The 144,179-nt window shown below is 34.4% G+C and overlaps 1 protein-coding gene across 6 annotated transcripts; it reads left to right on the top strand.

The window, feature by feature from the left end:
• Positions 1-23,843: 23,843 nt before the first annotated feature.
• On the top strand, positions 23,844-93,538 carry TRIQK (triple QxxK/R motif containing). 6 transcript variants are annotated; one of them, XM_015145636.3, is made up of 5 exons: positions 23,844-23,981; positions 30,774-30,932; positions 67,817-67,895; positions 85,229-85,314; positions 90,432-93,538. In XM_015145636.3, the coding sequence occupies exons 3-5, from the start codon at positions 67,835-67,837 to the stop codon at positions 90,543-90,545; spliced, it is 261 nt and encodes an 86-aa protein (XP_015001122.1). In that variant the 5' UTR covers positions 23,844-23,981; positions 30,774-30,932; positions 67,817-67,834; the 3' UTR covers positions 90,546-93,538.
• Positions 93,539-144,179: the final 50,641 nt, after the last annotated feature.

Here is a 144,179-nt window from a genome sequence, read left to right as displayed (position 1 = left end):
CGTCTACCCTATCTGCATCCGTATCTGTATCTTTTGTATCTATGTGTATCTCTCTCTATTTATCTCTTCATCAATATCAATATTGAGATCTTAGTAAATATTCTGTTTATTAGCTTGAATTTTTACTTGAGAAACTGTCCCTATATTTTTAAATATTCTTCAAAAACAATATTTTAATACATACACAGTATCCTAGAATATGAATGTATTGTGAAGGTCTTTGCATTAAAATTAGTATAAATAACTTTTCTAATAATCGTTTTGAGAAAATTATAATTTTCTTTATTTTGATGAATCATATATTCACCCACTATAATTTTGATTATTATATACTATGCTAAGCAATTACTTCTGGTAATAGCTCACCAATAAACTAAGCTGCTTTTTAAGACTGCTGGTATTCAAAGACAATAATAGTACCCATTCATTCTATGTTTGTGCTAATTATGTAGAAGAAACCCAAATACTTATCATGTAAAACCAAATTACATACACACACATATAAGCCTATACATTAAATAACTCTCTGTAGAGTTCCCATTCTCTGGAGGAAAACTAATTCTCCTTTTAGTTGGTTTTTAAGAAACTGATGAATAAATTCTTTGGAGAATCTAGAAAGCTTCTGATATCTGCTCATAATTTTAGATTTACAGTCATCTCTTGAAAGCATCAGTCACTGTACTATAAGGGAGAGGCAGAAGTGGACTTTCTGGCAGAATGTCACTGAAGTAAGCCAGTGGCTGATGCTTCAATGGCCTATGTGATGGTATTATTTTCTTGAAAAAGAAAACACTTTAGATTCAGGGATGGTGACCATATTATGTCAAATTATAAGAAATGAAAAATTCTGAAAGATAGTTCACATTTCAAAATTAAAATGAGAAATAAAACTTTATAGCTGACCACTCCATTTATTCCTCTTAGGAAAACATCTGGGGAAATAGGTCTATTACTTGGGTAGCTTGTCATATGTCATGTCCTGATTTATAATACTTTCAATATATGATTTCATTTCTTTTATTTCTAGATTATTAGAGGACAACAATCTTAACTATCATCCTTAGATGGCACCCAGTTATTTCCCTTTACAGATGCTCACCTCCTGCTGTGCAACCTGGTTCCTAAAAGGCCATGGACTGGTCTCTGCACATTCACCCTCAGACTCCAATCACTATATTTGGGAATGAATCATTATAGAACATCGATTTTGCCTTCTTTAGCATGACTACAACGAAACAAATTTTATTCCTACTCTTTTATTCTGCGTGTACAAAATAAGAAAGCAGAACTAAATGGGAGATTTAGCCCCAATAAATTATTTCACTAAGTAACTGAAAAGACTTCTAGTCTTCACATGTTCTGTATTACAGAATTACTTAGAGAGTTGTGTGACTCACAGAACGTGAGTTATAAAGGTGTGTTCTCATTAAATCAGTGTAAAATTCTCATGGTAAATTAAGTTGTGATTATTAGTAGCTAAGGATTTGACGAAAAAGATATTCTTGTTTATTCCTACAAATACATTTGCTAATTGTACTAATTTCTGAGTTCAAATATTTTCCCCAAATGGTTGTATTTTGTCTGTAGAAGAAAAGTCTTTACAGTTAAAGGCTTTTATGTAAATTTCAGATAAAGCATATGTCTATATGTTAGTCACAAAACAATGTAAAACAAGATAATATTGCATTGATACTTGGTAAAATAGTGTGGTGCCTTTGAAGAACTTGCAAAAAAAAAAAAAAAGGTTTCTTTAGTAGGTTATCCTATATAGTACATGTTAGTATACATGAAGTTGTACTCAATTCTGGCAGAGATATGTAAAATCATCTTAACAGATCCAAAATAATCACAACCAAATGCTGCCATACATTCAAATCATTCAACTAGTGCCTCCCTGTGATTGAAGGCCACAAATACCTTTCTGGTAATTGACATTCCATGTAATTAATATATCGGGATAAAATGTGCTAGTCAAATAGAGGAAAGTATCTGGTACCCTTAACAACTTAAATTAGTCATTGTAAATTATTAAGTTCATGCTTTGGCTTTATACATCAGTGTTTATGAACTCTGGCAGTGTGTGACAATATTGGATTCTTATTAATTTTGGTAAACTGACATATTAAGGTTCCTGGCCTGTGAATATGAAGGGTTAGGACCCATCTACTATATTGGCAAGAGCCTGGGCACAAAATACATAATACAGTTTTTTAACAAAAATTATAACAGCAACAAAAACTCAGTTTACAAATATTAGTAAAAAGCATGCTTCGGTCAAGTTTACCAGAGGTTTTATGACAACTTGGCCTGGTGAAACCTTGAAGGATTTAAGACATGTCAGCCATGTACAAACAAAAAGCGTATGAGATTATTAGACTTTGTCATCCCGCAGCAGATGGCAACTGAAAATACAGTGAAGCAAAATCTCCTCTGATGTCTCTACAGTAAGCTGTCCCCCAATTTTTTGTACCAGGAATAGATATGTTCATTAATTTCACCTACACCATAGTATATGATGGTAGTTACTAAGAAATCAAAAAGTAGAAGAAACAGTGGGTGGAATCCAGGAGCTAGGAGGAATGGAGCTCATAAGGAATGGAGAAGTTTTCATAGCCACTAACTAAATAATGAGCAATAATTTTACAGACATTCCCTCTCTTGTCTCTCTCTCTCTCTCTTGCGCATGTGCATGCACACACACACACACACACACACACACACACACACACAGAAAATCTCACATATAAGCCAAAAAAACTATGTGTTCAAGAAATGGTCTCAAACTTTGAAGCATGATAGGGTCATTTAAAATCAATCACAGTGTCATTTGACTTTGAAACAAAGAAAACAAATGAAACAAACGTATAATAGTTTCAGATTTTAGTCTGGGAAAAAATTAGGAAAATAAGTTTATTAGCTTTAGAAACATAAAAGGCTAAGATAAAGTTTTCATGAAAATTTATCTCAGAAATAACAAGTCCTGCATTACACATAACAGTTGAGTATTCTTTTTTGTGGTTTCCAGATATTATGGAATATAAAAACACACAAAATGTCTATACAGTCAAGATCACTTGTTGAAAAATAATGAAGACAGTAGAGGAGAAGTCAAAATGGAAAAGAAGAGAGAGAGAAACAAAATAATCATTTTCCAGCCTACCTAAAATTGTAACTTGGACTTTCATAGAACTGGCATATCTTCTGCTTTACATGGAAAATTATTTTATCTTAAGTTTCCATTTAGATGATTAAAAACAGGGTTACAAATGTTAAATAAGTGATGATTTATTGCAAAGAAAATAAGTTTTGAAAGGTCAAAAAATGTCTGTAAGAATAAAAGGCAAACTAAATGATTTTCTCTTTTCAATCCTTTAATGAATAATTAGATTAAGTAAGACCTATATTATGCTTTCTTTTTTATTCTCATATCTAAATAATGCTTATGACAAACTGAACTCACACTTTTCAGACCCCTGCCCAACTTGACCTCTAGAAACACTTTATTCCCCTTGCCATAATCTGAATCTTTGCCTTTCAAATCCTTGGCTCATGTGTAATGGTAGGATCTGGTCCACTGTGATGACTTCATACTGTTTTTATATCATAACCTATTTGGACTCTGTCAGTGTAAGAAAGTGTTAAATAAACATAGATTCCAGCTGTATAACACATGTGAAATTCAAATATATGCCTGACATTTAAGCAGCATTATTTGCACAGGGATGCTAATCGACTTGATGAAGACAGGGCACAATGGTAATGGAATGCCAAGTCAGTATTATAGTATATTTTCAACCATCTTTCATTAGTAAAAATAATGCCTCATGCTTCCTAATTTATAAATACAACTTCATGTATTATCTCAATTTAGCATTCCATTTCCTGGATTTATATATAAACATTTTTCAGGTAACTGAAACTTTGAGAGGTCGGAGTGACTTGACCAAATTTACAAAGAGTTAGGCATAGGAATACAGCACTGAACTAAAACCTGTTGAGCTGAACTGACTAGCAAATCCTAAACCATTCTCATGTTTATTTTTCAGTTTAAGCAATAATTGTATGTTTATTCTGAAGACCATAAGAAAAGAGTGTGAAAAACTTAAGTGAGGAAATTGAAAAGTTCAGTGGACTCACTCCCCTTATCCTGGCACCTGATCAAACCACATCTGTGGCAGAAACGACACTAAGTGTTTATCAATTTCCTTCCACCTTAAACACACAGATTACATCTGCAAGCCTCCCAGTAAGGGAGAAGATGTGACTGAGTTCTGGCCAATGCAATATGAGAAATTCAGAAATTATACATACTGCTTGTTCTATGGTCCCTAAAATACACCCATGTGATTCTTTATTCTTACTTTCTTTTACTTCTTGCTTGCCAGATGTAATAAATTAACCTGCGATCTTCAAGACACTAGGAATAATGAAGCCTCTGGGTTAAAGAAGACCGACTCCATGAATTACTGCATGGAGCAGAGGTTTCACTGCCTCCCCATTCCACTGAGGAGTCAGCAGGAAACAAATCTTTACTATGTTAAACCACTGAAATTTGACTGTTGTTTCTTATAGCAGTTAATCTACTTTGTGTATAAGAACAGTCACGAAATCTTTTGTTTTGACTTGAATTGAGATTTTTCTCTCTTCTGTCTGCCTGTGCCTTGTGTCTTCTGTGACATTATTTCTATCTTAGCAGTCTGACAAAACTAGTAGTGTCCCAGAGCACGGGTAGCAACCCTGCTTTCTCCTTAGTCTGGCACTTCTAGAGTAAATAAAAATAATTGAGAATCAGTTTTAATTTTTAAATATATACAATTTCTACCATGGCTTCATTGTATTTGTAACTTTCAAAACATTACGTTATTTGTTTTTACAGCAGCCGTATGAACTGGATATTGTTATCCTAATTTCATAAATGAGAACTTTAAGGCACAAAGACATTAAATAATCTACCCAACTTATAGATTGGATAGACCTAGCATTTACATTCAATTCAGTAAGGACCCGACATTCATCAAAATGGATTGCAGTGGGTCCAGCTTTCTTTAAGCACCACCCTCCCTTACCTAGGAGGAGGAAGAAGTCTTAGTATCAGGTTACAATTTCATCCTACTTCTGGAGTTGTAAAGTGACCATTTTTGGAATGCATAAAAGCAGAAGTTGGCTGCATATAAGAAGAATATAATGGCTCCCATTGATACTTGCAGCATCTGACTCTATGGGAACACTTAAAAGACCAATGTATTCTTAATCTATTCAACCATTTAACAATAGCAAAATATTTTCTGATTTTTGCATGACATCTGGCCTATGTTCCAGGACAAGAAAATTAGAAAGCAGTCAGTCATAACCTCTCCTTCATCCTAGACATTCTACCACTAAACAAGATAGAGTTAATTCAGTAAATGTCAAGTTACTGAAGAAATGTTGTCTTGTTCTGTACATATACATTTTGTTGACTGACAAAATACTTTATTGAGTTTTCAGAGTACAGTTATATTTTAATATTCCATAAGAAATACATAATACATAAATCTTTATTGAAATTCAAGGAATATACACTACTAAAATTAGTGGTAAGCCAATTGTTTAGTTTTCCCTTCTTTAACTGAATCACCAAATTATATATTCCACAGAAAAATATCCAGGTGATGTAGTATTGAAAATTATGCAACTGCTAATTTATCAGATTTCAAATAAGAAAATGCTCAGTAGATGTCCAATTTACAAAATTAATAATGTTTTTTCAATAATTATTGATAATTTTAAATATTTTTCTAAGGAAAAATAAAACCTTTTTTAAACTTATTTTTAGATATCTTGAAAATAAGGCTTCACTGAATTGTTCATAATATATAATAAAAGTTATTTTCATATAAAAAATTAATACCCTTGAGATGTTTTAGTAAGCTGTAAGTCTAAAAATGCTACAATGGCACACTAGGTAAATGCTCCACCCTCTCTATTTCAATTTCCTGGAGTTGATAGTTAAAATATTTTAAAAATATACATGATTACACTTGAAAATGAGAAGGATATCTCTTTTTAGCATGGCAACTATGAGAAAATTTAGAAGACTCAAATCAGACTGCATTTGTTGGCAATAGAAAAGCTAATTCAAAACAAAATGACACAGAAATATTGGAGTAATAAAAAAAGAAATGAAAACAAATAAGCCAATAAATTGTTAACAAGTATAGTAATGTTAATATTAGACCATTTAGAATTTACAGTAAACAGCCTTAAATGGACAGAAATAGATATTTTATACTGACTTAAAATAACATAGGAATGTTAACAGTATATTGCAGTAATGGTTCCTTATGTACCAATCAACATAGTTACAAAATACATAAGGTGAAACTAAAAAATATAAAAAAGAAGGATAAATCCACAATCATAGTGAGAAACTTTAAAACTTACTATTAGAAACTATTGATTTTTTGAGTTTGAAATAGAAACATATAATAAATGATATACAATATTTGTGTAACACAATAAGCTTGATCTAATGGATACACATAGAATTTTTTTAGAAGTTTATATTCAATAGAGGATTTAGCACAAAGGAGAGACCAAAAGAAACGAGAAACAAATGACCATGTACTAATAAACTACAAAGAGACCTCAAAAAAGCCACCAAAAAACACACCTAATAAACAGGCTACATTCACTGAAGGTATTGCAAGAAAACAAGAAATTAATCACAAAAAATAGCTCTGCTTTAGGTTCCATTCAAACCTATATACCTATCAAGTAAAGAAGATGCTTCTAAATAATAATTTATTAAGAAGAAAAGATACATTAATTATAAGCTATTTTCAAAGGATATTTATCAAAATGTATACTCCATGTTCATAGTAGAACTCAGAGAAAAATTTATGCACCTAAAGGCGTTATTATAAAATAATAAAGATAAAATTAAGTTAAAACATAGAACTTAGAAAAACCAGAAATTAATAAAAATGAAACATATATTAACAAAATGAAAATGAAACAACAAAAAATATTTCTAAAGTTATTTAACAGAAAACTAATCTAGCTTTTTAGAGATATTAATAATAAAAAAACTGGAAAATACACTCATGAAAAAAAGTAAAGGAGAAACACATTATGAATCCCAAAATTGACAATGGAACTGAGTAACATTTAAAATGTAAGAGAATGAGTAATTACATGCCATCAATTTTAAAACCGACATAAAACCTACATAAAATGTATACGCTTCTAGGAAAGTATGCATTTCTAAATCTGTTCATGTGAGAGTAGAATAACTGAATTTAACATTTAACCCTAGAAGAAATTGAAGCAGTACCAGGTCCAGATACTTTTTACCCAGATAATGAGTCTTTACAAAATAAACAATTTCCCATCTTGTACAAAGATTTTCATAACAACTAAAATGAGGTGAAGCTACCTAACTGATTTTATGAAGCTAGTCTATTCAACAGACACCAAAACACACACACATGCCCGCACATGCACACACACACACACACACACACTCACCAATATGCCAATTATAAAATAGATGTAAAAACATAAAGTATTAACAAGTCAAATTTGAGTAGCATATTTTAAAATGGAATAATCAAATAGTATTTCTCTGGATAAAGTAAATTCCCATATTAGAATATGTATTAATATCTACTAACAATGAAACATTATTTGTTCATTTCAATGAGTAGTGACAACATTTACTGGAAATAAATACTCATCAGTAATAAAGACATTTAGTAAAAGAAGTCCAGAATAGAGTGTTCTTAACTTAATAAAGTACCAGAAATTTAAGTAAACATCAGATCTAATGGTAAGACATAAATTTTTCTAACTTGAGTTGATATTGAGATGAAGATACTCTCTATTGTTGCTATTCTTCAACATTATACTAGAAGTCCGACTAATGAAATAATGAAAATAAAATGTTATATACAGTTAAAAGGAATAAGTAACTCTATCATTCATATATAATTTCAAGACAGTCTACCATTATTGCTACATGATTTCAAATTTTATGACAATCAGCAAACAAACTTTTAAACAATTAAGAAATTAAAGTAAGTTGAATGGGAAGATACAAGATGAATATGCAAGCTTTTTCACAAATGATGGACCATTAGTAACCAATTAAAAATTATAGTAGGATGTAGTAGTTGCCATTAATAAAACTACAAAACTATAATACTTAAGTAATAAACAGAAACACATGACCTGAATGTAGAAAACTGTGAAACTTTCATAAGATATAAAAAATATGTCAGTTCAAGAATAAGGACAATTGTGATTGCAAAAAAAAAAAAAAAAAAAATCCAAAAGTTAATAGAAAATTCTTTGCAATACCCATCCATTTCCATTAAGATTTTTTGTGGAACCCGAAAAATTGATTCGAAAATATATATGAAAGTTGAGAGTTCCATATTTGGTGATATGCTTAGGCTTAAATGTTCAGATTGACCTCTGGCATTCTGGAATTTTTCACAGTGAAAACAACTAAAAGCACTAGATATATATGAAAAAATCTGAGAGGATATTGCAAATTGCATCTTCCAAAGAGAGTGACAACAGTATCTTTCATCCTACAGATCTTCTGTAACATGACCTGACATTGCTGTGAGAATTCCAAACCACTCTGAGAGGTTATACACAGGTCCTCCTGTCAACAGTTCCACCTAAATACAACTAAGCTTTCATCTTATCATAACCCAGGTAGCAGACAATTGTGAAGAAAAGCTTGAAGGTGATTCCAACTGCCAGCCATTTCAGTCATTCCCCAGCATTTAGGGTGTTCCAGTTGAGACCCCAGATATTGTGGAACAAACACTTTCTGCTGAATACTGTCCAAATTCTTGACCCACAAGATTTTTGACATGAGAAAATTATTGTTGTTTTATACCACTGGTTTATGGTGGTGTGTTATGTAATAAGTGTTCACTGGATCAGCTGTATTTCCACTAGTAGCAGGAACAATAAAATTGCTTATGTCCTGAGAGTGTATATCACAGCTGAAAACTTCAGTGATTTTCACAGCCTTCAGTGCTTTTCATAACCAGAGCTCACTCAAGTTGGAAAATATAGTAAGAATCTCTCAAACATTGAGTTGGAAACCTTAATAAAAGGAGGAAACAAAAATACAAAAATAAATATGTTCATTCCAGTCATCAAAGGACTATGGTTGCCCTGACTCTGAGGAGAGAAAGGAAAAAAAAAAAATCCCTGAGAAATTGTACCCATAAGCAAGTTTTTAAATGTTTGCAGTTCAAAACTTGAGGTCCTTACACTTCAATTAAGTTTAAAGTGGTCTTTATTCTTACTGCTGTCACATGCTTGTAGTGACAATACAAATCCTCTGGTTACAAATGAAACTTCCTCCTAGACTCCAGAATTTATGATAAATAATTTTCAAATACAAATCCAGCAGTTCAAAACTTCTGCTCCCAGCCATGATGAACTAACAGAAATTGGATTTAACCTTCAGCTGAAATCACTAAAAATTTGGACAACATGTATTAAACAATGGTTTTCAGGCACTGGGCATCAAGTAGCACAGGACAAAAATCCTGAAGGGAGAGTAAACAAACGCATAAGGACTATGAATGCCTGTGATTAGAGCCAAAGTTTCCAGGCCACAGCACGTGGAGAGGAGACCCAGGTAGAGCTTGGTGGTGTGCCTGAGTTAAGAAGATGTAGTTGGGAGTCTGGCAAAGTCAAAGCAGCTACAATTCACAGGGAAATGTGTCAGACAGGAGACAACTACAGAGTAAGAGCTCTGGATAGATACAGTGTATTCCTCTTGAAAATTCAACTGAGTTCTGATTGGTGAATAAATGTGAGGAAATAATCTGCATTTGAGAAATGAATCACCTGGACAAAGCAGAGAGAAAAATCCGTAAGAGTAACACATGGTCAGAAATAGTTTGTATTTATTCCAGCCAAACTGGAAATACAACATGACTAGAACAACCATGAGTATATTAGGTCAATAGTAAGCCAAAATTCAGAGACTACATGCTGCTTAGTTTCTGCCTAACAAAACTTAAATCTCAAAAGGATTAGATTGTTTCTACATGACAATTGTACTTCAAAAGAAAGATTTGTAGGAACACACAAAAATATCTAGAACCCAACAAGGTAAAATTAAAAATGTCTAGCATTCAATAAAATTTCCAGGTATGAAAACAAATAGGAAAATATGCTCCACATAATGAAAATAAAGTTCAATCAATGGTAATAGACTAAGAAGTAATACAGATAATATAGTTAGTAGAAAAGGATGATAAGAAGTTATAACTATCTTCCCAATGATCAGGAGGGTAGAGAAAAGGATAAGTTTGTTAAGGAAAGATATAGACGGTATTAAAAAGTACCAATATTAACTTCTAAACATAGGGGAAAAGGTCTGATTAAAAATGTACTAGATGGAATTAATATTGGAAAATTTGAGTGAACTTGAATATATAGCTATGAAGCAATAAAATCTTTTTGAAATTATATACGGAGAAAAAAAAAGAGAAAAATATGAACATACCAAGTAGCCTAATGCATATGCATTTAAAGTCCCTTTAAAGTAGTGAGCATCATTAAAGTATTGAAATGAAAACTGTTAACTTAGAATTCTATAACCAGCAACAATATCATTCAAAAATAAATGAAACATAAAGACTTATTTAGACATACAAAAGGTGAAAGACTTCATCACCAGAAAGCACACATCATATGAAATGCTCAAGAGAGTCTTTTAAGTAAAGAGAAAATAATACCAGATGGCAACATGGATCTACACAAAGGAATAAGGAGCACTGGAAATGGTAAATATGTGGGTAAATACACATTTCTTCATATTTTAAAAATCTCTTTAAGAGAATGTTGAATTGTTACAGCAAAAATAATCACATGTATTGTTGGGTTTATAATATATATAGAGATAAAATGCATGACAATAGCACAAAGACTGTAGAAACAGAAATATACTGCATCAAGTTTCTTTAACTGCATGTGAAATAATATAATATTTCTTAAAGATAGATGGTGGTAAGTTAAACAGTTATATTATAAGCCACAAAAAACATTAAAAAGTTACAGTTATGATGTCAGCAAACGAAATTAAATAGAATCATAAAAGCATTCTATAATTCCAAAATAGGCAGCAAAAGAAAAGAGAACAAAGAAGGGATTGAATGTATAGAAAATAAACAGCAAGATGGTGCATTTAAACCCAATTATATCAGCAATCACATTAACATAAATGGTCTAACACCTCAATTACAAGTCAGATGTTGTCAAATTAGATTTTAAAAAACAAGACTCAACTACATGTTGTCTACAAAACAGAGAACACTTAAAAATATAAAGACACAAATTGGTTAAAAGATTGGAAAACAAAACCATGTTAACACTGAGCAAAAGAAAGCTGACATGATTATATTAATATCACACAAAGTAGATTTCAGAGCAAAGAACATTACCAGGGATGAAAAATGTCATTTCATAATGATAAAGGAGTCAGTTAATCTTAGAGGACATAACATATGCACATACTAACAAAGCTTTAAAATACATGAAAACTGATAAAACTTCAAGAAGAAATGCACAAATTCATAATTATAGGAGGAGAGTTAAATGCCTTTCTCAAGTAATTATTAAAACAAGTAGACATAATCAGTAGAGATATACAAAATATGGACAACTTTATTAACCAACTAGACATAACTGAAATTTACAGAATGCTATTGAAGTAAAGCAGAATGTGCATTCTTTTCAAGTGTTCATGGCATATTTACCAAGAAAACCTATATAATAAAATAAGTGTCTATACATCTTAAGTAATGAAAGTCATAGAAAGTATATTCTCTAACCGCAACAGAATTAAATAGTAAATTACTAACAGGAAATTATCCAGATAATCTCCAAATATTGGGAAAGCAAATAACATATTCTAAGTAACCCATTAGTGATATCAGAAATCAAAATGAAATGAGAAGTTTTTTTTAAATAAATGAAAATTTAAAAATGTTAAAATTCATGGGATGAAGCTTAAGTATGGATTAGAGAGGAATTTATATCATTTTTCTCCTATATTAGAAAAGATAGAAAATTTTCTAATAAATGGCTTCAATCTCTACCTAAAGTAATTAAAACAAGAAGAGCAAATTAAATCCAAAGTTAGCAGAAAAGGGAAATAAAGATAAAAATAGAAATCAATGAAATAAAAATCTGAAAAACAATAGAAAAAATAAAAATAAAAACTGGTTCTTTAAGAAAGGTAATAAAATTAAAGCTCTAGCCAAGGAGATCAGAAAAATAAGACAAATTGCTACTACCAGGAATATGAGAAGTGAGGTCACCACAGTTCTACAGAAATAAAAATGAATATAAGCAATATTATGAACAAGTTTATCTCAATAAATTTGCCAATGTATATAATGTGTTCAAATTCTTTGCAGTATACAAACTACTAATGGTCACTAAAGAAGTAGAGAGTCTGAATAGTCCCACATCTGCTTTAAAAATTGGATTTGTATTAAAGATCCTCCCACAAAAAGTCTAGGCTTTGGTGGCTTCCTTGGATATTTTCACACAAAAATTAAGAAAGTAACACTGGCAATTCACACAACTTCTTCTAGACAACGAAGAGAAGTGAATACTTTCCATCTCGTTCTATGAGGCCAGCGTATCTCTGGGACTAAAATCAAACCCTGGCTCCTCCTGCCTGTGGAAACTGGGGAGGCCATGAGAGCAGGCCCCCTGAGGGCAATACACCTTAAGCAACCAGGTATCCTTGATTGTGGGAGTTCCTTGGAACATGAGCAGAAGGTGAGCATCCCTGAGAGCCAGGCCTGCCAGAAATAGGACAGTAGAAGCAGATTCAGAGGAGAATAGAACCCTGAAACCAAAGTTGTATTTCGGCTCTCTCCTCAACTTCTGTGGAAAAAAATAACTAAAAATTTCTGTCTTCTTTCTCCTTTTGATTCAAATCCAATTCTTGGTCCCAGGCAAGGCCCTGCAGAAGACATAAGGCTAAAACTGGTAAGGTGCCCATGAGTACCATGGAAACTCCACATCCATTTACAAAGCCCTCTAGGGAGACTGGGCTAGTTGCTTTCTTCAGCTTCAGTATTTGTGTGTCAAGTGTGTGAATGAGTCAGGGCCACTGACCAGCAGCAAGGCTGGGCTCAGGAAAGCCTGCATTACAGCCTGCAATTGATGAGATTGCAGGATGTGATGGAGCGCCTTCAACTTTTCCACCTCATGATTCAGTCTTTGAGATCTATATCTAGATACTATCAGTCAATTAAGAACCTCTCCTGAGAAGAACTTCAGCAACAACCAAGCTTGAGTCTCCATACACCATCTATAGAATAATGAATTTCTTTTTTCAGGACTTACAGTCAAGATACCCCTTCTGAAAAAAGGAAGTCACAAATCGTGGATCGGTGTTGGTGTGGCCCTTTTGGAATGAGATGAACTCATTGAAAAAGATTTAGACTGAAGAGCTTGGACTTCATTTTCTGTTGGATTGGTTGGAGGTGGGAGTTGTTGGATAAGGTACAAGACCCATTCCTGAAGACATCGTGCTGTCACAATTGGATGGTATACAATTCCTGGCCCCGCAGCTGGAAGCTGAGCCCATAGTTGAGGATGTCCAGCAGCTGGTACATGTAGAAGTGCTGTTTGTTACTGGGTACATCCTTGCTGTCAGGGAAGTACGCCTGTTTAAGGCTTTCCTAGCCAAAGAGCTCCACTTCTCTGATGTGGCCTCCAGCTGACTGTTGACAAGGTGACAACCATGTAGGTTGCTGCTGTTGATGGCACAGGGGTGCCAGCCTGAAATGTAACTTGACCTTCAAGCACTTGATCTGGAGCTATTGAGCAGATCAGACAGAAGAAACTGGTTGTCTGCACAGGGCAGGTTTGCAGCCAGCAGCTGGATACGGAGGAAGCATTTACACAAAGCTAGTGATGTCACAAGGTAAATCTACCAAAGTGGTGCGGTTTCAGATAAGGGATCCCAGACTCACATACAGTGGTGGTCATTTGAACTCCTCTTTGAGTAAAGAACAGAGTGCTATAGGGGACCAGAATGTACTGGATCGGAATGTACTGTGCGGCTCAAAGTTGGTGGCATCCTCCTGAGCTATTCCTCCTCCTTCTCCCACTTTGCACTAAAAATGTTATCCTTACTCCCACTTTGCACCAAAAATTTTATCCTTACTAATCTTGACTGTGCAGAAGCTGGATCACCAAAGTCAGACTTGTATATCTTTTAGTAGTGAAATGATATCAGCGCAAGCTAAATAATTTGTGCAGCCCAGGACAAAATGAAAGTGTGTGACCCATTGTTTAAAAAAATTTTTTTAAAAAGTAAAACGTGCCATCAAAGGCATAAGATAGAAAATGTTGTATTGCTTTCTTCCAAAGTCTCTCTCAACTTATCATTGTGTTTTATACTTGCTATTTAACGCTGCTCTAAGTAGAGAAATTAAAATTTTTCATCATAAGTGTGATTGTTACTATTCACCTTCATTTTGTGCAATTGCAGTTCTAAATGAAAATGTAAGAACATTTACTGATATCCAGAATTACTGAAATTGCATAGTTCATATTTCATGGCTCATATATGCATATATATAGTTGTTACCAAACTAGTAGAAACTGCAAAAAATACCAACTCAAAATTGTTCTTATTTCACTTCTTGATATGCACACATTCTACCAATACTCAATGGAAGTGAATGACTTTGATAACAGGCTTACCTTGCATTTGCTTTGAGTCTTGCTGAACTCCCACCTATGACGGGTCCATCAGAATTCTGTGCTCATGAGGCATCATGAACTCCATGTGCAAGTGACATCACAAGAAATGGTAGAGAACTTACTGTGAATATCTCTTCTGCTCATGCACATGCTTCATTATCCCATTAGACTGAACTTACGAAAAATAAGTTCAAAGATAAAATTATTAAACATTTCAGGACAGCAATAGTAGATCATTAAACAAACAGGGGAACCTTCTGACCACAGGTGCTGTGGGCCGGTACAGTTCTCATACCATGAAGTTGGCGCTGAATGATAGATCTTGAAACACAGTAAAAATCAGCTGGAAGGTGTGGCTTTTGTTAAGGGCTCAGCATTGCTTTGCCTTCTACTTAGTGGGATTGGCCTTATCCACTCTTCTACTTCACTTTCCTGTGTTCTTGACCCACGTGTGAAGGATAGTGTTGTTCCCCTCCTGGATGGGGCCATGCCAAATGGCATAATGCCAAAGCAAGTAGAAAGTTGGAGCTGGGGAGAAAACTGGGGGTGGTGTGAAGGCGGAGCATAGGGCATTACTCTTAGAATGTAATATTAAATGGATACAACATTGATGATTCTCAGCATAAGAATACAAATTGTTAACTCTAGAGTAACCACAAATAAAATAATAAAACAAATATAGCTAAAGAACCATTAGAAGCACAAACTGGAAGTCTAAACATTTTTGACTAAAGTAAATAAAAACAGGAAAGTATAAATGGAGGAGAAAAGTAAAAATGAAAAATAAAAAATATATAGAAAAATGATGGACTTATACCCTCCATATTAATACCTATATTACATGGAAATTGAATAAATATTTTTTATAGTAAATCAAAGATTGTCAGACTGGGAAAAATGCAAATTCAACAATATTTTGTATACAAGAGATAGAAATATAAAAGCACAGATAGCTTAAATGTAAAGGTATGGAAATGGATCTAGTAGAAACAATAGAAATAATACATCTAATCTAAGATTACTAATATCAGGCAAATAGACTTCACGACGAAGTATAACCAGAGATAAAAAGATCAACATTTCATAATGATGAAAGAGTTGATTCATCAATAAATCATAATAATTCTAGATGTGTATGAGCCTAATAACAGAACTTCAAAATATATAATGAAAGAATTAACACAACTAAAGAAAATATAGTTTGAAGTTGGATAGCCTGATGCCTCTAGCTCTGTTCTTTTTGTTTAGGATTGTCTTGACTATATGAGCTCTTTTTTGGTTGGTATAAACTTTACAAGAGTTTTTTCTAATTCTGTGAAGAATGTCAATGGTAGTTTAATGGGAATAGCATTGAATCTATAAATTACTTTGAGCAATATGGCCATTTTCAGGATACTGATTTTTACTATTCGTGAACATGGAATGTTTTTCCATTTGTTTGTGTCCTCTCTGATTTCCTTGAGCAGTGGTTTGTAGTTCTCCTTGAAGAGGTCCTTCACATTCCTTGTTAGCTGTATGTCTAGGTATTTTATTCTCTTTGTAGCAATTGGCAATTGTGAATGGAACTTCATTCATGATTTAGCTTTCTGCTTGTCTATTGTTGGTATAAAAACTGTGATTTTTGCACATTGATGTTGTAGCCTGAGACTTTGCTGAAGTTGTTTATCAGCTTAAGAAGCTTTTGGGTTGAGACAATGGGGTTTTCTAGCTATAGGATCATGTCATCTGCAAACACAGACAGTTTGATTTCTCTCTTCCTATTTGAATACCCTTTATTTCTTTCTTTTGCTTGATTGTCCTGGCCATATCTTCCAATACCATGTTGAACAGGAGTGATGAGAGAGGGCATCCTTGTCTTGTTCCCTTGCGTATGTAACTTTAAACTATACTACAAGGCTACAGTAACCAAAGCAGCATGGTGCTGGTACAAAAACAGACACATAGACCAATGGAACAGATAGAGAACTCAGAAATAAGACCACACATCTACAACCATCTGACTTTTGACAAACATGAAAAAAACAAGTAATGGGGAAAGGATTCCCTATTTAATAAACAGTGCTGGAAAAACTGACTAACCATATGCAGAAAACTGAAACTGGACCCCGACCTTATACCTCATACAAAAAATAATTCAAGATGGATTAAAGACTTAAATGTAAAACCCAAAACTATAAAAACCCTAGAAGAAAATCTAGGCAGTACCATTCAGGACATAGGCATGGGCCAAGATTTCATGACAAAACATCAAAAGGAATTGCAACAAAAGCAAAAATTGAAAAATGAGACCTAATTAAACTAAAGAGCTTCTACATAGCAAAAGAAACTATCATGAGTAAAAAGACAGACTACAGAATGGGAGATAATTTTTGCAGTCTATCCATCTGACAAAGGTCTAATATCTAGAATCTATAGGGAACTTAAACAAATTTACAAGAGAAAAACAACCCCATTGAAAAATGGGCAAAAGACATGAACAGGGACATCTCAAAAGGAGATAACTGTGTGGCCAATAAACATACGAAGAAAAGTTCAACATCACTGATCATTAGATAAATGCAAATAAAAAACATAATGAGATATAATCTCTCAGTCAGAATGGCGATTATTAAAAAGTCAAGAAACAACAGATGCTGGTGAGGCTGTGGAGAAATAGGAACATTTGTACACTGTTGGTGGAAATGTAAATTAGTTCAACCATTGTGGAAGACAGGTGGCAATTCCTTAAAGACCTAGAAGCAGAACTACCACTCTACTCAGCAATTCCATTTCTTGGTATACACCCAAAGGGATATAAATCATTCTATTGTAAAGATACGTGCATGCACATGTTCATTGCAGCACTATGCACCATAGCAAAGACTTGGAATCAACACAAATGCCCATCAATGATAGACTGGATAAAGAAAATGTGGTACATATACACCATGGAATACTATGCAGGCATAAAAAGGAATGAGATCATGTCCTTTCCAGGAACGTGAATGGAGCTGGAAGCCATTACCCTAAGCAAACTAATTCAAGAACAGAAAACCAAACAGCGAATATTCTCACTTATAAGTGGGAGCTGAACAATGAGAATACATGGACACGGGGAGGGGAACAACATAAACAGGGACCAGCTGGGGGAGGATTTGTAGAGGGAGAGCATCAGGATAAATAACTAATGCATGCTGGGCTTAATATTTAAGGGATGAGTTGATAGGTCAGCAAACCACTATGGTACATGTTTACCTGTGTAACAAACCCACACATCCTGCATATGTATCCTGGAATCTAAAATTTAAAAAAAATTTTTTTTAAAAAAAAGAAAATATAAAGAAATGCACAAGCATAGTTGGAGATTTAACACTTTTCTTTCAGTAAGTTATAGAATATACTTAAAAACACTGGTATGGATCACCATGGCATGTGTACACCTAAGTAACAAATATGCACATTCTGCACATGTATCCCAGAACTTAAAGTAAAATAAATAAATAAAATAAATAAATAAAATGTTTTTAAAAGCAAGAAAAAAAAACCACTGTTGTAAGGATATAGACTATAATAGACATTTAGAGAATACTGCCTTCCACAATTTCAGAATACATATATTTTTTTTCCAAATACACTGAGAACAGTCATAAAGATAAACCACATGCTGGGCTATAATATAAGTGTCAATAATTTTCAAAAGTTTGAAATCTTACAATGTATATTTTCTAACTACAATGGATTTAAAAGTCAATAACCATAAGATGTTAGACAGCTGTCAAATACTTGGAAACACAAAAACACAATTCTAAATATGCAACCAAAAAAGAGCCCATATAGCCAAGACAATTCTAAGCAAAAAGAACAAAGAGGGGGCATTGTGTTACCTGACTTCAATCTATACTACAGTAACCAAAAGGGCATCATACTGCTACCAAAACCGATATATAGACCAGTGGAACAGAACAGAGGCCTCACAAATAACACTACACATCTACAACCACCTGATCTTTGACAAACCTGGCAAAAACAAGCAATGGGAAAATGATTCCCTATTTAATAAATGGTGTTGGGAAAACTGGCTAGCTACATGCAGAAAACTGAAACTGGACCCCTTCCTTACACCTGATACAAATATTAACTCAAGATGAATGAAAAACTTAAACATGAGACCTAAAACCATAAAATCCCTAGAAGAAAACCTAGGTAGTATCATTTAGGACATAAACATGGGAAAAGCCTTACAACTAAAATTCCAAAAGCAGTTGCAACAAAAGTCAAAATTGACAAATGGGATCTACTTAAACTAAAGAGCTTCCATATAGCTAAAGAAATTGTCATCACAGTAAACAGGCAACATACAGAATGGGAGAAAACTTTTTCAATCTATCCATCTGACAAAGGGCTAATATCCAGAATCTACAAGGAACTTAAACAAATTTACAAGAAAAAAACAACCCCATCAAAAAGTGGGTGAAGGATATGAGCAGACACTTTTCAAAAGAAGACACTTTTCAAAAGGAACACTTTTACACGGTTGGTGGGAGTATAAATTAGTTCAGCCATTGTGGAAGACAGTGTGGTGATTCCTCAAGGATCTGGAACCAGAAATACCATTTGACCCGCAATCCCATTACTGGGTATATGCCCAAAGGATTATAAATCATGCTACTATAAAGACACATGCCCACGTATGTTTATTGCGGCACTATTCACAATAGCAAAGACTTGGAACCAACCCAAGTGCCCATCAATAATAGACTGGATAAAGAAAATGTGGCACATATACACCATGGAATACTATGCAGCCATAATAAAGGATGAGTTCATGTTCCTTACAGGGACATGGATGAAGCTGGAAACAAGCATTCTCAGCAAACTAACACAGGAACAGAAAACAAAACATCACATGTTCTCCCTCATAAGTGGGAGTTGAACAATGAGAACACATGGACACAGGCAGGGGAACATCACACATCAGGGCCTGTTGGTGGGGTGGGAGGCCAGGGGAGGGGTAGCATTAAGAGAAATACCTGATGTAGATGACGGGCTGATGGGTGCAGCAAACCATGATGGCATGTGTATACCTATGTAACAAATCTGCACTTTCTGCACATATATCCCAGAACTTAAAGTGTAATTTTTTAAAAAATGAGAGAAATGGCTGCCAGTTACACATTTGAAATTATATCAATATGTTTGCATATGTGACTCCATCTTTCTTTCACTTATGAAATAATTATCTATATAAGTTCTTATATCTGAAGAATATTTTGAGATAATATTTTTCTAGATTTCAGAAACAATTTTGAATTCAAATCTTCAAAAGGCAAACCAGCATTGAACTATGCATTTTCTAATGTAGGTCCATGCTTTCTGAGGTAGGAGGCTGCACTAAACTCTGTAGGCGCGGTACTTGGAAAGCGGACCAATCTGAGGACTAGCTAAAATAGTTTCGGGGGGAAGCACCTCCCCATAAGACATGCACACCCGTGTGCCATGTGAGTTTACCATTGCCATGGCAACACCCAGAAGTTACTGCCCCTTTCCATGGCAATGACCCTACAACCTGGAAGTTATCATCCTCATCCTAGAAATTTCTGCATAAACCACCACTTAATTTGCATATATAAAAGTGAGTGTACATATGAGTGCAGAACTGCCTCTGAGCTGCTACTCCGAGCACACTGCCAAGCAGTACCTATACTGCTGATGTATACTCTTAGTTTAATAAGAATTGCTATCACCATCAGCTAGCCTTTGAATTCTTTCCTGTCAAAGCCAAGAACACACCCAGCCTAAGCCTCAATTTTGAACTTGCTTGTCCTGCATCCTTTCCATGGAGTTCATTCTACATAAGTGCTATGTAACTCTAAATTCAAATAATATACAAGTCAGTGAAAATATTTTTATGTTTTATTACTTTTTCTGAGTTTTCAAAAGGAATTTTTTCTGTAAGAAAAGCAAACCCATTTTCCAGTTTTTATTAAGTGGTTTAAAATACAGTACTATAAGTTAAAACCAAACCTTTCAAGCATAGACTTTGGGGATCACAGGGCTTTCTTAAATGAACTTACACAAGAAATCATTGCTTTAAGTGTTTTAAACAAAATTCGCCCTAACTGCCTCCCTGATATTTTCCTAGGATGATTGAAAGGAAATAGCAATATGTGTATTTGATCTATTAAGCGATCCAAGCTACTCAGAGTCATGTCGGGTAATTATTTTGTCTTACAATTTAGGGCAAAGGACTGCTGAATGAGATTAAGTAATATGCATCATTCACTTTTGATAGAATCATAATTTTGTTAAGATATTTGAGCTTCATGTTTCTAAAACAAATTTTTGAAAATGATTCAAATAGATTTTTTTTTTCAAATTTCAAGCAAGATGTATATTCATCTAGGACAAAGGTTTTAGCACACACAATTATTAGATTCTAGTTTATATTTCAACTTGCTAGAAATGTAAGTCAATAGTATATGTCTTTATATGGTAAAGAAATAAGCATATAACATACATCTGGAGGTTTTAATTTTACATTAAGCTATTTACTTCTTGTTCAGTGTTCCTAAGATATAATTATTTATTGTATAAATTATGTTTGTTCTTCATAAATTCTTGTCATATACATTTGGGCCTAGGGAAGGATTTCAAATTATACATGTTCCAAGGTTTATAGTAGGACATGAGGTAAAAAATAAATAATTGAGGTTTGAATGGCATGAGACTCTTCTACTCCAAAATTTACAATATGTCTCTTTTATCTACATATCATTTGTAAAAGAAATAGCTGGCACTACACCCTTGAAATTATGTTCTACTTGGGAGTATTAATTAGAAATATTTAGGATTTTAATTATTTTGAAAAACAGTTGAAAGACAACTTTACAATAGTTAAATTCATACAGAGTAAGTTGGCTGGTGCCCATTTTGTAGATTAGCAAACTGTTTGTAGAACAATTAGCTGGGACTAGCTCATCTCATAAAAATAGGTTCACAAAAGAAATGCAGTGGTGGAGACTCATTATTTGCTGTTCCATTCTTATTTTGAAACAATAGATACAGTTATAAAATGTATTCCTATGCATTTAGAACATATTTTCTACTGGATGTTTAACTAGACACCAAGGTGTAAAGTTCCAGAAATTTGAGTGCATGCTTCAAACATCTGGAGCTCTACATATGGGTAGTATACAGCTGTGTTTATTTCAATGATTACACATGTACATGCATATAATACATTTATTTAAATTATAATATCTTATATATGTGAGAATATTCAAACAAATGCACTTCCTGTGCATCTTTAAATATGTAATGAAAATGGACTCAAGTACATTCACCACTTTTATTTAAATCTTACAGCCTTTATTTATATACTTATTAATATATAATCATAACACTTCCTTTTTAGTCTAAAACCAATTTTTTTTTTCTTTTTTTCTTTTTCTTTTTTTTGAGACGGAGTCCCACTCAGTCGCCCAGGTTGGAGTGCAATGATGCAATCTTGGCTCACTGCAACTTCTGCCTCCCAGGCTCAAGCCATTCTCCTGCCTCAGCCTCCTGAGTAGCTGGGATTACAGGTGCCCGTCATCATGCCTGACTAATTTTTGTATTTTTAGTAGAGATGGGTTTTCACCATGTTGTCCAGGCTGGTCTGGAACTCCTGACCTCAGGCAATCCGTCCACCTCGGCCTCCCAAAGTGCTGGGATTACAGGCATGAGACACAGTGCCTGACCAAAAGAAATATTTTTAAAAGGTTAAAAAAAAATGGGGACTCTGAGTCATACAAATCAGGAAAGTTTTATAGAGAGTTATTCACATTTAGCAAGCTTTCAGAAGAATTTGGAAATTCAGGAGGTCAAGAGTGTAAAATTATTTGTAATTGGAATGGGTTTCTTTTATTCCAACAATTGCATCACAGTATGATGAACATTTTAATTGAATCTCAAGGCCCTTGTCCAGAGGTACTCTTTTTTTTTTTTTTTCTTTTTTCTTACTACAACCGTATCAGACAAGATAAACCCTTCTGGGTTTTGGTTTAATATGGAAGGAAAAAGAGTTTCACTATTTTAAAGCCACACACATAAGTAATCTGGTTAAGTGTATTAATATAATCTCATTTAACTCTACCTTTATTTCTGGGAGAGGAACTGGAGACCAGAAAATGATTTAGGAGGACAGAAAATAAAATTACATTTTGGATTCAATTCCTGGCCATAATATCCTGTGAGATTTCAGAAAGCCTTCTGGTTAGTCTATTTATACTTGTCTCAGTTTTTTTTTTTTTTTTTTGTATGCTACTTTCTTTCTCAAGGGCTTTTGAAAAAAGATATGATGGGGCTGGCCTAGAGGAAGGTGACTTTTATGTGAGCAAGATAAAAATTAAACTGGAGGTTGCATAATTTTTTGAAGGAATTTTAGATTTAGTTTACCACAATATTAAAAATGATGACTGCAGGCACTTAGATTGAATAAATCTAGTCTTTCTTAGCCTGTGTTTCATTGTTCATAGGCTGTGGATACTTTTAGTGGGTTTTGTAAGGATTACATGAGTATAATGTATAAAGCATTCAATATTCGAATACTTTTCAAATAACTAACATCTTAATATTTCATTCCCATTTTGTAGATGTGAAGATTGAGTACCTGAACAGAGGTTCCTAAATCTTAATTGTAGGTCATGTTTTGCAGTCTTTCCTAAATTTATTAATCTCTGGTTAATGTTAATATAAAACGATTCTTTTCTTTTTTGCTGTTTGAATGTGCAACGAATTCATTGTTTACCCAGACAGTGCACCCTTCCACTTAGGGATGCTTCTTACGGATGATCCTGTGAATTGGAGAGTGTGTGTGTGTGAGATGGGAGGGTTTAGTAATCAAAATAACATAGTTTTCCGTTTTATATTTACAAAACAAGCCACAGCCTTTATTTTTAATTTCTACAGTCACCTCGTGAGATAGGTATTAGCACTCCAGCGTGGCATCAAAATGAGGGAAAGGCCTCAGGTCCAGCGCCTTTGCGTCCTGGACCGGCGTAGAGGCGGGAGAAAGGCCGACCAATCCGAGAGCAGGCTGAGGCCTGGTCCCGCCCCTGCAGGCATAGCCCCGCCTCTTTTCCGCCTCACCCTTTGAGTGTAGGGGTGTGCGGCTGGCTCGTCCCGCCCCTGCCCCTGAGTGACAGGACCGTGGACAGCAACATTTCCCACCGGACACGAAGTTTGTCGGCCCTTGCCTTGGCAGAGCTGAGGTGTGTGTCCGGCGAATGCGAGGGGATTGGGGAGACCCTGCCCAGGAAGCTCGGGGTCCGGGAATGAAAACGGGCGCACCTCCGTAGCGAGCCCTAAAGCGTTTAGGAGACGATCGTTCCGTCCCTGGGAGCGGCACTTGGGCGGGCTGGGCGGAGGGAGGCTCTGCAAGAGAAACCCGGAGTCCAGGAAACCCAGTAGGTACGATGATCACTGAAGGACCCGTTCCCGAGGAGCAGGGCGCTGGCTGCGGGGTGGGGGATGGAGGGTGCTAGGTTCGGTGGGCGTGGCCGTTGCGGTTGCTAAGGAACGCGCGGTTCCCGCCCTGCCAGCTTGTCTGGCGCCAGCCGCTGGGCCCTGGACATGTTAGGCCCGCCCATCTTCCAAGGTCTTCCACGCGGCTCGGGATTGGCTCCTTTGTGATGTCCGATAACTCGCGGCCGCTTATTTCTCTGTGCAGCTCTCTGGGTTCTGCAGTTCCCTTATGGGGCCCCCTTTCCCGTGGTACTCCTCTCCACTCTTTCTCCCGCTTCCTCTTATTAATGAACGAGTATTTGCACACCAAAACATTTGCAGAGAAGAGACTCAGACAGGACTAGGTGGCTTTATTGGTAGTGGTGAGGTTGGGGGGCGGGAGTATTTTTCTTGGAGCTTGGTGAATTCCTGAATCCATCAGATGTTGGTGTCCACGTGGATGTCTAGGAAAAGGGGATTGGAGATCAGGTTTCTCCTACTTGGAGTTCTCTGCTGCTTGTTTGAGCTTAATAAGCCTCCTGAAGAAGTTGAAGCAATTTATTGCTGGAGGAGCCCCAATGTATAATCTCCCTTTCATTCTCTACTGTGGAGAGGTGTGCTAAACCTGTAGAGCTGTTTTTGCTTCACTCGGCTCATACTTAATGATCAACAAGTATGGTATGAGATGGTAACCTTAGATAACCATTTCAAATCTCCCTTTGTTTGCTCATATACTCTGTCTGCCAATGATTCAGAGACAGAGTACATTCCAGAAAGAAAACACAGAAGAGGTAAAAATCTTTTACTTCCCTCTGCCAGGTTTACCGTGTAAACCCCCAGGAAGGAAGCTTGTACTGCTTGTTAACATTGGAAAGAGCATGGGCCTACAAGTCCGGAAACTGGCAGGGTTAAGAAATGTTTGTCCTTGGGCAATAACTCTCGTAATTGTTTTATTATCTGTAAATTGGAGCCTCTAGGATATGCCCTAAAAAATGAGGAATAATTGATTGTGAAAGTATCATTTATGATCTACACAAATGTAAAGCATTATTGATTACACTCAATGTTTTTGTCTATATGATCTGAATTTATAAACACGTATAAGTATTGCCATTCAGCTTTAAGTATTTTCAAATTTCCTTTGTGATTTTTTTTTTAATCTTTGGGTTATTTAGAAATGGGGAAGAAATTCGCTCGTCTGTTCATTATTGATTCTGTGTTGGCTCTGGTTAGGTAGCACCTGTAATGTCTTGAACGATACTTTTTCCGCTTTAATATCACTAGGTATATATATATATATATATATATATATATACACCTGACAAGATTGGGAAACATTACCTTTTAATGCAAGGATGACTAACCTTTTTGGTGTCATTTACCACTTTGAGAAACCAAGGAAAGCTATTGACTTGCTCCTCAGAAAAACGCACAATTTTAAGCCTAAATGGACCCTGTTTTTGTTCAACTTCTTTAGGGATAAGGAAATTATTCTCTCCCACTTGCCTCATCCTACAGAGAGACTAAGTAACTTTTACCCAGGGCTACATAGCTGGGAGTAGAGTGGGGCTTTTGCCTTTCTTCCACAGTGCCTCTTACCATAGCATACCTTAGTTCAGGGCCTTCAGTCATCTGCAGTTCCCTTTTGGGACCCCCTTTCCTATGGTACTTTTTTTTTGAGCGCTAACAAACAGAAACTACCAATGTTCAGTTAATTGTTGCTATCTTACAAAGCCATGTAATCTATGTTTTATCCCAAATGCCCTTTGATCATAACCTCTGAAAGCATATTCTGGTATTTAAACAAGTGAAAAGAACATTGTCAAATATTTTGAGAAAAATGTGAAATTGTGTGTGTGTGTTTTTTTTTGAGACGGAGTTTCACTCTTGTTGCCCAGGCTGGAGTGCAGTGGGGCGATCTCAGCTCACCACAACCTCTGCCTGGTTCAAGCGAATTTCCTGCCTCAGCCTCCCGAGTAGCTGGGATTACAGGAATGCACCACCACACCCGGCTAATTTTGTATTTTTAGTAGAGACAGGGTTGTTCCATGTTGGTCAGGCTGGTCTCGAACTCCCAACCTGAGGTGATCCGCCCACCTCAGCCTCCCAAAGTGTTGGGATTACAGGCGTGAGCCACCGCGCCTGGCCAAAATTGTACTTTTGACTTACCCCAGCATCTCTTTGGTCTAATATGGGTTAATGTTAACCTCAGGAATCTCTTATTGTTTGCATTTTGTAATCCACATCTTCTCTTTTCCATCTCTATTCCATAAACAAAACAAAATTCATGTACATATTTTACAGTTTTATTTCCAAAGATGAAATAAAATATTTCAATATTATAATAAGAAATAATGGATACCATTATATGCCAAAATTCTAGATGTTTATAGAGATAAGTATGTACAATATTTAATAAATGAGTTACATATCAATCAGATAACCAAAGATTTGTCCAGCAGGTATAGGTGAATTGTACAGAGAAAGTACGTAATTGATTGAAATGGGGTCATGAAGGGTGCCTATGAATTCAAGTTAGACATGGCTAGGGCTGAGCAACATTGAAATAAGTATAACAAGATTTGGAAAGCTATTAAGCTGTCAATGGGTTCTTGTGGTGGAAAATTAAAAGAAGTTTAGTGATTGGGGCCTAATCTAGAGAAAAGTGGCTAGAGTTGAGGCAATATGAACCTGCTGGCAAAGGCTGAGAAGCCTCTTATATGACACGCAAAACTATTTGCATCTTGTAGGCAATGAGGATCCATTTCAGGTTTTCAAATGGAGAGCAACATGATCGAATTGGTATTTTAAAATGGTTCTGAAGCTTTTTCAAATACTGTACCACACCTTATAAAATCCTTTAATTCTATGATTATACTTTCATGGAATAAAAGTTGTATAGAGGTATACATAGGTCTTCCTTTTAGGGGGAATATATAAACAATCCCCTAGTTACTCTAGGAACTTACGTGGTAGGTAAACTTATGTGAGTAGGCTGTTAAATAAACGTAAATCATTAACATTTTTAGAATATTAAGAAGTTACTTATAAAGTAAACACATAATCTGTTTTTGTTTCTCAGTAGATAGAACTGCTTTAAGACAAAACATAATGTATATGCTTGCATACTGCATCACTTTTACATATGGCTTATAAAAACTTTATGAAAGCTTGAGATGATAGTTTAGTTATAGACCACTTGAATATATTTAGATTTTCTTTGCTTAGATATTTAAAAACAATGTTTAAATTAATGCTTAGCATTTCTTCTAGTAAAATTAATACATTTGTTTGGAATGCCTTTGTAGAATTTGACTGAATACATATCCCCTTTGAACCTTGATTTAGATATATAATGAAAATAGTTATTCAGATGATGTTGTCTCATAGTTATGTAGACCTTTATATTTGACACATTTTCATAAAAATACTTTGTTTCATTCTTACTTCACATATATATGTGTATGTATATATGTGTATATGTGTATGTACACATAAACATACATATATGTATATTTATATACCTACATACATATGTATATTTATATACCTACTTACATATATGTATATATGCTTATGTATACTTGTATGTATATGTAAAAAGGCCCTTACTCCGTTTTACAGAGGTAGAGTCTGTAGTTCTGGCGAATGGTCTGAACATACTCTAATACATAGAGGAAAGAGAAGTAAGCTCTATGATCAGATAGATTTGAGTTCAAATCTCTGCTCCTTTCCCTGTCAACTTTGCATGTTTGGGCAAGTCAGTTAATCATTAGGAAAGTCAGTTTCCTCAGTTGGGAAATTGTACCTATCACACAGAAATGTTATGAAAATTTATGATATGTGATATGCTTACCAAAGTGTTTGCCACATTAGTTGCTAGTCAACAAATGGGTAGCTGCTATTATTACTAATATTAACAATCATCATTAATAAGGCTCCTAACACCCATCACTTGCATTTTCAAAATCCACAAATTGCAGAATTAAACTTTGTCAAGTTTTCTACAAACTTAATTGAGACAAAAACCAGACTTGAAATGACATGGGACTATTTACGTAATTAGTAGGCGTAAGATTTTTCTATGAAGTATTAATGTGCTTCCCCCACATCCTTTCAGGAGTGTTACGTAATTATAGTAGATGGGATTTATTACATTTTTATAATCTAAAATCATTCAAGACATATCTGGCCCAAACATTTTAGATAAGGACTGTAGACTTGTATTTTTATGGCACTTGTAATAACAGCTTTATTGAGCTATATTTCACAATCATAAGGTTTACCATTTTAAAGTGTACAATTCAGGGGTTTTTAGAATACTCCCAATATTGTGCAACTATCTAATTTCAGAATATTTTCATTATCTCAACTAGAAATTCTGTACCCATTATGTCAGTTCCCATCCCTTCTGCCTCCGCCCCCTTAAGCAACCACTGATCTATTTTCTTTCTCTATTGACCTTCCCATTCTGGACATTTCATATAAAGGGAACAATAGAAGTTATGTATTAAGTGGACTTTTGTGACTGACTTCTTTCACTTAGACACATGTTTACAAGGTTCATCCATGTTGCAGCATTATCAGTATTTCATTCTTTTTAATATTCCATCATATCGATATATACCACATTTATATACCTGTTCATCATGAGTTGTTTCTACTTTTCGGCTATTAGAATAATGCTGCTATGGCCGGAGGCGGTGGCTCATGCCTGTAATCCCAGCATTTTGGGAGGCCGGGGCGGGCAGATCACGAGGTCAGGAGATCTAGACCATCCTGGCTAACATGGTGAAACCCCGTCTCTACTGAAAATACAAAAAATTAGACAGGCGTGGTGGCGGGCCCCTGTAGTCCCAGCTACTTGGGAGGTTGAGGCAGGAGAATGGCATGAACCCGGGAGGAGGAACTTGCAGTGAGCTGAGATCCGGCCACTGCACTCCAGCCTGGGCGACGGAGTGAGACTCTGTCTCAAAAAAAAAAAAAAAAAAAAAAAAAGAATAACGCTGGTATGAGCATTTGTATATAAGTTTTTGTGCAGAAATGTTTTCATTTTTCTTGGATATATATATCTAAGAGTAAAATTGCTGGTAACGCAGTAACTCTGTATTTGGATTTTTGAGGAGCTGCCAAATTTTTCCAAGTGTGGCTGTATCATTTTACATTTCTACCAGCAATGTATGAAGGTTCCAGTTTCTCCACATCCTCATCTCCTCTTGCATTTTTTTTTAAAATAGCCTTCCTACTAGGAGTAAAGTGGTATCTCATCATGGTTTTTATTTGGATATTCCTAACGACTACTGATGTTGAGCATCTTTTCATGTGCTTTTTGGCAATTTGTATGTCTTCTCTGGAAAATTGTTCAAATATTTTGCCCATTTAAAAATTGTACTATTTGATCTTTTATGTTGAGCTGTGAGAATTCTTTCTATATTCTGGGCATAAGACCTTTATCATATATATGGTGTGCAAGTATTTTCTTCTATTCTGTGGACTGTCTTTGCACTTTTTTGGTCATGTTCTTTAAAGCACAAAATTTTTATTTTAATGCACTTCAATTTGTTTTTTATTTTGTTGCTTGTGCTTTTGGTGCTGTGTCTAAGAGACTATTTTCTAACTCAAAGTAATAAAGTTTTATTCCCATGTTTTCCTTTAAATGTTTTATAGTTTTAGTCTTTGCATTTAGTTCTGTGATTCATCTTGAATAAAGTTTGTGTTTGCTGTGAGGTAAGGGTCCCACTTTATTATTTTGTAGCACCTTTGTTAAAAAAGATTATTCTTTCGTATTATTACTCTTGACTTGTATTGTTAACACTATTTAAAAGCAACCCCAAAATTGCTATTATTAATTATCTCATTAGAATTAGTAAAGTAAAGCTTGTGTTCCCGAATAGTTGGGGTTAAATTTTGATTTGGTATTATTATTAGACAGCAGTTTGGAAATATTTAAATTTTATATTCTTATCCACATGAGAGCAATTGCAGTGTAAAACTAGATATAAGTTCATTGCCTGGCATTTAATAGGTATTCGGTAAATATTCACTGTACAAAAATGAATAAATCATGCATTACCTGCTTGTTATTCCATGTTGCTTTTAAAATGGGCATTTAGAAAGTAACATATACTTAAACATTTAAGACTGAATAAATATAATTGTTTTTTAAGTCAGCCTTGTGCAAATTAAAATAACAAAATAATTTTATATCAGTCTCTTTACATTAATGCTTGACTTTAGAAAACAGTAGAAGCATCTTCTGCTACTTTTCAGATAATTGTTTAAGACACACTGGGTCACATAAATTTAAACAGATTTTTCTGTTACAGTACTTCTCAGAGCCTTCATAATAATATGAGAATGTGCCTTGTTAAAATGGGGCATAATATGCAACAATTTCTAATTATATTTCACATAGAAACATATTCAGATTGAATAAATAACAGTTAGCAAACCAAGAAACACCTTTTGGAAATGTTTTCCCTGTGATTTAAATTTGTGGACAATTAGGGAACTGGAGATCATCCATTTACTATTTCTATATACTTTGTTTTGAATTTCAGTAAGAAAAATCACCAAGAATATTATTTTTGGTATTTGGAATTGAATTTGCCAGGAATGCAAGCACAGCTACCTAACTAAAGACCTTGGCTTTGGAAACATCTTACCCCTTGGCAGCTCTCCAGAGTTTAGACTTGGCAGCATCAAAGACACAACGCAAGGTGTGTTTATTTGAACATTTTGCAAAAGGTGTTTTGATTTGTGGTTTGTTTTCTTTCACTTTGTACTTATTGCTTTGGGTTGTTTTCTTCTGGCAATGAACCTGGGTTCCAAGCATAGTTTTTTCTTATGGAAGGCAGTATCACAATAAGGAAATGTTTTTACTTGTATTTATTTTGTGATATTTCAGCAAATCCAAATAAATGAAGTAACATTTATAAAGCCATACATTTATAACTGATTTATTTGTTAAATGTTTAGTATTATCAATTGTCTATTAAGATTTGTTGCTACATTAAATTCTTGGTCTGTCTTGATGTTTAGTGCATCATTATACTTTGGTATATTGCAATATTTTGGTAATTATTTATTGGTTTTAATCACTGTCCTGCATATTAAGTAATGAACAGATTAATATCATCATAAAATATCATTTACTCAGCAATATTTCTTAGTAAGTTGATACATCCATTTTTCTCGTGTATTGTGGAGAGAGGAAATATGACATAAAATGGAAGAATATCGGCCTCTGTTTATCTCTGACCTAATCGCTTACTGTTCTTTCCCACTCCTCACTCTACTCAAAGCCTTTAAATAGCTCTTCATTTTACTCAACATCAAATCTAAATAAAGCTTTTAAACTGGCCTAAATGTCTCTACAATACTTGAACCATTGTTACTCCTCTAATTTCATCTTTAACTGTTCTCATCATCATCCTCTTGGCCTGGGCATACTGCCTTCCTTTTTGCTCTCTAACATGCCAGGCATTTTCTCATCTCAGAATTTTTACACTTGCTATTCTTTCTACTGAATTGTTCTTCATCCATATATAGCAATTGCTTGACCAATTTCCTTCCTTTTCTTTTGGTCTTTATTAAAAGTTCACCTTCTAAATGGAGTCTTACCTGATGACCATCCAACGCTTTATATTTTTTCTTTGCTCTATGATTTTTGTCACTATCTGTTAAACTATGTATTTACACTTACTTGTCTTGCTTATTATCATTATTCCTCATAAGAATATAAGGCATATGAAGGCAGGAATTTTCGTTTGCTCTGTTTTCACTCTATCTCTAGTAACCAGAGTGGCCCCTGGCCCTTGATGAGTGAATGCATGAATGATCAGTGAATCCAGTAAATGTGTTTTAACTACTTACTAAGAGCTAGGCATTAACAGTTCCTACCTTCAGGAGTATAGTTTAACAAAGGAAATGGATAATTCCAGCAGCCATATTACTATAGTATTGTTTTATAATAAGAGTATGAATAGAATGCTGTCATCACTTGGAGAAGCAGCATTTAAATCAGACTATGTCGTACTTATGAAAGGCTTTTGGAGAAAAGTAATCCTTTGTATCAGTCAGAGGAGCTCAGGTTATACTGTAGAAAAAGCAAGCCCAAATTTCAATATCTTAACACAACACACAAACTACATATCCAAAATGAGTTGATAGGACAGTTCTGGACCCAAGATAGTGAAGGTTTTATCCAAATATACTTCCATCATCACTGCAGCAGTGGGAAGGGAGTGTAGCTCATTACGTACTGGCATTTAGAGTTTCACTGGTCAAAGCAAATTGCTAAATTTTGAATGAGGAACTATGAAGTGCAGTATTGCCTTCTATCCAGAGGGAAAGGGGAATTGTAAGATTAATGAGTTGCATTAAGGACTGTCATACCTTTGTACTGATTTAAAGGAGTATAAGATATCCAGGTAAAAGGTATTTAAAAGCATTTTCAGATGATATACCTAGGTGTAGTTTTTTTTTGACATTCATCGTTTTTGATGTTCTCTGAGCTTCTTGGATTTATGGTTTGGTGTCTGACATTTATTCTCAGTCATTATTGTTTCAAATATTTCTTCTGTTCTTATCTTTTTCTTCATCTTCTGATATTTTCTGGTATTTTCTTCATCTTCTGCTATTCCCATTATGCATATGGGAACCTTTTAGAGTTGTACCACAATCTTTGAGTATTCTGTTCTCTCTCTCTCTGTGTGTGTGTGTGTGTGTGTGTGTGTGTGTGTGTGTGTGTTTTATCTTTGTTTTCTGGTTTTGAAGGTTTCTATTGATTTACCTCAAGCTTAGAGATCTTTCCTCAGCTAGTGTTCAATCTATGAATAAGCTCATCAAAGGCACTCTTCATTTCTGCTATTGTGTTTTTGATCACGAGCATTTTTTTTGGTTCCTTCTTAAGATTTCCATCGCTTTGCTTACATTCTCCATCTGTTATTGCATGGTGTCTACTTTATCCATTAGAGCCCTTGGCATATTAATCATATTTAAGTTTCCAGTTTGATAATTTCAACATCCCTGCCATGTCTGGTTCTGATGCTTGTGTATCTCTTCAAATTGTGGAGTTTTTTTGTTTTGTTTTTTTGTTTTTTTGTTTTGTTTTGCCTTTTATTATGCCTTGTAATTTTTTTCTTGATAGCTGGATATGATGTACTGGATAAAAGGAACTGCTGTAAATAGGCCTCTAGTAACACGGTGGTAACGTATGGGGCTAGGTGGTGTTCTCTGTAGTCCTGTTATTAGGTCTTAGTCATTTAGTGAGAATTGGCTTTTAGACTGTGAGCTTCGTAAGTGTTTCTCCCTTTTCCCCCCACTTTAGTGAAGACAGGATGGCAAGAGTGGCCTGGAGTTGAGTATTTCTCTTCTTCCACATGGAAAGCTAGAGTGGGCTAGAGTTAGGGGTTTACCGTTCCTCAGGTCAGTTAGGCTCTGACAGTACCCAGCAAGTTCACCTTTGATTAACTAGTTTCTCCTGAGGAAGGATCTTGTTAAGAATAACAGAGTGCTGTAGCATATTTCAAAATGGTTCCTTTTCCCCTCCCACTGGGATATTTCTCAGATATTTACTGTGAGAAGCTAGTCGAGCTCCTGGTGGTGAAACTCACAGAGTGTGGGAGTCCTTCTTTGTCTTGGTTCCCCTAGAGTTTTTAATTAAGACTTTTTCATCCTGAGCTTCTAGCAATTTGTCAATTACAGTTCATATTTTTCTACCAGACCACTGGTTCCTTTGACACTTTCCACTCACGGGTTTCTGGCTGGTAAGCTGTGACTTCTGCATTTGCCTATTTCTCCAATCTTGAGGGTCAGAATTGTGCTCTGTGTCCTCATTTTTCTTAAGAATCCAAAAGGCGTGCTGATTTTTCAGTCTGTTTAATTTTTTACTTGGAAAAGGGATGGAGTGGTGACTTCTAAGCTCCTTACATACAGAAATGGAAACTGGAAGCCTATGATATATTTTTTAGATGACAGATTTTTTAGTAAAAAATTTTCAGTTGGCCCTCCATATCAAGGGGTTTTGCATCCATGTATTCAGGCAATTGCAGATCAAAACCACTAAGGATAAAAAAAAAAAAAAAAACAATAAAAATAGCCATACAACAATAAAAAATAACAAAAAAATACAGTAAACAATTGTTTATGTAGCTTTTACATTGTATTAAATGTTATACATAATCTAAAGATGATTTGAAGAATACAGGGGAATGTACAACATAGGTTAATGCAAATGCTACACCATTTTATGTAAGGGATTCCAGCACCTGTGGATTTTGGTTTCCACAGGAGTCCTGGAACCAATCCCCGATGGTTATGGAGGGAGATCTGTATAATGTTTTACTAAAGTTTAATATTCAAAAAGAAAATAGAAAAGTAGAATATTTGTGGACATTTTCTTAAAGGTTTTGGAAGATATTGGTTGGAATGTACTATAAGGGCTTTTCTAAAATTGTATTTGTTATTTGCCATTACGTATTAGACCTAGGGTTATTTTAAATATTTGAGTTGCTAAACTTATCATTGGAAATTAAAAGTTTGAGGCTTTTATGGCAGAACCAGTTTTATCTAAAGTCAGGCTATTGCTCTAGTAAGGGGAACAGTATTGACCTGCACAATGCATGTAGTGGGTATGTAAGAGGAATTGTGACTTACAAACTTAGTAGAAAAAACATCAAGAAGTTTACAACTCCTGAAGAGAATACAGAATAAAGAATTGTAGAAGTGTTTACCTGAGAAATTTTTTCTTAGACTGGAGGATAATTTGCAAATTCCCACAATGATTAGAGATTAAGTTTGCAGCTTTAAAAATGGGGACTAGTGTGTAAGCCTTTGTATGTACATACGTACGTGTATTAAGTATGTAAATACATACATATTGTGAGACTAGGTTCTCACAGTAAATATCTGACAAAAATTCCTGGGGGAGGGGAAAAGGAACCATTTTGAAATACACCACAGCACTCTGTTCTTAAAAAGGTCTGTCCTCAGGATAAACCAGTGTATATAAAAAGATTTACTTTCTAAATGTAATTGTTGCTCTACTAATCCAGAGTTTCAAACATGTATGAACAATAAGATAGCATACATAATTTGGCATTTTAAAAATCATCCAAAGATACTTTTGTGGAAGCCACTTAGCTGATGATAGAAGATATTTAAATGATCAAATACTAGCAGAAATTGTACATTGTATATGTAATTAAGTTGTTATAGGTTTAGTGTATTCTGAGACCATTCTTATATCCTAAGAACCTTAAATACATGGAGCTCAAAAATGAGTGTGAGATCATCAACTTTCCTTCCTTCCTTCCTTCCTTCCTTCCTTCCTTCCTTCCTTCCTTCCTTCCTTCCTTGACTGCATACTGCCTCAATAGTAATCAATTAAATCAGCATGATATAATGATGATTATAACATTTATTGAGCACCTACTGTGTGAGAAGCACTTAATATAAATTATTTAATTTAACCATTACAACATAGCCATATGAGATAGGTATTCTTACTGTACCTAAATACGCCTATCTTAGTTAACCACCAAAAAGGACCAAAATCAGAAGGGAAACAAGTAGGGAAGAGTTAACCTACCCTTTATCAGGCTCAGATTCTCATAAAATATAACATTAAAAGAAAACACTTAGACAAATTAAATTTAACGAGTTTAATTGAGCAAAGAATAATTCTCTAATCAGGAAGCCTCCCAAGCCAGAATAAGCTGAGAGAGAGATTAGCACAACCACGTGGTGGAAGATTTATGGACAGAAAAAGGAAAGTTATGTACAGAAAACGGAAATTAGGTACAGAAACAGCCAGATTGGTTCCAGCTTGGTGTTTACCTCATTTGAGCCTGGTTTGAACAGTTGGCCACCTTTGGCCAAAACTCAGTGATTGGCACAAAAGTCTGTTGCAGTCTGTTTACACATGGAAAGGTTACAGTTTACTGTGCACAGAGAGACCTGGTTACAGTTTACTGTGCACAGAGAAACCATTAGGTCAAATTTAGAATATATAAGGAGGCAGCACTGGGCTAAACTTAGTAATTGCTTATATTTGAAAACTCAAAGCATTTGCAATTAAGCTTACAATAATTAAACATCAAATATGTATGTTTCGAGTTAATGTAATTGTCTTTTGGATAATTTTTTACTCAAAAATGTCTGTTGAGTATATACTATGTGCAGACATTGTCCTTATTGTTTGAGATTCTTCAGTGTAAAAACAAAGATCCCTGCATTCTTGTTCACGGAAGTGAGGAAATAAACAGTGGACTAAATTTAATATGAAAAGAGCTTTTAAATATTTTAAACTAGCTGATAGGTATAAGGTAAAACAACTTTTCTGTTGCAACACTGATAATCTCATTGTTCACTTCATTTCATAATATCTACATTAATCATGAGAAGGAGGAAATATTGATTGCCATAAAATGATCATTTGTTTTAAATACTTAGAGATTAAATGTTGTTGACCATTACTGTGGCGAAATTTCTCTCTCTCCTTCCTCCTTACTCAAGATGCAGCATTCCAAGTAAGCAATTAAATGTCATTTGCCATTTGTAGAGCAACTTTGTTTTCTATAATTAAAGACCTAGGTGGTCCATAGCTAAAACAGAATAAAAGTGAATTAAAAAATAAGAAATGGTCCTATGAAGGACCATTTATCCTTCCTATGAAGGATAAATGTAAGCATAATCTTTGTGCCTTTACCACAAATGCTCCTGATTAAAAATTCAGTTTTGTTCTTTTTGTTTGCAGTATATGGGTGTGTTTTTATGTGTATGAGAAAAAGAATAAGGGAGAGAATGAATATGAAAAGGAGAATTAATTATGTCAGGGCTCCCTATGTGCGTTTGTTTCAGTAGCCTTTCAGAATCCTATCACTGTAATTCAGGGAATTGACTAAACACATATATTGTTAAAATAGAAGATGACATGTTTTTCCTGTCTTATTTTTCTTCTACTATCCCTCAAGTGATCTCAGTGTTACTACACTTAATATTCCTTTACGTTAGATGTAACCAGTAAAACCCTCTGGACTGCTCTATTTGGTAAACCATCTTGTATTAATTATTTCTTGTGAATATTTTAAAGAATTAAGTAATGGATGTAGTTTATGGGTTTCATTATTGAAATAGTAATGATATGGTACAGTGAAAAATTTAAATGTTCAATCACAAGGCCATTAACAAAGAATGAAAAATAATGAAGGGCAAAAGAAAAAAGAAGCCTTTTTTTTTTTTTTTTTTTTTTTTTTTTTTCCTGAGGCAGGGTTTCACTCTTATTGCCCAGGCTAGAATGAAGTGGTGCAATCTCAGCTCACTGCAACCTCTGCCTCACGTGTTCAAGCGATTCTCCTGCCTCAGCCTCCCAAGTAACTGGGATTACAGGCGTCCACCACCATGCCCAGCTAATTTTTTGTATTTTTAGTAGACACAGAGTTTCACCGTATTAGCCAGGTTGGTCTCAAACTCCTGACCCCAGGTGATCCACTCACCTCGGCCTCCCAAAGTGCTGGGATTACAGGCATGAGCCACCGTGCCCAGCCACGAAAGAAGGCTTTAAGATTAAGTCCAAACTTAAGTATATAAGCAAACAAACAAAAAAAAACACTGTTGAGAGAGGCATAGGAAGGATTTTTGCAGAGGATAGAATCTGTATTAAAAGTCCAGTCTGTTAATAATTAAATTTTTGTACTGGAAGAGGTAACATGGAGGTCTTTAGGCTCTAAAAAACTTTTAGAAAAAGTAGAGGTGACACTTGTGGTTAAAAAAATAAATGAGCCGGGTGCGGTGGCTCACGCCTGTAATCCTAGCACTTTGGGGGGCCGAGGCGGGCGGATCGTGAGGTCAGGAGATCGAGACCATCCTGGCTAAAACGGTGAAACTCCGTCTCTACTACAAATACAAAAACAAAAAAATTAGCCGGGCGTGGTGGCAGGCGCCTGTGGTCCCAGCTACCCAGAGGCTGAAGCAGGAGAATGGCGTGAACCCGGGAAGCGGAGCTTGCAGTGAACCGAGATCTCGCCACCGCACTCCAGCCTGGGCAACAGAGCGAGACTCCATCTCAAAAATAAATAAATAAACAAACAAACAAATAAATAAATAAAATAAAAAATGAAAAGTAAAAGGTAGGGAGCATGACACATAAAGGAGAAATATGGTTCAATCAAAGATTATTATTATGGCCAGTAATGTGAAAAAATTAGAAAACAACACTTAAAAATATTAATTGCTTTAGGCAGTTTATTCATTGAATAAAAGTTGTTTGCTTTCAAAAAATCCCATTTTCTGATATGAGCTAAATAGGGCAATTTTAAAGATAGGAGTTCAGAGTAGTTCATAGCCTTTTTACTACATTCATTTTTAAGTGCTTTATTTGAAAGGGAATGTCCTGGTTTGTGATTTTCATACTTTTTCCCTTTTAGAAAGAGGCAGATGGTATGAAAACTGGACTCCCTTATTTAAAGGGAATGTTGATATTTATAACCAAGCTTATCTCCAGAAAGATTTGTTTTTTGCAGCTGTTCCAGGTTGGAAAAAAAATATTATATTAAAGCTCTGACTTGTTTTTCTTTCCATATTTAGGGGGGGAAATCTTCAAAATGTGAAAAAGTGATGTTTGATTTTAAACATGAATGCAATGTAAACTGTGATTTTTTCTGTCTATATGTGAATTTTCTGTTTGTATGCTGTGATATTACTCTTTTTGTTTCACTGATCTATTTCCTAGATATATCACACTTGAGAAATAATTTACTCATTATTTTCTGTATATCATCAAATTATCCCAGGAAATGTAGTAGACTTTCATTAAGACTTAGCCTTTGTTATTAAGTAGACCACTTTCTAATTTTCCATTTTGATATTTTAGTCATTTTTTTTCTGCCCAGAGCATATTTTCACTGGGAAAGTAACTTTATTTTTAGTTCTTAGTTATATTATTTAAGTTAAGACATATTTTTTCTTTTTATTTTCTATTCTTTGCTTCTATTTTTAATTAGAAATGCTGCTTTTTTCTGGACATATTTTAGTACTTTTTAAAATAATTGACAACTGTATTTTATATACTAAATTTAATATATATAGCTACCTCTTGGAGCACATGCTAATACTAGAATGAATATCCATGCCTGCACATGCATATAATCTTTGAACAAATATGTATCTATATACATACCTGTATGGTACATAAGGAGGAAAAAACAACTGTAAGTTGGTCACTAAGCTGTCCACAGCTGCATGAGCAAACACAGACTCTTGCTTAGTCATGTGAAGCATCTCCAGACAGGCTGTACAGGACGAGTCAGTTAGATTGAAGAAGCAAAATAATTTATCTGCCAACATCTTCCTATCTCTCGTTTCACATTGGTCAAAGCTCACCTTATGGTATGTTGCTGTCGCTATACTTTCAGATTGTGTCCCCTGACCCCAGTAGGCGATTGTTGGGGAAGTTAGATCCTACACTATATGCTTTGTGGCTTCACTGGAATCTGGAGGTGGCAGGAGGAACTGAGCTTCCATGGGTCATGGTGTAGATATTGCTGTAGCTGTGAAAGTGGTGACAGGGCTGTGCCTTCATCTTCACTATAGAGGAAGCCACATCAATCAATGGTATTGGAAAATGAGTTGAAGATAATGGCTGGTGCTGTCCATTGGGCAAGTGACTGAGAGTGCAGTAGGTAGTGAATCAGGTGACATACATAAATCGGGCCCAACATAGGATAATGGGTAATGATTGCAGCTGGCCAACTTCTTTAAAAATTATTTATCATATGTAAATATGCCTTTGACAGTACCTACACCACAGTTAGCACTCATTAGCTATTTAATTTTTTTATTTATTAACTTTGTTTTATTAAGATATAATACATATACATATTTACAGGGTATAGTAAGATGTTTTAATACATGTATACATTGTGCAGAATCAAATCAGGGCATTTAGCCAGCATATCCATCACCTTATATATTTATCATTTCTTTGTGGTGAGAACATTCAAAATTCTCTTGTCTAGCTAGTTTTAAATATACAATATGATATTGTTAACCTTAGTTATCCTAATCTACAATGGAACACCAGAATTTATTCCTTCTAACTGTAACTTTGTACTGTTAACCAAAATTTACCTGTACCCTCCTCCTTGTCCGTTGCTAGCCTCTGTTGACCACCGTTCTGCCTTCTACTTTTATGAGATCAACTTCTTTAGATTCCACATGTAAGCGAAATCATGCTGTAGCTGTCTTCCTGTGCCTGGCTTATTTCTCATAACATAGTGTCCTCAAGATTTATCTATGTTGCCATGAGTGCCAGGATTTCATTCTTTTTTATGGCTGGATAGTATTTTGTTCCATATATATTCTTCATTTTATTTATCCACTCATTCGTTTATAGACACTTAGGTTGATTTCATCTCTTGGCTATTGTGAATAGTGCTGTTGTAAACATTGGAGTGCTGATACCTCTTTGACAAACTGATGTTATTTATTTTTGAATATATACCCACGAGTAGGATTGCTGGATCATATGGTAGTTCTATTTTTTTTTTTTTTTGAGGAACCTTCATACTCTTTTCCATAATGGCTGTACTAATTTACATTCCCACGACAGTGTGTAGGAGTTCTCCTTTTCTCCACATCCACACCATTTGTTACTTTTTAATTATCTTTTTGATAATAGCCATTTTAACAGGTGTAAGGTGCTGTCTTGTTGTTTTGATTTGCATTTTCCTAATGATTAATGATATTTTCATGTAACTGTTGGCCATTTGTATGTTTTCCTTTGAGAAATGTCTCTTCAGGTGTTTTGCACATTTTCAGAATGGGATTATTTGGGGTATTTTTTTGTATCGCATTGTTTTACTTCCTCCTATAGTCTGGATATTAACACTTTGTCAGATGCATAGTTTACAAATATTTTCTTCCATTCTGTAGGTTCTCTCTTTACTGTATTGATTATTTCCTCTGCTTTTTCCTCTTCTAAAAAGCTTCTAGCAGAATCCCGTTTGTCTATTTTTTGCTTTTGTTCCTGTGCTTTTGGGGTCTTACCCAAAAAATCCTTGCTCAATCCAATGTGTGTCCAGTATGATGTTTTCCCTGTTTTCTCCTAGCAGTTTTATTGTTTCAGGTCTTACATTTAAGTCTTTAATTCATTTTGATGTAATTTTTGTATGTGGCAAGAGATAGGAATCTAGCTTCATTCTTCTGCATGTGGATGTCCACTTTTCCCAGCACCATTTGTTGAAGAGACCGCTTTTTTTTATTGTGTGTTCTTGGCACCTTTGTTGAGCGTCAGTTGGCTGTAAGTGTATGGATTTATTTTTGGATTCGCTATTCTGTTTCATTGTCTCTGTGTCTGTTTTTATGCCAATGCCATGCTGTTTTGGTTACTGTAGCTTCATAGTATATTTGGAAGTCAGGTAACATGATGCCTCTAGCTTTGTTCTTTTTTGCTGAAAACTGCTTTGGCTATTCAGGGTGTTTTCTGGGTCCATATGAATTTTAAAATAGTTGTTTTCCACTTTTATGAAGAATGTGATTGATATTTTGACAGGAATTGCATTGAATCTGTAGATTGAGTAATATGGACATTTTAACAATATTAATTCTTCCAATTCATGAACATGGAATACATTTCCATTTACTTATGTCTTCAATTTTTTAATCAGTTTTTTAAAATAGTTTTCACTGCAGAGAGTTTTCACCTCCTTGGTTTAATTTATTACTAAGTGTTCCTTTTTTTTTAAGCTATTGTAAATAGGATTGTTGTCCTCATTTCATTTGTAGATAGTTTGCTTTTAGTATATATAAATACTACTGATTTTTGTTGGCCAAGCGTAGAAGCTTGTGCTTATAATTGTAGCACTTTGGGAGGCTGAGGCAGGCGGATTGCCTAACCTCAGGAGTTCAACCAGCCTGGGCACCATGGTGAAACCTGGTCTTTACTAAAATACAAAAAATTAGTCAGGTATGGTGGCACGCACCTCTAGACCCAGCTACTTGAGAGGCTGAGGCAGGAGAACTGCTCAAACCCCGGAGGCAGAGGTTGTAGTGAGCCAAGATTGTGCCACTGAACTCCAGCATGGGCAACAGAGTGAGACTCTGTCTAAAAAAAAAGAAGAAATACTATTGATTTTTGTGTGTTGAATTCAAATCCTGCAGCTTTAGTGGAGTCTTTAGTATTTTCTCCATATAAGATAATGTCATCTGCAAATGGGCACAATTTAAATTCTTCCTTTCTAACTTGGAGGCCTTTTAATTCTTTCTCTTGCCTAATTGCTCTGGCTAGGACTTCCATTACTATGTTGAATAGAAGTGGTAAAAGTGAGCATCCTTGTCTTGTTCCAGATCTTAGAGGAAAGGTTTCAACTTTTCCACATTCAGTATATTGGCTGTGGGTTTGCCACATACGGCCTTCATTGTGTTGAGGTGCGTACCTTTTATACCTAATTTGTTGAGGGTTTTTATCATGAAGGGATGTTGAATTTTGTCCAATGCTTTTTCTGCACCTGTTGAAAAGATCATATGGATTTTGTCATTAATTCTGTTAATGTGATGTATAATATTTATTGATTGGCATATGTTGAACCATCCTTGCATCATGGGGTGAATCTCACTTGATCATAATTGATGGTATTTTTAATGTGCTCTTGCTGGTATTTTGTTGAGGATTTTTGCATCTATAATCATCAGAGTAGTTATCTTTTTTTTTGTTCCATCCTTGTCTGATTTCATTATCAGAGTAATTATCGTCTCAGAATGAGTATGGAAGTATTCCCTCCTCTTCAATTATTTGGAATAATTTTAATAAAATTAGTATTAGTTCTTTATTAAATGTTTGGTAGAATTCAACAGGGAAGGTATCATGCCCTGGGATTTTCATTGATGAGAGACTCTATTACTAATTTAAGCTGGTTAGTTATTATCGTTCTGTTCAGATTTTCTGTTTCTTCATGATTCAGTCTTGGTAGGTTGTATGTTTCCAGGAGTTTATCCATTTCTTCTATATTATCCAATTTGTTGTCATATAATTGTTCATAATTATCTCTTGTGACCTTTTGCATTTTTGTGATTTCAGTGTAATGCCTTCTTTTCCATCATTAATTTATTTAAGTCATTTATCTCTTTTTAAAATGTAGTTTGGCTAAGAGTTTGTTAATTTTGTTTATCTTTTCAAAAAACAACCAACTCTTCATTTGTTGACTTTCTGAATTTTAGTTTTTTAAAGTTTCTATTTTATTTATTTCTGCTCTGATCTTTATTTCCTTCTTTCTATTGATTATATGTTTCATTTGTTCATTTTTCTAGTTCCTTGAGGTGCAATGTTACATTGTTTGTTTGAGATCTTCTTTTTTGATGCTGGCATTTATTGCTCTATACTTACCTCTTAGAAATGCTTTTGCTGTATCCCATAGGTTTTGAGGTGTTGTGTTTTTATTTGTCTCAAGAAATCTTTAAATTTCCCTTTTGGCCGGGTGCAGTGGCTCATGCCTGTAATCCCAGAGTTTTGAGAGGCGAAGGTGGGCAGATCACCTGAGGTCAGAAGTTCAAGACCAGCCTGGCCAACATGGAGAAACCCTGTCTCCACTAAAATACAAAAATTAACTGGTTATGGTGGCAGGCACCTGTCATCTCAGCTACTCAGGAGGCTGAGGCAGGAGAATCGCTTGAACCCAGGAGGCGGAGGTTGCAGTGAGCTGAGATCACGCCACTGGACTTTGGCCTGGGTGACAGAATGAGACTCTGTGTCAGAATAAATAAATAAGAAATAAATAAATAAATCAATCAATAAATAAATAAATAAATTTCCCTTTTGATTTCTTCATTGACCCATTCATTTTTCAGAAGGATGTTGTTCAATTTCTATGTATTTGTAAAGTTTCTAAAGTTGTTCTTGTTATTGATTTCTAGTTTTATACCATTGTGGTCAGAAAGATACTTGATATTATTGTAGTTTTCTTAAATGTATTAAGACTAGTTTTGTGGTCTAACATGTGATCTATCCTGGGAAATGTTCCATGTGCGGTTGAGTAGGATGTTTATTTTTCCGCAGTTGGTTGGAATATTCTGTAAACATCTGTTAGGTTCTTTGGGCCTAGAGTGCAGCTTAAATTCAATGTTTCCTTGTTAGTTTTCTGTCTGTATGATCTGTCCGTTACTGTAAGTGTTATATTGAAGTCCTGTGCTATTATTGTGTTGGAGTCAATTTCTGTCTTTATGTCTACTAATATTTGCTTTATTTATTTTGGTGTACCAATGTTGGGTGCATATATATTTACAAACATTACATCCTTTTGCTGGAAAAACCCATTTATCATTATATGATGACCTTCTTTGTCTCTTTTATGGTTTTAAAATTTAAAGTCTGTTTTATTTGACATAAGTATAGCTACTGCACTCTCATTTGCTTTCCATCTACATGCAATATCTTTTTCTGTTACTTTACTATCAGTCTGTTTGTGTCCCTGACAGTGAAGTGACTCTCTTGCAGACAGTATACAGTCGGGTCTTTTTTTTTTTTTTTTAATCTGTTGAGCAACTCTAAGTCTTTTAATTGGAAAATTTAATCCATTTACATTTAAGGTGATTCTTGATAGGTCTGTACATTTGAGAAGACAGCCCTCTCTTCTCGCATTTACAGGAGTTCTTCGACACAGATAGAATTTCATTATTTTGTCTAGCCTGTGATTCATGAAGGGCCACCTGGTGATGACCCTGAAGAGAATTTGTGTATTCTTTAGTTGGCTGGGCCACTACCTTTGCTCTGATATCAGATAATGCTACTCTCTGGGCTCTGCTGACTGGTGAGACCACTGACCAGGCTTTCTTATTAGGTGGAGCTGCTGGCTGGGTACTGCAATGGCTTCTGGTCAGCCCAGATATAAGACATATTCCTCGTCTGGGTAATTCTGCTATTTGGGATCTGCGGTTGGGTAAGGGTGCAGGCTGCAAGGTTAGGTGGAGTTACTGTTCTGGACAGGTGGGACCTGAGGCTATGCTCCTTAGGAATGCATGATGAGGGCTTGCTTCCCTCTGGGTGTGGTACCCTGGGATGGGCATTAGGCTGAACTGAGTGGCTGTTTGACCTCTCGGATCAAGCAGGACTAGTGCCTACATTTCTCCCAAATGCATAGAGGCAGGAATCTCTCTGCCTGAGTAGGGTTGTAGGGTGGATTTGTTGGCTGTGTTGAGCCACTACTTGCCTTCCCAGGTGAAGTAGGTATAGCCCCTTTGCTTCTCCGAGATCTCTGGAGGAGGGCATCTCTTCGCCTGGGCAGGGTTATAGGGTGAGCTTTTTGGTTGTGTGGAGCCATTGCTTACCTACCTGGGCAAAGCCAGTGTGGCTTCTTTCCTTCTCTGATATCCCTTCATGTCTCTGACATCCATGAAGCTGGGAGTCCTCCTGCCTTATGGAGTCATTGGGTAGGCATTTTGGCTGTGTGGAGCTGCTGTTTACCCTGCTGGGTCAAGCCATTCTAGCCCCTTTGCTTCTCTCAAATTCACCAATAAAACAATTCTGTGAGCTCACACAAAGTGGGGAAATATTAAGGTTTTGACCACTCAGAATGGCATGTCTTCATAATCAACTAGGTCATTTAGTTGAGGCCCCATTGGGGATAATGTTTTGAAGTAGGCTGATCTATCCCTAGGTTAAAGGTTGCTTAGATGCAACCTAGAAAAAACTTAAGTAAAACCTGACCATACTGATTTTAACTCTCTTTCTGCTCTCAACAAAAAGCCCCAAATGTTTTAAAAGAATAAAATAACATTAGACATTAAACAATGTAACGATTACAGTTCCCTCATCTAGTAAAAATTACTAGTCATGCCACAGAGCAGGAAAGTGTGATTCATAACCAAGAGAAAAACAGTCAATAGAAATAGATCTATAAATGATAGATTTGGCAGAACTACCAGCAAAAAATGTAATCAGTTATTGTATTTTTAAATATTTAAAGAAAAACTTAATGTAAGAGGAAAATAGAAGTTATTAGAATCAAAGGAACTTCTAGTGGTAAAAAGCATACTTTTTGAATTAAAAATTTCACTTTATGGTATTAACAGCAGATTGGATACTGCGGAAGACAAGTTCAGTGTGCTTGAAAATATTGCAGTAACACTGATCCAAAATGAAAGGCAGAGTGAATAATTGCCCCCCCAACAAAAATTAACAGTGCCTCGGTTACTTATGAGACAATACATGGTGTCATATATGTGTAGATGTAGTGTCAGAATAGTGGCAAGTGCAGGGGAAGAAAGAAAAAGTTATTTCAAGAAATCATGTCAGAAATTTTTCCAAATTTGATGAAAACTACAAAACGATACATATAAGAAGCTCAGAGAAGCCTGATCATTATAAAAATAGACAAACAGACACCAAAGCACATCAAAATTAAATTGGTGAAAACAATGATGCAAAAATCATTAAAAGCAGCCAGTATGGGTGAGGAATATAAACTAAAGATAAATTTAAAATGGTTGGTAATGGATGTGTTAGTTAATTTGATTGTAATAATAATTACAAATTGTATGCATATATCCAATCATGTTGTACACCTCAAATATATACACATATCAATTAAATATTTTAAAATATAAAAAGATAAACTTAAAGATAAGTTTGAAGACTGTTCCATAAAGCTATCCCAGTCGGTAGACAAAGGAGTGTTAGCTTTCAAGTACTCTAAGAATAGTTGTGACCCTAGAACCCTAGAATTCTATTTGAAGAAAAATATTCTTCAAAAATTAAAGATGAAATAAAAGTTTCTGTCTCTAAACAAAAGCTGAGAGAATTTGTTGCCCAAAGACTTGTAGTGCAAGTAATGTTAAAGGTGTTCTTCAGAAAAAAGGAAAATGAAACATTAATCTACCACAAGGAACAAAGAATACTGGAAATGGTAAATATGTAGGCAAATAGAAAAGGCATTTTTTATCATTGTTAAGGTTTTGAAAAAGATATGTTGACTCTTTACTGCAAAAATATGGTGTATGTTGATAAAAAGATAGATGTGAAATATATGACAATAATATCCCAAAAGATAGAGGGTTGAGTTGGAAGTTTACTATTGCAGGGTCTTATATAATGTGTAGAGTAGCATAATATTATTTGAAGATAGATTATGAAAGGTTACATAATATATATTATAAATTCTAGAGTAAGTGCTAAAAATGTAAAACAGAGGAATCACTAATACATTAAAAGTGAAGATGAATAAAATACTAAAAAATGCTCAATTAATTCCAAAGAAGCAAGTAAAAAGAACAAAGAAGATGAGATAAGAGCAGATGGGACAAATAGAAAATAAATTGTAGGATGGTGGATATAAATGAAAACATGTCGATAATTACATTAAATAAAATTACCTTAACTGTACATTCAAAACACATATTTTCAACTGGGTTAAAAAAGCAAGACCCAACAATATACTGTCAACAAATCTGAATAAATAATTAACCATGTGCAAGCTATCTTAATTGTATCTGCCTCATTCCTGCTATATAACCACAGAATTTGGCATTTATCATTTGGGTGTGCATGTGTGTGTTGGTATATGTATGTATATTTTTCCCTAAATAATATTGACTATTGATTTGTATTTTTTAAATTGTTTTGTAAGTATATGAATGCATGTGTCTTTGTTCACACATTTTAACTGCTTTATATTTGACTTATGAATAAATTATGTAGACATATAGAGTATATTTTTCTTTTTTGCTGTTATTAAAAACATTTTCAGTGAGTGTACTTACTAGTATTTTTGTGCACTATAGAATTGTTTTTCTAGTTCATATAACTAGCAGTTGAATTAATGGTTCTTGTATGTACATAATCTTTAATTTTACTGGGTATTGCCACATTGCTCCCTCAAATATTTTATTAATTATTGTTCTTACCTTATTGTAATAATCTGAGCTCCTATAACAGTTCAATAAGTGGTCATGCATATATTTTTTAAAGGTATTCATAGTATTTATAGCTACTTTATAGATTTTGTTGCTATAGTAAATTAAAATTTTATGTATAAACTTTATATATCATAACCTGGCTGAGCTCTTATGAATAATTATACACAGATTCAAATATTTGTCTGTAGTTTCTCTCCACTTTGCCACCTGGGAGTCATATTATTTGTGAATCATAATGTTTTCTTTTTCCTTTCCAATGCCCTATGCTCTTTCCCCTTTTGTCTCACTGTGCTATCTGGATCTCTCACTACAATGTCTTTGTCTTGCTTATGATTTTTAAAAGAGGACTTTTAATTCTTCTCTGTTAAGGATAATCTTTGCTTTGTCTGTTTGCCTATGTATCAACAGGGTAAAAAGTACTTCTCTATTTCTATTTAGTAAATTCCTTGCTCTTTCCCTTCCTGCCTCCCTCTGTTCATCCTCTATCTTTCTTCCTTCTCTCTCCCTGTAACAGTGAATGGTTATTGAATGTAACTTTTATTTTTCTGTATTGATTGAGGTCTGTCAGTATTTTCCCCCTTTAATCAGTTAACAAGAAGTGTATTATTAAGATAATATCTAATGTTAAATTGTCCTTGCATTTTTGTGATTTGCTCAGCTTCATCATGGAAAATTTTACCATTATGATTATACATACTGGATTTGGTTTTTTAATACTATGTTCAGGATTTTTATATCTTTGTTCATAAGTAAGATTGGCTTGTAATTTTTCATTCTTGTAATGACCTTGCCTTGTTTTCATTTCAAGATTCGATTAGCCTTATGAAATGAGTTGAGAAGTGTGCCAATTTTTAGGCTTCAGAATAGTTTATTATTTTATATACCTGATAAAGCTTGTTGTAGGGATTATGTGTTCCTTGAATGGTTAATAAAACTTCCCTGTTGACCATTTAGTCTTAGCTGTTTTGTGTGTGTATGTGTATGTATCTTATTTTTTAAAGGTAGATTTTTTAAACATTGATTGACTTAAAAAATAATGATAGTTTCATTCAATTTTATTATATTTGATCTGTACGTTCTTCAGCTGCTATTGGTAAGTCTGTTTCTTAAGAAATGTGTTTTTATTTTACTTTTTAAATTCATTGATATGGCATTTTTAATAGAATCCTCTTGTTATATAATGTTAATCTGCTGAATATTGAGTCATATATATATTTTTACTTCTAATACTGTTTATGTATTTTTCTTATTTAATTATTTATCACTTTTAGTTTATGACTTTTTATAATTTGAAGGACTTTATTCTTTTTTTAATAGAAAAAAATTTGGTTCTTTATTTTTCAATATTTTGTCTTTTCTAATTTATGCTTACCCTAAGCATTACTTTAGCTACATTACTAATTTTTCAAAACTTTGTTAATGTATAATACTGTACATAAAGCAACATGCACAAAACAGAATATGTAGGTGGTGAATTTTCACAGAATGAACACGCTTTTAACCAAAACCCTGATTATTTTATTTTAGCAATAATTTCTAAACATTTTGCAGTCGAAGTGTTTTAATATTTGTAGTTCACAACATTGATGAAATTGGAATCTTTTATTACTCTTGAACAGTTTATTTCAAATTGTATTTTTCATATTTTATTTGCTAGCTTTTCTGTTTATTATTTTTTGTGAGACTGAATGCTCTTAAAAAGGCCAACAATTAACTATCAAGCAGAACTTTGACATCTTTTTAAATGAAATACCTTATGAAAGGCATTATAGGTTTGATAGAGTAGGAATTAGGGAATAGGAGATGAAAGATGAAAGATAAAAAGCTGGCCCAAAGTAGAACTTCTGGTTTTTTGTTTGTATTTCAGTCTATACTTCGGAAATTCTTTTCTCCATCAGTCCATTGTAACAGGAAATCTATTTATGCTTTTTAGTATTGTACTGTTCCGTCTATTTTTGCTTATTTATTTGTTTCTACATAGTGGAGTTACATTAGTTAATAGCCCAGTGCTTATTTCCATTAACCTTTTTCCATGTTGTTTTCTCAATTTTTTAAGCTTAAAATTCTTTATTGTATTTCTCTAGTAGAATAATTTGGTGGTATTTTAAAAGCATAATTTGCATCATAGTTGATAAATATATGTTATAATACCACAATCTGTTTGAAAACTACCAGTCTGCAAATACTAGCAAAGTGCTAATGCTATATTCACCTGGGACTGCAATATAATGAATGCATTTAGTACAACTTCTATGAAATTGGATATATATCAGTTGTTTTTATACTTTTGACATTTAATTACTAATAAAACTTTTTAAAATAAGTCATACAGCATTTTGAAACTATTATGCTAGAAGCAAAATTTCCATAAAGGGCATTCTTATTGTTGTCTTGAGCTCTTTGTTTCCTCTTATATACTTAAGCTTATTTCAGTGTACATAATTTCCATTAGTTTTAAGATATATATGCTTAAAAATTATGTACTTATTGTTAGTTCTGTCTTAATATACAAGGATGTGTTTCTAGGCATGAAAATAATTACCCTTAGCTTGATAGATATGCTTATGTATTCTATTTTTTTTAAATTGGAAGATAATTTAGCAATTGTGTAAGAAGGCAAAGTGATTGACTTTGTCAATGGCATCTAGTCTTTAATTGAAAAGACATGGCTAAGGTTTTATGCCTTCTTGTCTGGTACATTTCCCTACTACTCTTTATTTTGTCAAAGGATAAACATTGAATATCTTTCAGAAACTATTCATGTACCAAACTAGAACTTGCTTTTTCAGTTCACCATTGAAATAACCACCATTACAAAAATAATACGCAAATAATAGAGGTTTTTATTTCTTTCACACTTTCTCTCCTGTTCTCTCTTTGTGGACCTAAGTGACTTTTCCTAGTCACTTAAGGATGTTTTTGTTGAATTTGGAAACCTAATTACTTGAAATTGATAATACATATAGAAATGACTAAAAATTAGCATGAGTGATGCTTGTCACTAAAATAGATCAAGGAGGTTCAGTGAGTGATATGTTATCTGTGTATTTTATAGTCAGAAGTGTGAGAATCATTGTGTTTGAACCTTAGATTAAGTGATGAATCAATATACAGAAACATGATTTCACAATATATGTCTTGAATGTTAGCAATCTGATGTAGACAAGCTATGTTTTTAAATGCATAAATACTTATGTAAACATAAGTATGTGGCTACACATAGGAATGACGCTTTTAGTTTTCTATCTAGAATCTTTATGCCTTATCTTCAAAGAACACTGGTTTTATTCTTTTATCTACCCCTTTTGCAGACAGTCAGATGTTTAGGAGAAACAGAGCCCATGGCCAGCTTCAGTAGTAGGTTTAAGCACAGTCTCATTTTCCTTGCCATAGTTTGGAGTATACATCTGTAAGGTATAAAATAAGGTGATAGATATCTATGGGGTATTTAATATTTGATATGACTATTATCACCAAGTTGGTCTGTATGAGCACAGGTTAATTATTCTGTAGATTTAATTCAAATAGGTTATTATCCTTTGTTTCATAGGTGATTCACAAATTTTAAAAATCTTAGGTATTAATTATTTTACAAAATATTATACGAAAAATTAAATATGAAAACTTTATATTGATAATAATATCTGACAGGTTTCCTAATGTTTGAGAGGAAAGCTACAAATATAAATGTGGAAAGGGCAAAGTAGAATGAGAGCCGTGTGATGTTGGATTGGAAATTGGAAGTACTGAGCTCATACCAATACATATATTTTCTAGCTCTCTCTACTTAGAAGGCCTGTGAACAGTGTCAGTTTTTTAGAAATGAGCATATCTTGTCCCCAGATCTTGCTTTCTAAAAACCATTCTCCACTAAAGGGGAACTGGGCCCCTTAGCGAAATGGCAGGTTCCAGAGCAGGAGCAGGGAAAACACATGCTGAACGGTGAATATCTTATGTGTCAGAAAATAAAGAGGTTCTTAAATAATGACGGTGATATGCCAAAAGGACACAAACCACCTTGAAGGAACTTCCACTGGCCAAATCCAGGACAATTTGGGAATCAAAATTTTAAAAATGATATACATTAATTCTAACTAATTAAATAAAAAAACTATGAGTACATGCTGCTATAAACACATATATGAATAAATAAATGGAGAGAAAGAAATGTTTTTTAATACAGTAGGATGCTAACTAATAAATATGGAAGAAATGAGGAAATTATAAAATCATCACATGGCACCTGTCAGAATATAATTAATTCAACCAAGAAACATCAATAAATGCTAACCAAGTAGTTGCAAATTTGATGAATAGGATATTTACATAGTTTCAACGCACCTCCGCACCAAATACTTATTAATTATAAAGGGGAAGAGACTAAATTCTCTCTCAGTGGAGAAATTAGGCAGGTACCACCTTAATCAAGTGATCCAAGTTAACACCATCAGAAGAGGATAGCTTGCAATGAGAACACTGTATTGGTCAGTTTAGTTAAAACAAACAAAAAAATAAGTTAGAAAACAGGAGAAACTTGCTAGTTAAAGGAAAAAATGAGAAATTCACGTTGATTATGCTTTGTTAGAATAATGCTAGATGTATGATTGAAGAAGTTAGGGGTAGATATATAGGCTCTTGGAATATATTTGAGGGAATGAGGTACCCAAGGAGGGCATAATATATAAAGTGAATGAATTATGGGGAACATGGGAACACAAACGCCATAGTTTCATAGGCAGCTAGAGGAAGAATGCTAATGAAAGAGGTCAAGAAGAAATTGAAATGTAGAAGGAGAATCAAGAAAGTGCTGACTTGGAAGCCTACGGCTTGAAGTTTGACGACAGAGTATTCAGTAGTGCCACGTGCCACAGGATGATTTTGTAAATAAGGACAGTCTATCTCAGCATAACCTAATATTGTGATATTCTCATATCTGTTTCAGGTATTGCCTAAAATACTAATCTGTTTTCTGAAATGCAGTATTTTAAAAGAAGACTTGCCATTCTTTCCTTGTATTGCAACACCTTATGGGTGAGAAAACTAACTGAGCTATGGCGTGTGGTAAACTGTCCTTGTGTGCTTCATAGCCGGGGCAAGGGCTGTCCTGGATGGTCCTGGTTTAAGTTTATCTTGATGTAATGAATGGAGCCCTCTTTCAGTCTCAAAAGTGTTCTGGCTTGGATGGTAAATTATATGGTCATCCTATTACAGGTCTCTGATGACAGGATATTCCTTTATCACAAGCTGGGGAAATGATTGATAAGCATGTCTCTTAGCCAGTTCTTGATATCTTTTATTCATTAACCAAAATGCTTATTTCCTTCTGTTATAATCCACTTTAATTAGCTTTCCAATAATCTAGGCTTCTATTTCCCAAACTTTACATGAAACATAGGCTTCATGGGATGATAATGTGCATTGCTTGAGAAATCGGACAAACAACATTGGGCAATGTGACTTATGTAAGCCCCCTCTTAGATTGACAGAGCACATGTAGAGACTCAGGAAAGTTTTTCAGTAGACTTCCCAAACTTACTAATAGCAGTTTTATCCTGAAACTACCAAATTTTGGGAACTTGGTTCACATTTTGTTTCAATGTAAAATGCATGTAAATTAAGAAAAATAAAAATTTTAACATTGGATAAAACAAACTTGGTTATCAGTAGTGATTTTGATAAGATTTAGAGTGTATCAGAACATTTCATTTACACCGAACACAGATATATTACTCAGAAATTCTTAGTCAAATGCAATTAACATTTGGGCTAAACATAAAGGCAGTGTCCTTTTTGCTAGTAAATCTTTGTTTCAGAAAAAGTTATTGAAAAATCTGAATCATAAGAATTCACTAATATTCCATTAGAGCCAAGAAAAGGCAGTTCATATAGAGGAATTATGATAAAAGAAATTACGCCCGTTTAGTCAGGAATTACAGAGATAAAAGTAGATGCCATCTTAGATGTTTATGTCTAGAGCTTATTGTTTTCCTTCATTTTTTAGCCCAGTTTTTGGTACCAGCTGGATGAAATAAAGTTTTTTATTCATGTGATAATTCAAACGATCTGAGTTTTATTTAATTTTCTTAAAATAATCCAATTTAGAGGGATTGTAAGCATTGAAAACTCAAGGTTTGTGATCTTTAGATCAATAACCCTGTTTTCAATTACTCTTTGTCTCATCAGGAAAAGCAGTCTGAAGGTTTGTTGGGTAATAGTCAAGTGGATATGAAACTGCCCTTTGTGAACCTCAAAATCCCTGAAGCTAATGGCACCCTTGCTTCTTCTCATTCCTTTTGTTTGATTAAGCTCTTAGTATGCAGTGGTACAGCTGCCTGCCTTACTGGCTTTACATCAGAATTGTAGATGTTTGTTCTTTTTACATGTTTGGATATGTGTCTCTTCTTGTATCAGCACTTTGTAATCCTGAAAACAGGGTCTTCAGTTTCATTTGTTTGGTACCATATTATTGTGATTTTTTCTTTCTTTTTTTTTTTTTTTTTGGAGACCGAGTCTCGCTCTGTCACCTAGGCTGGAGCACAGTGGCTCAATCCTGTCTCACCGCAACCTCCACCTCCTGGGTTCAAGTGATTCTCCTGCCTCAGCCTCCTGGGTAGCTGGAATTACAAGCGTGCACCACCACGCCCAGTTAATATTTTGTATATTTAGTAGAGATGGCAGAGAAGGGGGTGTTTCACCATGTTAGCCAGGCTGATATCAAACTCCCGACCTCTGGTGATCCACCCGCCTCAGCCTCCCAAAGTGCTGGGATTACAGACGGAAGCCACTGTGCCCGGCCTATTGTAACCTTTTTGTTTGTTTGTTTGTTTGTTTTTATTATACTTTAAGTTCTAGGGTACATGTGCACAACATTTAGTAATCTTTTAAAACTTTTAGAAAGAACAGTTTACATAAAAAATAATCTTTATTTAAAGGATAGTGTAATTGTGTGATTACTTTTTAGTTTGACTACTAAAAGTTACATCATAGACCAATCCTAGCTTAACTAACCTATCTTCTTTTGCAAATATAATCCAGAAGATTAACTCAAGTACATTTCCCATACTGTTGAAATCAAACCCTAGTGAATCAAAACAATCATTTTCGTACTCGAAAAAATTTCTGTTTAATAGAAGTTCTCTCCCTCATGTGGCCTTTCAGATTTGAAGTGCCTATCGCTTTTATATTTGTGAAAAGTGTAGAATTTAAAAATATAATTCCATGGGACCCAGCTAATGCAGCACACCCCTCCCCCAATGATGAGCATTGCTGATGATGCTTACAAAGCAGCTTTTTGTCTATTCTGGGCAGTATAAATTTAATGTGTTGTTTTCAAGTGTGTCATGTGTCCAGATGCCACAACAATCTGTGCATTAAAAAAGCATTAAAATAAAAGTAAGTGAAATATTTATGGGTATTTTTTGGTGGGGGCTGGGTTACTTGTGACATAATTATATTTAGTTTAATTAATTCTATTAGGTTTTGGGAAAAACAAGTGCTTTGTTTTCTTATTTCTTGTTTTAAACATTTTATAATGTACATTTCTAATGCTCTTCCACCCTCGTCAGCCACCCCATACCTACTTCTAGATTACCTGTTTTTGTTGATGACATTATCATCTCTCTAACCCAATATTTGCCAAGTACGGTCCACTAGCCACTTGAATTTGAAAACTGGCAGGGAATAAGTGCTTGTTCAAAATGCTGCTTCCTTGGCCACTCCCCAACATTACTGACTGGGTATTTTTGAAGGGTGAAGCCTGGACTTTGTATTTTAACCATCACTAAAATTTAAAAACATTGTCATCTTCAGTTTTTCTTCTGCCTCATTGCCCCCATCCAAGGTGTTCCTATATTCAAAAAAGTAAAACACCAAATGGAACTTCCTTTCTACTTGTTGCCTTGATTTATCACTTAGTAGATTACTTTTGGAACTTAGCTGGTTTTTTTTTTTTTTTTTTCTAGCCTATTTAGTTAACTTCAAACCTCCTTGTCTTTCTAATCTTATTAAAAAGTATCTGATTTGGTTACCTCACTGCACTAAATCCTTTTATATTTTCCTGTTGAATTCAGAAAAAGTCTAAAGTTTCAGGGAATCATTAGAAACTTCCACAATTTGATCATGGCACCCCACCCAGGCCTTGCTGGTCCACTAGAGAGGCTGACAGGCTTCACAGTCCCTGCTCAGGCCTCCCATCTACTTCCAGCTGTGTTTCTCAAATGCTAATATGCAAAAGAATTGCCTGTGACCTTGTTAAAAAGATAATCAATGGTTCTCAAACTTTAATGGTGACAGTAATCACACGGGAAATTTAAAAACAAAACAAAACTAGAGATTCTGATTCAGTAGGACTGTGATGGGGCCCAGGAATATGCATTTTTAAGAGTATCCCAGACAACTCTAATGGTGATTATGGACCATACTTTGACAAATGCTGATCTGGACTCTCAACTGCTCCCAATGAATAGGTGATACTAACTAGACTCAAGATCTGAGACTTTCTTCTGTGGTGCTGAATTCTAGCCAGCTGAGTTTTCCTGGAGGGATTGGGACTCCTCCATTTACCAAGGCTACAGCTGACTCCTGGAGAGGCCTGAGTACTCACTGCAGTTTTGAGATAAAGCTGGTTCAAGATACTACACATTCCTGTTAGCTTTTCTCACTGCCCTACCTGACCCATTTGGTTATAGGGTCCTCCACTAAATACTTATGCCCATATTATTCTGTATTATCTTTGGTTTTTCATGGACTAATCTCCTGCTATTTCCTTTCCTCTCTATTTTTTTATATCCCCCTTGAACCCAGTTCATCCCAAACGCTTTATTACTTTTAGCTCTTGATGTTAATTGAAACTTGATTCTTCTTATAAACACCACTTTCCTGAAGCCATCTTAAATGGAAACTATTCTTCTTTTGTTCATATACCAGTGGATCAAGAGGTTGGTTTTTATCATTTTATTTTTTATTGCCACTTCCAGAACATTTACATTTCCTGCATATAAAAGCAAACAAGACAAATCAAACAAAAAACCCAGCTCCTTTGTGATTTATTCCATTTGACGGTAGTGTCCTCTACCTCTCTCTTTTGCTGTTTATCTATGGATATCTGGGTCCCTTCTCAGTCTTCCTACCTCTGAGTCTTTCTTTGCATCCTCACCCAAATCCTGCTACCATCTTGGGTACCCATAATGCATATGTATGACATATGCATTATCCTGGTCTTTCAGTTCCTTAACACATCTGCCATAATGTTTTCCTACCACGTCAGTCTTTCTGGACCAAAACTTACTCCATCTCAATAATAATATTAATTGCCTCACACTCACACTGACTAGTGACCTTGTTAATAACCTTTCTTCTCTAGTAAAATAACTAATTTTCTCTCCTAGTATTTGGTTTTTGGTTATTTTTTTACTCCCAAATTTTGTTATTTGGTTATTTTTTACTTTCAAATTTGGTTATTTAACTTTATCAAGTTCGAAGATTGGTCCACTTTCTGCTTAACTCTAAACCACTACTACCTTCACTTCCTTTTCTAACTTTAGATGCCATAAAATATCATGTCACCCACTTTTTATAGTATCCTAAAGTTTTCTGTCATGCCTACCTGGGAAAACTTAAATTCTGCTTACTCTAGTAGACTACCCTTCCCTATGTCAGCACTAAGTAGCTAAGTACTCAGAAAGGAAAATATTATTTGCAATCCGATAGTCCAATGCTATAATAGATTCATGGTTACCAAATTTTTTTGGTCTCTTAGTGATGCCCATGAAGCCTGTTTTTATTTTTTATTTTTCTATTTTTTAGAGATGGGGCCTCAACTCTGTTGCCCAAGCTGGAGTGCAGTGGCATGATCAGAGCTCACAGCAGTCTCAAACTCCTGGGCTCAAGAGATCTTCCCACTTCAGCTTCCAGAGTAGCTGGTATTACAGGCACAAGTGACTGCACCCAGTTAGTCCTGTTTTCTTTAGACAACTCTTTCCATTCCTCCACAGCATTAATTCCAACTCTGCACTTGCAAACCTTCAAACTTCCCACCTTTCCTTTCTCTCATAAGGAGATAATCTTGCCTGCTACTTCATAGTGAAAACAGAGCTACTACATAGATATCCCTCTACTTTTGGTTACCAGACCTCAAGTCTTACGTGTAATTTTGCCCGTTATTTTCTCTCTTTCTTGATAAAGTGATGGACATAGTGTGCTATGATTATTACTTGAAATGAATGCTGGATTCTACTCTACTTGGAAACCTCATTGTTACTTTTTTTTTTCTGTATTTTCACCCTCTCACTTTCTGGTTGTTCCTCCCAATTATTATTTAGACCAACTCAAACTTTCATCTTTAATCAGAAAAAAGCCCTAAAGAGTAAAAACAAAGCATAACAACAACAACAACAAATCTCTTCCTCAACCTCAGTTCCTTTCTACTTACTATGCTATCTGTCTCCTTCCTTGTATTTATTTTATAATGGATTGGTCTGCAATTTTCATCTCTGCTCTCTCACCTCTCACTTATTCTTTAGCCCATAGGAAGTATTTGACCATTTAAGTACAGAGACATCATTGCTTCTTTTTCTCAGCATAATATTGTTGAGATTTATCTCTACTGCCTATGTTCAGTATTTTATTTTTCTGGGTAGTATTATACTATATGAATAAACCACGGTTTCTCAACTTCCTGGACTCATGCCATTCTCCTGCCTCAGCCTCCCGCGTAGCTGGGACTACAGGCGCCCGCCACCACGCCCCCAATTTTTAACTATTATGAACAAAGCTGCCATGACCATTTTTGTAGAAAGTATTTTTGTAACCATATACATTTATCTCTCTTACATAAATATCTAGGAGTAGAAGTGCAGAAATTGCTGGTAGTTAACTTTGTAGGAACTGCCAATTTTATAAAGAAGTTGTACCAGAAATTTCAGTTGCTCCACATTCTCTTCATTATTTTGTATATGAATTATTTTTTATTTGAACCATTCTAGTAGATATGTAGTAGTATCTCAGTTCTAATTTTAATTTGCACTTTGCTAATTACTACTGGTGTTAAGAACTTTTTCATGTGCTTGTCATTTGTATATCTTATTTGCTGAAGTTTCTGGTTCCTGTTCAAGTTTTTGACCCCTCTTTAAATTATTAGGTTGTATACCTTATATTATTAAATTTTAAATGCTTTCTGGATGCAAATTATTTTGTCAGATACATGCATTATGAATACTATCTGTAATAACCTATTTTCTTACTGGTGTCTTTTGATAAGCAAATATTAATTTTGATGTAATCCAGTTCATTCTTTTTTTCTCTTTTATGATACATCCTACTATGTTTTCTTCAATAAATATTTGCCTCTACAAAGTCATGAATATAATATTTTCCCTAGTAACTTTGTTGTCTTAGCTACTTTGTTCAGTTGTATGATCTATCTTCAATTAATTTTTGTGTATAATATGAGATGGGGTTAAATATTTTTGGTTGTTTTGTTTTTCATAAGGAAATATATTTGTTCTAGCACTATTTCCTAATACTGTGTTTTAGTTCCCTAGTTTGGCTGAAAGATGAGTCCCATCAACTAAGATTTCTTTCCTGGAACATGACTTTTAAGGTTTACACAGATAAGTGTCCTGTACTTAGTTTTCGTATAAATTTTCATATCAATGTTGGCAAGTGATCAGGATTTTAGCAATCATCTTTTCACATATTTCAGTTTTTAGATACTTTACCTGCAGCTGTAAAGGAAATTAGTTTGTCAAAGTGTAGGTGAACTGGGCACTTCTATCTCTGAAAACTTTAGAATAACAACTGTTTAACTCCAGTTTTATACAGTAAGAATTTGTTCCTCATTGTAATAACTTGTCTCAATGATAATATAATACTATTAATATGAGTAATACATAAAATTAATTGAAATAATTAATATGACTGATAATATTAAAATGATTAATATTACTTATAAAATTGCATTTTAATGTTATAATTGTGTATACCTTGTCCACTTCACACTTGATAGTCTTTCAAATGATCTTTTTTTTTTTTCATTTCCTTAAGTGTGGAGAACTGTCTTTGAAGATCTGAATCATGAATGATGCCTCTTAGGCAAGATCTGAATGATTACTCAGAGATGACTCTTGTGTGCAATATGAAAATATATAGGTTCCACAAGTGGGGATGTATTGAAAGGACATTTAAAGCAAATTGCAGAACATAGTAAATTCCTGGAAACGTGAATGAGCTTGTCAAAGTCATGGAACTAAAAGCTGAATTTCATAGTGCACTGGAACATAAGAAAGGAACAAATGACAAATTCAGATCATTAATGGTTCTTTATACTAAGGATTTTTGCTTTAGGAAATGTGTCATCATTTCAATGACTTAAGTATGTTAAGTGAAGAAACAACTTTAAATTTGTAATACTCTGGAAACGGTTAATGTGCAATAAGATCAGGGACAAATATATTCTGTGTTTGTTATATCTTCAGCATCTAGCATGGGGTTGTATTTTCATGATTGGTTCTCAACTTTGATCCAGCCATAACCAAATACCTCTTCTGTCTCACTACAGCTTCATGTTTAACGAAGAGTTTTCTTAGGTAAATGTATTTCTTTTAGCCTTAAAAACTAAGATAATTATTTTTTCTGTGGTCATGGGTTGAACTTTTTTTTTAATAACCTGTGTTTTGATATGTATTTAAATGTCACAGTCTGGATTTAATGCTTTTTCTGGAATCAGAGACATATGTGAAGGTTTCAGATTTCTTATTTCTTTACTTGTTCTCTCTGGATTTCATAAAAAAGGTATAAATGAGCAATAAAATAACTTGGTCGGAAGGTGATTGAATATAATACTACCTTTGTTTTTAAAGGTCACGTATTAATGCTTAAAAATACTGTTGGCAAAATTGCTCTGGAAAATTCAGGTTAAGAAAGCATACTAAAAACAAAAATGCTATGTGTAATCTTAAAAGTCCTAATGAGTGTAAAGTTTAATTAGATAAAAATTAACTGAATTATTTTAATATCCAATTTAGGTATTAAATAAAATTAGCATTTTTCTTCTTTAAATATGTGTTATCAAGTCTCAAGAATGTCGGAAACTTCTGTGATGATTTCATCTGAAATAATTCCTACAGCAAAATTCATAAATAATAAATATTATCTTATTAATCCATATTTTAGTTTAGTTGGGTCTCAGAGCAAGTTAGTTCCTCAGGGAATGCAGTGTTCTTTACAAAAGAAGGTGATGAGACATAATCTCCAAGGAATTAAATTGTGAAAACAATCTTGGTATTGTACATGCTAATATAAATCTGTTATTCCCTTTCCACATCTATCACAACACATTTTAAATTGTGGCTGATCTTGTATGCAAATAGCTGTCTTATTAGAAATTGCGGCTGTATGTGTTAATGTCTCCCTGGATTTCTTGGGAGTTTGCTATCTAACCATCAAAGCAATAGAAATGAATGATGATTACCGCAAGGCTTTGAAGAACAAAGAAAAGTCAGAACATTTTAAAGGTTCTACATGTCTGAGTCATTGACAGTTTGCACCATACAGATGAATAGGTGTCTCTCTAGGTCATTTAAAATAGCCTCAGTGTGTTTATTAGTAAGGCAAAATGCTTTCTTTTTTTGTGTATGTTTCTTGCAATTAATAAAATGTAAATAATTTGTGTAAGAATATGTTCTATGAGCATGTTTTGTTTTATCATTTGGTAAAACGTCATTTTACTTACTGAACAGAATATAATAATTTCAAAGACAATTAGAAAGTTTAAATTTTGATTAAATATTACCAAACCACTAAAAATAACTAAGAATAAAAATTTTAAACCAGTTTTTCTCTAATGTATCTTGGTTGAAATTCTTTTGAAGGCTTTTATGTTCAGTGATTATTATACATATAAAATGTCTGTTCATAGAGCATAGACTCCTCTAAAAATTTAGATTCTTTAGATTTTTCCCTGGTATAATTTTTAATGTAGCATATATTAACATATAAGTAAAATTCAGCTACTTTGGTGAAAATATATTTTTGATAAATCTCTTACTTTTTTACTTACTGTTGGTAGTGAATGAATAAAGTATTGACCTCTGAAGTGTTATCTCTGCTGGGATGTTGGTTTAAATGACCAGGAAGGAATCGGAGGAAGCACAATGAGTAACCATTTTGGTAGATAGCCTTAGTGATTTGCTTAAAAAAAATAATTAAGCATAGTGTGTAAAGGCAAAGAACAAAACTCAATTGAAAAGGGAATAATATATTGAGTGTTTACTCATTTAATCCAACTTCTCTCCTAAAATGGAGTGGTATCTTCCCTACCCACACAAAATTAAGACTAAAATAACTTGATTCCTATTTATAATTAATAAATGCAAAATACTATGCAAATATGATTGCTATATGAATAAATTATAATATATCTATTGACAATTTTTATGGTGCTTGTCTTCACAGAATTATTTTTAATGGTTTGAATGATAAGAACTAAGACTATAGAATTAGGTGCCGTCTTGTTTTTATTGCTAGAATTTTAAAATGTTTTCTTAGATGTAATAACTACATGGTTTATTAGAGATGAAAATTTAACTTATTTGACTTTGTCATAATTTGAATATTCCTAGATATTGCAATAATACCATAAATATGAAGATTATTATGATTAGAAAAATAAGTTTTTAGCTGAACTTATAATTTTATTACATATGAATAAAAATTATTACATTGGAGATGCCTCTCACTGTATTGGGTGGGATCATTGTTAACTGTCTGTGTGACAATATATATAGATAAACAATACAATTTTGTCTGAACAGATTTCAAATGCATTTAGTGTTTTAGAACCTTGATAAACTCTTTAGAAAAATTACAGTTTGATAATTGCATCAGTTTATATGGAAACATCTATACTTGTTTGTTTTAGTTTCAGTGATGACAACTATTGTAACAAATAGATGCAAAAAAATGTATAGTACTGCAAATGCTGCCCATTTATTTTTTGTTATCACAGCAGTATGAAAGAGAAAAACAAGTTAGTTGGATAGCTCTCCTCCATGCAGTCATTCATGATCCAGGCTGTCATCATCGTCACATCGTGTTCAGAGTTACCCTGGAGGTCATCTCCATTTCATCCAGATAAATGAGTATGCAAGGAAAGTTTTTATAAGTCAGTTCTAGAAGCAGCAAACATTAACTTACTCACATTCTGTTGGCTGAAAATAAGTGATGTGCCCACAACTAACATCAAAGGAGGCCGGGACATTAGTCAAGTGTACCCAGAGGGAAAAAAAGAACATGTATTTTAGTGAGTAGCCAACAGTTTTTGTAATAATTTATCTTTCTGGCATGGAAATAGCTATGCACATTTATTTTTTTCTGTCTCCTCAATAGAGAGAACCTAAACATCTAGCATTTATTGCATCTAGCTCCAAGCCAAGGATCTCAAGCTAACACATAGGCCATCTCTCTCAATTTGCCTGTGACATTTTCCTACTCCTCCCCAGCATCACAGAACCCCTAAGAAATAATGATCAAGCAGTGGATAACTGCTTTATACCTGCAATAATCATCCCCATTTATAAAGGGAAGAATGGAAAACAGCCACAGGAGTCATTGGTCCATTGTGATGATGAAACCTGCTGCTCACGAGACCACTGAGAAGATCCATTGTATTGAAGTAGAAGTTTCAGCTTATGGTCTTTTTGTCCATTCTTCATGGCTCTTCCCTCTGGATGGTTCTTCCTTTCTAGTCATGTGTGAAGTAGATGTTACAAACTCTATAGAGTTTGCCTTCCTTGAGTACTGCCGTATACTGGTTTAAATGTAGAGGCCTCAAAGTTGGCTTTCATTCAAAGACATTTTTAGATTATGTTTCTGGTTTCTTTGTAAATATAGTTCCCTCACATTTTAGTAACCTTCTTACCATTTCTACTCAGTTGCATGTGCCAGTAAACACTGTGCAATTTCTTTCCTAGACCTAATTCTCATGTCCACTTTCTGTGCTTCAGAACTCCTAGGCTTCTCTTTTTCTACTCAATAGTGTCTACTTTGAAGTAGTCTGAAATAATAGGCTCAGGTGAGACAGTAAAAACCCCTAATCTGCTATTTGTCTCTCTCTCTCTTTTCTTTTTTATAAGCTGATATGTTTTAATGGGTCTTTGTTCTTCAAAGCCTATTTTCATTTTTTTTTCCTGTTGGTTCTCAGAAGAATGTGGCTTTTCCAACATTTTTAGCCCCAAATTACTGGATTTTCTATTCTCTCTATTTTTGCTTGTGACATGACCAGTTCTTGTCTGACTTCATCTTCATCTTGTAATGCCGTACTAGAAGGAATGAGGAACAACTTCCAGGCACCAGTTTGAAGAATACTTATGACTGTAACATTCATATTCTATAAATAATGACATATTATAATTGAGGCTAGGAAGTATAGTCTGTGCTAGGAAGAAAAGGAGGATATGAGTGATCAGGTTGTACTCTCTGCTGCAATATTTAAATTCAATAAAAATCATAAAACTTACAGAGCAGAAATAAATTTTAATTCTGACAAAAATACAAAAAAAAAAAAACCCCAACAAAACAAAAAGTTGTTTTTTTGAAAAGATGAGTAGAATTAACAAACCTTTGCTTGCCCGAGGAAGAAAAGGAGAAAACTCAAATAAAATGGGAAACAAAAAGAAACATTACAACTGATACCACAGAAATGCAAAAGATCATTAGCGACTACTATGAACAACTATATACCAACAAATTGCAAAATCTAGAAGAAAAGAATACATTCCTTGGCATATAAAACCTACCAAAATAAAACATGACAGGACAGAATAGTTGAACAGACCAATAATGAATCATGAGTTTGAAGCAGTAATAAAACATCTTCCATCAGTGAAAAGCCCAGGACCTGATAGATTCATTGCTGACTTCTACCAAACAGTTAAAGAAGAACTAATGTTGTTTCTACTGAAACTATTCCAAAAAATTGAAGAGGAGGGAATACTTCCAAACTCATTTTACAAGGCTGGCATTACTCTGATACCAAACCAGACAAGAATACAATTTGAAAAAGGGGAATACTACAAGGTAATATCCCTGATGGACATAGATGTAAAAATCTCAACAAAATACTAGAAACCAAATTCAGCAACATGTTAAAAAGATAATGCATTATGATCAAGTGAGACCACCCCAGTGATGCAGGGATGGTTCAACATTCACATATCAATAAACATGATGTATCACAACAACAGAATTAAGAATAAACACCATATGATCATTTCAGTAGATGCTGAAAAAGTATTCAATGAAATTTAACATTCCTTCATGATAAAATTAATATTTTAAAAATTTCTCTACTACCCAAAGTGATCTACCGATTTAATGCAATCTCTATCAAAATGCCAATGACATTCTCCACAAAAATCCTAAAGAACAATCCTAAAATTCACATGGAACCGTGGAAGATCTCCAATAGCTAAAGCATTTCTGAGCAAAAAGAACAAAGCCAGAGCATCACACTATCTGATTTCAAATTATACTACAAATTTATAGTAATGAAACAATTGGGTACTGGCCTAAAAACAGACACATAGACCAATGGAACAGAACCGAGAACCCAGAACTAAATTAACACACTTAGAGTCTACTCATTTTTTGTAAGAGTATGAAGAAGTTACAATGGGGGAAAGGAGGATTGTCTCTTTAATAAATTATCCTGGGAAAACTGGATATCTATATGCAGAAGAATGAAAGTAGATTCTCTAACTTTCATCATATACAAAAATCAACTCAGATGGATTAAAGACTTAAATGTAAGACATAAAACTATGAAACAACTAGAAAAAAACATTGAGAAAATACTTCAGGACATTGGTCTGGCAAAAATTTGGGGGGTAAGATCTGAAAAGCCCAGACAACAAAATAAAAAGTAGACACATAGGATTACATCAAGCTAGAAAGCTTCACAGCAAAGAAAACAATCGATAAAGTGAAGAGACAGCTTGCAAAATGTGAGAAAGTTTTTGTAAAATATTCATCGGACAAAGGATTAATACCCAAAATATATAACAAGCTCAAACAACTCAATGGCAAAACACAATTCAATTAAAAATGGGCAAAAGATCTGAATAGACATTTCTCAAAAGAAGATACAAATGGCCAAGAAGTGTATGAAAAACATTCTCAACATCACTAATCATTAGGGAAATCCAAATTGAAAGCACAGAGAGATATCATCTCATCCTAGTTACGTGGCTACTATCAGAAAGACAAAAAATAACAAGTGTTGGTGGGGATGTGAAGAAAAAAGGGAATGGTCATACACTGTGGGTGAAGATGTAAATTGGTACACCATTATAGAAAACAATATGGAGGTTCCTCAATAAACTAAAATAAACTACCATATGATCCAGGTATCTTACTCCTGAGTATATATCCAAAAGAAAGGAAATCAGTATGTGGAAGACATATCTGAACTCTCACGTTTATTGCAGCATTATTCACAATAACCAAGATATGGAAGCAACCTTGGCATCCATCAATAGATGAATGGATAGCAAAAATGTGGTCTCTATACACAATGGAATATTATTCAGCCATAAAAATGAAACTCTGCCATTTGCAGCAACATGGATGGAACTGAGGAGGTCATTATGTTAAGAGAAATAAGCCACGCACAGAAAGACAAATATTGGGTGTTCTCACTCATTTGTGAGAGCTGAAAAAGTAGATCTCATGGAGGTAGACAGTAGAATAGTGGCTACCAGAGGCAGGGATGGGAAGTGGGTAGAAGGGTAGAGAAGTTGGTTAAGGGATACAAAAATACAGTTAGATAGAAGGAATAATTTCTAGTATTCAGTAGGACAGTAGGAAAATTATGATTAACAATAATTTATTATATATTTCTGAATACCTAGAATAGAAGATTTGTTTTGCTCCCAACACAAAGAACATGTAAATGAGGTGATGGATATCCCAATTTTTCTGAATTGGTAATTACTCATTGTATACAGGTATCAAAATATTACGTATATCCCCCCAAAATATGTACAACTATTGTATATCAATAAAAACATGTTGAAGATTAAATCGAACAGTGCATATAATGTAATAAGCATGAAAATGTTAAGAAATGATAGTAGTTTTTATTGTTTACATTAAGAGGGGCAGAACTAGAACTGAAATTCATTTACTTTGGTTGTATATGTCATGCTTTTAAAAATAAAATACAAAATACTTGAGATTCAAACTTTAGCCTTAGTTTTAATGTAACATAGTAAGTATATATATCCAAAATATATATACTTGGAAATAAACATGTTGCCAAAAGCATGCCAAAATCCCCAACCTATCTAAGTAAATGCTACATGATTTTCATATTTACAGATATGTTATCTAACAATGTGGTTTAATTGAGCACTGATAGTACTTGATAAGATGAATGTTACCAAAAACAAACGATTGAGAAATTTAATTGCCAGCAATTGTATCGTTGATGATTTATATAAAAGAATTTTATTTTCTTTATGAATATTTAAAGGAAATAAGTCAAAGGTATTTGTACCCATTGCTTTAAAAATGAATTTTATAGAATAAACTTTTTAAGAATTTTTTTATAAAATAAATTTATTTATAAAATAAATTTTATAGAATTTTATAGATACTCTTTTTCAAAAAAATTTCATTATAATTATTTTCTTTTCAGCAGGCATTTTGGAGATCAAAGATGGGTAGAAAAGATGCTTCTACTATAAAACTTCCTGTTGATCAGTACAGAAAACAAATTGGTAAGCAAAGAATTATCTTTGATACACTCCTATGAATTAAGATAAAAACACAATTATGCATATTAAGAAAATACATTTTCTCTAATACATATGATACACAGAAATATATGAGTGAAGAAGGACTTTATAGAGTTTTATGGAAGCAAAATTAAATGCAGTCCTGCTTGCCAGTAAAGATATGAACTTCATGTATTTATGATTTTTCAGTGCTCTTATAATTTTAATTTAATAAAACAAAAAATAAATATTCTTTAGGCTGAATGCTTTTATATAATTAGCATTTTTTATTTTATAGTCCATTAAATCATTCCTTTGTATATATATTATAACTTTTAATTCTGTTGACTCTTATTGGCAATAATTTGATAACTTCAAAATTCTGTAAAATGTGCTAAATAAGGTAGAACAAATGTCCTTTTATATGGAAACCTGAATTCAGAAAAAAAGAAAGAGAATTCTCCAGAGGTCATATGTGAAAGAAGGATGAAGGAAGACTGGAAATAAGGATTTGTAGATGGAACTGAGACTCCCAAATATACTTGGACCCTCAAAGAGATACTACCTTAGTAGAATGGTGGACTAGTAAAGCTCATTTAGCACAGGAAGATCACAGGAAGCTCACCTATTTTAAATTAGGCTCTAGGTGCAGGATTTTCTTTTCAAGGATACATGGAGTATTTCTAAAAAATTACCTTCCTGCATACTAAGTCACAAAGAAAGTATCCAAGTTATAAAGAATCAATATCCTATAACTCATTTTTTAATCAAATGTAGTAAATTAGAAATTAGTTAGAAGCAAAAAGGTAACTTCCCCTTCTTCACCCAACCCTCTCCTTTAGTGCACTTTTTTTCCATCTCTACCATTGCTTCGGAAATACAAAATAAATAAATAAAAATAACTCTTCTAAATAACTAAAGGATAAACAAAGAAGTTACAATCGAAGTCAGAAAATAGAGATAATTGGTATCAAAATATAGTATGTATCTATTTCATAAATAAGACATAAAAAGTATACTCCATAAAGAAAAATATATTTCTGAAGAACAAAAGGCATGCAAACAAATAAAAAATATTTGGAATACATATAGCCAATTAAGAATTTTTATAGCACATATTTAAGGTGTACAACATGACCTTTTGCTGTATACACACACATACACATACACATACATACACATACACACACACAGTAGATGATTACTACAGTCAAACCAATTAAAATATGCATCATCTCACATAGTACCTTTTCTGTGTGTGGTGAGTCCTAAAATCTACTCTCAGCAATTATCAGTGTACAATACAATATTATTAACTGTAGTTTTCATGTGATATATCAGATCTATAGTTTATGCATCCTACATAATTGCAACTTTATACCCTTGACCTATATCTCTGCTTTTCCCCTTCCCTCAAACTCTGGTAACCACTATTCCACTTTCTTTTTCTAGATATTTGACATCTGTTTTTTAAGATTGAAAAGATAAGAGAGATCATGCAGTAATTTTCTTTCTTTGTCTGGCCTACTTCACTTATGAAGTTTCTGTTTAGAGTTCTTTTTGTTTTATATTAATATTGGTAAAATACCTTTATTTTGTTAAGTATTCTGGTATTTTTCTTACGCCTTAATTTTAATCTATAAATTAATGATATAATTGATTTTTAAATATAGCTGGAGAATCTTTGTTTTCAAGCAAGCAAATTTCATTCTATATAATTTAATATGAATGAAAAATATTGATATATTTTCACTTTTTTATTTATATTTTTCATTTGTAGTGATTTTTCCTTTGCTAATCTCCACTCTAACCTTTTTTCTTGAAACTTTTTGACTGTGTTTTCTTTTTCACTCTTTAAATTTTCAACATTTTCCATTCCTTTTTTTCTTTTCTTTCCCTTTTTTGGGAAAGGGAGAGGAGAGTCTAAAGTTTTCATAGTTGACTTAATAAAGTATATTAAAATCCTTATTTAACCTAGACAATAAGGATTTTTAAACTTCTAAATGTGATTACTTTCTCCTATCTTTCACATATGATTTTTTTTATTGCACTTACTAGAATTTAAATATTCTTGAAGACAGAAGCTCCATCTGATTTTTTTTGGCATCTCTAATGATGTTCAGAGAAGGTACTTAATAAATATTTAAATAATCAATAAAGCAACTGTCCTAATTCTTAGTTGATTACAATTTTATATGCCCTTTGTTTAACCTAAACTGTTTACATTAATTTAAGTATTTTATCATTTTTCTTGAAATAGTAAGCTGTATGTTTAACTAAATTGAATATTTACTGGAATATGTTGTTCAATTTCTCTTAATTTTGCATTTTAGATTCCTGTTATTCTTTTTGTTGTTTGTCTTTCTTTTACTTCTCTACATCCCCATGGGTACCTTGCATATAACCACTTCTTAAATGTTTGTGGACATTTTGTGTACTAATTGCAAACTCAAGATTGATATTATTTGTAACATCTTCTATTTAACTATAATTCCCCTCCATGTATAACTTGTTGCTTGGTTAGCATTTTTAATATGAATTTTCTTGGAAATTAATTTATATTTTATGAGCAACTTGGTTTATCTTTAGCAGCTCTAAGCTTAGTGCTTGTTTCTTAGTACTTAATGTGGTGTTAAATGATGATATGTTTTCTGTAATGGTAATGTATGACAAGCTGTTATGTCCAAGCATTGAAAAATTATCATTGGTTTGAACTGTTTCTATAACGAAATTAAAATGAAAATTTTGCACAAGATTTTTATTTTCAATGATGAATTTACCAGCCTGCTCTCTATATTCTGGATATCTCCAAATGATTTTGAGAAAAGTTTTACTTTTTGCATTGGTTTGCTTTTGTAGATAATACTTGCTTTTTTTCTTTAAGAAAATTGTCATCCTTTGCATGATTTATGAAATGTAAAGGTACATTATGCTGATGGTAATCTACTGGATTATTTCTGGCTTTGTAGTTATTTTCATTTTATCAATTGGATTGGTTAATGTTTTACTTAGTTATTTTCCTGTGAGCATTTGTAATTTTATTCATCTTGAAGGTATTAAAATGCAGGCCATTTGTTTACTGACATAATTACTAAAGTTTTTTAAGAAGATTCCATACAAAAGACTATTGACTTCCAGTTTTGTAATGAGTCTTCTTTAGATATTTGTAGTTTGCAATACAGTAACTAAAAATTGTGTTCATATGGCAGTTGCAAATTTACTTTATATAACAAATTGTATTACTTTTATATGTAATTTAGGTAATACAAGAAAAGTAAGATTCCAAGTAGTGTATTGCTTTTTGACGAAGGGAGGAGGGATTTGAAACACTTGATGAGATTTTTTCTAAAAATGTTGAAGGAAATATAAAAGTCTTCATTGCTGATTACCAAATATTATTTGCCAGTATTTTTGGCATGCTGTAAATAACTCATCTTCCAATAATTCATTTGAGTAATTAAATTTAGATTGCAAATTTTTCTTTTCAAATATTTTGACTCTTATCTCTCCGCTTTTCTATTGTATCTTAATTGGTGTGGTCTACATAAATGGACAATAAATTATATATCTTTGTTATAGAGATCAGACAGTGAATAGAACTTGGTATTCATCCCAGACAGAATTATGATTGAATGTATTTGCAAGATTAAAGCACTGAATTTACTTTTTTCTAATTAAAGGCAATTAAAGATTTCTAGACACAAATAAAAGACAATGAATTGAGGAATAAGTGCAGGAGCAAGTCCATTTGCAGGTGAAAAGATGTGCCTTTGAAGCAGAACCAGCTGTATTTTCATTGAAAGAATAACAGTTTAGGAAGCTTTTCTGCATGTGCTTGCTTGATAGCATAATGTACTCATAAGCAGCTTATGCAGTATTCAGAAAATAACAGTGCATTAATTTTTAAAGCAGCAAAGGCAGAGGAAGAGCAGTACTGCCACATGATGATAATGAGTGTGGCTAGTGTAAAGTCGACTGTTGAGAAAGAAACAAACAGTGAGCTTCTAGAAAATGAACATTTATAACACAATAACCAGATATTCACGTGATAATGAGCTTGAGCAGCAATATCAACAAAGGGCAAAGATATAGTCTTGTTTCTGGGCAAGGGTAAGGAATTGAACAGCAAAAAGCCAAAAGCAGTAAAGTAATCTATTTTTTTTTTTTTTAATTAAACTAAGGACGCTCCCATGAAAAACCATGTCATAGTTAAAATGATTGCTTTAAATATGAAATAATGTCTGGCATAGATAACTTTTTAGAACATATGAATGACTGTATCCATCCCTAAAATAGTATAATATGAGGAATGGTAAATGATAACTATAAGGTATTTAAACAGTTATTATTTTTATTAAATATGTTTTTATATCTATCAATATTAATATATGTTTTCGTAGATCTCTTTGTATGCACTTAAATATGTGTGTGTGTGTGTGTTTTTTACAGGGACAGCACTAATGCCAGAGTTAAACATGTTTTATTCTTAGTGAATATATAAGCAAAGGAACTTTTAACACAGATGATATTTACTAATTAGAAATTATAACTTAAAATGGCTTTTAAAGTATTTTGTTTAAACTGCTGACACTACAGATTGTCTGCATAGTATATGCAAGTAAAAATTGTGAATTTCTGTGCTACCATCTTTGCTATCAAAAACTCCAGAAATAATTTGAAAATTCTTTTATATTAATGTTTATTTTTTAATGACGACTTTCCTTTTAGTTAATACTCATAATCCCTGTTTAAGACTTGAAGCAGGAAATTCTGTTGATTATGTACCTTGAGTTTTCAAGTATATATTTTTAAACCATATTTAACAGGAGGACACAGAGAAGCACTAGTTTGGTTTGTTAAATTTGCTTGAATTGGTGGCTATACACACGTTGTTAAGTGAATGTTAGTCTTATGTAATTGGAAGAAACCATTCACAAAGGTAATCTTTTAGGGCCTGAGAACGATGTTTAAAATGATCCCAGGCTGAAGTATCTATTCCACTTTCGTCTTAGTTTTATAGGATGTGAGCCACAGATGGAAATAGCCATGATTCCAGAGAAAAACAAGAAATAGAAATGATGGTAGAAAGAGAAAGTCCTTCAGTGTCAAAATTTCAACTTATGTCAATCCCTACACAAATTTTCCTTTTCCCTTGTCTTTTGGAATCAATCAATCAATCTCAATCTCTTTCTCTCCCATTTTCAAGTTATTTCAAGATGGATTTCTGTCATTTACAATGAAAATAATTCTGAAAATGATCTAAGAATGTCTCCAGCATCCTCCACAGCTACCCAAACATACATCCCAAACAAGCTTGAGCTGCTGTTCACTAAGTCTAGGATTTTTTTTGCTGCTGTTGTTCTTTTTGAGGCGGAGTCTCGCTCTGTCTCCCAGGCTGGAGTGCAGTGGCGCCATCTCGGCACCCGCCACCACGCTCGGCTAATTCTTTTTTTTTTTTTTAATTTTTAGTAGAGATGGGGTTTCACCGTGTTAGTAGTCTTCCTTTTATTATGTTGTGATTTGGCCTAAAGGAAGAGGAAGAAGTGTTTTTAAAATTTTGATAATGGTGACTTTACAGGGGAATTGGTTGTATGGGGAAGATGAGTGTTACATTCTAGGAGCAAGCAAAGAAATACAGGTTCAGGCTATCATTCTCAATTCTCTAGTTGGTCATAATAGTTGTAACTCATGACTTCCCTTCAGTATTCATTTTAGATATTCTTAGTTTGAATCTCAGTTCAAGAATCTTAGTTTGCTGAGGGTCTTTGCCTTTAAAAATTTTTAAATGGTATTAAATTTTATGATTGGTTGAAGTCATACTTGAGTTGTCCCAGGAATTTCCTTACCTCTTCCCATATTCCTTTTGGCATGTGCTATGTATTAACAAACCATTTCAACGGATCTTGATAATCAGCACAAATTACCTCAGCCAACACTATGATTGCGCATTTTACTAGTTTGCGCACAGGTATGTAGAATTCAGACTGCCTAGGTGGCTGGCTCAGCTTTCAATTCAGGAGAACTAGCATTGTATCTTTTCTTAGGTTACCTCTGTTTCCAGATAAACTGAACAAAATACACTACTCAAACTTTGGCCACTGGGACAATTTCCCTTTTTTGTTGTCCTTTGGGTCCATCTTCAATGATTGCTCTAATACCATAGCAGTCTATTTCTAGCTGGTGTGAGAATATGATAAAGGTCTATCTACAAACATTTTTAATGTTAAAATTGTGTACCTAATCTTGTAGTTTATTGAACTAGATAACCTCCAGTTCATGACTGGTAGCTCAGGCCAGATGATTCCTGAGTCTCATGACAAGGTAGTCAGTTCTCCATCCTTTTGGTAGCAATCCAGGAGTTGTTTCTTAGCAGCTGCTACTTGCCGAAGGGGGTATGGCACTGTTCCAAAAGCCTGGAGACTGACACTTTTCTTTTATTCAGACCTGCTGAAGGGTAGCTTCTGTGTCTCAGTTAGCTAACAGTACTTCAGATTCCACTGATTCTACTATGTCATAGACTCCAAGAGATAGAGTATCTGTCACAGCAATCTACTGGAGAGCCTTTTATTGTTCCATGCTCTACTCAACTCTAGGAGCTTTTCAGGTCCCCTACATAGATAAAATAGGTACTATAGGTTTAAAAAACAAGAACATGAACAACCATGTATCCATCATCCAAGTTAAACATTGAAAATACACCAATAGCTGAGAAGCCTTTTATGTACTCCATCATAATTGCAATGCCCTCCATCTTTCCGAGAGATAACCACAATATTAATTTTGTATTAATTATATTTAAGTACTTGCCACTTAAATTTGTGCCAGAAATCTATCACTTAGTTTTGTCAGTTTATATAGATGATCTTTATATAAATGAAATCATGTTGTGTATATTGTTACAAAATTTGCTTTTACTGAATATCATGTTTTAGAGTTTTATTCTTGTTGATGGCTGTTGATATAGTTCATTCATTTTCTATGCTTTATGGCATTCCATTGTTTCTATATACTGGTATTTTTCTTCCAGTCTCCGGGTTTTGGACAGTTATTGATTATTCTTGGTTTTTTTTCTATGAATGCTGTTATGAACAATGCTTCTATGAATATTTTTAGACATGTCTGTTTATCGGTTTACAAGTTTCCCTGCAACATATACCTAGTAGAAGAGTGTTGTATCATAAGTATGGATGTGTGACATAATCAAGTAATGTGAGTGTTGTTTTTGTTTTTTTAAGAAGTTGAGCCTATGCACCGTGCTTGCTGGTGATGGTAATGGTAAATAGGGTGTGGCAAGTTAATCTTTAATTCTGGGAGACAATTCCAACATGCAGACCTCCATAAATTAGATTTAGGTAGCAAACCTCTTTTAAAAGAATGTTTATTATTGTCTCTCTTATGTATATATCTGAATGAGGTGTCTCAGACACCTTCCAAGGCTTCTCCAAGACTTACATCATATCATTGTCATTGTGATATACTGTGTGGTTGTGAAGCAGTTAAAATCTCTGTGAATCATGTTTTTAACACTGAGATGTGGAGTTTACCTACTCCTGCAGTAGGACTGTAAGTATACTGCTGTCCTTTCCAGTAAGGACAGACAGCCTCTTGCAGTATCTGTGATCAGGTCTGAGAAAAATGCATTGGCTTGGTTAGTTAATTAACTAGTTACATGTGCTAGGACTTTGTCATTCTGGTACACTAAGAAAATTCTACTATAATTTTAAATTTTCAGTAGTACTCAGTTGGTTTCCATGATATAATGAATCACAGTGAGGAAATAAACAGGCAAGTGAAAATAATCAGTGTGACTGCATATATAAAGTTTTTCATCATATAGTCAACCTCTGAAATTTCCCCAGGAGTATACATTTCCTTTTCTTTTTTAGTAAAGAAAGGGAGTAATAGTTCTACCTCACACTCACTAACAAAATAGCTGTTAGATCACATATTGGGGAGCCAAGCTGGAGATCCTATTTCCATTATCATTTGAGCCCATGTATTCAAAAATTGGGAAATGAACACAGGGTCTGTTCTGGATCACTGAGTCTGCCATTAGGAATTTATTTTTTTAAGTAAACTGATCTGTTAAACTCCTTCTGGGAATTAGTGGTCTTTGGATCTTTGCACTTTGATATTTCCAATATTGAAATTGTTTCTATCATCTACCCACATGACTTCTTTCGTAACTCCATTCGAGTATAAGCTCAAATGAAATCTTATTAAGGAGTACTTCTTTGACTGCCATATCTAAAACAATACATATCTTGCTATCATTGTCTGCCCGTTGACAAGTGTATTCCTTTTAGTGCTTTTTATCACCTGATAAATTGAACAATTTTTGTTTGTTTATTATTTGTCTTTTACACAAGGGTTGGATTAACAGGCACTTGACCTGTTTCATTTACACATTAGTTATCAACCTGAATGTAATACTCATTTCTGTGCTTTGTTTTGGTCACACACTATTGGGAAAAAATTATTGATAGAAATAAATAGTTAAGTATGATAGGTATCTTATTATAGATCAAGCAATTTCAGGATACTCTTCAATTAAACTGATCACAACATGAGAAGAGCAATAGGAAATTTTATTCTGCAACAGAATCACAGGCACATAGAGCCTGCAGTTTTTATTATTAATATAAAATGTCAGCAACCAGGGTATAATAATCCTCCTAACTATGCATGTACCTTTCACTTTTTATAGCAAAACTATTAGGCTATAATAAGAATATGCATCAAGCAGAGACACCAATATCTTGCCTGGCATTTAATTATCAAAAACACCTATGCTACAATAGTATATTCACTTATATAATTCTTTATATGTAGACATTTAAGTGCTTGAATTATTTAAAAAAAATCTACTGTCTGGATAAAACTTCCATAACAATGACAAATGTTGAAGCTGCTCTTAAATGAGCACAGCAAAGTCAAATGATATAAATAATAATTAGGAAAACCAACACTAAAAATGAATGCACTTCTTATTTCCATTACATTAAAATGTGAAATGTATTGGATTACTAAAGTTTTTAAAATGTTAAAATTTTGAACATAATTTAGAATATATTTAAAAATAGGAAATTGAATAAAAATTGATTTGAGTTAGTCTGGAAAGTTAGGTATATATTTTATAATTTCTAGGGCAACCATTAAAACATTGATCCAGAGTCAAAATCACAATACATAATTTAAATGGAATGCTAAAAAGTGTTCAAGTAATCCAGAAAGAAGGAAAATGAAAGAGCAACAAAATCAAGGGAACAAAGAAAAACAAACAATAAAATGTTAGACCTTAATGAAAACATATCAATAGTTTTATTAAATGTGAACACCTAAATACACTAATTGAAGGACAGATTTTCACACTGAAATTGTATAAAATTACTTACATATAGGCTGTATATAAGAAATTAGCCTCATGAGCAAAATGGCTGAACAGAATCCTCTAGTGATCATTCCCCCCCAGGAAGACCAAACTGAACAACTATCCATACAAAAAAGCACCTTCATAAGAAGCAAAAAACAGGTGAACCGGTACCTGGCTTTAACATCATATTAAGGAAAGAGGCACTGAAGAGAATTTGAAAGACAATCTTGAGTCACCTACACCACCCCTTTCCCATACTTCACCATTGGCCATGTGGTGTTGAGAGAGAATCTGTGCATTTGCAGGAGGGAGCGTGCAGTGATTGTGGGAATTTGCATTGGAACTCAGTGCTGCCCTGTCACAGTGGAAAGCCACACAGGGAAGAACTTAGCTAGTGCCCACAGAGGGAGCATTTAGACTAGTCCTAGCCAGAGGCAAGTCTTCTATCCTGGTGGTACGAACCTGAGTTTTAGCAAGCCCCATCACCATGGACTAAAAGTCTCTGGGATCCTAGATAAATGTGAAAGGCAGTCTAGGCCACAAGGACTGCAATTCCTTGGCAAGTCCTCGTGTTGTGCTGGACTCAGAACCAGTGGACTTGGGGCACATGTCATCAGAGATGAAAAAGGAGGCATCACAAGTGATATTTCAGAGAAAAAAAAAAGTAGAAGCTACTTTGGGTAACTGAATGCCAATAAATTAGTTAACCTAGAGGAAACGGATAAATTCCTAGACTCATACAACTCACTAAGATTGAACCATGAAGAAATCCAAAACCTGAATAGAACAATAACAAGTAATGAGATCAAAGCCATAATACATCTTTCAACAAGGAAAAGCCCAGAACCCGATGGCTTCATTGCTGGATTCTACCAAACATTTGAAGAGGAAATAATACCAATCCTACTCAAACTTCCAAACAATAGAGGAGAAAGGAATGCTTTCAAACTGATTTTACAAGGCCAGTATTACTGTAATACCAAAAGCAGACAAGAACACATTTAAAAAAGAAAACTACAGGCCAGTATCCCTGATGAACATTGATGCAAAAATCCTCAACCAAATTTTGGTAAACCAAAGTCCAACAACACATTAAAATATTATTCACCATGAGCAAGTGGGATTTATCCCAGGGGTGCAAGGATGATTGAACATACACAAATCAAACAATGTGATACATCATATCAACAGAATGAAGGACAAAAACTGTATAAACATTTCATTAATGGTGAAAAAGCATTTGATAAGAATTTAACATCTCTTCATGATAAAAAACCCCTCAAAAAAACTGGGTATAGAAAGAACATACCTCAACATAATAAAAACTGTATATGATAGACCCACAGCTAGTATCATACGAATGGGGATGATAAAACTGAAAGCCCTTTCTCTAAGATCTGGAACAAGACAAGACTGCTCACTTTCCACTACTGTTATTCAACGTAGTACTGGAAGTCATAAATAGAGCAATCAGATAAAAGAAAGAAATAAAGGACATCCAAAATGGAAAGGAAGAAATCAAATTACCCTTGTTTGCATATGATATGGTCTTCTATTTGGAAAAAACAAAAGACTTTATGAGAAACTATTAAAACTAATAAGCAATTTAAGTATAGTTGCAAGAGTTGATTTTTGTACAAAATCAACATACAAAAATCAGCAGGATTTCCATATGCCAACAGCAAAGAGTCCGAAAAAGAAAAAATCGAGAAAGTAATCCCATTTGCAATAACTGCAAATAAAACAAAATACCTAGGAATAAACTTAAGCAAAGAAGCTAAATATTTCTATAATGAAAGCTATAAAACTATGATAAAAATTTGAAGAGAACACACACAAAAAAAGGAAAAATATTCCATGTTCTTTTATTGGAAAAATCAGTATTGCTAAATTGTTTATATTACCCAAAGCAAACTACAAATTCAATGCAATCTCTATCAAAATGCCAATGAAATTCTTTACAGAAATGGAAAAAGTAATCCTAACATTTATATTAAACCAAAAAAGCCTCAGAATTGCCTAAGTCATCCTGAGCAAAAAGAACAAATCTGGAAGAATCATACTAACTGACTCCAGATTATACTGCGGAACTGTAGCAACCAAAACAGCATACTACTCTCATAAAACCAGACACATACACCAATGAAACAGAATAGAGAACCCAGAAACAAATCATTTCATCACAGTGAGCTCATTTTTGAAAAGGTACTAGGAACATATATTAAGGAATGAACAGTCCTTTCAAACAATGGTGCTGTGGAAACTGGATATCTATATTCAGAACACAGAAACTAGAACTCTATCTTTTACCATATACAAAAATCAAATCAAAATGGATTAAAGACTGAAACCTCAAACTATGAAACTAGTAAAGGAAAACTCTCCAGGAAATTGGACTGGGTAAAGATTTCTTGAATCGTAGTTCACAAGCACAGACAACCAAACCAAAAATGGAGAAGTGGGATTACATCACATTAAAAAGCTTCTGCACAGCAAAGGAAACTGCCAATAAAGTGAAAGGGACAACCCACAGAATGGGAGAAAGTATTTGCAAACTATCTAACGAAGGATTAATAACTGGCATACTTAAGGAGCTCAAACAACCCAATAGGACAAAGTTTAATAATCTGAGTTTTGAATGAGCAAAAGATCTGAATAGGCATTTCTCAAAAGGAGCATACAAATTGCAAACAGGTATATGAAAAGGTTCTCAAAATCGTTAATCATCAGAGAAATGCAAATCAAAAATACAATGAAATATCATCTCACCCCAGTTAAAATGGCTTTTATCCAAAAGGTGCAAGAACGAATGCTGGTGAGAAAGTGGAGGAAAGGAAAACCTCATACACTGTTGGTGGGAATGTAAATTAGTGCAAGCACTATGGAAAACAGTTTGGAGGTTCCCCAAAAACCTAAAAACGGAGCTACCAGATGATTCAGCAACGCTATTGCTAGGTATATAACCAAAAGAAAGGAAATCCGGATACCAAAAAGTTCAAGACCAGCCTGGACAATATGGCAAAACGCCATCTCTACTAAAAATACAAAAATTAGCCAGGCGTGGTGGTGCATGCCTGTAATCCCAGCTACTTGGAGTCTGAGGCAGGAGAATTGCTTGAACCTGGGAGGCGGAGGTTGCAGTGAGCCAGGATCGTGCCATTGCACTCCAACCTGGGAGACAAGAGTGAAACAACATTTAAAAAAGAAAAAAGAAAAAAAATGCAATGTTGGCACAAGCATACCACAGATATTCCCATTCCAAAAGGGAGAAATAGTCAAGAAAAAAGGAGTAACAGATTCCAAGCAAGTCCAAAACCCAACAGGGAAAACGACATTAAATCTTAAAGCTGGACAATAATATCCTTTGACTCCATGTCCCACATCCTGGTCACACTGGGGCAGGCATTGGGCCCCCAAGGCCTCAGGCAACCCTCCCCATATGGCTTTACTGGGCTCAAAGACCTAGCAGCTCTCTGAGGTTGGAGTCTTTTGCCTGGTTCTTTCCAAGGCTGCAACTGCACACTGGTAGCTCTATAATACTTGAGTCTCTGAGGTGGCTTTTCTCCTGTGGCTTCACTAGGCATTGCCCTAGTCAGGGCTCTCTCCCGTGGCTTCATCCCTGCGACAAGTTTCTGCCTGGGCCCCCAGTCTGTCCAGAACATGTTTTGAAATCTAGTTGGAGGCCTCCATGGCCTCACAGCTCATGAAATCAGCAGGTCTGCAGAATCGGCACTACATGAACCCTGCTAAGACTTACCCCTTGTGCCTCCTGGAGCTGCAGCACAAGCTTCACCTGGGCCTGCTGAAGCCACAGCTGGCATGGCTGAGGGGTGCTGTGATGGAATGTGAGAAACAGAGTCCCCAGGCAACTCCAAGTAGCGAATACAGAGGTAGCCTGGAGGCCTCTCTGGAGACCTTGCCCTTAAGATCTTCTGGACTCGGAGATCTCTGAAATGCCTTTGGGGGTCTTTCATTCTCCTGATGAATAGCACCTGGTCCTCTTCTCTCCCTAGTAATCTCTTTAGCAAAGGGTTGCTTGGTCATGCCTTTAGTATTCTCTCCTCAACACACTTTTTAAAAATTCTTTACATGGCCAGGCTGAGAGTTTTATATATCTTTCCCTTCTGTTTCTCTTTTAATTGTAAATTTTACCTCTTAATCATTTCTTTTTTTTTGCACTGCTCACTATATGAGGTCAAAGGCAGTCATGTAACTCCTTCAGTATTTTGCTTAGAAATTTATTCTAGCAGATACTTTAGTCCATTGCTCATAAATTCTGTCTTCCATATAAAGTCTTTGACATGGAAGCAATTCAGCTATGTTCTTTGCCAATTTATAACAAGGATGGCCTTTACTCCACGTCCCAATATGATGTCCCCCATTTCCATCTGAGACCTCATCGAAATGGCCTTTACTTTTCATGTTTCTATGAATATTCTGATTATGACCACTTAAATAACCCCTAAGAAGATTCAGACTTTCCTTACAGCTCACCATTTCTTCTGAGCACCCCCAGAATCACATTTAATGCTTCCTTCATTGCAATACAGGGTTTTTCTAGCCTGCTCGTTCAAAGTCATCCAGCCCCCTCCCCGTTGCACATTTCCAAAGCCACTTCCACATTTCCAGGTGTTTGTTATAGCAGCACCCCTACTTCTTGGTACCAGTTTTCTGTCTTAGTCCATTTGGTGCTGCTATAACAAAACCTCTGAAATTGGAAGATATATAAAGAACAGAGATTTATTTCTTACAATTGTGGAGACTGGGAAGTCTAAGCTTAAGGGGACTGCATCTGGCAAGGGCCTTGTGAATGCACTACCCCATGGTGGAAGGCAGAAGGGCAAAAGAGCATGCACAAGAGAGAATGAGGAAGTAAGCCGAATTTATCTTTCTATTATGAACTAACTTCCGTGATAATTAACCCACTCTCACAATAATGGCATTAATTTATTCATGAGAGCAGAGTCCTCCTGATCCACTCTCCTTTTAAAGATCCCACCTCTCAAAACTGTTGCATTGGAAATTAGGTTTCCAACATGAATTGTGTGGGAAACATTCAAACCACAGCAGATGACCACTAAGGTAACTGTGCAGACACTCCAGTGACCATATACTATTGAATACAGTCTTTATAGAATTAGTTCGGAAAAGTTACTAAACAAAGGTATTCTAACAACAACAACAACAAAGAGCAAATAACAGTAACAACAAACCTCAGGAGTGATCTAATTTGCAGAGTTTCCACGTTACGTTATCAAATATGTTTGATTTTCAATTTAAAATTATGAAATGCATAAAGAACTAAAAGGGTAGTTCATACTCAGAAAAATGCAGTAGACCTGTTCCTAGGGAAGCTCAGGCACTGGACTTGATTGAGGCCCCAGATTGGCTTCAGAGGCTTGAATTATCAAGTTTTTCTCTCCACATACGATTTATCCACATACGATTTAATGAGCAGCTGTCAAATAGCTACTTTGGTTATTGCATCACTGATACAACCAAAATCAGAATCAGTTGTTCAAGAAACAGTCTACATATAAAATTTAGGTTATATAAGTGTGTGTGTGTGTGTTTTTCCCTGGGTGTAAGTACTCAGAAGGCAGGGACTTCTGTATTTTATATTTTTTACCATCATGTGGGCATAGGTATCTTTCTTGAAGCCATAAATAATGTTGAAAACCTCTTTGGGTACAATGGAACGATCTGGTTTTAGTTATAAAGAACTTAGCAGACACTCCTGTAAATGTTTTCACTTAGTAAACTAAAACCACATTTTACAATATACATTTTTGGATATCATAGTCGACAAGGAGAATACTAAATTTATGACAGATGCACTGCTTGGAAAAGTACCAGGTGTACAATAACTTTTAATACTGTCTTTTTATTATCAGTACAGTTTCAAATGTTAATATCAACTTGAATACAAATCTGGAAGTATTATTCTCTAAGAATATAAGAGTTGAATTGAAATAGAATATTAGAATAGAATATTTAACCAATGGTTTTATGGCAGTTGAAGTAGAGTGATAAGTTCTCATTTTAGTATTAACTCTTAGATATTTGAGTGTGTTTTATGACAGATACATTATCCAAAATATTTCATATCTGTATAAAAAGTATGAGTTAAGATAATCCTCTTGCATCTGTTTATTCCCTCCTAACCCCACCATCACATCAAGAGATTATTATAGGGCATATACAGGATAAAATAAGAAATTGCTTTGTGATAAGTCCGCAATCTTCAAATATCTTTTAGAATTCTCGTTAGAAACTTGCTTTGTAACCCTGACTGGAGGCCTTTGATGTGTCACCATTTTCATCGTTCTGAACTGTTTATATCTCAGCAGGAATAATGACACGAATAGTTTGACTGTGGAGATGTGAAATTAGAGTGAACACTTGTCAAGATTTTTTCATCAAAATTAAATATTGCTCATTTAAAATGGGTCAGAGTAACATTTTTCTGTATTTTGTTCATTCCATTATTTGAATTTAGATCATTTGATACATATTATGACAATTGGCTCATTTTTAGATCATCAAACCCCATCATCAAGTAATATTTATTATTCTTCTGCATGCTTATTGATTCAGAGTTATTACTATACAATAGCAGTTAAGGAAAGAGCATACAATCATTTAAAAACAAAATACCTTGCTTTCCAGCCAAACAAACACTTTTATGTGTCTAATGGACACAAATACAGTGTTTCTTCACTACGCCCATCCATTTCACTCTCATTTGACTACCATTTCTAGTTCTAAAACTCTATATGAAACTTTAAAGATACTTTTGAATTATTAGCAGACACATTAAGATGTATTGCACATTAAATTTTTTATGATATACTTGAGTTTAGACCAACTGCTTTTAAATTTATTTCAATGTGAAGAAGGTGTGGAAATTAAAGTTAGAATTTGTATTATTTAGATGCAGGGAATGTAGCGATGAGTTTTGTAAAGGAACTGGTCGTCGAAAGGAAAGGGAAAGGATAAAAATAAAACAAAATAAGAATCTAAAATAGCCAGAGAGATTATCCAATCATGTATTAACTCCTCCTGAGAATAACATATACTTATGTTTGAGGCTCATTTTGCCTCAGTTCCTAGTTAAGAGTTGGCTAACAAAAGATATATCATTTTAATGAATGCTTTCACTGCTCGGGTTCTTGTTGTTAAACCTATATTCTCCCCAGGCTGTGTAATCCACTTTTTTACTCTTTGCTGGAGTCACTAGATGATACACAAAGGAAATTTTGTGGCACCAACTCAGTTTCGCATATTTTTGGCTGTGAAATGTGGAAGAGATTATTCAAACTAATATCTAAATGTAGCTATCCTATAACTTCTATCTAGCCATGTTAATTTTGTTCTCTATTAAGAGGAGATAAAAGTTAAATACATATTGTTCTAATGAATTCAGGTGAGGCTAAAAGTTAAGTATTTATAGGTTTCTTCTTTAGTCTTTTACTCAGTATATATAATTACATAATATAATTATATAGAAAACTTGGGGATATTTCTCACTTATGTTTTGAATGCTTAATATATCCATAATAAAATGCATTTATAATGAGCTGTTACTTTTAGGAAGACAAAGTTAACTTTACCTATTGATGGGATCTTATATATACTCATTTACTTATGCATTTGTTTCCAAATGCCTCCAAAAGGTTTTTCTTTACTTTAAATTTTGTGTTCTCTAAAACAAGTTTTTATCTTTTTTGACATTCACTATACAGCAAATCGAAGATGTCCGTCAGTATCTTCTTCCTGAAAAAGTAAGAGAGAAGGAAAAGTTGACCTTTTGGTGACAAGTTTATGGTTACCACAACTGGAAACTACTTTGCAACTCTGTGTCCCTGTTTCACTGTATTTAAACATTCTTTGACATTTCAAATGATTGTTAAACTTAATTATATATAAGCATAACTCATTGTCTGAAACTATTTCTTTTTAGGTAAACAGGATTATAAAAAAACTAAACCTATTTTACGAGCAACCAAATTAAAAGCAGAAGCAAAGAAAACAGCAATAGGCATAAAGGTAAACCTCTATTTGATAACTTTAAAATTTGATATGTGCATGCTATTTCATTTTCTAAAACTGGATTGCATAAATGTTGAATTCTAAATGTTTTATGACATTTCGCAATCTAAATAGAATGCCAGACTTGAAGGTTTTTGTAAAGAATTTACTTAATGGAAAACATCCTTCCTATTCTGAGATTTTGGAGGGTCTTAAAACAGTGTCACTTAAGAGAATCAGTTATACTTAAAGGTGCAGTTTATTTTCTCTCTAGCTACTGTGTGTGTTATTCAGACATTTCAGTGATGTATGTGGCGTTCGTCAGAAATTTCTCCCGTTTTTCAATAAATTTCATTTTATAGTTGTTTAAATTGCAGTTATAATTATATATACTGAGATCATTAATATATGTAATTTTACTCTACTTATTTTATTGTTGTCAGTACTCTCTGATGAAATTATAATGGCATTCCTAAACTTGTTCTTTCAGAATACCAGTGTTTTATCTGCTTAAGAGGGATAAATACAACTGAGAATGATGTTAGCAGATATTAATTTAATGTGCTAACACAATGAAGCTCAACAAATTGCATTTAAATTATTGACCATGTCAATCTTTTGCCAGGTATTTAGAGTTGAATTAAACTATTAATAGAAGAGTTAATTTGACAACTCTACTATTAAAGGTGTAAAACAAAAATGACCAGTACATATATTTTATTTAAATATTAACATGTTAAAAGGAGATTTTGGGTTTTATCTGGCAGATGAAAAATCAATTTTTCTGAGTTATAGCTTACAGCAAATGCCAAGGTATTACTACCAAGCTGTAACAGCTGTTGAACTGCCAGATGATATATTTGGTTGTCTTCCAGAATTTGCTATTATGATCACGAAACACTGCCTTCTTTTCGCTCCTGATTGCTGATTTTGATCAAGCATTGCCGTGTGATGCAGTATGTTTGCACAACACCATTTCTTCAGTGCTGTGTGTCAGTTTTTATTGAAAGGAAAAGTAAATTGCCTTTTTGTTCAAACGAGAGAAGATTCATCTTTTGAAGTATTTTTCTAATTTCATGTGAAATTTCATTCATTAAAAAAATTCTTTATGACGTGACTTTTTTAAAAAGCAGTGTTGAGTTTTTTAAACTTTTACATTTGGTTATTTGATGACCATTTCTTGAAGCGAGAACATTGTCTGTCATTGCCCTCAAAGGCAGTATGTCACTTACTTTTATCTTTCACAGTACAGTGGGATATTTGTTTTTTTAGTTTGTTTGTTTCTTAGAAAAATATGGAGTAACAAAAACCACTTGTGGCACAATATGATGAGAATTTAGATATTAGGATTTGAGAAATAGTGCAGCTATTTATTTATTTATATACCACCTTTATACACACACCTTTGTATACATTTGCTCCTATAATTGTTGTTATTCTTTAAATTTGAAGAAATAATAATGTTCCCAGTATGAGATAAGACCTGCCTTATAGTGCAGTTATCTAGTATCTTTTTCAAAACACTGTAGAATTTGCTAATCTTTCTAGGAGAAAACATTTTTCTTAGATTTTATTTAATATTTAAAGTGTCAACAGAAAACTTTCAAACTGACAGCAGAATATAGCTCCTTTTTAATAAGCTAGCATATCATTTTGATTTGTAAACCTGTGGAAAACAAAAACCTTAACCTTAAATATTACTTACTTGGCTTGAAAATTTATGTGAAGAGCCTATTAAGATGATATGAAACTTTTTAGAATCAGGACCTTGAAGATGTTTTACATTTCAAATCTGGCATACTAATTAGTTTGCCCTGTCAAACTTTGATTGCCTTGTCATTTTGGCATAGGATTTTAAATAACAAAGTTTCTTTCAGCAATTGCCATTTAATGCTTTTTAATTTCCCCAGTGAGTGATTTTATCCATATTGATAATGTCAGAGAAGCAACTAAGGACTAATGAACATCAAACGTATTTTACTCTTATCTAGTTGATATAGAATGATCGTAATATCTTATCACTTTACTACATAGTATTTTGAATGAATCATAGATATACTCTTCATAGAATTCAAATCTATAGAAAATATGAACAGATGCATGGGTAGAAGAATAACAGCATTGAGCTGTTGAGAACAGCACTGAGCTCAGGATAAGGAGGCCTAGAATCCTATCTCCTTTGCCCCTTCGTTTTGCCATAATCTAGCTAAGTCTAAGTTGGCACATTTATAAAATGGAAATTTTGCCATTTACCTCATAATGTTGTCAGGAGAGTTCAATAATACACTAGAAACACTGAACATTGAATTGAACACATAGAAGTCATTTATGAATTATTAGGTGATTGAGACAACATTTGTTTGAATTAGCCATTCCCACTTTGTGTAAGTAAGTCTCTCCTTCAGTGTTTGTCATCGGCCTTAAGATACCCTCCTAGAGTGAGCGTTGTGTTGCCATATTATATATTACAAAATGTTCTCAGATTGGCTTTGAGATAGTATTATGCATATTAGTGTTGTAAAGTTTTAAAAACATTACAAATTTCAATATCCCTGTATAAAGATTATATAAATTTTACTCAATCTTTCATTATTATAAATTACAATAAATATTATAATAGTATAGCACCTGTGAAAAGAAAGATGAATAAGACATGATCATCTTGGAAGAGCTTATGCAAGAAATCACTTATAGATTTAATTACCATATCAAATCAACAGTACTGATTGAGAAATCATGGGCTAGAGATAGGAAAAATTATACAATAGGGGCTTAACCCTCAGAGGCTTTTAGTGCTGTTTGTAAATGTATGTTTAGTAATAGAAAGCGTTCTGAGAGAACAGTTAGCAATATCCGCATAAGATATTAATACATTGTTCTGAAACCTAGACTTAATTTCTACTAAGAAGGTACTTTTTTATTTTCTGTTTTAGAAATATAAAGAAAATCGCGTAATTTATTACCCAGTAATGCAATGAGTGCCACCTAAAAAATGTTTGCACAACTAAGTTTGCTATTTAGTTGCTGCTCAATTAAAAGATTATTTTTCAAGAATTACAGCATCACTGAGTTTTATTCAGAATGCAAATACCAATTTTCTAGCATTTAGATGGAAAGGACTTACATTTGTTAATGAGTTGATTTTTATATTTAAAAGGTTTATATGAAAAGCATAATTATAATGAAAGAATAAGGATCACAATTTTAGTCTTGTTACGTAAATAAAATATTCAAGTGCCAACCAGATCCTGACAGCAACCCCTTGGGATGAGCCAGCTTGAAATGTTATGTTTGTTCTTTTTTGTTCTTTATGATTTAAAGCTAAAAATAGCCAAAGGGGGCAAGGGAATCATAAATGCCTGTAGGTCTCTAAGTTATGGTTGGTGTCACCAGCATCCTGTAAGCATTATTTTCAAGTTTTACCATTGTTTCAACACTCCAGACACTCAGCCTCTACAATGTTTGTCTCCTCAATGAAGAGATAATGTTTGAAGAAAATTATTGGCTATACATTTCCACCTAGTACCTTTAAGCCACACCCACACTGTACATTGAACAGATGTAATGAATTAATGGGTCTTCTGAAGTGGTATTCTATGAATATTCTCTGCTTCCTACCCCTTAAATGCCTTTTCATGCCTCTGGGTGTTCTGAAAATGTATAGTGAAATGATACAGAGTTGTTTTAAGGACAAGGAATTGAAAAGCAGCAATTAGAACTGATTATCAATAAGATATGAATCATGGCCTCCAATCAAGAGTACAAACTTAATTCTTGCATTAAGATTGGGTGAATGGGGACTGCTGTCGAACAGTTTTGTTGTCCACTATACGGAACAGATGGAGTTTGCAGTTGTGTGTCACTTGTTTATTACATCCTCTTAAAATTAGTAGCTGTGTAACCAGATGGGTCTGGGAGCACAGCTGTGGATATAAGAAAATAAATGAAACCTGTCTGATGCTGCCATGCCCTTTTGAGATGCCAAAGTGTTTCAACTGCAACAAAGAAAAAATTCACTTTCCTTTGACATTATATTGGTATATTAGATTTAAAAAATGAAATCTTACAAAAATTTTTGACACTGAGTTTTTCAACCTCTTGGTTTTTATTAGTATTTATTTTCATAGTTTGGACATCTAAATAAATATAATTGTGAAACTAAAAATCTGTACAAAATATCTATTTATAAATTCAACATTCATGTAAAAATTCCATGTTGATTATAAGCCAAATTCATTTTAATGCTTTTAAAGTTTATTATTACCGACTACCTTCTTGTGAAATGTAAACTATATTAATGTAAATGCAAATAAATTGCTTCTCTGTAAAACAGTGCCAGGTAAAGGGCATAATACACAGTAGAAATTAGAATATAGTATTAGGCCCTTTAGGATACTGAACTGGCACTCTATTTGCTTTTTTTTGATTTGGCCAAATGATATGTTAATGTTAGGAAAGTTCTGGAAGGTATACACACAGAGAGATATATACATACACATACTTTTTGAGAGATAATATGATTTTTATAATATATGAATAAATTTTTTATCATTATTTCAATACAGTTGATTAATTTAGTCCACATCACATCACAAATGAAAAATCTGGACCCATCCTTCACAGTTGTGATAAACTGTACTGTAATATAATCTAGAGACCAGTTACAACTGTTTCTTTACAATGAAAAGGAATGATAATTTAATAAAAAAACTGTGCCCAAATGCTATCATTAATACTGAATATGTTGAAGCCACAAATAAAGTTAAACACACTCAAATAGAAAACAGATCAACTGTGTAGATACAAACTGCATTGCTTGTATCGAACATCCTGATATCCAAACTATAAAAATATATTAAAATGATACATTTTTAGTATTACTATTAGGAAAAAACAAATTAGCTAGAAATAATAATACCAATGACTCACCCACTGATGCATTTGCCATTTCATTGGGACTTGCCAAGCACAAAACAAGTTTCTTAATGGCAAAAAATTGTAAAAAGGATATGATTATTAGATTCAAATTATTAATTCTAGACAATGGAATAATATGGTTATATTATCTGGTGAAACTAATAACATTAACCAATCTTTTTTCATCAATTTCAAGTCTACTTTTTTTTTCTTCCCAGGAAGTTGGCCTTGTACTTGCAGCTATATTGGCGCTACTACTGGCTTTCTATGCTTTCTTTTATCTCAGACTCACCACAGATGTTGACCCTGATCTGGACCAAGATGAAGATTAGCTAAGCAGCAATCAATGCATGAAAGAGAAATAACTTTATGAAAGCACCCTTTGGGACCAAAACTTTCAATACTGAACCTGTAACATCTTTAATTCTTTCTGCTAATATTTTCAGTTTGCAGACATATGATTTTAAATAGTTGCATAGGATATCAAGAAAAGAACCTTACCTAGCAATGCAGTATAATATGTGCTACTAGATACTTTTATATATCTTTCTACTTTGACAGCCACCCTATACATGATACATTTAGATGAAATGGAAACCAGATCCTAAATGTTTCAAATGTCATTGCCAATTTATGTATATAATTCCATCACTTCCAGATTACTAAGTCTGTTTTTGTTCTATATACATCATAATTTAGTATATATTCTTATTTACAGAAACATACTCAAATCACATTCAGAAAGAACAAAAAGTCATGGGAAATTTTTTATTTTCCGACAAAGCCCTGCTCTCTTTCTGGAAGTATTTTATATCATTAGAGAGACTATCTGCACATACATCTACAGTAATCTTTTTCCTTCTTTGCCAACTGTTCATTGCACATGTGCTCCATCAGAAATGGCACCTGGATGACAGAAGCTCAAAGAGTCACATATGTCTCTAAAATAGAGTTCTTTTCCTCTTGGGCTGTCTGAACTGGTGTAAATAGAAAGTTCAGTTGATCTTGGTTTTAATTAACTTATTACTCTATTAATATAACCTTGGAATTCTATTTTAATTATGTTGTTCTGGCTGCTTGTAGTATCAGTTTGCCCCTCTTGTTAAGGAGATATGTAACAATCTGTCATTTAATTGTGCCGTCTTTTTCACATAACAGTAAAAGCAAAAATCCTACCTACTCAGAATCATCTTTTTAGGTTGTCTCCTAAATCTGAACAATACAGTGGTTTTATAAAATTACATTTTGTCTCTTGAGAGTTAATCAATTAGAACTCTTTAGGGAGAAAATAAATAATAGAAGAAAATATATGCCTCATATTACTTTCATATGTAATTATCTGTTTATATAATTTTTCAATGTATTTTGCATTTGTGGGAGCATAATGACCTGTGCATTCAATATTTTTACTGGTAATTCAATTTTTAAATATGTTTTTACAACATGTGAACACATAAAGTGTAGAAAACTGGAAAATACATGTCCACAGAAAGAGTTATGAGCTACTACCTTATGTAAAGATGCAAAGAAAATGAAATTGTTGGAAACATGTGCATGAAATGTTTTATATTATATACATTGTATTTATGAAGAATAAATAAAATAATAAGATTGTTTTCCTACTAGCCAAGAGAATAAATCCTTGGGAAATATCTGAGGAGTATGTAGGGCTTCATAAGCACTGCTTCTAAAAGATATTCTTTGATACTTTTGCAAAAAGTCGAATGTGACTGTGTAGCATTATGTTCTGTAGAATTTTTTTCAAGTAGCATAATTTATTTCATTGGTGTGAAAACAGCCAAAGGTTCCAATATCCTCACAAATCATTTATGCCAAACATCTGAGGGCAAAATTTAGCCAGTGTTATTTACTGGATTCTTCCCTTTGAACTCACAAACTCAAGAGACAGACCAAGAGTTCTTATATACTCACCACAGCGGACCAATCCAAGTGGCATTTTTAGGAAAGGTTGCAGCATTTAATGCCATGTGGTATGTCTGTTCGTCAAGTGGGTGGCAAGGGAATATCCAAGCTGGCATTTTGGATATGATGGGCCTTTTACTTTCCTGAGTGACATGCCACATGTCAAGAAATACTGCTCCCCCCCACTCCCATCACATTTACGTGAACAATTTTCATTTAGTTATTTCCCCTTCCATATGGTGTTAAAAACAATCATATTAAATAAAGATTATTTCTAGTTTTCAGTGGTAATTTAAATGAGAGGATATGTAATAATTGCTTATTAGATACTTATCCAAATGAAATATAACAGAGTTTACAGTACTTAAAATAGGTGATTATGCTCTTGGAAATGTTTGAAAATTCATCATCCTGAAAAAAACTTTACCATTCTGTTTTACCCTTGAGGTGTTTTGGGGGAAAAATGTTTTTGATAGTAATAACTATTAATCTAAATATAGTATAATTATAGGCAAATTTCACTGCCTAGTTTTATTGATATCCCAAGTCTATAGCTAGTCCATTCGTATGACTGATTGATTTATGATAGCTCCAGAGAACCATAAATTTCGAAGGCTAAACTCTCTGATTTCAGTAAATAGCAGGTAAAGTGACACAATATATGTTTACACAACACTGTTCTCATGAAATGCAAATTTTACAAAACTCACATTAACTGGGAAGCAGCCAACCCTCTGTAGAGAAATCCCAGATTGGAAGTCTGGTTTGAATCTTTGAAGACAGAAAGGTGATATCCGGCCTGCTGTTTTAAAGGGACCACACTTTTGAATACCTACTGGCGTTTGGCATAAATCTGAGACTGGCACCAGACACAATGTTAGATGTGGGTATTTTCCCTCCAGTAATTCACTGCTCAGAGTAATTTGGAAGACAAAAAACAGAAAAAAATCGTAATGATTTTTTAAATGTTAGAATCTATTTGTTAACATACTCTGCAAAATAAATTTCAACTAATGCAATAGATTTAAAATATAGCCTATGGAATACTGTGATTGAAGTTGGAAGGCTTGCCGGTTCTTATTTTGCATGCAAGTTTAGATGGGGTAAAGAATGTATAAATTTATTTGAGATGAGATACAGTATTGTAAAAATATAAACTCATCTAGAATTTCTTTTAAAACAAGCAAAAGCCTATTTTAGTACAAATGTTGGGTGAGTAGTTGTTTTAAGGTGGCAAAATACTTCAAGATTTTCTAACTTTTAATTTTTCATAAAGACAGAAGAAATACTTTCACCCTAACCAATGATTGTAAGATCTTGAGAGTATGTTCTTACTCATTTCTGTAATTGCAGTAGTGTAGTCATCTGCATATAAATTTAATAAACGCATGTTAAAATTTAAGTTGATGCCTTTTAGTCCTCTCAGAGTCTGTCACAGTTCTTTGTGGAAAGTAGATGATCAAAAAATGTTTGAATTTAATAAATAAAACTTAAAAATCACAATATCAATCATCTCAGCATTTACCATTTATGGCCCTTGGTTGTACTGATATATATATGTGTTTCACCCTGATTCTCTTTAAATCAAGACAACTAGCATTAAGGTCACTATAAAATAGAAACATTGCTCTTTTCTAGGGAATCAAATATGCTATTTTTATCTTAGAATTTATTGAAAACTATACTCAATGTTTGAATTCAACTTAGCATGCATTTTCACTCCAAATGAAAATAGAACTCAATTTTCATTATAATATTTCTGTGACTACTAAAACACAATATTTTCCAGACTTTAAAATTATATAGTCAAAGATAATTCAGTAGAGCAAATTGTGCTATACATGAGCCTCAGAAATAAACTTCTAGAAATTAAAGTTAGCTGATTTTAATGTATTTCATCCATAACATAATGTTGTTGAGCCAGAGACTACCTAAGATAATTTTGTATTCTCTCCTCACCAACAATTAGACTTCTTTACACTTACCTGGGGCTTCCCTGGGAGATTCCTAGCACTTCTCCCTTAGCAGCACTGCCTTCTTTTATTAGAATTGCTCCAATGCAGCCTGGATAGAATGCTGTTTGCTAGATTTTGTTCCACTTACACCATATTTAGAATCAGTGCAACCCACGGTTTAAAAAAAAAAAAAAAAGTAGCAGATGAATTCAACCTATGGGAACATTCTTACCTTTTTGTTGATGTTTAAGCTATAAAGGTAAGTACAGAGGGAACTGGGAGAGTCATGTAAGAACTATATCAGTATGGAAATATCCATAGTGGGTCAGTAATTGAGTTAAAACAATTGAACTGTAGCCGCATTCAGCGTAGTGCCTCCTTATTATACAGTTTTTCTATCCCTAGCAACAGATATGTGATTCTTATTTCAAGAAAAATAAGATACGTTACATGCCAGAAGATTTTTTGATGACAGTACTCCCTCCTATTCTTCATTTTTTAAAACAACAACCAAATTGGTGGGGAGGCAGCCAAAATTTGAGGTACCAATGCCTCTCGAACAGATGTCGCACCATTATTTTTTAGCTCGTTTAGATGAATAAACATGTTAAACTGTGAAGTATTACATTTTAGATTTTTTCATTAAAAAAAGAGACAATCTGTTTACTGTCCTAATTGAGACAACAATCCTTGTGGTTGCCAGTTTTGGCAGTCATAACAATGAACTATAAATATTTGGACCAATCAAGTAAATGGTGACTATAAAGGCTATAGCATGTGTAAAGTTCTGTTTTCACGGGCACCCATCTTAGTATGGCATTTTTTCCCCCTGACTTCTTCAAATACAATTGTTTGTGTGAAACTGAAGTTTCATGGTAAGCCTAAAAGAAATTGATTTCAATATCTAATTTCTTTCTAGCTTATCATCCTTTTTAGTGTTCAACTATCCATCTGCTTGTAACAAATTGCTTCTGCAATTGCTCTATTGAATGTGACAAATCAGGTCTTCACTGGATTGCCTTCTAGGTGTGTCCTAAGATAACACAAAATTCAGAGGGATTTTCTTTTCATGTTGACGTAGTGAGACTGAAGATATCTTGAAAGTCTCTTAAATTGCAGCAATTTTATTTCTAAAATAAGATTTTATAAACAGTGTTGGAAATAATTCTTGCTGTAGTGGCCATGAGGTGGAGTTTATAATCTTAGTGCCTATTACGATGGTTTACATTAAACAACAGTGTGGAAGTTGATAAACTAAAGAGAAATAACCCATACATGAAAATCACTTATGATGCTAGCTCCAAAACATTTGTGATCCAGATAGGGAGTGCCCTTCTAGGTAGCTTAAGAGTGCTTTTGCTCCCTTCTCCAGCTCTTCAACTTCTACCCTATTTGCCTTAGTTCTAAGTTCCAGGCAGCAGGCAGTCTCTCTTCTGTTTTTTGTTTTGTTTTGTTTTGTTTTGTTTTGAGCATCACTTTTACTTTAATAGGTTAGCACTCTCTCCTGCTTAACTATGTGCTTACTGTGTTAACTACCTCTACCCTTTTATTTAGACTTGTCATTGACCCTCACCTACTTTTTCCACTCTCTTACTTCTTGCTTGCTTTTTTATCACTAACCACATGTATTACACAAAAGTAGAGAGAATAATGTAATAATCTCAATCTACCCATTACCTCATTTCAATAATTATTAATATCTCCCCACTCTTTTACATATTTTCACCATTTTTATACTGAGGTATTTTAAAGCAGACTTCAGATATGATGTCATTTTACTGTAAATCTTTCAGTATGCATCTCTGACAAGAATGTTGGGGTTTTTGTTTTTTTTTGTTTTGTTTTGTTTTTATATTATTAGAAGTTTATTAGCAGAATTAAATACTTATTTCTTAATATAATCTAATACTGTCAATATTCAGATGTCCCTAATTGTTTCCAAGATGTCTATTTACAAGAGATTTTAAAATCAAGGTCCATGCTGAATTTGGTTGCATGTCTCTTAAATTTCTTTTATTCTGTAAAAAAATCATCCAGGCCATTGAATTGCTGAAGAAAACAGCAATTTTGTTTGTTATATCTCATTATCACCCGATAATGGGACATTAGGCTAGATTAGGTCCAGTTTTTTATGATTGTGGTTTGTTAGTTCTTAAGCTGCGAGTATTTCGTAGTTACATAATATTTGGTGGTCTCATTTGTGATGTTAGACTTATCAGTGAGTTGATGTGCTAGTAATGTGATTTCCTGCAAAATAAGGTTTTTCATCAACATCATCTTTCCTGGATTCATTATCTCATTAGGCATTGCAAAATGGTGATTTTCTGTCATTCCTTCAGCATTTATTAAGTGGAATTATTATTTTCTAAAATACTCTTCTTTATCAAATATTTGATCACCTGAAAATACAGCTTATACAGGAGAGGAAGGATAAATACTTGAGTCTTTCCCTTTATTAAATTTCAGAGTAATGAATTAGTACTCTCTAATGGTGGTCAATGAAGATTTGCCATTGTTATTGTTGTTGCTGCTTTTATTATTATAATCTAGTTATATATTTTATATATATGATGTGTTTCAGCCCATTGCCATCATCATTCTTTTCAGTACTGTGGTGAGAATTCAATTATTATGCTTAATATTAGAAGTATTCTCATTAAAATCATGACAGTTTAATGCTTTTACATTGTTTTACATTTTTCTGAAAGTGATAGCCAGTGTAATTCAGTTTTTAAAACAGCAGGAATTTAAAAAATGGCAAAAAATGGAAAAAACTAAAATTTTAACGTTACATGGTTGACTAGAAAACTAAGAAAATATTGTATAAGATTTATATAACATGTTTCTTTAGATAATAAGTATGCAGTAATAGTTTTATTGTTCTCTATATAAACACAATAATTAGAATAATTAGTTAAATATCATAATAGAAAAACATGTTTCACCATTGCAATTAAAATTATGGACTATGTAGAAAAAATTAGCAGAAATGTATGAGTGTTCATTGAATAAAAAGCTCTACAAGATAACATAATGAATTTTAATTAAAAAGACACCAACTGTCTCTGTGGATGGAAGATTCAATATTGCACAAGTATAAATTTTCCTTTATTTTGTAAACAGAAAAGGGAACCTTGATCTGCAATATATTAAAGTATATTATAAAGTTATAGTAACTAAAATAATACCATAGTCAATGAAAAGTAGACAGATCAACAGAAAAAAATGCAGTGTCCAGAAACAAAGCTAAATATAAATATTCAATTAATGCATTATATATGTCATGCAGATGGAAAGATAGATTATTAATTAAATGTATTGGAACAATTTAGTATCCTTCTAGAAATTAAAAGATGCCTATAGCGTGACTTAAAACAGGCTACATTCGGGTGGAATTTATGATTTCTATATAAAAAATAAGACCATAAAAAGTATTAGAAGAAACTATAGGTAGACATTTTTAGAATCTTTTTGTAGGGAAATTATTTCTAGGCATTGATTCATGAGTTAGAAACCATAAAGGAAATACTGTTGGATTATAACACATTAAATTAAAATCTAACATGCAGCCTGGTACTCAGTGTTAATTAAAGATGTGAAGAAACAATCTCTTTCATTCACTGCTTGAGGGAATGATAATCTCACACACTTTCTGGAAGGCACTTATGTTTCAAAAGCTTTGAATTTCACATATACTTTAGAAATTCATCCATATATGACAATGACAGTAGTATGCAAAGATGTGTTAACCACATCACTGTTTGTGACCAAAAAAGTGAAAGTGATGTAAATGTCCAATTTAGGAGTAAGTGAAAAAGCAGTTATAAAATATTAAATGTGATGCAATTCTATTTTGTTTAAAGATACCTGTCTCTGTGTGTTTAACTTATGGGAGGACTAGAAGGAAAATGTTTTGTTGAGCTACAACTTGAGTCCATATACCTAGTAGATCTGCCTGCTAGTTTCCATTACATTCTTCTATATTCGTTTATTCAGTATTCACTCATTCATTCTGTATTTATTTGTCTGATAACTCTTGCCCTTATTATATGCTAATATGTCATCTGCTACAATTCCACAGCAAAAGTACTATGGAAAAAGATGGGTCTGCTTTATGCACTGAGAAATTAAAGAACACTTCAAAAAGGAACTGATATTTGAATTTATTCATTGTTCATTCAAGAAATATACTTATTGAGCACTTGCTACATGCTAGTCACTGTCCTTTGTGCTTGCAACAAATCAGTAAACCTTAAAAGCAAAAACACAACCTACTCCTGTTCTTACGATGTCATCTTGAGAGATGGTGATTGTTTCATCAAATAGAAAAAAAAAAGAAAAAAAGGATGAGACAGTATTCTAAGTGAGGGAAAGCCACACTTGACTTTATTTATTTCACAATAATTATCCATTTATTTGTGTGGTTATCCCACTGGACTCCAAGATCCTTAAGATCCTTAAGAAAGGAACTCTGGGTTTTACTCTGATGTCAAGCATTGTTCCAGACCCATAATAGGAACACAGTAAATATTTTTGAATAACTAAGTACTATATTTCATTCCCTAGAACAGAGTTTCTTGATGTTGGCATTATTGGCATTTGGGGCCAGATAATTATTTTTTATGGGTGTCTGTCCTGTGCACTGTAGAATGTTTAGCTGCATCACCAGATGCTAGTATGCAGGTAGGTGCCAGCAGTACCTCTACCGCCTGTTATGAAAACCAAAGATGTTCCCAGACATTTTCAAATGTTTGTGGGGTCCAGAATCACCCCTATCTGTACTGCTGAGAACCACTGCCCTAGCACTATGAAATTATGTAAAAACTACGGAACAATTCCAGTGAATATAATGTGGAAATCGGGAAGAGTAGAATGAGACTTTATTTTTAGTTACTTTGAGTCTTTTATTAGAGGCATTGTATTTTATTTTTTGTCCAAGCACTCCTGTTTCCATACTATTTGTTGATTCAATTCCTATACTAACTACCGTGCTTGTGAGAGATGGGGGACATCACATGTAACGATGAGAGGTGTCTGCATTTAACCCACCTTGCTGGTCACATTCCTAGTGGTACTGCAGCTTTGTTTTGATTTCAAAAGAAAGGAGGAAAGACTTTAAGATGTTGCTTTTATCAAATAAATAAGCTAGTAGTTTTTCAAGAAATTTTAGACACACTGTAAGACAAAACTAATGCGGTTTTTTAATACCTTAATTTTTAATGTAGAATTTTTTAATATCTAACATTTCATCTTGGATTGTAATCCCCAGTTGTTGAAGGAGAAACCTGGCGGGAAGTGATTGCGGTTTTCCCCATGCTGCTCTCATGATAGTCAGTGAATTCTCGCGAGATCTGATGGTTTTATAAATGGAAGTTTTTCTTGTGCTGATACATGCATTCTCCCCGCTGCTATGTAAGATGTGCCTCTTCTCCTTCCGCCATGATTTGTAAGTTTCCTGAGGCCTCCTCAGCCATGCAGAAGTACCTCCTTTCTTTATAAGTTACCCAGTCTCAGGATGTCTTTATAGCAGTATGAGAATGGACTAATACTGTAGCTAAACAATGTCTTAGAAATCAATATTTAATTCTTAGAGAGTTTTTGAAACTTTACTGTGTAACTTTTTCATGGATGCACTAATTATGTCTGATCTCCATTTTCTCTTCATTTTGTAATCTGAAATGATTCACATATAAAAGATGCATATATTGTGTGTGTATATATATATATATATATATATATGTTTCAGTTAAATAATAAAATGAATACCCATGTATCAAGTGCCCAGCTTACCAACATTTGGTATTGATTGCTTGGCTATTTTAATTTTTGCCATTTTGAAGTGTGTATAAAGATATTTCATTTTAAAATTTTTATTTTCTTTATTACTGTTGAAATTGAACATCTTTCAATATACCTTATCCATTTATATTTTCTCTCTGTGAAAGCTCTGTTCACATTTATTGCACATTTAAAAACTTTTTGTGTCTTAAAAATGAGTAAGAATTACTTATATCTTTATATATTCTAATACTAATCTCCATCAGTTTCACGTGTGTATTTGTGTGTCACAAATATACTATTAGAGATTGTGTCTTCTATTTTCACTGCCTTTGTGGTATCTATTGATAAAGTTCCTGATTTTAATGTAATCAAACACATCAGTGTTTGTCATTTTTAACAATTATTGAGATTTAAAGAAAGGCTTCTTGCCCCAGGGTCATGAAAATATGTTTGTATTTTTTTTTACAGTGCTTTTGCTCTTACATTTAAGTCTTTAATCTCATCTGGCATTGATTTTGGACATGCTGTGAAGTTTAGCTTTTTTCCATTGGCCTAATACTAGCTCAGTGAGGCCTACCCTAATGACCCAGCGTAAAATCCTAACTTCTTCACCCACCCTGGGACATCCCCCCAACCCTGCTTTAATTGTCCCTCAAGCACTCCTTGCCACCTGTCACATTCATATGTTAGTGCTATGTTTCTTGTCCCTGTACCATTTATTGAGTTGCCCCCTCCTTTCCATACTGACCCCCATTCCCACCTCAGTCAAACATCAGGTGTAGGTGCTGCGATCTGGACTCTGTATCCTGGCTCATGGGACTGCTCTGTTTCATGATCCAAATATTTCATTGTTTATCTCTGTGTCATCACCACATTGTCTTAATAACTGCACTGTTACAATTGTCTTAATATTATAGGGCTACTCCACCACCTCATTCTGCAGAAGTGACTTAGTTATTTGTGATTGTTTAAGCGTCTGTCAAATGTTGGAAATAGTGTTTCTAGTTCCCTGACAAACTCTGCTAAAAATTTTTTACTGAAACTCCATTAAATCAACTTGGTGACAATTGTCACATTTAATATATTCAATCTTCAGCCTAGTGAACATGGTATCTTTCCCTACTTAATTAGGTCTTTTTTAAAAAATTATTTAAGCAAAGCTTTAGAAGTTTCTTCATGAAAGTCTTGTAACTTTTTGTTAGAGTTATTCATAGATTACTTTTAATATTTATATATGGTAAATATTTATTTTTAAACTATATTACCTATCTGTTGCTGGTGTATGGAAATACAAAGGACTTTTAATATTATAAAAATAATATTGTTAACTAAGTTATTAATTCTAATAATTAGCCAGAGGATTCTTTTGAGTTTTGTATGAGGACATAACATTGCATTCAAGTAATGACAATTTTATTTCTTACTTTCCATCTCTAGCATTGTTTATTTTCTTCCATCCTTAGAGTTTGATTTAGTAAGTTCAGTACCTTATTGGAGAGAAATGTTGATGGTGAGCATCTCAATCTTGTTCATGCCATATCCTGCAAGTCTTCATGCAAGTTTCGTCTTCTTAGTGAGACCTAACCTATTCCCTATTTAAAATTGCAAATCCCCAAACATTCTAGACCTTCCCAGTTCTCTAAGCTGTTTTATATTTCTCTGTAGCAGTTGTTACCATCTGACATAGTCATATTTTATGTGCTGGTTTATTATTTATCTACCACCATGAGGAGGCATGGACTGAACTTCTACTAAGTTATTTTGAGCAAATGATTGAATGGGTAAAAATATATTTATACCTTATACTGCCAAATTCTTTACTGTTACACATAGTTTTACCACTGATTCTCTATAGGTTTCCAAATGTGCTATTTGTCATCTGTAAATAAGTAATGTAAGTTGTTCCTTTCCAATTCTTATGTCATTAATTTTTACTGCTTATCTAAGAACATTGAGTAATTAGTGCCATCAACATAATGTTAAATGATTATAGAGATAGTGGCCATCATTACTCCTGACCTTACTAAGAATTACTGTGTTTTACTATTAAATAAAAATCTGGCTTTACTTTAGGACTGATTCTGGGTGTGCCTGTGTGTGTGTGGAGTGGGGTGGGGGGAATATATACATATATCTAGTCAATGGTATATAATTAGTTATTTATCAATCATATAAAATACAAAATAGATTACAAGTTATTAAATTATCAAATCACATGTATAATTTATCATGTATAATTTTTTAAATTATATACAATAATATAATATACTAATAAATGAATATATAGTTGTATGAGTAATATAATAAAATTTTACATATATAAATATGTAATATATAATATATATAAATACATGATTTACATATAATTCATGAATATGTAAAATAAATACATGAAAATATATATCCAGTGTATATTTACATTAAAGAAGTATCCATACATTTCTATTCTCTAACTTTTACTAAAATAATTGTTGAATGTTTTCATCATATATGTCAGCATCTGGAAATAATCACACTATTTTTCTATGTGAAAGTCCCACTATAGGGATACATTTCATAATATTGAACTATCCTTGCATTACTAGTATCAATCTTACCTACCTTGCTGTGTTACTTTTTTTATGAGGTGGTGTGGTCTGCTAATTATTTTTTATTATTGCATCAAATTCATATATGATGTTGTTCCTTAATTTTTTGTGATATGTTTTTCAGAAGTAAGCACCAATGTTGCACTTGTTTTATAAAAAGAATTTAGGAGTTTTTCCTCACTATATACACTCTGAATCAATTTATGATGCATTATTTCTACCTAAGAAAAGCCATCTATGTCTTATTATTTTGTGAAGTGCTTCTTTGATGTTTTCTCTCTTACTTCCTTGGGAACTGGCATATTTAAATTTGTATTTCTAGTGAGATTAATTTTGGTAAGTTGTATTTTCCTAAGAAATTATCTATTTCACTTAGGTCTTCAAGTTATTACTAAGAAAAGTAGTCTCTTACTAGCTTAGAAAAGTATTCTCTTTTTATTTAAAACATTTTATCTGTATCAATAATTATTTCCCATTGTCAATCTTATGTTGTATATTTGGATTTTCTCACCTTTTCTTGATTAATTTATCTAGTGGAGTTTGTTTATTATTTTCAAGGAATAAAGATTTTTATTTATTGATCTAATATTTTTATGGTTTTTAACCTACTGTTTGCTTTTCTTGGTTTGAGTATTTTACTACATTTTTATTTTCTCAAGTTGAAAATGTAATTTACTTTTAAAAATTATTTTATTTTACTGATCTAGATGTTTAAGATGTTAAATATCTTTTCATATATCTGTTTTAAGTTTATTTCAACAATTCATTACTCAGAAATTCTGTAATTTCTGTTTGGGTTTTCCCTTTTATCCAAGTGTCATTTAATAAGTTACATATATATTTGTGTTTTATATATGTGTGTGTGTGTTTTATATATGTATGTGTTTTATCCAAGAGTTCTTTAATAGAAAGTTTTATATTATATAAAATCTATTTTATTTTTATTTATACAAACACACATATACATACACTTACAGGTAGAAGAGCTTTATGTTTAAAATTTAATTTTTAAGTATAAATTTTACTATAGTGTAATTAGAGTTGCTTGCAATATTTCTGTTTTATGAGGTTTGTTGATGTTTTCTATTTGACCTAATATGTGATCAGTTTATGGGAATGATTCTTTCATACTGAAGAAGGGGATAGAGTCTATTATAAGGAGTATTGTCCAGTTTTGTTATAAAAAATCAAACTTATTAATTATGCTTTAGAGATCTTCTATATCCTTACTTATTTTTTCTTCATTTAACTTGTTTGTACTGAGAGTCATATTTTAAAGTCTTCTTTTATTATGTTTTTTTCTCCGTGCATCTTCTGTAGTTTGTGTTTTTTGAAGATGGTGACTCTGTTATTTGCTGTGTTGATATTCATAACTATTACATCTTTGAGTTGCAGCTTTAAGCATTATAGAGTATCCTTAACGCCTTTGGCCTGAATTCTCCTTTATCTTATATGAATATTGCAGTTCTTCCTGTCTTATTGTTTAATTTTCCTGCTATAGCCTTTCCCATCCCTGTAATTTTGACCCTTTTGAATAACTGTATATTGTCTGCCCCTCAAATAGAAAATAAAGTTGGGATTTGCTCTATGAGCCAATTTGAAAATTTTTTCTTGCAACAGATGAATTAAACCCATTCTTACTTTTTGATGTGGCTGATATGTTAGTATCAATTCTGTACATAAGTTTATGTTGCTGCTACTGTGTGTATTTCGTTATATATACTGTGTTTCTCTGTTTAGTGCTTCTTTGCTGTTTAAAAAACATTTTGGTGTTTTTGAAAGTGGGTAATTTTATTCTAATGGTTGCTTTAGTATTTATACTTTTATTGCCCTTAATATACTTTTTTTAAATAAGTTACCTTTTACTATGTGGACTGTAAATCTTACATTATACACTTTTACTCTCATCTATTACTTATAAAACAGCCAATAATCTTATTCTACTTTCTCTGCAGTTTAGTTTTTCACCCTTGTAAGTAACTTGATCTTATTGCCTGTGTACCTTCAATGGTTTTTTTTTTTTCTTTAAATTCTAGTTGTTTTTCTAGGAGACATCTCAGACTTTCTTACTTTTGAGTTTTCCACGCATACAGTGGGGCCATAGAATACGTAAAAATAAGTTTTTTTGTTCTGATTTTTAAGATTATAGTTTTATATATCAGTTATATTAGATTGTTTTATTTTTCTCCAGAAGACTTCAATTATATGTATGTTAAACTTTTTTGCATATCTTCCATTTCAAGCATCTTTTTTTTGATCCTTTTATTTATTTATCTCATTTTTATTCTCTTTGTTGTTTTTCTGCTTTTCTTCAAAGTCCCTTATTAAACTTTCGGTAGAATCTGTTATAAAGCTGGGATATCTTTTAATTTATTTTTTATTTCTGAAATGGACTTGTCTTTTCCTTCAGTTTCTTTACTAAGATCAATCAACTTTTGTTACATTATTTCCTCTTTTTTCCACTTGTATTCTTTGTTTTAGATTTCTAATTCTAGTTTATATTTATATCCATATTGATATCTACATATCTATATATAATTTCCAAAAGCTTGTTTGAGATTTTTTAATTAAACTTGAAATTAAGCTGAACTAAAAAAAATTGTGTTAGACTACTCTTTCGAATTTTTTTGTTTTGTGGCAGTTTTCTTCATTTTTCATAAACAACAATTTAGTGGCTGAACTATTTTGACTTAAATTTTCTGTTTTTTTCTTCCATTAGCTCTGTATGGTGTTGGCTTTCTTTTTTTTTGTTTTCATCATTGTAGTAGGGGAGAAGTAAAGAACTGGCATGCCTTGTTACTGTTTAATTTCTGAAAGATCCTCAGTTGTCTCCTCTTCTTTCTTGTTTCTCCTACATCATCACGACATAATTCTCTCTCTACTTTTATAATTCTTCTAAGAAGGAATGCTTTACAAAGCTACTGGCTGCTTTAATACTACTCACTTTTAAACACCTTTCCTATACCAAGTGTTGTGAACCACAAGATACCATACCCAGAGTTTTTCTACTTAGTATTGTACTTTCTTTCTTTAGGGTCTGTGCCTTGTCTATGTGCTCTACATTTTTATGATGTGTCTTAGGTTTCCTTCTTTCTTTCCTTCTTTCTTTCTTTCTTTCTTTCTTTCTTTCTTTCTTTCTTTCTTTCTTTCTTTCTTTCTTTCTTTCTTTCTTTTTCTTTCCTTCTTTCTTTCTTTCTCTCTTTCTTTCTTTCTTTCTTTCTTCTTTCTTTCTCTTTTTCTCTCTTTCTTTCTTTCTCTTCTTCTTTCTTTGTTCTTCATCCACAGGCTGACAGTTACGTTAGGAGGTTTGTTGTGATGTGACTTTATATCTGTATTTGTAGCCAAACTGATGTTCATAGGATTTTCTATTTCCTGGTAATACTACAGTCTTGAGTCATTTGTAATTTCATCTGCACTGTTTTTTGATATCATCATCTGCGGGGACGACTGGAGGAGAGATTCAGTTTCAGGAGGGCACCATTATTCCCAGTCTCAGAATTTACTTGGAAAGAGAGTTTTTGAATTGATCACTTTCCAGGTTGACTATTTGCAGTAAAATCACTTTGGAATTGTTTTCTATAGAATTTTTATGTTTTGCATTTTAAAAGTTTTTTGAGGCCTTAAGTTGTATATCCAAAGTTGAACTCAATACTTTATTTAAAGTGGGGGTGGGAGGGGTCTTATACTTTTGATTTTCACCATACCGTCTGGTATAATAACTTACACATGATAGTTTCTCAATAAATATTAATTATTTGATATTAAGACTATTATTTATGAAAACCATTTTATATAAGAAACTGGAAGCAAAGCATTTGGGTTATTCATGTATTTTAAAAGTTTCTTACACTGAAAATATTGAGAAATATCTTCTAGAAGAAATAAAATATAGTTCTTTTTTAAAGCAGCCATATTTTGGGGGAAAACATGCATCCAAGAACACATTCTCATGAAAAAGCTGGAAATAATAGAGACTAATTTCTCCAATTCTTATTTCTCTCAATACCTACTCTGTACAAAAAAAAAAAAACAAAAACAAATGACCCATAAATTTTATTCTTTATTTTAGCATGTATAAAAATTAAGGCAACAAACAATAAGAAAATATAACACATTATTTTAATCTCTGCTATTTATTAATTCATTTAATTTAAATGCAAATTATACGTTTTAATAATCATAAATTGCCTGGCATCAGGTTGTTCCTGGTAATGAGCAGTTCGAGAGATGGCACTTTTTTGAAATTCTAATAAAGCATTCCACAGAGCCTTCTTCCTTTGTGAACATGGCTGTCCCTTGAAACACCCTGAAATACAGAGCTGAAATGATTTAAAACCTCAGAAGAAGGTTTTTAAGGTTGGAATAGGAAGCCACTCTTGGTTTCATGGCTAGATCTGAACATTGAAGTTAAGAAGCAATTTCAAATCAATCGGTAGAAAGATTTTACTTCTGATCATGAGCAAACAGAGGCCCTTTCTCTGGTAGGTGTCAGGAATCATGTGATGGACACTAATGATGTCTGCTGCCTTTTATCATCTGTCAGGGACAAGTCACATTTATTTCCACACAGACAGTGAGAACATTTAATGAAACAAAACAGCATTATCGAGCTCCAGGTTCCCAATTCTCTTTGGTCCTAGAAATGAGGCTCCAGATTCATTAAATTGTGGCTTGTGGAGGTACACCACAATTATAGTCTACTCAACCAAAAATTATAATAAGATCCCAAAGCAAGGCTCCAATACACTGACCCACTTGTCTCTACTTTAAAAGTTCAATTCAGCAGATCACAGGTTTAGATCATATGTATATGTAGATAGATAGATAAAATTATACATATAGTTCCATTACTCTTTAACATAAAATTATATGTTCATTATTCAAAAAATACAAAAGCTAAAAAAAAAAAAACCCAAATTATATTACCCAGATATATCCTCTGTTAATATTTATATATTTGTGGTTTTACTCTTTAGCCTTCCAGACTTTATGAAACCTTCATATTCATTTAAAAATATGTAAATTATTTGTTCTCTGTTCTCTGTCTGATTACAAGAACACCCAAATTTTTGCTTTCTTAAATCAAAAGATACACAAATACAGGCAGATACAAGCCTATTGTATTGCTATATTCTTTTTAATATATTCATTCACTCAACAAATATTTACTGAGTTTCTACTACATGCAAGATACTTTTTAGCAATTGGAAATACATCAGCAAACTAAAACTGATAAATTTCTCTCACAGAGCTCACATTCTGGAGAAATAGGTAAACAGAGATATAAAATTAAAAAATGAAAAAAGTGCATGCAAATATAACACACATTTTATTCCAGGTGGTGAGAAGTGCTATGTAGAAAAAGAAGACAGACAAGGGGGAGATCAGCATTTCCATTTGCGCCACTTACTCTGCCTCAGCCATAATTCAGACTTCTCTTAATTTCTCCAGATATCCTTTGACCTCAGGGGCTTTACAATGACTCTTCTATACTACACACTCTTTCACCTCTTTCTAATCTTTCCTCAAATGTCACCTTCTTTATTGAGGTACCACCCTAACTACCCTATTTAAGATTTCAACCTGATGCCCCCTGTCCTGCCAGAGCACTTCTAAGCCACTTGCCACAATATTACCTCTCTGCTACTCAATGCTTATCACTTTTGAACATCCCACCTATTCTACTTAGTTATTACGCATATTATCTATATTCAGTTTCCCTCCACTGGAATGAAAGATCCATAGGAGCAGAGATTTCTGTCTGGTTACTGGTGTGTTCAAAGTGCTAAAACTAGTGCCTGGCATACAGTAAGTGCTCAAATAATACTTGTTAGGTGATTAAAGTAGAGATGTTGAATAGATGGTTGAGTATCTAAGACTCAAGTTTTGGGGAGAAGTTCAGGCTAGAAATGCAAATTTGGGAGTCATATAAGGTAATATTTTCAGTCATGAAATTAAAAGAAATCTGGGGAATGAGTAAAAATAGAGAAGCCGTACGAAAAAGTTTTAAAAATCAGCAAATTAAGTCCGGGACATCTCTTAAGTTTTATGTGACATCTCTTGTTTTATCACTCTTTTAAGTACTATATTAAAAGATAACCTCTGTAATTCTGCATTGTAAAAAGATTTTTTTATAACTCTAATATCATTAAAAGTATTATAAAGATTCTAATTTTTATAAAATTAGCCACATGCAATATTGTAGCATATAAACTGCACTGCAGAGCCGTCAATGAGCAGAGAATATCTTTGAATGCCTGAAGATGCATAATCTCTACTTTAGACACCATTGATCTAGAAAATAAAGTTCAAAAGGACCTCAGATTGAGATCATCCAAAGAGGACTCCATTACTTTCTTTCTCTGTTCTCTTCATTTTCTAACATTTTCTACTTCTATCAATGACACATCTTTCTGTAAAAACCTACACAATTCCTCTTCCATCCCTCTCAGCCAAATGCCAATCCGTGGTGGCTTCACATCCTGTCCATTTCACATGTGTGCTCACTTTTGAATCCTTCCCTCTTCTTCCTTACTGTTAGCATCTTATTTCAGGCCTTGAATACTACCATTTCTGTCTTTTCTTCTAACTGAATGTCACATCTCTGTTAAGTTTCATCTCCATTCACGGTATCTCCTTTTCACCTTCCTTTCGTTGCTGACCTATTGTATTTATGCTTATATCCTTACATCTCCACCATATCTGCTCTAGCTGAGGTTACTATTAACTTCCTAAATGCTCAATTTAATGGACACTTTTCAGTTCTTACTTTGCCTGTCTCTGGCATTTGATACTGTTTGAAGCTGTCTTCTGCTTGACACCTGTCCTTCTTGTGGCTTCTGTCATACCATGTTTTCCTACCTTTTCACTTTCCTTTCTGATTCTTTACAGCCTCCTCTGTGGCCTCCCTTTTTTCTCTTTGGCCCTAAATTTCAGTGGTTCTTAGGGTTCAGTCTGAGGTCCTCTTCTCGCTCCTCAAAGTCTTATCTACCTGAACCCCGAGTCCTAATCTAATTAACCTCCTCTATTCCCTGATGCTCACCTATGATTCCCCTCTCTGCTCTTGGATCGTTCTGGGCCTACTTTCTAGGTCCTTCTCCATTGTCACTAGCTACTCAGTCACAGATCTCTAGTACTGGAGCTTCAAGACTCAACTAAAATTACATTTTCTCTTTCTTATCAGAGTATTTCAACTGTGCCTTTCATAGGGCACTTTCCACAGCCCATTTAAGCATTAGAATTATTTCTGTAACCTGTTTTCTTTCCATGGGCTGACTCCATGTCTAATTTTTTCTTTCCTAGATTGTCATTGTATTGTAGCTGGAACTCAGTCAATGGACTGAATAAAGAATAAATAAATAGGAATGTGCCTCATGTTACCATAGCTCAGTACCAGTCACTAGGAAATGGTCATGTAGTTAGCAGCCTCCAGAACTACCTAGAACACTCCCAAATTAAGGACTGAAAAACTAATTCCTTGTCTGGTTGAGTGCACGGTGCTTGACGAGGCATCTCAGTGAGTGGTGGGTATAGCACAGATTCATGGGGAAGTACTTTTACACAGCTCTAACTGGGCACCAAAATATGCAAATTACAGTGGTCATGTTTTCTTCATTATTTTCAGTGAGCCATTTATGTGTGCATCAATACTGTTTTTTCACATGATTTTATAATGTTTTAGACGTTCATTATGCATGACTTCACAGTTCTCTGACTACTTTGGCAGGGTTCACTCTGAAATAAAATTAACATTAACGATTATTAATATGATTTTAATGGAGCATTATATTAACATGTGAGAAGATTAGGGCTTATTACTAATATTCCTCATATGATAATTTCTTTAACAGTTTTTAAATTTATTATGCTATTATATTGGCCCCTTTTCCTTGAGCATTGCTTAGGTTTACAACTACCAAAACCACTATGTTTAATTAGCAAGGAATAATAAGAGCAACAAAAGCTATCATTTATTGAGCACTCTGTCACCCTAGGCCCACTGGTAAGCACTTTATGTGTATCATTTTTTTTTTATCCTCACAGAACCATAGAAAATAGATACTATTGTTATGCCTAATTTACTTTGAGGAATCTAAAGCTTAGATAATGTTTTAAGATCATATTCTAGAAGTAATGGATCTAGGTTTCCAAATAAAAATGTCCGACTCTAGAGCCAGTTTTTTTTTAACTACACTTATTTAACTTCTAAATTGCTCTTTCAGTAAGAGATATATTTGAGTAGGTCATGCTATTTCCATTTAGTTTGCCAGTTTTTATATTTAACATCTAAGGTCATGCTGTACTATGCTCTAGAAAAAAAAAAATGTTCCCCAATAGAGAATTTATTAAACACAGTGTGGTATGTAGTATAGTTTACTGCATTTCCGTAATGTTTTATTTGAGAAACATTATCTCAAAAGGAAATGAGCCAGAGATAGGTTTTTGTTAAACAAAGTTGACTTCATTTTAAGTACTCACAAAATATATTTCAAATAGGCCATTCTAGACTCTTGCCTGGAGTCAAGTTCTCTGATCTGCTTTTATATGTCAAGACTAAGTATACCTACCTCTAGTCTTCCAAAACTTGAATTCTTCATGATTTCTTAAGAATACCAAGGGTAGACAGATAAACTGATTAAGTTTCCTAAAATTCTAAATAAGTAACATATAAAAGCTAAGGGACAATTGAGGCAGACAAATTCTTACAATTTTCTTATAAATGTAGGGCTTCAACTTCCTTTTACCAGCATTTGCCCTTCCTTTCCTATATGAAGATGATTCTCCTTGACAACAAAAGCAGAAAACTCATGGGACCTCATCAGATCTGTTTTCTACTTACTGTCTGTCAGTGTTATACAATTGGACCTCAACAACAGGCAAACCTGGACCTTTCCTCCCTGACCTTTCTCTTATTTGGAACATAAACAACTAAAACTTTTTAATATTTGTCTTTAGGACTTTTCACCTACCTCAACACATTTGGGGGCTTAGACTCACTGATGGTATTCTTTAGAAATCACTGCTACTTTCTTGGTATGTACTGTTCTTTAATATTCCATTTTGCATTGAAATCTACTTGAAAGCTCCCTTTGGTGGGTATATGTAACTTCTGAATTGGTGATTCTGGATACAGTTTGAATTAACCCGTTTGAAAATCTCATGAATGCTCTGGGCTTTTCTTCCTGAAATAATGCACCTATACATTAATGTTTCACATAAATCCACTGAGTTTTTAAACCCATAACTTGTATTCATGGACCCTTGTGGATCAAATCCTGATTACAGTTCCCATTATTGGAGATTTTCTGATTTTTATCTTCATTAAGATTATCAAGATTATATTAAGGTGATTTAATTGTTAAAATAAGTAGTTTAATAAATTTTTGTTTTAGGAGCTCACATCATGGATTCATATTTGTCTTCACTCTGAATATTTTGAAGACTATCTTCATCAGATTTAGTTACTGCCTGCATCTGTATTTTCTACTACAGTTGTTTCGTATTACTGGTTTATTTAAGGCGGTGTGCATAACTTAAAAATTCAGTACTTTGAACTGTAATGTAATTCAAGGTAGTTAACATCTCTAAGCTAGTGTTCTCCTCTGCCAAATGTGCTTAGGATCTATCTCATTGTTGGTTTGTTTGTTTTATAATGAGTGTGAATTTGATGGGAATGTCAGCTCCCCTGGGGCAGGAATGTTCCTCACCACTTGGCCAGGATAATGCCTGGCACATAGTAGGTACTTAATGAATATTTATTGAGTGAATCAATAACATACACAAAATTGTAGCAGACGGTATGGCTTTAGTAATGATTCTTAATCACAGTTATGAAATTATCACTTCAGAAATGAAACCAGCACAGGTCAAGTAAAGAATTTTCTGAAACATGCCTTTTAGCTGATTGTCACTTGTAGCAGATATTTAACTTATTGAAAATTCCCATTACTACTTCATTTTTGTCATCACTTCCTCAGAGATGCCTTTCTTGACAAACCTAACTAACATTAACTGCTTCTGTCCTAAGCAAAGAACTCTGCTATATCAGTCTGTTTCTTCACAATCTACAATGACTTTACTTACATATTTAATTTGCTTTTCACCTCTTTCCCCCACTAGAGAATAAGTTTTCTGGGAGTAAGTACTTTGTCCTATTTAATGCTCTATCTGTAGTGCCAGGCACTGACAGGCACTCAACAAACCTTGGTTAAAGAATGAATGATATGTGATGCTTCTTCCTCCTAAGACCTCAGTTCTGCTCACACCTGCTGACACGTGCAGATCTTAGGATCACAGAACATGGAGCTCTACTTCCTTTCTCTCTAGAGGGACCAACTTTAGACATCTTATTTTCTGGGAACAATCCTAACAGTATTCTTCAGATTCTTCTCCTCTCTTTGTTTGCCATACCCTAAAAACTACTTAAAATTCTGTAGCAGACACTTATGATCCTCCAGCAGGCATCTTCCCCTTTATCCTGCCAAACAGAACCCAAAGTTTTTCCACGTGTCCATACTCCTCCCTGTAGCCATTGCTTCTGGGGAGGCCAGGCCAGTTCTAGTTCCAGTCTTCGTTACTCTCAGTAAACTATATGGTCTCATTCTCCTTTCTGGTAATTGGCTTGAATGTGGGCATGTGACTACGTTGTCCAGTGAGATGGTGGGGTGGGATTTCCTGAAGTTTCAATGAATGGATAATGATGTAGCTTTACCACCATATTCTAAGCTTCAGAGAACTCTAGAGAGCACTAGAATATGAGTATAAGACAGTAAGAGTGAAAAGAAACAGTGAAAAAACATGATATTGAAAGAATATGAATGAATGAAGGGATGAGGCAGAATCTAAAAGAGGGGCTATGAGAAAGAGAATATATGACAAAGAATAAGGGAAGAGTAGTTTCTACCTTCTACTTACTGTTAAATGACTATATGATAAAGTTTTATTCAATTTTTTAGGTTATCTTAGAGACTCTAAATAGTTCATCAAACTATTTACTGACAGAATTTAACAAGCTATCTCCTAAGTATCCAGAATCCTGGAGTTTCTATAGTAATGTGTGTTGTTATTTCTGGGTGATGCCCAGCATCTAGTTGCATGACATCATTGTACACTCCCTGTGAAGAATGCCTAGGAATGGCCACAGGTGTCTGGCACATTCTGACTATGGCCAGGAGACCCATATCATTAAGATAATGACCAAGAGTCATCTTGCTTGGCTATGTGTTTGAAACTGAAACAGGCAAAACCAACATAAGTGCAGTTAATTTAAGGCACTTTCACTCTATTTATTAAAGCTAATTGCAAATCTGGCTTACAATTAACAATTGCCAAAAGGATTAAAATGTCCATGGCACTTGACCTAACAGAGTGTCCATGGCATTACCACTAGATTTAATATTTCCAGGAGTGGGTTTCATTGACTGAAATGTTATGCCTAGAAATAGCCCTGCTGTAAAATAAGTATCAACAATACCGTGGCAATGCCAAAGCAATTTATGATTTTTTATAACAGTCTGTACTAGTGGCTAGCATTGAAGCAATACAGCTGGAGACTAATTAATGGATGCAGGTAGTATCTTCCATCCTGTAAGAGGGAGGTTGCCTGTTCCCTTACCGGCTGCTGGCTGTAGCTCTCATACTGATAGCATGTTGTTGCCAGTGTTGCCACCTCATTAGAAAATTAGCTTTTAATTAACTTTGGAAGCTGTTGCATGGGTTTCAATAGGAGGCATACATTTGTACACATCTTGTTGCAGAATTAAACCGCCCCTTCATGTTTCTAATGGGCCTCTCCTGCCTTGCAGAAAAGCAGCAGTCTAGCCACTTGCAGGCAGCCACTCCATGGGTAGCAGTGGCCACACAGCTCCAGCCTGCTCCCAATTACAATGAGATGTCCTTTAGTGCCCTCATGAGCAGCCCCTTACTCCAAGGCCACTTGAGATATTAAGCAGCAACAGAGAGGACCACAATCCCAGATGCTCCCCTTTTATTCTCCTGACCCCCAACCTGCCTTTGATAGCACATAGTCTGGGAAGAATGTGCCTTACCTCATTTTTATATTTAAGCATCTCTGCCTTAGCACAGTGGTGATAAAGCTACAGACAAGATAAATAGCTAGATTATCACTATTCTCCCCAGGGGAATGTCGTGCTGTCAATTAGGCTAATGGTGGTTCCAGGTTCAGCTTTGGCATGCCCTAACACCAGGGAAGGCTTTTTGCCCTGCATAGCTGCAAAGCCCAAAGACGGGTTTGAAAAGTGGCTATGACCCTAGGGTGGCCAGCCAGCAAAGAGAGAAGTCAAGAAGCCTGATGATTAATCACCTGCCACAACAATGGGAGGGTGAGGAAGATGAGGCCCAGGAGACCAGATCTTTTGAGCTTTGTTATAATTACACATTGCCTCTTTCAATTCTACTTGGTGATTTAAAAGGAGATATGGGTGCTCACTGTTTAAGAAGTGAGGCTCCATTCTTTACTAAAAATAAGTGTTCTTTTGTCATACTTTTGCAAAGCACTTACTCTGACATCTCATTTGATCTTATTACCAGTCTCTGAGGGACTTAGGGCAGGTGGCGTTTTTCTTGTTTTGCAGATGATGGAGTTGTATAACACAGCAAAGGTTAGTAATTTCCCTGTGATCACACAGCTGGCTGTGATGACAGCAGAAGAGAAGCCACATAATCTAACTATTGTAAATCTTTACTTATGGTTCTCCTCTGCCTCGTACTTGCACTTCCAACTACAGAAACTAAGTTGTAACCTGTTAACACAGTATTTTTGCAATTTTAATAATTACATAGGAGACAACCCTAAAAAGGAACTTTTCCTGGAAAATACAGCCTGCTAAACAACGAAGTAATTTATTGAACACCAATATAGAAAGCATAGTTATAGCTCTGATTTTTCCTATAGTTGGGGGCATATACAGATGACGTTTACTTAGATGCCAGCAGAAAGTGACAGACTGTGCAACGTTGTTATTTTCCATTTGAAGACAGGTTCTCTGCAGTGTGGAGGTCAGATTATGAACCAAGTGACACCATATTCTGTTTTGCCTGGCAAATCTCAGATTTCAGCTATTTCAAGCATTCCATTGGTTTTAGCATTTATCCTGGGTATAAACGGTGCAGTTAAATAATAAATTTTATGGCACCCCAATTTTAAATCTAAGATTTATTTTCTAGGTCTCTTGTCCCACTGAGGAACCCACCATTCCACAGTTTAACTTTTGGGAGTTTTCAATAAATACTTTATTACTCATATACTTCTAGTGCTTTCCTACAACCAAATGATAGTGGTGATAAAGATGGATGTTTACCAGTCATTCACTCTGTGCCAGGTGTCAGGCTTTATAAAGTACCTGCATTATTATCTCTTTTAATCATTTCCAAATCCTCTGAGGTGCTTCCCATTGTTACCCATATCTTACATAGGAGGAAACTGAGGCTCACAGTGAGTGAGTAACCTGCTCAAGATTCAACGGTAAGTGACAAAGCCAATATTTTGACTCAAGTGTTTCTAGCTTCAAAGCCTTAACAGCAATTTTTCAGTTGGCAAAGTCTCAATCCGGATCCTCAGTCTATTCTCCTGTGTGTTTGACTCCTACCAATGGTGAAAGATGACGAGTCCTGTCTCAGACTTCCCAGGCAATTTTCCCTAGCTTTACACAAATAATTGCTTCTCATGAAATGCATATTCCTGAGCCCGTCCTCAAAGACTCTAATTTAGTGGAACCTAGACATTTCCCTTTCAATAAGCTCCATAAGTGATTCTGATGCTAGTGGTTTCTCAGCCATATTTTGAGAAACACTGATCTATATATTTCTAAGTATTTATGGTGTGTGAAAAATTGGGTCTGAATAGAGATTACCAGTGGCTGGAAGAGTAATGGATAGATCATCTGTATCACTGAAAACTCCTGAAATGAAGAATAGTAAGGATGCTTATTAGGCACCTACTTTGCACTAGAAGCTTTGCATATATTTTATTGCATTTAATCTTTATAGGAATCCTGTTAGAGGCGTGTGTGTGTGTGTGTGTATATGTGTGTGTGTATGTACATTTTACACTGCTAAGGGAACTCTGAAAGGCTGTACAGAGCACTACTCAGGGTGATCCCAACTGAGGGTTGAGAATGTCGGAGTATTAATTCTGTTTTCCTCCTCATCTATTTTCTTCCCCAGCTTTTCCATCCTTCCTTGTCCATGAGATGAGAATGTCCTTGTGATCAGATAAAGCCCTCGGGCAAAGGGCTTCTCTATTAAAGGTAGGTTCTGGTGTATATTTGTATTATAGCCTACACATAGATTTATTTTTCCATTTTAAAAATTTTAAATTTCACTGTTTTGTTGAAAACATATAGTTTTTTGTTCATTTGTTTTGCTTTTTAGGAAAGTATCAGTCTGTGTACATTGTGTTAGGTTTTTACTTTCAGTGTACAGGACAAACTTAAATTTGAAATCCTAGGTCTCTGAGGACTGTGAGATAATGAAACAGGGGAATCTGGAATATTGAATATGATGCTTCTTCTTCATGGAAAAGAGTGGGAGATCTGTGCTGCATCCACTGTCTTGGACACCCCAAAGGAAAGCTCAATCTTATTGATACAATGAACTGACAGGTGAGACCTCACAGTCTCCATCAATCATGCCTAAATCAGCTGAAAGGCTGCTATTGCTCTTTGGGGAGCAGCAGTTCAGCAGAGGAGCTGCCTCCAATAGACAATGAAGAAGTCACCTTTGCTAACTGACCCTTTCCTAGGGGAATTGCCAAGTTTGTGCTAAAAGCAGCTCTCTCCATCTCTCCAGGAAGGGACAAAATGGATGGACAAGAAGACCAATAGATATTGAATCACCATCATGTCCCTACCTGCATTTACTACCCTCACAAATCCATATGAAAGAAGAGTAAACTCGCTGGGCGCAGTGCCTCACACCTGTAATCCCAGCACTTTGCGAGGCTGAGGCTGGCAGATCACCTGAGGTCGGGAGTTTGAGACCAGCCTGACCAACATGGGGAAATCCTGTCTCTACTAAAAATACAAAATTAGCCGGGCATGGTGGCACATGCCTGTAATCCCAGCTACTCGAGAGACTGAGGCAGGAGAATCACTTGAACCTGAGAGGTGGAGGTTGTGATGAGCCGAGATCACGCCAGTCTGCACTCCAGTTTGGATGGCAAGAGCAAAACTCAGTCAAAAAAAAAAAAAAAAAAAAAAAAAGTAGAGTAAATTCTGGGCTGCATAAGGAGAAAGAGAGGCAACTCCATCTCCTCACTGTTGCCAGAAATCCAAAGATAACCAAATGTTGAAAACTAACACTTTTTGAAAGTTTCTTTAATATGGATAATTGAATGATAGTACCAAAAGAATGTGGTGTAGGTGTCCTCAACAGCATATAGTAGCTTGAGCTGCACAACAGGAAGTGTTTGCTTCTCTTCCTTCGTTCTGTATTTTGGCCAAAGACATTACTGTATGAGAACAAGCCCTCTTTGTTAATATCAGACACATCTTTCCCTTGAGATCCTGAAGATCATGAATTAAAATACTTTCTTCCTGCAATACTTTCTCTTCTCCAAAATCTCTGGATTGATCTGCGAGGAGGAACAGTCACAGGCTCTAAAAACTAGACCTTCAAGAGAATATAAATATAACAAATTCTAAATATAAAGATTACATACCAATGCTTAAAGTATAGTAAACTACATGTCTGGAGGAGAAATCTGAACGCAGAAGAAGGGCGGGAGATTGGGTCTTCAAGTTCATCCTTGAAGCCCAAGCATCACAGGTATCTCAATCTGAACCACACTCCATAGCAGCATCACAGTTGCTCTTGGTGGGGACCCAGTGATTTCTCAAGCAGGAGCCCCCATCTTGGCAATATGCTTAACTTTACCCATGAGGGTTTTTTCCAGTGTGAGAAGAGTTACTTCCAACTTTGTGCCCTGGAAGCCTTCTCACCCCACTCCAAATCTTCCAGCACTGTCTACCCACCCATTCCCACCCACCATTCCAACCCAGGCAATAATAATTTTCCCATGTGACAGCGGCTGTAGCTAAAACTATTCACTTTGCCATCTACCCCTGGCCATTTGCAGGATCTTTAAACAACATTCTGTCTTGATAAATCTTGGATTTTTTGTTTTGTTAAAAATAAATAAATAAATAAGGTGCTATTTTCCTATAATTTCCATTTTAATTATTACCTAACCCAAGACATTCAGAATATCACATCTGATGACTCAATAAATTCGCTGATGCACTTTCTAGTGCCTCTAGTGTGTATTTCTCTCCATTCCATCCTCACTGCTTCTTCCTTTAATAAGTGTCTCATCATCTTTCACCAGCTGCTTTCTTGTTGACTTTAAGTAGTGTACTTCTCCAGCATAGTTCCATCATTTATGCTTCATATAGATGCAGAGTTTTCTTTGTAAAGGATAGATGTGATCATTATATTGCCTTGTTCCAAAAACTTAAAAAAGAAAAATACACACACACAAAAGAATTCAAATAATGAGAACCGTTTCATTCAAATATGAGAAAAGAGCATGAAGATCTCTCAAATAACTAAGTATAACTACAGGTACAAAAAGTTTGCTTAAAATATTAAGGTCAACAACTAAAATAATAGAGTTATATTATCCAAGTTAGTAGAGTGTAAAGCCATAAATAAATAAAACTTAATCCATATAGAAAAGGGCAGAAAAAGAGAAAAATAAACGCAACAAAAAGCATGATAAATATTTAAAAAGAAATAACCACAATATATGTAAGTGGCCTCAATTTGCCTTTTGAAAGACAGATCCTTATGTTTGGTAATGAACTGAATTTCTTTTAAGTGCTAATTATGAGGGAGACACGTAATGCATAAGGTTCTTGGAAATCTGGAAGAAAAACAAGAGAAAAATACATGGAGAGATATTTTCTAAGCAAAATACAATTGACAGATGAAATACAGAATGACCAGTTACATTTGAATTTTAGATAAATAGTGAATATTGTTATTAAAATTATGTCTCACAGACTGGATTACGAAAATGTGGCACATATACACCATGGAATACTATGCAGCCATAAAAAAGGAGGAGTTTGTATCCTTTGTAGGGACATGGATGCAGCTGGAAACCATCATTTTCAGCAAACTATCGCAAGAACAGAAAACCAAACACTGCATGTTCTCACTCATAGGTGGGAACTGAAAAATGAGATCACCTGGACTCGGGAAGGGGAACATCACACACGGGGGGCTATTATGGGGAGGGTTGCATTCTGAGTTTTACCTGATGTAAATGACGAGTTGATGGGTGCTGACGAGTTGATGGGTGCAGCACACCAACTTGGCACAAGTATACATATATAACAAACCTGCACGTTATTCACATGTACCCTAGAACTTAAAGTATAATAATAATAAAAATAAATAAATAAATAAATAAAATTATGTCCCAAATATTGCATGCAGCAAATTTATACAAAAAAAGGGAAAAAAAGTTTACTATTTATCTAAATGTTAAATTTAACTGGTATACTATGATTTTATTTAGTAAATCCAGCAACCCTAAACCAAAGGAATGTTGGTCTAGCTATATTATTATCAGATAAAATAGACTTTGGTTCAGCAAGGGTGTTTTTCAATAAGGGATAAACTGCACAAGCCATGAAGTAAATGACAGATCCACCACACTACCTTCAAATTGTAAAGTCTCTGATCAAAAAAGACACCATAAACAAAGTGAAAATAAAATGCATAGACTGGGAGAAGACATTTCTGATTCACATAACAGGTAAAAGATTAAAAATTAAGAATTTATAAATTGCTTCTATAAGTTAGGTAGGGAGGAAGGAAGGAAAAAAGGAAAACAGAGGGGAAGAGAGGGAGATAAGAGAGAGACAAAAGAAAAGGAAATATCCGTAGAAACCTGTAGAAATGTGATATAAAGTATATGAACAGGCAATTCAAAGTACAAAGCCAAATAGTTAATATAAGATGATAAACTTCATAATCAGGAAAATAAAGATTAACCAAGACCTGCCATAATTGCCCAACTATCAATAATTTTAAATCTTGACAATCCCAGTGTTGAAGAAGATAAAATATATTTTAAAAAATCATTGTTAGCCGTATAAATCAGTAAAACCAATCTAGAGAGCAATTTGACATCTATAAGGATGCACATAGCAATAATATCTTTTGAACAAGATGTTCTATTCTAGGGTATATACCTGGGGCTGTGCTGTCTAATGCAGCAGCCACTAACTGTATGTGGCGATTTAAATTTAAAATTAAATTAAATTTAATTTAATTTAAAATTATGCTCCTTAGTTGTACTAGCCGCATTTCAAGTTCTCAGTAGCTGCGTGTGGCTACTGGTTATCATGTTGGACAGAGCACATATACAACATTTTCATCATTGTACAAACTTTTATGAGATAGTGACCCTAAGATTGTCTTTAATAATAATTTCTATAAGAAAGTATTTTTTTTCTTTTTTTTTTTTTTGGCTTCCCTGCCCCCCATAACTAGCACAACTTCTTCTATCTCAAGTAGCAGTTATTGCTCTAAGATGATTCATTTCAAAGACATTTACCATCTGGTTTAGCTGAAGCACTGTTTTAAAAATTAGAGAAATATTTTGCTCGTGTCTAAGAATATCAATAAATAAATGTAAATATAGACTTTTAAAAAAGAAGCTAAAAATGGCCCATTTGTCTGAAACAAGTTACCAAACTGGAGGTACATGAGCCTGCAGATATATTTTATTTGGTCAGTATTTTGTTTTGGTTGTTCTTAAGTTGAATTTGTTCCCAACACTTAAAAATATAGAGATTTTATGTATTTTTTTAAAAGTTGTCTGACTTATTTTTAAAAATAGAACTATCTGGAAAACTGAGCCTATATCCACTGACAAAAAACCTTTGTTAGTGCTGAGTGGTGAGAACTTATTTTGCGGGGGTACAGCCTCTCCAGGAGATCCCAGTCCTTCACCACTTCCCTCATTTATATCATCTGCCTGGCCCCTCTGTACTGACTTGGAGCTTGCAGCCTCTGTTCACAATATAGAAAAATGATTGTATTGCTTTCTGGCACACCCAAATACTCACAGGCTCCCAACTATGTTGTAGTTGTGTGTGGTTGACCACATCAACCATCATGAAGATAAATATTTGACTATCACAGGAACCTGAAAAGGCTAAAATACCAATCGATCGAGTTATGTTAAGATATTTTAATTTGAGCATATGATTCTGTGCATATGTTTATTTCTGGGGTTTTATTTATATAGACATGTCTGTGCTGTATTTATGCATCTGACAACTGTTATTTTGAGGAAATAAAGTAGAGGTGAAGGTCCAGCCGTCCTCAGCTGTTAGAAGTTAATACTGTGTTGGCAGATGCACCAGAGAAGGCTAACATATCACTATGTTTACACCTGAATGGAGTTGGGGGAAGCACAATGTAAATAAACATACTGTTTTCAAAGAGTAGAAATGTTGAAATCAAGTGGCTAATTGCGTTTAAGGAAGAGTTCCTGACTGTGCTTCACCTCTGGCCTGAATTCCTTCTCTTAATTAATTAGGCAACAAAAGTATTAACATAACTATCAGGCAGAGTTTAAATGGTCATTCTTCAGGGATATTGTAAAAAGGATTGCTACTGCATTGAGTTTGGTCATGATTCAGTTTAATAATTTGGTTTCTTGACATCTTGGGGTAAGACAAAGTCAATAAGTTAAATGGTTTGGGTGATTAGGGACAGGGCCAGAAAAAGGGGTTGATTTTATTGTGAAGACTCCAACCACTCACTCGGATACACTTAAGACTTCCTCTGGCATAAGAGAAACTTTATACCCCTTGAAGAACAATTTCCTACTTTTCCTTCCCCCGGCCCCTGGTGAACACCATTCTATTTTCTGCTTTTATGAGTTTGACTATTTGAGATACTTCATATAAATGGAATCCTGTAGTATTTGCCTTTTGGTTTCTGGCTTATTTCACTTAGCACAATGTCCTCTAGTTTCATTCATATTGTCGCAAATGGCTGGATTTCCTTCTTTTTTAAGGCTGAATAACATTCCACTGTATGTCCGTATCACTTTATTCATTCATCTTTCAATGACCATTTGGGTTGTTTCTATTATAAATAATGCCACAATGAATATGAGGGTGCAAGTATCTCCTTCAGATTCTGATTTCAATTCTTTGGGATATATGCCCAGAGGTGAGATTACTAATTCACATAGTCATTCTATTTTAATTTGTTGAGGAACCTCCATACTGTTTTTCCTAGTGGCTGCACCATTCTATGTTCCCTCCAAAAGTGTATAAGGGTTCCAGTTTCACCACATCCTCTTCAACACTCATTATTTTTTGTTCCTCTGTTGTTTTTTTTTCAATAGCCATCCTAATAGATGTGAGGTTTCTCACTGTGGTTTTTGATTTGCATTTATCTGATGACTAGTGACACTGAACACCTTTTCCTATAACTGGTAGCCATTCATGTTTTCTTTAGATAAATGTCTATTCAAGAATTTTGCCCACTTTTTAATCAGGTTGTTTGTTTTTGTGGTGTTTTTTTTTTTTTTGCTACTGAGTTGTAGAAGATTCTTATATATTTTGGATACTAACCCCTTATCAGATAGATGGTTGGCAAATAATTTTCTCCCATTCTGTAGGATGTCCTTTCACTCTATTGATTGTTTCCTTGGCTCTGCAGAAGATTTTTAGTGAGATGTAGTGTCCCTTTTGCTTTTGTTGCTTGAGCATTGGCGTGATATTAAAAATAAAATCATTGCCAGGACCAATGTCAAGAATTTTTCCCCTCACATTTCATTTTAGGAGTTTTACAGTTTCAGGTTTTATATTTAGGCTTTTAATCCATTTTGAGTTGATTTTTATGTATGTATAAGATAGGGGTCCAATTTTCTTCTGCATGTGGATATTCAATTTTTTCAACATCATTTGTTTAAGAAGCTATTCTGTCCTTATTATGGGTTCTTGGTACCCTTTTCCAAGGTCAATTGACCATATATATGAGGATTTTTTTCTGGGCTGTCTTTTCAGTTTCATTGGTCTATATGTCTGGTTTTATGACAGTGGCAAACCATTTTGATTACTGTAATATTGTAATATATTTTGAAATTAGGAAATGTCTCTGGCTTTGTTCTTTTTTTTTTTCAAGATCATGTTAGCTACTTGGGGTCTTTTGTGGTTCCATACAAGTTTCAGAATTTTTTTCTATTTCTGTAAAATATACCATTGAAATATTGATAAGGGTTGCATTCAATCTGTAGGTAGCTTTGGGTAGTATGGATATTTTAACAATATTATTTCTTCCAACTCATGAACACAGGGTGTCTTTTCATTTATTTGTATGAATTTCCTGTTGTGCAAGATGAGTCAGTTCTAGAAATCATCTCTACAACATAGTACATATAATTAACAATATGACTTTGTGCACTGTAAAAATATGTTGAAGATAGATCTCATATCTCATGTTAAGTATCCTCACCAAAAACAAACAAACAAACAAACAAAAAACAAAAACAAAAAACCCTTCACAAACGAACACAAGGAAATGTTTGGAAGTGACAAGTGTTAGTACCCTGGTTGTGATGGTATCACAGGTGTACACATATGTCCAAACTCACCAAGATGTATAATTTTTGTAGATCAATTATATCTAAATAAAGTTTAAGCTTTCTCTGGAAATAAATGGAGGAAGAAAAAGCAGGAGCTGGAGAAGGGAGGAATCTCCTCATTGAGGTTAGACTATATTGCTAACCAAAGATGATGGAGAATTAGAATTTCTTAGCACATGATCTCTTTAGACCAGTGTTTTAACCTTTCTGTGTGATCTGCTCTCTGATTTTTTCCCCTAGTCTGTAATTTTTTATAATATTGGCCATGACCATTTCATTCTTTTCTCTTTTTGTTACACACAGGATAAGAGATAAGGCAAAATAAGAAGAAAGAATGCTGCAGGCAACCCTTTAACCGGCATCTTCTCCTGCCTGGGTTGCTGCATCTGTTGCATTGTTTTTTCTTTAGTCCTGTCTCTTGCCAGGTTTTCTGAGTTTAAAGAAAAGCCAAGTCCTCATTGTGATGCCTAAATCATAAAATATTAAGAAACACTGAAGTATAAATAATGTGGGCTGATTCAAAACATATATTCCATTAACCAGTCAATCTATGATGCAGAATCCACTATATTCACATGGGTATCAATAAGAATTCAATGGCAAAGAACCAATGTACTCCTTTAAGCAGGAAGGAATATATTACAGGATATTAGAGAGTTACAAAATTATCTGAATTTTGTAAGGTTAAGCTTTTAAAAAATGACTTTCAAGAAAACCTTCAGGAAACACTCTTCTGAATATTGGCCTACGCAAAAAATTTGTGATGAAGATCCCAAAAGGAAATGCAACAAAAACAGAAATAGATTAATGGGACTTAATTAAACTAAAAAATCTTCTGCAGAGCAAATGAAATAATCCACAGAGTAAACAGAGAACCTACAGAATGAGAGAAAGTCTTTGCAAATTATACTTCTGACAAAGGACTAGTATTCAGAATCTACCAGGAACTCAAACAACTCAACAAGAAAGAAACAACTCCATTAAAAACTGGGCAAAGAATATGAACAGTCATTTCTCAAGATATACAAGCATCCAACAAACACATGAAAAGATGCTTAGCATGCAAATTAAAACCACAAAAGATATCATTTTATACCAGCCAAAATAGCTATTATAAAAAGTCAAAAGACAACATGTTGGTATAGGTGCAGAGAAAAGAGAATGCTTATATACTGTTGGTAGGAAAGTAAATTAATTCATCCTTGATTTATATTGGATATTTGTCCCCACCCAAATCTAATATTGAATTCTAATCCCCAGTGTTGGAGGTGGGGCCTGGTAGGAGGTATTTGGATCATGGAGGCAGATCCCTCATGAATGGCTTGAACCATCCCCTGGGTGATAAGTGAACTCTGAGTTAACATGAAATCTGGTCATTTAAACGTGTGTGGTACCACCCACTCCACTCTCTTTCTCTTGCTCCTGCTCTGGCCATGTGATGTTTCTGCCCTCCCTTCACCCTCCACCATGATTTTAAGTTTACTGAGGCCTCCCCAGAAGCTGAGCAGATGCCAGTACCCCGTTTTCTGTAAAGACTGCTGAACTGTGCGCCAAATAAACTTCCTTTTCTTTACAAATTACTTGTTCTTAAGTATTTCTTCATAGCAGCGCAAGAATGGCCTAACACAAACCTCTATGGAAAACAGTATGGAGATTTCTCAAAGAACTGAAAATAGAACCACCATTTGACCTAGCAATCCCACTACTGAGTATCTACCCAAAGGAAAAGAAATCGTTATATAAAAAAGACACCTGTACTCATATATTACCCCCAACACTATTCACAATAGAAAAGTCATGGAACCAATGTAAGTGTCCATCAAGGTTAACTGGATAAAGAAAATGTGGTATATACACATCATGGAATACTACACAGTCATAAAAAGAATGAAATCCTGTCCTTTGTAGCAACATGGATGGAGCTGGAGGTCATTATCCTATGTGAACTCACTCAGGAACAGAAAATCAAATACCACATGTTCTCATTTATAAGTGTATAAGCATGTATAAGCAATTTGTAGACATGGACATGATCATGGAATAATAGACACTGGGGACTCCAAAAGGGGAAAGGGTGGAAAGAGGGCAAAGGTTGAAAACTTATCTATTGGGTACAACATTTCCCATTTGGGTAATTGATACACTAAAAGTCCACTACCCACCATTAAGCAATATACCCATGTAACAAACATACACATGTGCCACCTGAATCTAAAAATAAAATAAAAATTTTAAAAAAGAAAGACTTTTAAAAGCCACACCACTGAACTGGATCATCAAAAGAACTGCTACATATAAGTAAATTAAGTGCAAGCAACATAGTCTTTTTTGGTATCCGTATGTGTAGGTCAGAGCCTGGCATTGTTATGGTTAGGGACCCTACCAGAAGTGAACCCCAGGTCTGTCTCATTACTTCTGCATCTGTGATGCCACCACCTGTTGTTCAAGAGGGCTTAACTACTAACATTCTCTTTGTTCTTTGGTGATTGACTTGTTCTCTGTGAGCTTTTGATTCCTCACATATAAAATGGAACTAATATGTACTCCATTTCCTTAAAGTTTAGGATAATATATAATGATTTTAGGATCAAGAAAGTGAATTCTTACAGAAAACCTGGGACAATGAGTGTTAATTCAACTTGTTTGTTCAAAAGCTTACATCCCCATGCAACATTTTATTTAGCAGTGTTTTATTTTGGAGCAAACAGTCAGCTTGATGGATTTGAAAAATGGAAGAATGGTTGCCTTTTCGAATCACAGAAGTATTTATAATCATAAACCCTTGCTTTTGAGTAAGCATAGTTGAATTGAAATTCATGTAGTTCCTCCCTACAGAAATATTGTTTGTGAATGGCAATGGACCAGGATTTAAATAGGTTAAATTTATTGTATGAATTAAACACAAATGATGAGTTTAGCTCTTTTCTTTTTCTTTCTTTCCTTCCTTCCTTCCTTCCTTCCTTCCTTCCTTCCTTCCTTCCTTCCTTCCTTCCTTCCTTCCTTCCTTCTTTCTTTCTTTCTTTCTTTCTTTCTTTCTTTCTTTCTTTCTTTCTTTCTTTCTTTCTTTCTTTCTTCTTTCTTTTTTTTTTTTTTTGAGACAGAGTCTCTCTCTGTCACCAGGCTGGAGTGCAGTGGCGTAATCTCAGCTCACCGCAACCTCTGCCTCCTGAGTAGCTGGGATCACAGGCGTGTACCACCACACCCAGCTAAGTTTTGTATTTTTAGTAGACACAGGGTTTCACCATGTTGGCCAGGCTGGTCTCAAACTCCTCACCTCAAATGATCGGCCTGCCTCAGCTTCCCAAAGTGCTGGGATTACAGACTTGACCCACTGCACCTGGCCAGCTCTTTTCTTACATGATTACGGTATAGTGGAAAAATGCGGGTTTTGAACTGGCTTGAGTCGCTGCTCCATGATCTATGAGCTACATATTCTTGCTCAATGCACTTAACCTCCCTGAGCTTCAGTTTCCTTATATATAAAAGCACTTAGGGCAAGACACAGTGGCTCACACTTGTAATCCCAGCACTTTGGGAGGCTGAGGCAGGCGGATCACAAGGTCAGGAGATGGAGAACATCCTGGCCAACATCGTAAAAACCCATCTCTACTAAAAATACAAAAATTAGCTGGGTGTGGTGGCGCATGCCTGTAATCCCAGCTACTCGGGAGGCTGAAGCATGAGAAACACTTGAACCTAGGAGGCAGAGTTTGCAGTAAGCCGAGATGGCGCCACTGCACTCCAGCCTGGTAACAGAGCGAGACTCTGTCTAAAAAAAAAAAAAAGCACATGACTGGATCTGTAAAGGTCCTGATGTATAAAAGGTACTAAACAAACGATAGGTACAATTATCATTGTTGTTGATTGCATCTATATTTATCAACATTTTTAGTCTGGTATGGTACATAGGCAGAACAAATATTAGCATATCTGAAGGAGAAAGAGTACACTCTATAATGTAAGTTCTTCCTTTTGGAAAGCTTTGAGCCGTATATAGTCACTAACCTTCTTCCTTCCTCAGACTCTGACTTTTGGTCTGTAGATCCCTGACTGCTGCATCTTATCTGTATAATAGTCCCTTTTCACTATCCCCAACTTCCAACTAATAAACGTCACTGGTCCTTACAAACAAAAGCAAGATAAAGTGCCTGTCTTCTGCTGTTTCTTTCTCTTTCTTTTTTTTTTGCCATGAGAAACTGTTTTATTTTTTAAAACATTTTAACTTGTTATTTATAATAAAGCATACATCACTCCCAACTTATTACAGATTTTTAATTTTTAATTTTTTGTATATTTAAAAAATTTCCAACTTTTATTTTCAGTTTTAGGGTCCATGTGCAGATGTACAGGTTTGTTACCTTGTGCATTGCAGCACTGTTCACATAAGCAAAGACATGGAATCAACCTAAATGTCCATCAGTGATAGACTGGATAAAGAAAATGTGGTACATATACTCATGGAGTATTATGCAGCCAGAACAAGGAACAAGATCCTGTCCTTTGTAGAAACATGTTTGGAGCTGGAGGCCATTATCCTTAGCAAACTAATGCAGAAACAGAAAACCAAATATTGTATGTTCCCACTTATACATGGGAGCTAAATGATGAGAACAAATGGACACATGGTGGAGAGCAACAGACACCGGGGCCTGTTGGAGACAGGGAGTGGGAGGAGGAGAGGATCAGAAAGAATAGCTAATGGATGCTGGGCTTAATACTTGGGTAATGGGAAGATCTGTGCAGCAAACCACCATGGCTCACATTTACCTATATCTCCTGCTACTTTTGAGAGAGAAACTGGTGTGCTGTGTAGCCCTTGATAGTAGGAATATTGCTGAGTTGACCTTCACTATTGTTATTTCAAGACCTGCACTATCAGGATTTCTCAAGGAAAGGAATGCTTAAATAGTCTATGGGCAGCATCAATTGACATGAAGTCAGATTCCATTTATTCTAAATAGGTATAGGAGAATTGGCTTCTTTCCTCTTGATTGCTTTGATAGTAAATTTAATAACTGGCTAAGAAAGCAGAAAAAAAAGAGGAAGACTCTTTAAATTGGCCATCGGTTAGAAACGAAACAGATCCGGGCAAGTAATCTTACTGTGTAAAATAGATTATGCTTTGTCACATTCACTGATGATAGATTTAGATACTTCACATACTAAATAATAGCATCTTATGGTATGTAACAATTACAAAATTAGACTTGACTTGCTTTTGAATGGTAAAAATTCCTTTTCGGAATATAAGTATTGTGACAAAATCTGTGGGTGTAGTGAGCCCTTGGGTATTAGTGAGTCTGAACTATCAAGCAAATAAAAGACACACAGCCTGTATTTTCCCATGGAGTGAACAATGCCAAACATAAATATTGTAGCATTGAACATAAAACACCCTATGCAAAAATATAGACCTTGTTTGTTTGATTCCTCTAATGCTTTAAAAAAGCTTACATCAAGGGTACTGTAAGTACTATATTTAAGAAACTAATTCAATTTAAGGGGTTCTACACTGCCTATAAATTTTTCTATTCAATTACTGCCTATTTTCAATTCAAGGCAATGCATTGTTCTATGCCAACAAACCTTGTTAGGTACTTAATAATAGGAATAATATATAAAATGTGACTAAAGTGCTTGTTGAAAAATTAGTCATTACTAGTAATTACTGTCTTCTTCCCATCATAGTTCAGACAATTAGTTCAAGGACTATTATTAATTTTTAAGCTAATTTTATGGAATGCCTACTATGTGTATGATGTTTAGGAGCTTTCCATGTATACTTCATTCATTCATTTTGCCAGTCCTGCCAGGTAGGTTTTTTAGGAAGTAACACTTATCCTCTGTCTTTCCATTTCCATAGAAGGGGATTTTCATGTTCTCTCCCAGTTTTGGGAATTTTGAATGGAACATTTCTGACTTTATTCTCTCTACTTTATATTTGCTCCTCCACAAGGGAGGAAGGAGGGGAAATGTGACTGGCGGGAGCCTTGTAGCCAGCAGGTCACCTCCCACACATCCCATGCACTGTTGCCTCTTGGCAGTGGGAGAGAAGGTCCTCTTGGCTCTGCTGAGCTGTTTGTGTCTTAGATAAGTGAGAGGAATGGAGCACTTGTTCAGTACCCTCTGCCCTTGCAGTAACAGATCCAGGACAAATTCTACCACCCACGGTACACTTTTGAGTTCTCTGGTTTCTTCTCCTTTGGGCAGTGGTTGGTGAGCATCACTGCCAACCACTGTGAGACAGATTCTCTAAGCAGCAGACACAGGCTAAGTAATCTGAGGTGGTTTTGCAGTCCCTGCTCATCCCCACAGCCAGCTGCTTAGGTCTAGACTGGGGAGAGGGATGAGGCAGGAGGCAGCCATGTTGAGTGCATTCATCAGCTGTATCCTCCATTCCATCTTTACCAGGGAACGTTCGACTTTGAGAGTAACAGACATCCCTAAAGATAGGTGACACTGACTTTCACTTATCTCCCTGTTCTACTCCTGGGTCTTGAAGGAGACAAGTGATATATAATTGGGACCCCAAACTATAACAGGAATGTCTATCTTTAGTTTTACTAAAAGGTGAGGTACAGAGAGGTGAATTAGTTGCCCCAACGGGATCATATAAATCAGGTATGAGAACAGCGGTCATCAAAAGGTGTTGTGCAAATTATCCATGTGTCTACAAAGAAAATATTAGAAGTTATATTTATATGTATGTTTGTATTAAAAATAATGAAGATAATAGACCTTACAAATATTTAATATGGAACTAAAAGTGACACCTATATTAGGTTTGCATATCAGGCAGTCATTTATCACATACAATATACAGAGTTTCTCCCTAAGGCTGAGTGGTTTAAAGCTTTGCCCTTACTCTCTCATTAGCTTTCAAGGTACTAAAATGTTTTGAATTGAATGGATTGAACTGCATTATCTGGCTATAAGCAAATTAATATTTTCAAAAAATAGATAAGTGTCTTATAAAGATTCCTATACAGAAATTAAAAATTGAGGATAACGTAGATAACATAAACACAAGTGTACAACAACAGCAAAATGACAGAGCTGAAACTTCAAAGTTTTTGTCAGTCAAATTCAAAGGGAAAATAATGATAATCTAATCAGATCCCAAAAGGAGTTCACCCAAATTTAGAAAATATTATTTAGTATTTGATATACAAATTTCCATTCACTATATTTAATTAATGAAGCTCATTCCGTCTTGAGATATTAATTAATGATAGCATAAAGTAATAATTACCAAGACATTTAAAATCTAGGCACCCAAACCATGAAGCAAGCCTCTTTTCTTTTCTTTGATATTTAAAGTTATTTGAAATTTATCCCAGTGTTATAGAAAATTTCATTAAAGGTGACAACATTTAGATGCTTTCTTGAGAATTGATTAATGTAACACTATAATAATATATGTAATTTATGCACACATATAATTCTTTTAATTACTTTTTTTTATTATTATGAGGTGAATTTAAAAATGTTTAGAGACCCCTGGACTAGATGATTAGTGCAAGCCTAAAGGGAGATTTCAGGTAGCATAATGGGAAATGAAGAGCTGGATAGCATATTTCGCAAATGTGTAAGCAACCTAAATCTGAAAGGATGTCTATTTAAGATACTGGGCTAAACCGGATGATTGAAGCAACGGACTCAATATAACTATAGCACATTTTAACAAGATAAAGTTCCAGTACTACCCTTAGATAATGAAAATCTCGACTCTCCAACTGTAGGATGGTTAGGTAGCAGTGTAAGAAAAGAAACATTTCAGAGGTTTATCAAGGCAGAGTGTGATGGATCTGCTGTTAAAAAGCAATGTCATCTCTGGCAGTATGAACAGAAGTACTTCTTTATCTAGAATATGGACAAATCTACTCAGACACCTAGGCCATGGTATGAGGTCCGTGTAGCTTTTTAAAATAGACTACAAATAAATAGAAGAACAACCAAAGGACAGGAAGACAAGGGGATTCAGTCTAAGAAATTGAGGATATTAACTTTACAAGTCTTCAGAAATATCATCAACCTACTAATATTTACAGAATGACTGTGAAAGGAGAATTCAAATCCTGCATGCCTCTAAGGCAGTGTCGTGTGGCTTCTTGGATTCACTCAACTACTCAACTTCATTTCCCCTCGAAGATACCTTTCAGCTACATAGCACAAGCCAAGCTGTACGAGCTGGCTGGAGTCTGGATTGAAGCCTGGGGCCTGAATGGCCCTTATACCCCACAGGTTGGGCCTACACTTGAGAATTCACCCTTCCACTTTAGGATTCAAACAGGCAACTTGGAATTCAGAGACAACTACTGCAACCTGAAGATAGAGAGGGGTTAGTGGTTGCCTGGGGTAGTCCTTGACCAATAGCAAAAGAAGGTGTGAGGAAGCATGATAGATAAATTCCCCTTCCTCTGTACCTTGTGTGAACAGTCACATTTTTGGGGGAGATGCTGTGGAGCATTCTTCTGTGTTTCCTGGTTCATTGGGAAGTGGCAGTCAGCACATTGTACTTATGCTCACTCCATTTCCCCTTTCACCACCTCCATCCTGGGCTTGTATCACCTACATGGAGTATCTCCACTTTCACCCTTGCCCCAGGTTTTGCTTTCTAGAGGACCTAGGTAAAAACAACTAGTTCCCAGATGTTACTAAATTATGCAATAATGTAACAATAAAGAAATATTCAGTAGTCAAGTATTTTTGGAAAACTTTGTATTAAATATCATTTAATGGATTTACTTATGCAGTTTTTAAATGAAGTAAATACTCTGCAGTGCTTTTTATATTTCTTAGAAATCTTTTCCCAGGGAACATGTGTAATGCTAGGATAGTACAGAGTGAATTTTTGCAACGTTGTTCTAATGGACAGAATGAGGAACTACTTTTCAGCTCATCTTGAAGAACAATTGTCCCATTACCAGAATTGTTCAAAGGTAGGATAAAGGAGCTCCAAGATTTTTTTATTTCCTGTTCCTGAGTTTACATATATCCTTGGAATACCCACATGGCGTGGACATGATACAGAGGATTCAAGTCATCAGATGAGTTCTAAGTGTAGTATTAAAGTTTCCTGTTTTGCTTTACTATTTAATATTTTTGCTTTAAAGACTGAACTGTCCTTGCCATTGTGTGTAGCAGATACATGGACACTCCGTTTGAAATATTATGCTTAGGTATTTCTTTGAGAGTTGTTCCCATTCTCCACCCTGCACTTGTCCATCTCAGCATATGACACAGCAATTGTGCAAAAAAAAAGGTAAAATAGTTTGTGATACATAATTGCTGACAAATGGTAGTTTTTGTTATCATAATTTTTAAAAATAAGAAACTTTTATGAGATTTGATAAATTGTCCAAAATAGTCAATTTAGAGAACATCAGCTAAATTAACTTCAAGCACTAGGCTCTCGATGACCTGTGCCTTGTACTTCATACTCAGAAATATTTAGTTATGTATGAATAATGCTGTGATCATAGCCATGCTGTCTCATACTTTTCTCCTTTGTAGAAACTGTCTCTTCTATCTGTAATTGTCTCCCCCTGCCAGCATGCCTGGAAAGTAATTATTTATTTTTTAAGTATCAATGCAAAAATATACTCCTTCCCTAACTTCCCCAGATGGAGTTAACAACCTTCTCTTAAGCTCCTACAATGTTTTATATCAGGAAGGAGCTTGGAGAAAACACCCCATATGGTTCAAATAAAGAAACTACTTACAAAAGCACAAACCAAGGTTGTTGATACTTCCAGAGATTAAAAATGTTAATAAGCTATCACAAAAGCTAGGGATGAAGGAGTAAGAGGAGAAAGGAGTGTTTCTAGGGCCAGTGAGAGCCAGAGCTCTCAGGACAGAGTTTCTGTCCTGGTAGAACTCAGCCACTCCCAGAGGCAAGCACCTGAGTGAGGTAAGAGATCAGCAACTTCCTGCTCCTTTTCTAGAAAGTTCTAAATAAACTTTCTTCTTTCTAAAAAAGGAATTACAGTATCTAAATTTCAATATTCTAGATACATTAATTTGAAGTGTCAATTGTGCTTCAAGCTATTTGTTTTTTCTTGTGGGAGTAAAATGTACTTTTCTAGCTTTCTGAAAAATTGAACTGCTGATTGGATCTACATAAAATGACACTAATTCTGGAAAGCTGTTTAATTTACATATAATTAAATGTGGATATAAATACAGCTAGCCAACAGCTCATATGCTGCTACTCTGGACACACTTAGCCCTGCTCCACAAGGAGCTGTACCTCTGCAGCTGCTTCAGTGAAGTTGCTTTCTTTCACCACTGTCTCACCCTTGAATTCTTTTCTGGGTGAAGTCAAGAACCCTCCTGGGCTAAGCCCCATTTTCGGGGTTTACCTGTCCTTCATCATGAGCAGCCTCTCTTTGGCAGAAACTAATGGAAGTTCAGGTGGCAAGGGAGTCTGAGAGATGGGGTCCTCAGCAGTGCCTGCCTCTGTGGTAAAAACACAGAAAGGAGTCTAGGAAGAAGGGGAGATAAATGGAGAATAATGCTCACATTGGCATTTTTATCCAACTTATCACATGAAGTTTACTTTGCTTATATGCCTATCTTCCCTCTCCTTGCTCAAAGAGATATGTGTATTTATCTCTATGTCCTTAGCACATAATAGCATGGCAAAACATATAAGTTGGAGGGAAGGGAGGAAAAAAAAGAAAGGAAGGAGGGAGTGATATGAGTTATATATTAAACATGTCTGATATAAAGTATAAGTGAGATCCCAGTGAGATATTCTAAGAGGCAGTAGGAATGGAAGGTCTAGAGCTGAAGTGAGAGGCTCTAAGGAGTGACTTAGGAATAAAGCATTGCATCATTTGCAGAATGTACTCCCAATGAATGGCATCCTTTTGGCTTTGGATTGTGCTGAATTTGAGTTTTGTATATTAGATTTAAACTTCACTTTATAATAATTTTTCCACAACATAGTTATGCTATTATTTTGGAGGGATCATAACTCTACCATACCTCCAATAAGTTACCAGTATTTTTGAAACTTTTTAAAAACTGGGGTCACTTGATACTTTATATACTAATCTTGCTATTTCCGTATTCTGATTTAGGCATTTTAAGCCGTTCACTCTCTGTTTATGATTAAATTCTCTCACTCCTCTGGCAACCAGATACTATTTTAAAAGATTTCACGTTGTTTACCAGAAACCTAATATGAAGAAAAAGTTTCTTGTAAAGTCTGTATGGTGGTGCTAAACTGTTGAGTGTTTCTGAAAGAATTTCAGTGTTCAGAGCAAATGCTGAAAATTTCTATTAGTGTTTTTTAAAAAACAGCTTTACAGCACTTAGAAAATATCCTTAAGATATATGAGAGGGAGATGGTGCAGGGGAGGATAGTCTAAACTATTTGCTTCTTTTGTACTTTGCTTCAAGTATTTTTTAGAATATTGATATTATGATTATGATAAATTTTTAAGGTAATCAAATTTGTGCTTTTTTGGTAGGTAAAACACTCTACATTGTTTCAAGGTCTTTCTTATTCAAGAATCTTCAGTTGTTAGCTATTTCTCCTTGTTTAAGTCATCTGCTCTTACACTAACTTTCCTCAACCTTCTTATTCAGATCCTGCCCTGCTAATCCAGCTTTACTTTCCACCACCCCTTAATTAGCTATCCTTAGTTCCTATCATTATTATTTTCTTATCCCAATCCCTGAATGTATTTTATATAATATTCAGTTTAACAAATAGTTATCACCTGTATAGTAAGGTCAGATGAGAGGTACCAATATAAATATGAACAAAAGGGCCCTGTCATGTACAAGTACATAGTCTTATTGGAGGAAAGAGACATGACAATAAGTACCACACAGCTCTGTGAGTGCTAAAGGGGTGCTATTTACAAAATGCTATGAAAGTAACAGAAAGAGATAGGATTGACATCTGCCTGGAAGAGTTGTGAGAAAATAATTTTAAAAACCTTCATTTAATCTGAGTCATGAATAATTAAATAAGTGCTTGCCAAAAGGATTACCAGGGAATTGAACAAAAGTGTAAAATATTAAAACAATTAATAATCATAAAGAGTTTTATTAAGCCTAAGTTTCCACATATATTGCAACTCGCTCTACAGTTCTTTCTCAGGGAACTTCCAATAACATAAAAGCGCTTTAGTACCAAGCCATTAATTCCCAATATCAGACACCCAGTGATTTAAACAAACTTCTAAACCTTCACATCCTAGCGACACAAACAGATTCTACAAACCCTTCCTCAAGTAAGTAGTGGCTTTCCAGAGGGACGTAGTGTCATTTTATGTAGATCCAACAAGCACTTCAATTTTTCAGAAAGCTAGAAAAGTACATTTTACCTCCACAAGAAAAAATAAATATCTTGAGGCACAAATCAGCAACTGACACCTAAAATTAATGTATGTAGATTATTATAATTTTTATAATTTAATTTATTTTTCTGGAAAGAAGAACATTTTATTTAAATATTATTACTATTTAGATAATGGATGTATTCAGATTAGTCAGATTTATGCTTCTGACCATGATGGGGTAATAACAAAAATCAGATTAACCATACTGACACAAACTATCAAAAAAACAAAATATATGAAGCAATGGTTTTAAGACATTTGCTATCAAGCAACAAAGAATAGCAGTTCATAGGTGATGCAAAACAGTGAACTGAACCCTAGACTGCATCAGCTTATTGCCTTGAGAGAATTTCTAGGCCTCAGCACAGGGAAAGGAAACCCAGATGAAGTCCCACAGACTCCCTGAGTTGAGGAGACAGAACTGAGATTCCAGGGAGACCAAGGCTGCTAAGGTTTTCAGGACAGGGTGTCAAAGAAAAGATGGCTTCACAGAGTGAACACCGGAGATTTTCAAAGAGATCCCCCCTCCTACTATTCAGCTGAGTTATGACTGCTGCATCTGTGGAAGGAAACTACCCATAACTGGCAATAGAACCACTACCACTTGGAAGTATTATTGAGAATAGTGTAGTGAAATCACACAGGTTAGGGAATAGTGCTTATTCCTAGCAGCCAGAGTAGAAAAAAATAATAACTTACAGGTAATTTAGTTGATGGTTTTGTATTAGCAGACTAAACTAAAAATTATGACAGTCCCACTTAATAAATCTTAAAAGCAAATCCCAAAATAATCATACTATTTCTGAGTAGCTTCACATGTCCCAGAAAAAAACTTAAGAATATTTGTGGCAATTACAAAATTATCTAGAACAGTATTCAATGAAAAATTACTAGGCACACAAAGAAGCAGAAAAAATAAATAAAAATTGACCCATACTTGATAGAGACATTAGAGTTAGCAGAAAAAGACATTAAAACTTACACCAGTATTCTGTGTTTTCAGAAAGCTAGAGATAAGATTGATCATGTTAAGTAGAGACATGAAAGATATAAAAAAGACTCAAAGCCTTCTTCTAGAGACTAAAATGATAATGTGTGAAGTTTAAAAATACACTGGATGAGATTAACAGCAGATTAGATATTAATGAGAAAAATATTAGTGAATGTGAAGACATAGCAATAAAAACTATTGAAATTCCAACACAAAAAGAAAAAAAACCCTAAGGTACATGACCATAGCACTAGGAAACTTTGGGACAACTTCAAATGGCCTAATAATAAACATATTGTTTATTATGAAGTTCTTAAGGGGAGCATCCAAAAAAGGAGTTCAAGAAATGATGGCTAAAAATCTCCAAATGTGGTAAAAATTGTAACCCACAAATCTAAGAAGCTCCACAAACCCCATATATGAAAAACAAGGAAAATTAGACCATAGCATATCAAAGTCAAAGTGCTTAAAACTATTAATGAAGATGGTCTTAAAGAAAAGAAATCTTAAAAGGATTCAGAGAAAAAAGAAACAATGCAAGTAAGAAGACATTTGAGTAACATCTTTAATGTATTAGAAAACACAAAAACTAAAAACCTGTCAACCTAGAATTCTTTACCCAGTGAAAATGTCTTTCAAAATGAAGGTGAAATAAAGACTTTCAGACATACAAATGCCACAGGACTGCATCAACAACAACTCATACTGTGAGAAATGTTCAAGGAAGTCATTCAGGCAGAAGGAAAATGATATCCAAAGAAAATATGAATCTACACAAAGGAATGAAGGGCACAATAAACGGTTAATGCACTAGGTTAATGTATACAATAGTATTCTTATTATTTAAGTTTGTTTTTAAAAATTGACAAAACAAATATAAAAACAGTGTATTATAAGCATTACAATACATGTAGAAATAAAATATATAATGACAATAGTACAAAGGAAGGAAGAAATGGAAATATACTATTATAAGGTTCTTGGGCTATTTGTGGAGTATTAATGGCATTGCTTGAAGATAGAGTCATAAGGTAAAGAACTATACTAATAAGCCCTATGAAACCACTAAAATAATAAAACAGAGTTATAGCTAATAATCCCCAAAATAAGATATAATGGAATCATAAAAAATACTCAATATAAAATTTAATGTAACATTAAAGACAATATTTTTATTACCTCATATGAAAGGAAAAAGATTTCACCAAGGAAAATGAATATAATGTATATCATTTCCTTTTGGTGTCCTAATCTAAGAATGGTATATGGCTCAGAGAATAAAATAGAAAATGTTTTCTTAGACCAGGACTCCTTTGACACTTTCTGCCATAGTGCACGTGAAGAACGCCTTTGATAAATGTGATGTGTCTTTGTTGAGGAAGAAATGATTATAGGGGCACACTGCTGAAATGTCCTGCCTTCCTTTGTCAGACATGAAAGAATTAAAAAATATATGTGAGAGTGACAATATTGACCTCCAATCTTTATACTGAGAATCATGTATTCATAAATTTCAGTTATTTCTTAGTAGTAATGAAATAAGTCACGATACATTTCTAGATACTTATCTAGAACCCAGGTTGCCTAGAGTTCCCAAGCGCTGACTCCACCTATTTTCCTGCCTCAAACCCAACTCTAGCAAGGAAACCTTTGCCACTTAATGATCATTTCTCCTCTTAACCCCATCTTTAGTAAATCAGTTGCTTCACTTCTTATTCCCTAAATTGTTGTGTCTATTATTTAAAAAAATTTAAATTTTGACAGTCTATAGCATAATTCAAGCTAGGAAACATTGCTATAGATACTTTTATTTTTTCAAATATGAATATCTTAACTGTCTTTTTGATGGGAACTGGATGGCAGCCAACACAAGACAGGGTTTACTAATGAGACTAAAGTGCAGGCAGTTAGTGTTCTTGACTGAGAAGAGTTCTACATTTCAGGTTTTACATATGCTGGTGCCAAAGGAAAACTGGCTTTCAATGAAAGGGTGTAAATATTCAGTCATTGCATAAACGTATTGAATGACTACCTGTGCCAGGCACTGAGCTGCACACTGGAGAGACTGTGGTGAGCTAGACAAATAGTAAGCGTTGGTGGGCGTCCAATCCCGGGGGCAGCGGGAGGCAGCAGTGAGTAAACGTGTATGTGATGGAAGGCTAGGATGCAGGTAGCTCTGGAAGTGACTGGGGAAGGCAGATACTTCCAGTCCTGTAAGTTATGAAGTCTAGAGTTCAAGAAATGGTAGCCAAAATCTCCAAATTTGATAAAAATTATAAACCTACAGATCTAAGAAGCTCAACAAACCCTAAACATAAAGAATGAAGAAAACTAGACCATCACTCATCAAAGTCAAATTGCTTAAAACCACCAATGAAGATGGACTTTAAGAAATCTTAGGAGTCAGAAAAAAAAGATAAGGGTTATAAGTATGAAATACTGTTATAAGCAAAATTGTGTATTTTTAAATTGCTACTATGGTTTCTTTTCTTGTTTTTCTGACTGTATTCCTCTAATATTTTATAATTTCACTTTTATTCCTAGTTTTAGACTAGAAATGAAAGATTTGTCTTTTTGGGGGTTGGTATTTGAAACATCTTTCCTGTGAAGTAGATTTTTTAACCCAAAATAAAAAAAGAAAAAGAAATAAGTTGTGTTTGCGTATCTGTATGCAGGCACATGTGTTCATTTGTGTGTGTGTATGTGTGTGTGTGTGTGTGTTTGTGTTTAGGTAAAGATGCATCAGTCCAGAACTTCATCTTAGTCCTACAAGAGATGCAACTGTGTTTCTTAACGTCTGTAATCTCAGTAGATTTAAGATGCTGCTTACTCTTATGGGCGATGACGGCCCGAGTTGTGGTTCTTTAACATGATTTACTGTTTTTTGGAACATGCTCTGTTACAACTGGATGCTCGGGGAAGACCACTGATTTTCTGCAGCTCAGTACTTCATGTTTAAGCTCAGAAAGACTGGCTGGGAGCCTAGCTGACAGGTGGCGCTCCCCATGTTACCACGGCAGCCGTATCCTGAGCCTTGCCTGTCACCTGACAGGTGGAGTCTGCTGATGAATTTGGGATCTTTTTAGCAACAGATCTCACCTTTTCAGCTGGACAGTCAGTCTCACAGCCTTCAGATGTGACTCTAAAGTGTTGTGTTAGAAGCCATTTCTAAAGGTACCTATGGAAAGCAAACCAGTTCTAAGAAACACTACACGTAATCTAATAAATGCACAGCCGTCACTTCATTTGTACTTCATAACTCTAGACTGTTACTCCTCTGAACGAGATATCACCTTTCCTGGAGAGGAGTAATGTAAAAAGAGTGTCTGTGACAGCTGACAGGTGAGGTGTGTCCTTTTGCTATGCAAGCAATCTTTCTGATCTTGGGCCAGTGGCTCTCACCTGTCAGTGATAACTGACAGCATGGAGCTCACTGCCAAGAGCAGGAGCCTTGTGACTCTGACATGGCAGATGGGAGTCATGTATAATAGCTGACAAGTGAGATGGGCAATCCAGGGAACATTTTCCTGCATTTTCCAAGGGCAGGGTTCATATAAAAAGTCTGTGGCTCTATTGAGCAAGCTCAGTGGCTAGACCATCTTCTGTAGCTGCCCCCACCCGGAAAAGAGAAGAGTAAAAATCTCAGATAATAATCAGAATTTGGGGTTTATTATGTAGCAGACATTTGTACACATTTTCTTTGTCCTCAGGCCAGCTCTCCAAGTAATGGTTGCTATTTTGCAGATGAGGAACTGAGGGCCAGTTAGGTGAGAATCTCAGGGCTACACAAGAACTAGATGAGCTGGGGTTAGATATAGATCTGCTCAAATCCCAAAGCTGGGCTGTTTTCAAAGTTCCATTGCTGCCTTCCTAGCAATTTCTTGTTTTTATAACTCAATCATTTCAACTTCACACTTGCAGTGAAAAAGAGTAACTAATTGTATTAGTCCTTTTTCACACTGCCTTAAAGAGCTACCTGAGACTGGGTAACTTATGATGAAAAGAGGTTTAATTGACTTACAGACTCACAGTTCCGCAGGCTGTACAGGAGGCATGGCTGGGGAGCCCTCAGGAAACTTACATTCGTGGCTGAGGGTGAAAAGGAAGCAGGCACAGTCTTGTGTTTTGGCAGGAGAGAGAGAGAGTGAAGGGGGAGGTGCTACACACTTTTAAACAATCAGATCTCATGACAACTTACTATCATAAGAACCGCAAGGGGGAAATCCACCCCTATGATTCAATTACCGTACATCAGGTCCTTCCCACAATTGGAATTAAAATTTGACATGAGATTTAGGTGAGAACACAGAGCCACCATATCACTAATAGTGATGGGAAGAAAATATAAATTTAAAAATATAATAACAAATTGGAAAGAATACTATATGTTCCTTTCTGTTGTGTACAATAATTGTCTTATTATAAATTTAAATAGTACGTTTTTTCTAAGCTTGACATATCCTCGACAACTTGTGGAACTTTTTCAAGAACCAGATCTAAACATGAACAGGTGTAAGCTTAGGAACCGACTTAGAAGCATGATATACAATTCATATGTAATATAAATGTAACTAGACAAAAGAAAACTGGAAGACACCATTTTTTAAACATTGCAGTATTTGTCACATTTTAGGGGCTGACAGATTTTATCTTAAGAATCAGACTGCTCTTTTGTTTGGGAAAATATTTTACTGGAAATTTTGAATATACCAGGATAGGGACAAGAATTCTGTGTGGAATGGAGAAGCTAAGAAAAAGTATAGCTAAACTGTGGTAATTTTTTAGACTTCTCCAGAGTGGAGAAGGACAGGTGGAGGGAGCTAGGAACAGGAGAAAAAGGTCTGAGGAATGGAGACTGGACCAGAGAGTAGTCAACAGAGAACCATGTCTGTTACCCTAGCTCAGGAAAGAGGAAGGATCTTCACGTGGCTCAGTTGAGTTTCTGTACTTTGGAAGCCACAATATTGACTACTGATTTTTAAGTTTACCTTCTCTGTAACATAATTTTGGGAAAATGCAAAATTGCAAGCAAAAATGGGGAAGCTGTATATATAGCTTCCTCTTAACCCAGTCCTATGATGGGTACCTGTTTCAGTCAATACTCTTTACACAACCTCTCTGTGTTAACAGTGCCTTAGGCTCAGAAAATGAAGAAAGGGATGTGTGCACATGCCCAGAGAAGGACAGCAAAGGGAGGGACAGCACAGCCCATACGCTGAGACTAGCAAGGTGCGGCCAGCGTCGTGCAAAAAAACCCAGTTGTTTCTATGGCCCAAGATTCCCAGAAAAAAATAAACAGCAACAACAAAAAGAATAGGGATCTTCTGTGAGTTTCAGGAAGAAACTTGTGGCCAAAGTCACAGAACTCCAGTGCGAAGCTGAGAATGTTGGGCATGAGCCCACTTCCATGGGGAAGTGAGATACTCTGTCACTGCATCTTCTCTCCTATGTGCAAATTACTCCCTTGAAAATCTCATTCTGTATCATGGCTTTAAATACTATGTGCTGATGATATTGAAAGCTAATTCCTGGCTCCAACTTCTCTCCCAACTACCTAGCAGCTCCACTTGGATATCTAATAGACATCTCAAACTTAATGTGTCTATTACTAGCTTTTTTAAAAAACTAATTTACTAATCCTTCCCTAACTTGTCTCTTCCTTAAAGTTCCCCATCTGTCAATGGCATTACCATCCATCCTCAAACAGCCCCCAAATCCCCATTACCATCCTTGACTCCTTTCTAATATGGATCCCACCTCTAAAATATATTTCAAATCTGACTACTGCTCTAATACTTCACTGATCATGCTCTAGCCCAAGCAACCATCATAACTCTGAACTATCACAATAGCCTCCTGACAAGATTCTCTGTTCTCATTCTTGCCAGCTTCCCTGGTCTACCTCCCCTGTGCCTCCCAGTCTGCTTCTACACAGCAGCTAGTAAGCCTTTTACAACATAAGGCAGAGCAGACCTTTTTGCTCATTACTCTTCAATAACCTTCTGAGGAGGTGTGCTTGTATCTCATCTCAAGCATCTTTGTATCTCAGAGAGCACAGTGCTTGGCACAGAGTGAGTGTTTAATAATATCTGTTTGTTCACCAACTAGATGCATATAATATTTTTCTATTTGTATAAAAAGGCGGTAGGAATTGGGGAGGTGTGTACTACTGAAGAAGGTGCTATGTACTCTTCAGCAGCTTTCTTTTCAAGGCTAATTTCACAGCAAACATGGGATTATGTTTTAACAGTTTCTGAGAAATGATAGCAAATGGCAGAAAATCTGTACATTAGCAACATAGACAACTTCATGGCTCAGAAAATGAGAAAATGCAAAATTGTGATAGCATAAATAGGGGGTTTTCTGTATATATAGCTTCCTCTTAGCCCAATCTTTTGTTTTGAATATTCATTGGGGTATGTTAGAACAGTGAACAATATTTTATGCGTTTGGCAAAGAGATAAAGAGCTGAATGGCTTATGTTTTTGCTACCAAGAAAGCCCATAAAATGGGCCCAAAGTGGGTTTTCAGCATACACCAGTCAAAGGTGATTAAAAGTAAATTTATTTTACTGCCTCTATCGGTTCAGGCTCCTTCTCTATTTGCCGAATCCTCCTATTTTGTACTCTTCAATGGCTGTCAGCCTAATTTTTACAAAGGTTTGTCCCTTTATATATGTCCCTTAATACCTCCTAACAACCACATTTCTCTCTTTGATATCCTTACTTTTAG

The sequence above is a fragment of the Macaca mulatta genome, chromosome 8, assembly GCF_049350105.2.
Source record: "Macaca mulatta isolate MMU2019108-1 chromosome 8, T2T-MMU8v2.0, whole genome shotgun sequence".
NCBI classification, from domain to species: domain Eukaryota; kingdom Metazoa; phylum Chordata; class Mammalia; order Primates; family Cercopithecidae; genus Macaca; species Macaca mulatta.
This window is presented reverse-complemented; position numbering and strand designations above follow the sequence as displayed.

Excerpts from the sequence above, each read along its gene's own strand:
- TRIQK (XM_015145641.3), top strand. The coding sequence starts at position 67,835 with ATGGGTAGAAAAGATGCTTCTACTATAAAACTTCCTGTTGATCAGTAC. Across the intron at positions 67,896-85,228 it reads TCAGTACAGAAAACAAATTG|GTAAACAGGATTATAAAAAA; the intron begins GTAAGCAAAGAA and ends ATTTCTTTTTAG. Across the intron at positions 85,315-90,431 it reads AAACAGCAATAGGCATAAAG|GAAGTTGGCCTTGTACTTGC; the intron begins GTAAACCTCTAT and ends TTTTCTTCCCAG.